The 119687-nt window shown below is 31.6% G+C and overlaps 9 protein-coding genes, 1 long non-coding RNA gene and 1 other non-coding gene across 16 annotated transcripts; 4 read left to right on the plus strand and 7 right to left on the minus strand.

Moving 5' to 3' along the window:
- Positions 1-31952: 31952 nt before the first annotated feature.
- On the plus strand, positions 31953-36627 carry LOC109809314 (putative sulfate transporter 3.4). Of its 3 annotated transcripts, XM_020372579.2 has the most exons (13): positions 31954-32368; positions 32965-33013; positions 33114-33321; positions 33470-33641; positions 34107-34172; positions 34265-34378; positions 34498-34614; positions 34897-35023; positions 35127-35413; positions 35495-35685; positions 35807-35892; positions 35992-36068; positions 36159-36627. In XM_020372579.2, the coding sequence occupies exons 1-13, from the start codon at positions 32030-32032 to the stop codon at positions 36300-36302; spliced, it is 1977 nt and encodes a 658-aa protein (XP_020228168.1). In that variant the 5' UTR covers positions 31954-32029; the 3' UTR covers positions 36303-36627. The 3 variants fall into 3 exon arrangements, with proteins under 3 accessions (XP_082930844.1, XP_020228168.1, XP_082930845.1); XM_083074718.1 differs by lacking the exon at positions 34107-34172 and having other exon boundaries at positions 31953-32368; XM_083074719.1 differs by lacking the exon at positions 32965-33013 and having other exon boundaries at positions 32228-32368.
- A 581-nt stretch (positions 36628-37208) lies between these two features.
- Positions 37209-41650, minus strand: LOC109809316 (structural molecules protein). The gene is made up of 4 exons (XM_020372581.3): positions 41491-41650; positions 40851-41364; positions 39880-40106; positions 37209-37630 (listed from the first exon to the last, which is right to left on the minus strand). The coding sequence occupies exons 2-4, from the start codon at positions 41072-41074 to the stop codon at positions 37623-37625; spliced, it is 459 nt and encodes a 152-aa protein (XP_020228170.1). The 5' UTR covers positions 41075-41364; positions 41491-41650; the 3' UTR covers positions 37209-37622.
- Positions 41651-44181: 2531 nt separating this feature from the next.
- TRNAR-UCG (transfer RNA arginine (anticodon UCG)) lies at positions 44182-44255 on the plus strand. The gene has a single exon. It is a non-coding gene; the product is annotated as a tRNA-Arg (tRNA).
- Positions 44256-50311: 6056 nt separating this feature from the next.
- LOC109808022 (heat shock 70 kDa protein 14) lies at positions 50312-56479 on the minus strand. Its single transcript, XM_020370820.3, has 10 exons — positions 56323-56479; positions 54824-56033; positions 54275-54502; positions 54096-54191; positions 53748-53972; positions 52640-52828; positions 52394-52540; positions 52049-52198; positions 51834-51964; positions 50312-50890 (listed from the first exon to the last, which is right to left on the minus strand). The coding sequence occupies exons 2-10, from the start codon at positions 55991-55993 to the stop codon at positions 50677-50679; spliced, it is 2550 nt and encodes an 849-aa protein (XP_020226409.1). The 5' UTR covers positions 55994-56033; positions 56323-56479; the 3' UTR covers positions 50312-50676.
- An 18388-nt stretch (positions 56480-74867) lies between these two features.
- Positions 74868-76454, minus strand: LOC109806833 (transcription repressor OFP14). Its single transcript, XM_083074125.1, has one exon. The coding sequence runs from the start codon at positions 76113-76115 to the stop codon at positions 75369-75371; it is 747 nt and encodes a 248-aa protein (XP_082930251.1). The 5' UTR covers positions 76116-76454; the 3' UTR covers positions 74868-75368.
- Positions 76455-80057: 3603 nt separating this feature from the next.
- Positions 80058-82605, minus strand: LOC109806940 (kinesin-like protein KIN-14I). 2 transcript variants are annotated; one of them, XM_020369470.3, is made up of 4 exons: positions 82043-82605; positions 81810-81916; positions 81334-81716; positions 80058-80952 (listed from the first exon to the last, which is right to left on the minus strand). In XM_020369470.3, the coding sequence occupies exons 2-4, from the start codon at positions 81897-81899 to the stop codon at positions 80937-80939; spliced, it is 489 nt and encodes a 162-aa protein (XP_020225059.1). In that variant the 5' UTR covers positions 81900-81916; positions 82043-82605; the 3' UTR covers positions 80058-80936. The 2 variants fall into 2 exon arrangements, with proteins under 2 accessions (XP_020225059.1, XP_082930252.1); XM_083074126.1 differs by having other exon boundaries at positions 80058-81716.
- A 3116-nt stretch (positions 82606-85721) lies between these two features.
- On the plus strand, positions 85722-88557 carry LOC109806932 (uncharacterized). 2 transcript variants are annotated; one of them, XM_083074720.1, is made up of 2 exons: positions 85722-86133; positions 87756-88557. In XM_083074720.1, the coding sequence occupies exons 1-2, from the start codon at positions 85842-85844 to the stop codon at positions 88466-88468; spliced, it is 1005 nt and encodes a 334-aa protein (XP_082930846.1). In that variant the 5' UTR covers positions 85722-85841; the 3' UTR covers positions 88469-88557. The 2 variants fall into 2 exon arrangements, with proteins under 2 accessions (XP_082930846.1, XP_020225051.1); XM_020369462.3 differs by having other exon boundaries at positions 85726-86133; positions 87765-88557.
- A 3180-nt stretch (positions 88558-91737) lies between these two features.
- On the minus strand, positions 91738-93926 carry LOC145958177 (uncharacterized). Its single transcript, XR_014433818.1, has 2 exons — positions 92011-93926; positions 91738-91930 (listed from the first exon to the last, which is right to left on the minus strand). It is a non-coding gene; the product is annotated as an uncharacterized LOC145958177 (long non-coding RNA).
- A 2985-nt stretch (positions 93927-96911) lies between these two features.
- Positions 96912-103032, minus strand: LOC109806823 (uncharacterized). The gene is made up of 3 exons (XM_020369335.3): positions 102485-103032; positions 97376-97447; positions 96912-97244 (listed from the first exon to the last, which is right to left on the minus strand). Exons 1-3 carry the CDS (start codon positions 102965-102967, stop codon positions 97239-97241), a joined length of 561 nt encoding a protein of 186 aa, XP_020224924.1. The 5' UTR covers positions 102968-103032; the 3' UTR covers positions 96912-97238.
- Positions 103033-105911: 2879 nt separating this feature from the next.
- LOC109809109 (ras-related protein Rab5A) lies at positions 105912-111116 on the plus strand. Of its 2 annotated transcripts, none has more exons than XM_083074721.1 (7): positions 105912-106073; positions 106523-106600; positions 106710-106877; positions 107201-107249; positions 107919-107992; positions 108202-108295; positions 110998-111116. In XM_083074721.1, exons 1-7 carry the CDS (start codon positions 106029-106031, stop codon positions 111030-111032), a joined length of 543 nt encoding a protein of 180 aa, XP_082930847.1. In that variant the 5' UTR covers positions 105912-106028; the 3' UTR covers positions 111033-111116. The 2 variants fall into 2 exon arrangements, with proteins under 2 accessions (XP_082930847.1, XP_020227926.1); XM_020372337.3 differs by lacking the exon at positions 110998-111116 and adding an exon at positions 108373-108658 and having other exon boundaries at positions 105921-106073.
- LOC109809720 (Regulator of Vps4 activity in the MVB pathway protein) lies at positions 109621-112794 on the minus strand. Its single transcript, XM_020373107.3, has 6 exons — positions 112311-112794; positions 112078-112210; positions 111774-111877; positions 111296-111440; positions 111024-111167; positions 109621-110616 (listed from the first exon to the last, which is right to left on the minus strand). Exons 1-6 carry the CDS (start codon positions 112349-112351, stop codon positions 110071-110073), a joined length of 1113 nt encoding a protein of 370 aa, XP_020228696.1. The 5' UTR covers positions 112352-112794; the 3' UTR covers positions 109621-110070.
- Between the last annotated feature and the right edge of the window lie 6893 nt (positions 112795-119687).

Raw genomic sequence — 119687 nt, forward strand, 5'->3', positions numbered from 1 at the left:
TTAACAACTTAATTTGATTTCCCAAGTTTTACCACTTTGGAAGTCTAGTTCTATTATCAAGGTATAACAATTTGGGTATGAGTTTACCACATCATTAGTTTGTAACAAAGTCACATGTGAGATTAGCTCATTGACTACCCTCCAAGTACTACGTCCCTCTGATACTAGGTTAGAGACTAAATTCCCAACCTAGTATTTTACTCGGTTAGTCACTTTATGAATGTATGTCTCGACCTTGTTCACAAACGAATCCGGGATACCACATAAGCCCTAAAAGAGACAACTTAAAAATAACTTACTCATTCAGAAATTAACTTATTGAAGAGTCTCAATCGGGCTCTCGGAGTACCACATTGTATATCCATATAATGGGATATTCTAAATTCTAAAGCATCTTTTATTCTCCTCTAGATTTTATGCATCATAACTAAGACATGTATCTAACCCACATGTCTATAGCTTTAACAACATGTGCAACTTAGCAACATATAACTTATACAACTTTCTCATTTATTAACTTACGACTTTACATCATAATCATCATTATACAACATATTAACTAACAACATATATATAGATTCATCATCATACGTCATCATCCACACAACTTACCATCATCATTCAACTATAAAATAACTTAAAAAATATAATTTTTTATCATATAACTCATGCCCACACCACTTAGAGGGTACCTGACATCATTGAGGCAAAAGGTTCTCTGTCTCGCCAACATTCAACGCCAAACTACCCACACTCGACATGGTTGAGGCAGAGAGTCTCTTACTTTCTCGCACTTGGCATGACAAGAACCCGTGTCTTGCCCCAATGTGTAGGGGTCTCCACACAACTCCCACCTGATACCACTCCATTAGTGTTTGACATGATTTCAACTTGAGATGATTCTTTCTCCTCGCGTTTGGTGTCATTCAACCCACAACCCATATGATTCCAACCTGAGATGTTTTGTCTCCTCACGTTTCATGCCACCAATCCTACGCTTAGTGTGAGCAAGATAGGGACCTTTCTTTAGTGTCACAACCAACGCCATAAAGGCATGTCCAACGTGATATCAATTCTACACCTAAGCAGTACTTGATTTCAAGTCAATCCACTTGAAATTCAGGCAAATTTCAACATGCAATGCACAAAAGAATTTATAGGCATCACAAACAACCTAGAAACAACTTAAATTACAACATGCAACCACTACAAAACATATTCATTCAAAATCACTTAAGAACACCATTCTCAAGAACACTTCTAAAAACATCTTTCCATTATTTGATTTTCACCAAATCATTCATGCACCCATGAATTCAAACATCAAATAACAAGTATTCAATATCAATAATCTAAAACATAATCTTCCCTTACCTCTTGTTGATTTAAACCAAGAAAAGGAAGAAGAGAAGAACGAAATCGCACAACTCTGACTCAAAAACTTCAACTCCACAAGTTCTGAATCATTAACATAACAACTCTTATTAGCTATCAAAAGAAGAAGGAAAGGATTATCAGAAAAGGAAGAATGGAGAGGTTCTGAGATCCAAAGAGTTTTCACTAACTTTTCTCTAGAATTCTTAAAACTTGAATTTATGAGGTCATTGTTTTAAGAAAACTTATATATTCTCTCTAAGTTGACCCCACTCAACAAATAGTTCAACTCTCAGAGTCCCCTGACTCTAGAATTTTTAAATAGCACTATAAAACAATTACAACTAGACAACAACATTCATATAATTAAATTAAAACAAAATAAAAACAATAGTGTTACAACAACAATAACAATCTTATATATAAATACATTTGAATTAATAATTTTTTCAAGATGTTGGACCAAAATGATTTTATTAATTAAATTAATATTTTAATTGGATTAATTGGAATTAGGGGTGTTCATAACCGATCCAGTCTAATATAACTGCATAAATTGAATCAAAAAATTTGAAAATAAAAAAAATAAAAACTATATATTTTTTAATTGAATTGGATCGCTTTTTAGTTTCAATAAGAAAATAAATTCAATCCAAACCAAACACTTATCTATATATATATGTTTGTGTGTGCGCGTGCGCGTGTGTAATTATTATCTTTTTTGATTTTGTACTTAAAAATTTATTACTTTACTTATTTATTTTAAGATAGTAATTTTATCATGTTATTGATAGATTATCTCAATTCATAATTTTATATATTATAACTTATATTATTATTAATTATATTAGTAATCTTTTTTCACATAAAAATATTATAATTTTTTTGACTCATAAAAATATTATATATCTATATTTAAAAAACTAAAAACTTATCGAATTCAAATTAAAATATATTTGAATTGAATTTGATTTTTAAATCAAATCCATTAGAAGATCAATGAAAAAAAATTGAAAAATTAGATCAAATAATTTTCTCTTTTAAAACCAATCTAATTCAACCCACAAACTTCCCTATCGTGAATAACCATCTAACACAACTCATTTTGACAAGTAGATAAGCAAAAGGCTGGGATCATGGTATCAATTTTATGAAAATGGAATAAGCATAAATAATCCGGAAACCATTATAAAATCCGTGCCAAACTATGGGTGGGATTACGATAATAATTTTTCTCTTGTTACCTTTATTGTTAGAAATCCAGGTGTAAACTTTGTAATGGTGAATCCTCCAATAGTGGGAATACAGGTACTGTTTCCTCCCATTAATGCATAAATAATAGCATCTTCTAACCAAACATGACCTTAGTTAAGTTACTCTTTTTTTTTTTAATCTAAAAGCAACTGTAATTTTTTTTACTGTAGTACTACATGAGTAATTATCCACGTGGAAAATTAATATTCTTTAAAACTTTGATTCCATTAAAATTATTTTTTTTAGAATAATTTTTTTTTTTTATCAAATTCAAAATTTGGATTGAAAATTTTAAAACTTAACAATCAACCGCAACTCTGATTATATGCCCACGAACTCTATAAACCAACTGCAACTAAATATGCTGCTTCTGTATTGACGGTTTATATTTTATATATCTGCAGAAAGAATAGCATATCTAGATTAACGGTAGGCCTAAATTTGTTATACCTAATTAAGTCAAAAGTTGGGGCCAAAAAGATCTTTAGTAAGAGTTGAAATTGATAAGTATAGACCTCAATTTTTGCATAAACAAAGTTGGGGCCAAAATATGCTTCTAAAAAATTCTTTTTAAACCACAAAATATTAATTCCAATTAAAAAAAAAAGAATTTAATGACTATATACTTTAGTCAACTAATTACAAATCATTATTCATATAATTTTTAAATAATTTTTGTAAAATTCAATGAATTATATATGACAATTTAAAAATAGATGACAATATAAAAAAAATTATTAGATCAAACTTACATATAGTATTATCGGTGTTATTATGTAATTAGAATTACATTTTTTATATCATAATATACATAATAATTTTTTTTATTAAATGTCAATATATAATATTATCAGAAGATAATGGAAAAAATAATACGTAGAATGTTGTATATAAGTTTTGTCTTATATTATTATTTTGTTAAAAAGAATGCAGTGGAGGGGATGTAAAAGAGAATAGTATAGTGCAAAGCAAGGGTGTGTTGATTTTTAAATAACATCCATAGAAATTGGAGAATTTGTTCTTGATTTGAATATAACGGCATAATTGGAAGAGGATCTTGGTATGCTAGCCCACTTCTCATGCACTTGCCTAATTAAGGGAGCCAAAAGGAAATTGACTTTTCAAGTTGCTTCTTCGTTGCATGCAAGAGTTTCTAGTTATAAAGGTGAATAACTTGTAAAGTTTGGGATTGCCCCAAATTTTCTTAATTTAACAAGTGGTATGGTATCTCTTGTAACTTGTAAGTGTAATTGGCAACTTCACTCTTTTTTACAAAGCGTGATATACATAACCATTGGAGTCGGCTTATACCAAAAATTAAATATTATATAATTTTAATTACCAATTTTATTATTATCATTATAATTGTTATAAATAAAGAAAGGTTATATACATTCATTATGTGTAATCAAGCTAGTTATACATACAAAATGGTTAATTTTATTTGACCTATGGTTAAAAATAAATAAATAAAATTATTTTTTAAGAGAAATAAATATAATTATTGATGCATGATTAATATTTACTATTAATTATTAAAATATTAATTAATAGTAATTATTTTTACCTCACAAATAATTAATAATAAATATATTATTATTTATAATTATTAATATATGGTTTGGATTGTAACGATATTTTATGATCACTACACTTATGGAATACTACTGATAGTGAAAAAATTATCATTATTTAAGACTAACACACAAATACTTCATGAACTCACAATAAAGATATACGTATGCATGTGATGGAAGTTGCATAATTAACTACGTAACATAAAACTATACATATAAATATATATAGTGATCCAAAAGACTATAAGGAGATATTTGGTATAAAAATGCTTTTACTTTCTTGAAAATATTGATTTTTCATGTTTGGAAGCTATTTAAAAAAAAATCTCAAGAATATAGTTTCCTGGAAACCATTTTTATTCCACTTTCTCACAAAAATATTTTCATAAGGAGAGATGAAAATTCAACTTTCTTGAATTAGGGAAAAAAAATTATGTATACAAAAGAGCACAATATTCTTTTAAAAACAAAAAAAATATATCTTTCTCTCTCTTTCTATTTATCTTTGTCCTTATCTTTCTCTCTCTCCCTTTCTCTTTTTCTCTCTCTTTCCTTTTATTTCTCTTTCTCTCTCTTTGTTGCTCTTTGTCTCTCTCACTCTCCATCTCTCCCTTTCCCTCTCCCTCCCCCTCTCTCCCTCCCATATCTTTATTTTTCTCTCCCTCTTGTATCTCATTATTTTTTAACCTTATCAATTTTAATAATATTATTAAAGTATATTTTGTTTCCACATTTTAATGGTATTTGTTAACTTTTTTTATTTTATTTAAATGAAATGAAATAATACATTTTTATTTTTCTTAATTATAATGTATCATTTTTCTTTTTTTGTTAAATTTTGTATTTAAATAATTTTAATAAGTTTTCAACCTTTTGAAATAGTTTAAGAGTTAATCTCCTATGCACTGCCAGAGTAAAATTTTTTTACACTGACAACCAATCATATCTTTTAATAGTGTCATGTCAGTTAGTTGCTTATTTAATAAAATAAAAATAAAATAAAATAATTTAAAAGATATGATTGGTTGCTACTGCAGTGTATGGATGATTAACTCAGTTTAATGTCAAATTTATAATAAAATTTGAGTAAATAAATATATCTAATGAATTTATTTTAGTAAAGGATATTTTTGTGAAAAATATTTATATACTTAATAATATACTATTGCGACAAAATATGAAAATCTTTAATTTGGAAATCCTGTATGAGTATTCCGAGGAATGTTTGAGTAACCAAACAGATTTTAGTTATTTTTAAGAATCATGATTCCTAATATTTTTAATTCTCAGGAATCATGATTATTGAATATGAAAAAACTTCTTTCCTACCAAACGTTCCCTAATAGTAATCCTAGGCTGCCAATTAAGCAGCACCTGTATAATTGATTGCATAAGATTAATCCACTAAAAGAAACTTCCACAAGCCATCCACCAACATGGTCTCAAAACGCCTCACCCCTTATAGCTAACCCTGCTCTACTCCTATGAAAGTCATAATCATTATAGTCCAATCACCAAGAAAGTATGCAATGGTAAGCTAGATTCAAAAAGATCAACATATAACAAGTATATATGAAATTCAAATATACTACCAACAATAAAATGTGAACCACTCAACATGCACCCTATGAACCACTCAACATGCACCTTATAGCTCACATTATACAATTATCAACATGGCATCAACAAGTTTGAAAATCAATAACTCAATGTACACCACAAACATGTCATACCACCATATAGGCACCAATGCATATGAACAACATCAATCACAAAACATTATATACATATACCCCAACTAATGTGTCATCACACATTCACCTATATGAAGATCTCCTATAACACCTAAACAGTTTAAGTGGTTTGACCTACCGAACCAACCCAATCATTTTTTTGTCTTAAGTGTCCACTAAATCAACAGTTAAATTGGGATATTGATTTCTACCCTCTAATTTCTCAGATGTCGTCACTTAAACTAGGAAAGTTCAACACCATCGTCAGATATAATATAGCTTTGGTGTGAGCTACCATGACCTTGACATGCATTAACTAAGTCACTTGTGAGATTAACCCTCTAACTATCCTTGCAATACCATACACCTATCTAGTAATCAGTTAAAGGTAATAACCCTATACTTTATACCTTATTTTCAACATTAATTAAGGACCTAGAAGAACCTCGACAATCCACTCTATGAGTTATCACACACTCAAAAAGGGTTTTCAACAACTGACCTCCAAAAGTGTCACACCAATATCACACAATGAGATATTCAACTTTCAAAAACATCATCTCCTCTAGTCCTAAGTCAATCAACATGTTTTAATACTTATAGCATTCTCAACATCAACACCTCAATAGATCAACACACCATGCCTAAATGCCTAAAGTACTCTCAACATTCACCTCAACAACATTCATCTATATTCATTATTACCTCATGTTAATGAATATAGATCTAAAAACATTCATAAATTTCTAGCATACAAATGCATACCAATCAGTCAACCTTACGATCATCTACATATATCATCCCATATCAATATACATAGAGCAATACCATCAATCAACATACAATATGCAATGGGTTCACCTAATCTATCCATGTTCACCATTTAATCATACACATAATAAGTGTTTTCAAAACAAATTGCACTCGATGCCACACATCTTGTGCTTGATGCCACACATCTTGTGCTTGGTGCCATTGAGGTGAGGAGCTCTCTACCTCACCCATGTCTAATGTCATTTAACTCGTGCCCAATATGGTTGAGGTAAGGTGTAACGTCTAGTCATGTTAATATTAATTTTAATATAATAATAATATACTTTATATAATTAATATCATTATACATAAACCAAAATTTATTTTTTTTCATACCCTCGCTTACATATAGCTTTTTATATATGCATCATATCTTATACAAAAATTTACAATAATGTACATTCTTATAATCTACTTATTTCCTAACTAATTATATAATGTCTACATATCAGGTTGATATAAGTTCACTATTGGGTTAACATGATTGGTTGGAGGAAGATAAAAAGTGACTACAATTTGTCCATCTATGATAACGGAGTTTTGTTGGGTTGGTGAAAACACAAAAGATGATAATCCTATTCCTTGGAATGTAACGGCATTGGCAGATGCGTCCATGGCCCAACTGGTACCCGGAAAAACTGCAGTGATAACGGAAGAGAAAGGGTCCGGTAGGATTGGTAGATCCATCTATTTTATGATATGTTAATTTTTTTTTTACAACAAGAAATAAGGAGTGAGAACACTTGTTAAATAAATATAATTAATTAAATAAGGAACAAGATTATCTATAGTAAACATAAAAAAAATTAAATAATAAAATTTGAATCATTTTTATAGTGACTAGTCAGGATAAATGAGCATTATTGTAATATCAATCAAATATCACCAGAATATTTTACCATAAATGCTTACTCATTTAAATCCCCAAGGTCAAACCTCTAGCTATAAATAATTCAAACTTTATCTTCTATGGTCATAGAACAATATTTATGAAGATAAATACATGAGGAAATAAGTCCAAAGTATCACAACTATATTATTATCGATTATAATATATATTTATAATAAATATATTTACATAAAGAGAATATATTAAGAGTACCAATAATATAAATAAAAATGACAATAATTATAAAATAATTAAACAATATAAAATATGAACACCTTAATAGTTAATATGGATAAAAATAATCATAAATTAAGCAAATAAATGAGGTTAGGGGCATCTCACTAGATAAAAATAACATAAATAAATAAACATAGGAGTATATAAAATTAAAGAGATAAAGTTCTCCTCCCCCTTACCTTGAAATGCACTCTTATCAGAATTTTATTCTCTTACGTTGCGGTTTTCTCTATTTTTTTCTCGTTCTCTCTTACGTTGTGGTTTTCTCGTTCTCTTTTTTTTTTCTCGTTCTCTCTTACGTTGTGGTTTTCTCGTTCTCTTTTTTTTCTCGTTCTCTCTTACGTTGCGGTTTTCTCGTTCTCTCTTACGTTGCGGTTTTCTCTATTTTTTTCTCGTTCTCTCTTCCTTTTTCACGTACTATTTCTTTCTCTTTTTACGTTCTCTTCCGTTGCTGCTTCGAACGTTCAATCTTACGTTGCGGTTTTCTCTATTTTTTTCTCGTTCTCTCTTCCTTTTTCACGTACTATTTCTTTCTCTTTTTACGTTCTCTTCCGTTGCTGCTTCGAACGTTCAAACGGATGCTACTATTTATAGGGGTGGTTTTTACTTTGATTACGTAAGGAAGTGCGTAATTCTATTATGGTAGAGGGAATATTTGATAAACATGTGCTCTTAGGCATACCATTTGATAAAATGGTGTTCTTAGGCATACCACGTAAGCACTTGGATGCACTTGGATTCCTCCAGTTCTAAACACTTTGGCTTATTTTAATTGATTTTCATTAAGGAAGTGACTTTTATCTTTTCCTAATTTTAATTGATTTATAAAAATATATGAGGTCATGGTAGGATTTGAACCCAAGACCCAGTACATGTAGTTCTTAAGCTCAACTAGTTAAACCACTGAACCATTTTATTTTATATGTCTATAACATCATGTAATTTATAATAAGTTATTTTTTTGTAGGTAATATTTATAATATAATTAGTTAGCACACATGTATATGTATATATATATATATATATATATATATATATATATATATATATATTTATTTATTTTACTGAACAAAATTTTTTATAAAATAAAACACTAAAATTTAAAATTTTGATTTAAAATAAAATTATAAATATTAGGTGATTCTATTTTATTAATTAAATCAAAATAATTATATAATTAGAAATAAATATTTTATAATTTTATTTCACTAAAAAATGTTATAATAAAATTTTATACATATATATATAGTGAAAATATTATATTTATTCTCTTATATATATATATATATATATATTATCATAACTAAAAATTTCAATACACTTAATAATAATGTTGAGAATATTGTTATCTAAAAACATTAGGATATTACAATTCTCCCCCACTTACAGAAATTTCGTCCTCGAAATTTTTATTGCTTAAAAAATAAATAAGGATAGTTTTCCCTGATTTTTTCTTCTAATTCCCACGTAGCATCTCCAGTAACATCATCCCAGATGACCTTTACCAGGGAAATCTGTTTGCCTCTCAACTGCTTGATCCTCCTGTCTGTGATCTGTACAGGCATTGTTTCAAATGTAAGGTTATCCTTTAACTATACTGTATCAGGCATTATTACATGAGATGGATCATAAATATATTTTCTTAATTAAGACACATGAAAAACATTGTGAAGATTAGAAAGAAGAGGGAGTAGAGAAATTTGGTAAGCAACAGGACCTATTTTTCTTAGGATTTGATAAGGACCAATAAATCGAGGGGTGAGTTTCTTTGATTTCATTACCCTACCAATTCCAGTTGTTGGTGTAACTTTCAAAAATACATGATCACCTTCCTGAAATTCAAGAGGTCGTCTTCTTTTATCAGCATAACTTTTTTGTCTGCTTTGAGTCATTCTCAATTTTTCTTGAATCATTTTGATCTTTTCCGTGGTTTGTTGCACCAATTCAGGATCCAAGATTAAATTTTCTCCTGTCTCAAACCAACACAAAGGAGTTCTACACCTTCTCCCATATAGAGCTTCATAGGGTGCCATACCTATGCTAGAATGGAAACTGTTGTTATAAGTGAATTCAATCAGAGGCAGATATTGATCCCAACTATGTTAAGTCTCAATTTTACCTCTTTTTGGATGAGACTTATTGAACAAATTCCACTCATCCTTTGAACCATTGCAATATAATTGTTCTCTTTTTGGTTCATTTTGTGTGCAGATATAACTAACCCAAATTCATCTAACAATACCTTAATCCACCTCATTTTTTGTGCAGGTATTGAGGAAGAGTGGAAAGTTGAAGACTCTTAGGATTGGAAATCTAAGAAGCTAAGGAGCAGAGAAGAGGTTCTACGCCGGGCGCAAGGTGATCCGCGCCAGGCGAGCAAAACAGAGTATCTCACCTCTGGGAGCCATTGCGCCGGGCGTAATGTGAATTGCGCCGGGCTTGTCCTAAGGCAGAGAGTATCTGGAAGGCCCCGCGCCGGGCGCGAAGACTTATGCGCCGGGCGCGAAACCCTAATCTGACTCCCCAAGCTCGTATTTGAAGCCATTTTCGAGGGTTTCTCCCTCATTCTCACATTGGGCGCCTCCAGGAGCTGCGGAAGGGATTCCCAGGGCTTGGGATCGTCCGTGTGCGGATCTTTCCTTCGGTTCTTCACTTCCTCTTCCATCTCTATTTTGTATTTGCCCTCTTTGTTGAGTGGTTTCACCCATTTTGTGGGGTTAGATGTAGCCAACATACTCTATTGTAATCCTTACGTTTTCAATGATATATATATTTGTTGTTTCATTCATTGTTGTGTTTGTTTCTTTGCTTAATGCTTGCTTTGGATTGATCACCCTTTGCATGATTTAAGGTTCCATTGAGTATTGGGAAATACCTTTGAAATTAGTTCTGGAACATATGCCTAGTGGAGATTGTATCTAGGGATAGAGCTTGACCCATTAGTAGTCTTAAACCCTAGCCCGTAATGCGGGTGTAGGTATTGGGTACTCAAGGGATTGATATTCAATATCCGCACCTAGGCTCTTTCTCTAAGGGATTAGGTTTGAGTAAACTATTGGGTTGACTAAGCAATGAATTCAACAAGAGATTAAGGATACATTAGTGTTACGTTTGGTGAAATCTGACCCCCACAACCTCACAATACCACAATACCATTCCTTACCTTTTCCACTCACAAAACAATATTTATTTACAGCTTTCATTCCAATAGTCACAACTTTGAATTCACTGCACAAACTATGAAATTGGAATTATTCTTTAGTCACGAATAGTCAATAAATGCTTATATTACCTTCTAATCCCTGTGGATACGATATTTTTACTACTTGAACGGCCGGTATACTTGCCGTGTTTGAGACCGTTGATAGAATTAAACTAAATTTCAATTATAATAAAAGTACTTCAACGGAAATCTCAACAAGTTTTTGGCGCCGTTGCCGGGGATTAGAATGGCGATTTAGTATTTGTAGCTATTTGTGACTTATTCTTTGTTTTTATTGTTATTTTTATTTGTGTGTTGGTAATGAATTGTTGAAGCTAACCTGTGCGCTCTAGTCCTCTGCTTTCTCTTGTATGCAAGGAACTGTGAACTAGATTGACCAATTCCTCTGAGCAGTTGCTGAGCAATCCTCAGATTGAGCACAAAGCAAGGAGGAACAAGAGCAACAGGAGGAGAAGGAGAGTAGAGCACTTCAAGTTGGTCACCGTCAGGCTCGGGACAGTAAACAAGCGCTTCCTGGGAGGCAACCCAGAGATCTGAACTGTGTTTTAGATTTTTGTTGCATGTTGTTCTGTGTTATAAGTGTTGTTTTGTATTATGTGTTGTGTTTTGTGTTATATGTTTTGTGGTATATGTTGTTTGTGTTATGTGTTAGTTGTTAGAATCATGTTTGAATGGGTAAATATAGGGTACATTTTGTTTGGAATGTGAGGAATGAGGCAATTTTGTGTCTAGGTGGAAATAAGGCCTGATCCTAATTTAAAACCTGGGCAAATTGACCTTTTAAAGTGACTACGCGCCGGGCGTGACTCTTTTGCGCCCGGCCTAGTACTCAATTTTTGGTCTCTGGAACCACCACGCCGGGCGCGTTTAATGCATGCCCGGCGCGATATCAGATTTTGGACCTCGTTGAGTTTTACTGATATGAAGCCCGGCGCATCTGTTTTGCGCCCGGCGCAAAAGCATTCCTGATACCTTGTATTTAACTATTTTTCATTCATGTTTCTTTGTATTCTGTTTATGTTGCATTGTCTTAGTCCATTTCTATGTACATGCATTTTGTGCTTAATTTTGGTCTAAGGATATTCTCCATTGTGTTATAGTCGCTTGGTCATCACTATGTATACATTTTTGTGCTCACCATTCTTTTTCATGCTTATACTCCGCGACCACTCTTGGTTTCTAGGACTTTCAGGCATATACTGGTTGGCCTGGGGACCAGGCTCCTAAGTTTGGGGGAGTGGAGCTGCTGATGCAGACGGAGCCGTTGATGGTGGAGCAGCCCCTAAAGATGATGATGACCAGACCCCATAGATGGAAGCAGATGGAGCTCACCTTAGTTTGCCTTTGTTTCTTGCAATTTATTTTTCTGTCTTTTATTTTCAGTATTTTAACTATTTTTATATCTATCTCTTTTGGTGATTACACTGTTGGTTCTTTTTGTGAATATTCTGCTTTAGCACAGGTTTTAATCTTGTTGATACTTGCGTTGCTTGTGGTCAATTCTGGATTGTAGTTTGCTTGATGTTATGGTGCATGTACCCTAGACATTTTCAAGTCACATTAGATCTTTAGTTCATAACTAGTTGCATACGGGTTTCAATGTTGATCATAGAACTGAGTTGAGTTTGATAGTTGTGCATGCATAGCCGGGTGAGGTGTGAGCCTAAATACCTATGAGTGAACTACACTTAGGTTGCATGATAGACTTTGCTTGAGTTTCCCTGGTGGTTTGCTTATGTTGTGCACTTATATGATCAAGGCATTCACATTTCCATCTTTTGTTAACCATCTAAGCCAAAAAGCCATCTCCACTCTTCACTTGACCCATACCTTCCTAGGCCTAAACACCACACCTTCCACTTGTCCCAAACCATGGAAAATTAACCATAACCTTTGCCTTGGTTAAGAGAGCAAAATGATGACATCAAATAAGTTTGGGAGAGTTGAAGAATGAGGAAATTTGGGAAGAAGAAAGTATGTGGTCAGCCATTACAAAAAAAAAAAAAAAAACAAAAAAACAAAAAAAAACAAAAAAAAAACAAAAAAACAAAAAACAAAAAACAAAAAGCAAAACAAAAACAATAAGGCTAATGGCTTGGATCCGGTTAGGGGCATGTGCTTAATTGTTGTAATGGGGTATGGAGAGGGACATCATTGTAAAATCTTATTTGCTCTCTTAAGCTATAGCACCTTCAATCTTTGAAAAACCATAAAACTGCTACCGCTTGACCCTGCTTGACCCAGATTGCCCTAATAAAGACCTTGTGATAAGTGTCTGCATTTGTTTTACCACTGGTTTCATTTGGAAACGAAGAGCAAAGTTGAATTATGTGGCGTGAGTAGTAGACTAGAGAGAAACACTCACCCTGATACACTAGTGTGCATAGAGAGAAACATTTTCCTAGTGAGGATGCATACACAGATAGTCATTACTCTTCTCAGCTCTTTGATCTCTTTTGAAACCTTTGTTTGCACCTTGTCATGTTCTATTGCAATAATTGTGATTGGAAATTCATCTGAGGTTCATGCTTGCGAAAAAAAGATACAAGTAAACTAGGATGTAGAAATTGACTCACTTGCATTGCTTGTTATCTGCTAGATTAATTACCTTTTGCTTGAGGACAAGCAAGGTTCTAAGTTTGGGGGAGTTGTTAAGTCTCAATTTTACCTCTTTTTGGATGAGACTTATTGAACAAATTCCACTCATCCTTTGAACCATTGCAATATAATTGTTCTCTTTTTGGTTCATTTTGTGTGCAGATATAACTAACCCAAATTCATCTAACAATACCTTAATCCACCTCATTTTTTGTGCAGGTATTGAGGAAGAGTGGAAAGTTGAAGACTCTTAGGATTGGAAATCTAAGAAGCTAAGGAGCAGAGAAGAGGTTCTACGCCGGGCGCAAGGTGATCCGCGCCAGGCGAGCAAAACAGAGTATCTCACCTCTGGGAGCCATTGCGCCGGGCGTAATGTGAATTGCGCCGGGCTTGTCCTAAGGCAGAGAGTATCTGGAAGGCCCCGCGCCGGGCGCGAAGACTTATGCGCCGGGCGCGAAACCCTAATCTGACTCCCCAAGCTCGTATTTGAAGCCATTTTCGAGGGTTTCTCCCTCATTCTCACATTGGGCGCCTCCAGGAGCTGCGGAAGGGATTCCCAGGGCTTGGGATCGTCCGTGTGCGGATCTTTCCTTCGGTTCTTCACTTCCTCTTCCATCTCTATTTTGTATTTGCCCTCTTTGTTGAGTGGTTTCACCCATTTTGTGGGGTTAGATGTAGCCAACATACTCTATTGTAATCCTTACGTTTTCAATGATATATATATTTGTTGTTTCATTCATTGTTGTGTTTGTTTCTTTGCTTAATGCTTGCTTTGGATTGATCACCCTTTGCATGATTTAAGGTTCCATTGAGTATTGGGAAATACCTTTGAAATTAGTTCTGGAACATATGCCTAGTGGAGATTGTATCTAGGGATAGAGCTTGACCCATTAGTAGTCTTAAACCCTAGCCCGTAATGCGGGTGTAGGTATTGGGTACTCAAGGGATTGATATTCAATATCCGCACCTAGGCTCTTTCTCTAAGGGATTAGGTTTGAGTAAACTATTGGGTTGACTAAGCAATGAATTCAACAAGAGATTAAGGATACATTAGTGTTACGTTTGGTGAAATCTGATCCCCACAACCTCACAATACCACAATACCATTCCTTACCTTTTCCACTCACAAAACAATATTTATTTACAGCTTTCATTCCAATAGTCACAACTTTGAATTCACTGCACAAACTATGAAATTGGAATTATTCTTTAGTCACGAATAGTCAATAAATGCTTATATTACCTTCTAATCCCTGTGGATACGATATTTTTACTACTTGAACGGCCGGTATACTTGTCGTGTTTGAGACCGTTGATAGAATTAAACTAAATTTCAATTATAATAAAAGTACTTCAACGGAAATCTCAACAAACTACCAGAATCCTCTAGCACACAAGCTCTCAATAAATCTTCTAAGGATTGAATGGTCCTTTCTGATTGTCCGTCTGTTTGAGGATGATATGCAGAGCTAAGGCGAAGCTTAGTTCCTAATGCTTGATGTAAACTTCCCCAAAATTTAGAAGTAAACCTAGGATCTCTGTCAGATATTATACTAGACGGTACACCATGCAGCCGTACGATCTCTCTTATATATAGTTCAGTCAATTTTTCTAGAGAATACCTAATGTTGATGGGTAAGAAATGAGCAGATTTTGTTAGTCTATCCACAATAACCCATATGGAATCGAATTTATGTGTTGTTCGTGGTAAACCAACTACAAAATCCATTGCTATACTGTCCCATTTCCATTCAGGTATATCTAAGGGTTGTAACATTCCTGCTGACTTTTGGTATTCTATCTTGGCCTTCTGACAAATCAAACATGTAGCCACGTATTGTGCTATTTCCTTCTTCATTTTGGGCCACCAAAACATTTTCTTAAAGTCCTGATACATTTTTGTTGCCCCAGGGTGTATACTCAACTTGCTCTTATGTGCCTCACCTAAAATTATTTTCTTAATTTCAGAATCATTAGGCACACATATCCTATTATTAAATCTTAAAACTCCCTTTTTATCTATATTAAACTTTTCACCTCCCTTATGTCCCAGCAATCTCTTTTTCTTCTGAATGAATTTATCAACTACCTGAGCCTCACCAATTTGTCCATGTAAGTCACTAGTAATCTGAATTGCATATAATTGTATTCTATTCTGACTTACTATAGTTGATAAACTCATATCTCTAAATTTTTCTATCAAATTCATCTCATGAATCATTAATGAAGAGATATGTAAAGATTTTCTACTCAGTGCATCAGCCACAACATTGGCTTTCCCTGGATGGTAATGTAATTCAAAATCATAATCTTTCAAAAATTCCATCCACCTTCTTTGTCTCATATTCAGTTCCTTTTGATCAAACAAATATTTTAAACTCTTATGATCACTAAAAACATCAAACTTACCACCATACACATAATGTCTCCATATCTTGAGTGCAAAAACAATGGCAGCTAGTTCTAGATCATGGGTTGGGTAGTTTTTTTCATGAGCTCTTAATTGTCTAGAAGCATATACTACTACCCTTCTATCTTGCATAAGAACACACCCTAATCCCATTTTTGAGGCATCACAAAATATGACAAATTGTCCATTAGGATTGGGTAAGGCTAAGACTGGTGCAGTGGTTAATCTTTTCTTAAGCTCTTGAAAACTATTCTCACATTTCTCTGTCCACTCAAAGGGTTGTCCTTTCTTGGTGAGTTGAGTTAAAGGCATTGCTATCTTAAAAAATCCTTCAATGAATCTCCTATAATATCCTGCTAAACCTAAAAAACTACGAATTTCTGTCACTGTCTTTGGAGGTTCCCATAGTAGAACTGCTTCTACCTTAGATGGATCCACAGACACTCCGTCTTTGGAGATCACATGTCCTAAAAATTTAACCTCCTCTAACCAAAATTCACACTTAGAAAGTTTGGCATACAATTGTTTATCTTTTAGGATTTGGAGAACAGTTTGAAGGTGTTCTTCATGCTCCTCATGAGTTCGAGAATATATGAGGATATCATCTATAAAGACCACCATAAAATGGTCTAAATACGGATGAAAAATCCTATTCATATAATCCATGAACAATGCAGGTGCATTGGTTACTCCAAAAGGCATTACTTGATATTCATAATGACCATACCTTGTTCTAAATGCAGTTTTCTGTATGTCTTCAGCTTTCACTTTGATTTGATGGTATCCCGATCTTAAATCTATTTTAGAAAACACAGTGGCTCCTCTCAATTGATCTATCAAATCATCTATCCTAGGAAGAGGGTATTTATTCTTTATGGTAAACTTATTTAATTGCCGATAGTCTACACACAGCCTAAAGCTTCCATCTTTCTTTTTAACTAACAAAACAGGAGCCCCCCAAGGTGATACACTAGGGCGTATAAATTGCTTTTCAAGCAACTCTTCTAATTGTTTCTTCAACTCCGCTAATTCAGAAGGTGACATCCTATAAGGTTCCATTGAAATTGGTCTAGTTCCAGGTATTAAATCAATTGAAAATTCAATCTCTCTGTCAGGTGGCAAACCAGGAATATCATTAGGAAAAACTTCAGGAAAATTTTGAACAACATCTATGTTTTTCAAGTTGACTTCCTCTTTAGCTTCCATAGAGGATAAGATTAAATATCCTTGAACTTTACCCTAAGAAAACTTGCTTATTGGTTTGGATAATGAAATCGATAGATCCTTAGAATCAGAAAACATTACAGACCTTTCTGCACAATTGAGAAGGACATGATTGGAAGATAACCAGTCCATACCTAAAATCACATCTAATTGTGATAAAGGTAAACAGATCAAATTCACAAGAAATTTTTTATCACCAATAAAAATAGGACAATCTAAACAAACTTTATTGGCAATCATAGATTTGTTTGTAGGGGTCGAAACAATTAGATTAGACTCTAAAGGAGAAACTGACAATTGAAGGTGTTGAACGCAATCATTGGAGATAAAAGAATGAGTTGCGCCTGAATCATACAGTACATTTAAAGTTTTGCCTTTAATGAAACATTTACCTTGTATTAGATCGTTGTTTTGAGCAACTTCAGTTCCAGTCATGATATAAACTCTCCCAGTTGTAGGAAGTCTTGGTTTGAGTCCAGAGGTATTTGCGTGCACCTTTGGTTGTCCACACTCAGAAAACACATGACCTGCCTTTCCACACTTGAAACAAACAGGTCCTTTGAGATGACAGTCTTTAGTATAATGACCCTGTCCACACTTAAGACACTTAGCTTGACTATTCATGGGTCTACTGGAATTTCCTGCAAATTGAGAAGATTGGGTTTTCCATTGAGGTCGATCATAAGCTTTTCCTTCATTATTCCTTTTTTTATTAAACTGAGGGCCAAAGGATTTTGGTCTATTGTCCTTATTATGATCAAAACCTTCCAGAAATCGACACTTGTGTATTAATGTGGGAAAATCAGAGATTTCTAATATCCCTACTGCCTTTCTTAATTCTGGTCTAAGTCCATCCTCAAATTTAATACACTTCATTCTCTCATCAGGGTGATAAAAGAAAGTAGAGTATTTTCCCAATTCCTCAAACTTAGAAGCATATTCTCCCACTGTCATGTTCCCTTGTTTTAATTGCATAAATTCTATTTCCTTAGCCCTCCTAACATCATTAGGAAAATATTTTTCAAAAAATTTAGCACTGAATACTTCCCATGTAATAATTATTCCTCCTCCTTCTAATAGTCTCCTAGTACTATCCCACCAATATTTTGCTTCTCCTACTAACATAAGCACTGCATAATTTACTTTTTGGTTATCAGGACAGTTCATGGCTTGAAATATTTTTTCTATTTCTTTTATCCATAACTCAGCCTTTTCAGGATTATATCCTCCGTCAAATTGGGAAGGTTTATTGCTTCTAAATTCTACCAATCCCTGTGACTCCCCCATTCCTTCCGGTCGTTGATTCCTTAACAAGGCGGCAGCCATGTCCCTAATAGCCTGCACAGCCTCAGTCAGTTCTGTATTTCTCCTTCCTGCCATCTGAAATTTATAGATTAGTTTATTATACTAAAAATATGGTTAGCACATTTCCCCAAGTTACACATGGAATGTTGTTCTGATACCATTAAAATGTAACGTCTAGTCGTGTTAATATTAATTTTAATATAATAATAATATACTTTATATAATTAATATCATTATACATAAACCAAAATTTATTTTTTTTCATACCCTCGCTTACATATAACTTTTTATATATGCATCATATCTTATACAAAAATTTACAATAATGTACATTCTTATAATCTACTTATTTCCTAACTAATTATATAATGTCTACATATCAGGTTGATATAAGTTCACTATTGGGTTAACATGATTGGTTGGAGGAAGATAAAAAGTAACTACAATTTGTCCATCTATGATAACGGGGTTTTGTTGGGTTGGTGAAAACACAAAAGATGATAATCCTATTCCTTGGAATGTAACGGCATTGGCAGATGCGTCCATAGCCCAACTAGTACCCGGAAAAACTGCAGTGATAACGAAAGAGAAAGGGCCCGGTAGGATTGGTAGATCCATCTATTTTATGATATGTTAAATTTTTTTTTTACAACAAAAAATAAGGAGTGAGAACACTTGTTAAATAAATATAATTAATTAAATAAGGAACAAGATTATCTATAGTAAACATAAAAAAAAATTAAATAATAAAATTTGAATCATTTTTATAGTGACTAGTCAGGATAAATGAGCATTATTGTAATATCAATCAAATATCACCAGAATATTTTACCATAAATGCTTACTCATTTAAATCCCCAAGCTCAAACCTCTAGCTATAAATAATTCAAACTTTATCTTCTATGGTCATAGAACAATATTTATGAAGATAAATACATGAGGAAATAAGTCCAAAGTATCACAACTATATTATTATCGATTATAATATATATTTATAATAAATATATTTACGTAAAGAGAATATATTAAGAGTACCAATAATATAAATAAAAATGACAATAATTATAAAATAATTAAACAATATAAAATATGAACACCTTAATAGTTAATATGGATAAAAATAATCATAAATTAAGCAAATAAATGAGGTTAGGGGCACCTCACTAGATAAAAATAACATAAATAAATAAACATAGGAGTATATAAAATTAAAGAGATAATTCTATTATGGTACAAGGAATATTTACCTGAAGATAAATCTTCAAGCATTTACTAAATTGCTATCCACTGTTGGAGATTTGTTCTTAGGCATAGGTGTTCTTAGGCAGTTCTAAACACTTTGACTTATTTTAATTACGCTGATTTACATTGAGGAAGTGACTTTTATCTTTTCCTAATTTTAATTGATTTATAAAAATATATGAGGCCATGGTAGGATTTGAACCCAAGACCCAATACATGTAGTTCTTAAGCTCAACTAGTTAAACTACTGAACCATTTTATTTTATATGTCTATAACATCATGTAATTTATAATAAGTTATTTTTTTGTAGGTAATATTTATAATATAATTAGTTAGCACACATGTATATATATATATATATTTTACTGAACAAAAAATTTTATAAAATAAAACACTAAAATTTAAAATTTTGATTTAAAATAAAATTATAAATATTAGGTGATTCTATTTTATTAATTAAATCATAATAATTATATAATTAGAAATAAATATTTTATAATTTTATTTCACTAAAAAATTTTATAATAAAATTTTATACATATATATATATAGTGAAAATATTATATTTATTCTCTTTTATATATATATATTATCATAACTAAAAATTTCAATATACTTAATAATAATGTTGAGAATATTGTTATCTAAAAACATTAGGATATTACATAAGGAACCATTAGGACCTCACATCTAGTATGGCAAAGTTCCAAGTTCAGCCTCACACTAACTCGAGACGGTTCTCTCCTCATGTCTAGCGCCACTCCTTTGTTTTCTGAGCCAATCCAAGCAAAGTCAATTATTTCATCTCACACTTGATGTCATTCAAACCACGCTCGATGCTAGTTTAACCCGAGGTAATTCTCTTTCCCCATTGCCGACATTACTAACCCTATGCCTGATGTGAGCAAGACAAAGTACCCCTAATTGAACCACACCTGACACCTTGAAGGCGCGTCTGATATGACGGTGAGTTCTACACTTGCAAATTTATAAATTTGGCTCAAACCACTTGAAAAATAAAAACCACTTACATACAAATCACCCAACAACATATATTCATCATCCACAATCTCATTTTGCACCATAAATCCAACATGCAACAATAGTTTTTGATTATTCAATCAAAATACACTTCCATGAACTCAAATCCCCAAAGTTCAACCAACAAAAATACACACCTCAAAAATCATCCATACAATCATGTATTTAATGAATTCAAGGTACTTACAACTCATTAATCTATCAAAGATTTGAATTATAGCTTCCCTTACCTCATCTCCATGTAAGAAGAGAGGAAATGGTTTTGAGCTAACACTAAAGCTCTGCATCTACCACTACTACCTTCCAATTCTCGACCCCAATGCCTAAAATCAACAACTAGCTACTAGGGTCACAACTCGAAGACTCTTGGGAGGCTAGAATAAGAAGAAGGAGAATTCAAAAAATCAAAGTCTCTCTCTTTAAGCTTATTTCTCTAAGTTTCCCAAGAATGAGTTTATGAAACTTAGTTCTCAAAAAAAAAATTATATACTCTTCTTTTTAAGGTTAAACCGAATATTTGTTCACAAAAACTCTAAAATTCTTAAAAACTTATCAGAAATTTTTTAACCTCTAAAATCGTTCAACACTTCACCTTATAATAACTCAATACACAACTATGGTTAAAAGGCAATAATTGAAAAAAAAAATTACAATGTTACATAAACCCTCGTTAAAATTCTTATAAACAAAAACATGTGACATGAAATTATTAAAATATTCAATTGTTATTAACTTTACTAATTTTATCTCGAAAGTAATTAATAATGTCATAAAATTATTAAAATGTTTAATAATAATTAATTTCCTTTATAAATACTTAATATTAGTTACATTGATAATTATATAATTATATATTTTTATTTTTAATCACATAAAATAAAATTAGTGACGTAATTAACCATTTTTTTTTCAGATGGAAGTGGGCCCAATATAACGTTTACCACTACCATTTTGTAGGCTTGAAGTGTAATATATATTATCGAACAAGTTAATTTCTTAAACATTATAGTACCTACATTACATATGCACGAGCTAATCGAAGGTGCGACAGTGACAGGTGCAATACGAAAAGAACAAGTGCAATATTATTTATATGATATGATTTTTTCATTGTTTTTTATCATGTTAATTTTTTTCCTAATGTTTCTCTTTATTATACATATATATTTAACTGTACAAAGAAATTGTATAAATAAGATGACTGAATCAATTATCGGATACATTAAATTTTAAGGTGCGAGAAATATGTAACTATCACGTCTTTTACTCCGATGGATTAAAAACAAGTTTAAATATGTTTTATTTATTTATAAAAAATAGGATAAATAGGATAAATATTATTAGAAAAGAAAAACATGAAGAAAAATAAAATAATTCTTTTCATAAACTAAAATTAACTTATACATAAACTAAATATAAAAGTTTTTTCTCATTAACTTCTTTAAAATCTGATTTTTAACTTACGCATAAATTAATTTTAACTTATGAATAAATTTATTTAATTTTTTTTATTTTATTAAAATATTTTTAGATAAATTTATTCAAACATATTCTAATTATTATAAGCTTTAAAAAGAAAGACAAACATTATATTTAAACACTTCTTGAATAAAAAATAGTCACGTAACTTATATTATTAAATATTAGTTAATAATAACAAACTCGTTTTATCCTAATTTAGTCTAATTAATTGACGAGTTTATGACATGAAAAGTGATTGATTCTAAGTATAAAGGAAAAATATTTTTGAACACTTAAAATATTATTAAACACATAGTAAAAAAGAGAAAAGATAATATATGAATTAACATTGATGGTATCGCTGATAAAGTTTCCTTGGTGGATCTAGTTTTACCTCTTCAAGTGCTTAATCAGTAACAACTCCCTCTTTCATTCTAGTTAACTTTCCCCATCACTCCAACCAACTCCCTAGCACCGTTGCTTTCTGCTAATTTCCAATCATTTTTATGATAAATTCATTGTTTTCTCGTTTATCAAGGTCGTCTTGAGGTGATGCTCAAACATTTGACACTTTGATAGTGTCACTTCCTCATTCTGCTATTTTGTTTTCACAGTTTATAAATTACATAAGCCAAACTACTAAAACTTAAATGTTTACAACTCTCCCTTTTATACTATACTACATGATAATACAACTTTTTTTTTATTGCGCAACTTATGGTTGAGATCGTGTAATTGCTGGAAAAATAATCGTACAAAGTTATGTTTTAGCATTTGATTTTCGATGCTTGAAACGCTGGTTGGAATTATAAAAATAATTTTAATGTCTAAGTCAATAGGTATTTAATAATATTTGATAATCAAGAATGATCGTTTCTTTTAAGAATGAAGTGTAAAAATATAAATAATAGAAAATGTGTTATGGTTCATGTGATTAATAAAAAAATATTTAAAAATTTTAGGGAATATTTGGTACGTAAAATATTTTTATATGTCTAAAAATCTTAAATTGAAAATCTTATTTTTCCATACTTGATAGTTATCTAATTTTTTATATATAGAATATATAGGTTTTTAGAAATTATTTTTAGTCCAGTTTCCCACAAAATCATTCCCATGAAAGAAAGTTTTAAATATATAAGAAGACCTTATCTCTTTTTAAAATATAAAAAAAATATATATATAATTAGGATTCACCTTCTTTCAAAACTTTCATTTTCTCACACACTTTGTTATTCATAGCGTACACTTTCATAATACAATTTTGTAAAAAAACCCAATATAGCATGTAAGACATTGTTGAATCGTCAACTTATTGTTTCACTAGACCTCATAAATTGCCTTTTAATTATTCTATTTTTTGCATCATGAGCTAAAATTGCAAAAATAATGCAACTTGCTCTTCTACATTCATGTGCTTAGTTGGCATAAGCTTCCCAATAGTTTTCACTAATTCACACAACTTGTAAAATCACCTTTGATTCATCCTAGTATTTTCTATGCAATCTGTTTCACTAAAAATAAACTATCCTATGAAAATTGATGTCTTTCACTAGAGCCCTGATGTAATGATCCCAAATTACCCTTCTCTTACTTCTTCTTGAATGACTAACTAATAATATAAAACACATGATCATAGAAAAGAGAGCAAATTAATTTACACACTGTAAATATATTATTATTAAAATAATTAATCTTTTTTTCCTTATAAGATGTAATCTTGTCATAATCTAACATGAAAAAAATATAATATGTACTTTAAAACAACAAATCAATAATTTACATATATTAAACTATATGCAAAATACACAGAAAACTAAAATGTAAAATATGATTTTCATAGTTTATCATAATAAAAAATTTAAATTAAAAACCAAAATAACAATTTAACAGTTCACTCAAATAGACATTGATACAAAATCAATCAAATAGGAGATGATGAAAAATAAAGAGTTTTTAATTAATAAAAATATTCACATAACATATAAGAAGGAGAGAGAGGCACAAGGACTTACATGAAGCTTGTGAGAGAATATACTATAAACAACAAAGTGTGTGAGAAGATGAAAGTTTTGGAAGAAGATAAATCTCAATTATATATTTTTTATTTTAAAAAGAAATATTGTAATCTTTTTTATATACTTAAAACTTTCCCTTATTTTGTGGAAAACTAGGTTAAAAATAATTCCCAGGAAATTATATCCTTTAGGAATTTTTTTTAGACAGCTATCAAATATGGAAAAATAGGATTCTTGATTTAAAATTCCCATAAATATAAAAACATTATGCATACCAAATGCTCTCTTAAGAAATACTTTTAAATAAGAAAAATTAAAATAAAAGTCATAAATTTTAATCTTTATGGAATTAAGAATCTATTTAATATATTTTTTTCTTCGTGATCTTTCAATTGTTAATTTTAGGAAAGCTTAGTAATACCAAAAAAAGTTTCAACTAAAAAATAATAAATAAGTTTACTATATTGAGAAAATTTAAAAGAGGGAAATTGTTAGTTTTGGTAATAAAAGTTTCATCCTTCAGTAAATAAATCACTAATTTTGAGGGGATAATTATTTCTTCAAAAAATTTTATATTAAATGTGTCAAAATATTTTTTTCCCTTACTGTAGGTGGTTATTCTAATATGAATAAACGAATAACTTATTCTTATTAATTTTTGAGTTTGAGATCTTATATATAATTAAACTTATATATTAAATGTGAATAATTATTTTGTGTAAAAATATTTTTAAGTGTCATTTTTTAGAAGCAATTTTATTTTTATTTTTTAACTTTTTATATAATTTAATTTTTTATTTAACATATTTTATGAATTAAATTTTATTATTTTAAAATAAATTATTAATAATTAAAAATAATTTTATATTATAATATAAATTATTTATCTTAAATTTAAAATATTGTAACGACCCACCTGGTCATCACACAACAGAACAACAACCCACATTACTAGAATATACATACATAAAAGAATATATACATATATCCAGCCCTAAGGCTCAACGAGTCAAAGTATATACAATACTAGCAAAATGCTACTCCAAGGTAGCCTACACAAAAGATCAACTCCAGTCATCATCTGTGACACTACTGCTACTCTTCAGCCTATCCCTGCTCTAGTATGATCATAGCAGTTCAAACCACATGGAAACACGTAAGGGTAAGCTAGTGAAATAAATCAATATATATATATATATATATATATATATATATATATATATATATATATATATATATATATATATATATATAAACAACTTACAACTCATCAACAGAAATAGCATTTTCATAGTTCGACATACAACACATTTCAACACCCAACTCAATCATAGCTTCACAACACCACAACATATATACAACTCAAATCAACACATCAACAACTTATGCATCGTCACACATATTTCAACTCGGAGATCTCCTTCAATATGAGTGAGCAGTCTAAGTGGCTAGGTCCTATCGAACCGACAACACAGAACCTTTTTGGGCTTGCTAGGTAAACCGTAAATTTGAATCTCAATCCACAACACGATAACGGTTTCTCAGACTTGTCACTTAAACAAAGAAGTATAGTACTATGTCAGGATAGAACAGTTAGGTTTAGGCTTACCACGACATTAGCTAGCTCAACTAAGCCACCTATGGGATTAGCCTACCAACTATCCTCCAAATACTATAACCTTCCGATACTTGGTTAGGAACTAAGTTTCTGACTTCGTACTTTACTCGAATTGGCTGCTTGTAATTAGTATAGCTCAACCTGGCCCCTATACCGTGGTCGCTTTGTACACATGTGCCTCGACCTTGCCCACACACGGGACCAACTAAGTCCTAGAGGAGAACAACACAACGTCCACTCCAAGGGATAACTTTTCAAGGAAGGTTTTCAACAAATTGGGCTCTCAGAGCACCAGAACTACCTCAATCCGCACAATGGGATGAACAACTTTAAAAACATCTCCCCTAGTCTTAGTGATCAACAACTTGTCATCACAGCACAATCAGCTTACAACTCAACAACACAGCTCCGCTCAACAACTTAAACAACACACAACTTTTCAACTTATCTTCTCAATCAACTTTTAACTTAAAACAACGTGGTCAACTCATAATATTAACAACACAACTCAACAACACAACAACTTCTCAACAGTGTTTAACAACATGTTTTAGTAGCAAAGCAACTCATTCAAATCATACATACGACATTTTTGCACAATACACAACTATATCTTCTCATCATATCACAATATTCAACATTTCATAATCATAGGACCAAACACCTTCACGCTCGGCGCAAGTAAGCTCGCGCCCGGCCTGAACCCAACCCGAGAGCTCTAAAGCTCTCTTACGCCCGGTGTAGCATCATCACGCTTGGTGTGTTGGTAGGTAGAGACTTCAAGGAATCTCCCAAGCCCAATGTGCCCAACTCGCGCTCAGCGTGAAATTAGGTAGAGACCTCACAAGGGTCTCACGCCCGGCGCAGCCCTCCTACGCTTGGCACCACCCCAGGAGTCTCTATGCCCGGCGCGCCCAGATTACGCCCGACGCCATATCAGTAACAAAAATTCAAAGTAACCATCTGATATCGCGCCCAACATGGTTTTTCCACGCTCGGCGTGATTCATCTAGAGGATTCCATTCCTATTCTCGCCCGGTGCGGCCAACCTCGCGCCCGATGTGATTAGACAATGGAGTTCCCAGATGAACGCATGTCGGGCGCCAAGAATTGCGCCCGGCGTGAACTCAAACAACAACCCTCACCACTTTGAAAATTTCAACCAAAAACCTAAAAATTACCCAACTCAGACACTTGCAATCTAGGAAATGAAATACATCTACTTCATACAGCTCAAAAACAAGCTTAATTCCAACATACCACCATCAACACGTCAAAATCACCAATTTTCCCAATTTTTCCTGAAATCCCGAAAATGAGAAATTCTTCAAATCAATCAATATTCTCAACATTCTTACTCCAAATGAGTTCCTAAACTCACACACAACCAACAAGTTTACAATCTAGCTTCTCTCACCTAAAAATTGGCTCAAAACAGCCAAGGAAAAGAAGGAGAAGAAGATTTTCCTCCGAGTTCAACCCATGGGCTTCGATTCTCCAGAACAAGCTTCTCCGCCTGAATTGTAGAAGAAAAGAAGGAATTAGTGGCCTAGGGGAGAATAAGATTCAAATAGAGAAGTTTGGGAGAAAAAGAAGCTCACGGACCAGAGTTTTTCTCTCTAATACCTCTTTCTAGGTTTCTTTGAGAACGAGCTTATGAGGCTCCGTTCTCAGAGAAAGCCTTAAATACTCTTCTCTCTATCATTCACTAACCTTAAACCAACCTACTATACGTCACAAATATTACTTATATGTTTAAAAATATTTATTCATACAAATTTTAAATATAATTTATATATTTAAATATAATATATATTATATATATAATTTATTATAAATTTTAATTAAATATAATAAATATTTAACCTGTGAAATACATAAGATAAAATGTCCGTATAAATGCCAAAGTAAATGTTTTTTTCTTCTTAATTTTACTTTTGATTTTTAAGTATAGTAATTATATAATTTTATTCTCTTCTGTTGAGTGAATTTTGTCTCAAAATATTATAATTATGTAATTTTAATCTATTTATTATTTTTTAAAATCTAATATTTTTGATTGATGTGACACTTACGGATAATATAACGTTCAATTAGGTGAAAAATTAGGTGAAAAATACATACGCTAACAAAACACGAATAAGTTTGAAAACTTGTCAAAATGTAATAAATAGAAACCCAGCATTGCCCATTCATAATAACACTTAATCACTACAATAATACACACACAATTAAAAAACTAAAATTGTACATACGTTTATTACTAATAAATAAAAATATACTATATTATATATATTTATAGAATTAATAATATTATTGTTAAATTAATAATGATAATATTTTAAATATATCAAAAGTATTAATAATATTATTATTAATAAATTAATATTAAAAATATAATTGAACATTTATTTGCAAATTAATAATTTAAAAAATATAAATTTGTACATATAAATATATTACAACGTATGTCATATTTAAAATTGTTTGTATATATTAATTTATATTTATTAAATTATTAGTCTATTTATAAATATTCTAATAATATTATTAATACTAATAGTACTATAATATATATATATATATATATATATATATATATATATATATAAAATGAGAAATATAAAGAGAGATAAAAAATAATAATAAGCTTGAATTTTGTTTTTAATGATATTCTTGGTTCTAAGTAGTAAATATTTACTTATTTTCTTGATGACTAATTTTCATTCAAAAAGTTAGTTGGTCACTTTTATGATGTATTTGAATGATAAATTTTAAATAAATTTTAAATTTTTAAAATTTGAATTATTATTGAAAACATGTGCCTTAAATGCTGTCAGAGCATATTTAGTTTTAGTTTGAATTAGTCAAATTAATTTTTTATTTGAATAAATATATTAGTTAGATAAAAATATAGTGGCTCAATTTATTTTTATTTTAAAAACTATTTTAGTATCAGTAAAATTATTTTTAAAATCATTTTGCTAATTTTATGTATTTAAATTCAAGCTATTGAATAAAATTAATATGCTTCTACAGGTTGTCTTCTCTATTTGTTATTCTTTCTTATTTCAAATTTAAAATATCTAACAATTGGTATCAAAGCTCTCTTCTTTAGGGACATGTGAAATGCATGTTGAATCAAATTGCTTAGATGTTGCTCCTCCTATCTTTGATGGGAGAACTATGACCTTTGACCAGTGAAAATGGAGTCATACCTAGAAGCTTTGAATTTGTGAAAAGCAATGAAAGAGGAATATAATGTGCTTTTGTTGCCTAAAAATCCCACCATGACTCGAATAAAGAACCACAAAGAAAAAAATCAAGAAGGCAAAGTCAAGTCATGCCTATTTGCTAGTGTTTCTCAAACCATATTTAATAGGACCATGACCCATAAGACGCTAAAGTCAATTTGGGATTATTTGAAGGAAAAGTATGCAGGGGATGAGTGAATAATCTGAGGCATGCAAGTACTGAATTTGATGAGGGAATTTGAATTGCAAAAGATAAAAGAACCTTAGATGGTTAAAGGTTACTCATATAGATTGTTTGTCATTGCTAACAAAGTTAGATTATTGGGTGGTAAATTTACAAATTCCAAAATTGTTAAAACATTATACTTATAGTGCTCGGGACATATGAAGTATAAATAACCACCTTAGAAAATACAAAGGATTTATTCAAGATATCTTTGATAGAAGTTATACATGTTTTGCAAGCCAAGAGCAACGAAAGCTCATGAGGGAGGAATCAACAATTGAAAAAGCCTTACTAGCCAAGCAACAAAATGTGACCAAGTACAAGAAAAATAAGGATTTTGATGGTACGAGAGCAAGTTCAACATAAGCAAATGCAAAAGGAAATTGGAAGAAATCTTATCCACCTTGAAAACACTATGAAAAGAAAGGTCATCCACCATTTAGGTGCTGGAGAAGACTTAATACTAAATGCAATGAGTGCAATCAAATGAACCATGAAATTGTTATTTACAAAATTAGAAATCAACCACATAGTGAAGTGGCAAAAGTTATTGATAAAGATGAGGAGACAAAGGCTATTGATCAAGAGGAGGAAAAGTATTTGTTCATTGACACATGCTTCTCTAGCAGTGAATCAAGTCAAAATTGGCTTATTGAGAGTGGTTGTATGAAACATGTGACAAACAACAAGGATCTATTCAAGGAACTAAGTAATGCAAGCACTTCTAAGGTTTGAGTTGGAAATGACAAGTATGTTACTATGAATGGAAAAGGAATTATGGCGATTTCAATCTACTCAAATACAAAATTCATTTTTGTGTGTTGTATGTTCCTGAAATTGATTAGAATTTATTGAGTGTTAGACATCTAGTTGAGAAAGATTATAAAGTGTTCTTTGAAAACAAGCATTCTTTGATTAAAGACACATATGACCAAGATATTCTTAGAATAAAAATGAGTGGAAAAAGCTTTGCTCTAAATTCATTGGAGGAGGAAAAATTTGTTTTTTCTACAAAAGAGAATATCACTAAACTGTCACGTTAAAGGCAAGAAGTTGAAGAAGAACTAGATGATTTTGAGATAGAAGTCCCAAAGTCCCAAGATGGTGCTATTAAAGCAAGGTTGATAGCAACAAAGGAAAAAGTTCAATATAATCAAGAGAAGACAGAGAAGTGGAACTAAAAGTATGGCATCATTGCAAAATTTGCTTTAGGGAAAATAACTACTATTCAAGAGCACACAAAAAGGCATATACAATTGGTGAAAGATGCTTTGAGAGAAGAAGAAATAAAGGAGAGAACATGAAAGTTGAAGTTGTTAAGGTCCATTCACATAGAATTTTAGCAGGAAAATTCTCATCTAGAACAAAAGATTAAGTTGTTGATGTCTTCTCCAAGACATTGTAAGTCACCGGGTTGAAATTTTTAGGAATAAGATGAAGCTTGTAACCTTCAAGACAAGGAAGAGTATTGAGAATATGCATCTTAGATGCGCAATTTTAGTTTTAGTTTGAATTAGTCAAATTAATTTTTTATTTGAATAAGTAAATTAGTTAAGATAAGAATATTGTAGTACTATTAGTGGTTCAGTTTGTTTTATTTAAATTCAAGTTATTCAATAAAACTAATATTCTTTTACAATACTATACATTCTCTCACACATGTTGCTTTCTTCATAGGTTATTCTTCCTTATTCCAAATTTAAAATATATAATAATTACTTTTATTTCAATTTTCATCATTATTTAAATATTTTGTTTAGATCTGTCAATTCAAATTTATTAAATTTTAAATTATTAATTTAAATACAGTAATTTGATTTTTCACCATGAATAAAATTGATCGCGCACATTGCAATTAATCGTGAGAGTTGAGATAGAATGTATAGAGTCTTAAGTTCATACCTTGATGTCATCATTATAATTATGATGGATAAAAGAAATATACATTGAGATTTTTATATTAAATTTTATAAAAATAAACAATTGCTAATTTTGAAATAATTAATAATTTTAAAAATTAATATCGAATAATATTTATAATTTAAAAAATATTTTTGAATATTCAATAATTAAGAAATAAGAAAGATATAAAAGATACATAAATAAAATAAAAAAGAAAAAATATGAAGAACATCAAATTTTTACTTTTTTTTGAGTGCATTTAAAATTTTGCTATTTTAAAAGATTTTACACATATTTAAATTTTAAATTCTTTATAAACTTTTTATCAATAAAACATTTTATCTAAGAAAATTTTAAATTTATTTTAAAATTATTCCATTTAAATTTTGTTTTTCCTTTCCACCGTAATTTTTCCATATACACCGAAAACTTGGCAGCATGCATTTAAGTTTTTAACCGCACTCAAAGTTTAACGAGCGGTAGTTGGAGAAGACAAATCCGAATATTACAATAACGGCAACTTCTCCACAGCACAACAGTGACAGAGAGCTGTGTTGAGTTGATGCCACGGTTTCACTCTCTATAAATTCAGAGCCACCCTGAGTTTGTTGTTCAGAGAAAACCGACCAATGGGTGTGAACTCAAACAGAGTTGAGCACTTAGCTTGCAATAATGATGGCAGCAGCATGAAGATGCAAGCTGAGATACAAATGCCACCCTTTGAAATTCACAAGGTTATGTTGCCACCAGAGCGCACCACCTTGCAAAAACTCAGACACAGACTCTCTGAGATTTTCTTCCCTGATGATCCACTCCATAGGTTCAAGAACCAAACATGCCTCATGAAGCTCCTCCTTGCTCTCCAATACTTGTTCCCCATTTTCCAATGGGCCCCCAACTACAACCTTTCCCTTCTCCGTGCTGACATCATCTCTGGTCTCACCATTGCTAGCCTCGCCATTCCTCAGGTCTCACTCTCGCGTCTCACCCTTTTTCTGAACTTTAGTACTAAAAGTTATTGTATGGTCCTAGACCAGGCCAGTCTATGGTTAGATCAATCTTCATGTGACATGCAACCTTGTCACATGAAAATTGGTCGAAACCAATGGATAAGCGATAATTTAAGACCAGTCTATAGTTCTATCAATCTTTACATGACACTCTTTCATTAAAATTGGTTGAGACCAAAGAATTGATGCTGGTTCAGGACCAGTCCATGGTTTAATCAATCTTCATGTGACATTGCCACATGAAAATTGGTCGAGACTAATGGATAGGTGTCAGGTCCGTCTATTGTTTGATCAATCTTCATGTGATACTGTTACATGAAAATTGGTCGAGACTAATGAACATGTGCTGTTTGGGACCAGTCCATGGTTAGATCAATCTTTGTGTGATAATGTCACGTATAAATTGGTCAAGACTAATGGAATGGTGTTGGTTACAAATCTTGTAAAAATTTCTTCATTAGTATCCACATGTGTGATGTCATGACTTTTTGTTTTAAGTAAAAATAAGAATGTTTTGTAGAACTATGTAAAAACTTTGGAAGTTTTTTATGCAGGGAATCAGCTATGCTAAGCTTGCAAACTTGCCACCTATTCTTGGATTATGTTAGTACCCTTTGTTTTGTGCCTGGTTTGAGTTTGTTGTGGTAGATATATATCATCAATGATAATGCAAAGTAACGTTTCAAATATGAATATCATGCAGATTCCAGTTTTGTGCCTCCGTTGATATATTCACTGCTTGGAAGTTCTAGACATATCGGTGTTGGTCCAGTTTCAATTGCATCTTTGGTCATGGGATCAATGTTAAGCGAGACGGTTTCTTTTACTCAAGATCCAATTCTCTATCTTAAGTTGGCTTTCACTGCCACTTTCTTTGCCGGTTTGTTCCAATCTTCTCTGGGCATATTAAGGTATTAAATCATGCACCCCCTAGTTTTTATTTTTCATCATGGATTTTTCCAATTAAGTTTGAATACAGCAACTTGAAGGCTATATTATTGATTGGTATTTGGAAAGTAATATTTTATGATTGATAATAGCCTTTGATGATTCACACAGGTTAGGATTTGTAATTGATTTTCTCTCAAAGGCAACACTGGTAGGTTTCATGGCCGGTGCAGCCATCATAGTGTCACTGCAGCAGCTGAAAGGGTTGCTTGGAATAGTTCATTTCACCAACAAGATGCAAATAACACCTGTACTTATCTCAGTTTTCAAGCAAAGACATGAGGTATAGTTTCATCTTATTGTACTACTTTATTCTAGTTTTACTCCTATTTTTATAAAATATAGGTTTAAAGTTGAGAAATTATTTTCTAAAAGGACGGCCACAATTTTTTAGATATATTTTATAGTTAATGTTTTGCATATTTCAAATGGTCGGAAGAGTAAAGCTACTTTATAAAATAAAAACAGAAAATCCCCACCGCAGAACTCTTTAAAACAATTTGATGGCACTGATTCTGTTTTAAGAAATAAGAATTAACACTATCATTGAGATTGCTGACCGAAAACCAGCTATTAGTAGATATTCTCTTCTTTGACTTTTATATTAAGGGATCAGATTCCAACTTTTTATCAAAAAAACATAATTTCTGCCTTCTAATTATGTCATGAGTGGACAAAATGGAATAGCTAGACAATCAAGTGTCAGTTTAATGTATATGCTTATTAAATTTTTATTAAACTTGTGTAGTGGTCATGGCAAAACGTTGTACTAGGATTCGGTTTCCTAGCATTCCTATTGACAACAAGGCATATTGTAAGATTCTATATCTTGAATACACTAATGCATAAAAACAAAAACAATTCATGTGTTTCTTAAGATCTGAAAATTCTTAACAATTGCAACAGAGCTTGAAGAAGCCAAAATTATTCTGGGTTTCAGCAGCTGCCCCGTTGACATCAGTCATTCTCTCAACTATTTTAGTATTTATTCTCAGAAATAAGACTCATAAAATTCCTATTGTAAGAAAGCACACTCCCTCTTCTATTTTTCAAACAAACTAGAGATGCTCAAATATATTTTTTCTTTGTAATAATTTTTATCTTTTTTTTTTTTTTTTCCTGTCTTTTTTCTGTGTCAGATCGGTGAATTGCCAAAGGGACTTAATCCACCATCATCAAACATGTTATACTTCAGTGGTCCTTATTTGGCTCTTGCTATCAAAACAGGACTTGTCACTGGGATCTTGTCCCTCACTGTAAGTTGTCCCAAACCGAGAAACATAATTGATTACCAAAAAATTTTCTATATTTAAAGTCTATTTGGATATAAGTTTAGAAATTCTTTTTAAAGATTCTCTATTAAAAATAAGAAGTTATTTTCATTAGAGACTCTCAAAAACTCTTCTAAACTTATATTTAAACAGGTTCTTAGATGTTGTAAATGTCATGGTCTTCTCCTTAGACTTAGTTTAAAAGTGCACACGAGTGCATGCACACACTACAATACACCATATACTCAGCTCCATCTTCTGTTTTAGGAAGGAATTGCAGTGGGGAGAACATTTGCTGCACTTAAGAATTACCAGGTGGATGGAAACAAAGAAATGATGGCCATTGGTCTTATGAACATAGCTGGCTCTTGTTCTTCATGCTATGTCACTACAGGCAATGATTCTTCTCTCATTTGACCATGTTTCTAGTAGTTAGGTTATTGAAGAAATGAATTTTTTGAGAAAATGTCCATTATAACATTAAAATAAACTTGCAGGATCCTTTTCTCGATCAGCTGTTAACTATAACGCCGGGGCTCAGACAGCAGTCTCAAATATAATCATGGCATCAGCAGTTCTTGTGACCCTTTTGTTTCTCATGCCACTGTTCTACTACACACCGAATGTGGTCTTAGCAGCCATTATCATCACTGCAGTTGTAGGGCTAATAGATTACCAAGCTGCATATAAATTGTGGAAGGTTGACAAGCTTGATTTCTTGGCCTGCTTGTGCTCCTTTTTCGGTGTTCTGTTCATTTCAGTGCCTTTAGGCCTTGGAATAGCGGTAAGCTTGGAATTCCTTAATCTGATTTTTGTTATTAGAAAGCTACGTGATTAATATCACTGACTTCGCAAAAATCTTCAGGTGGCAATATCAGTTTTCAAGATCCTGCTTCATGTCTCTCGGCCAAACACATTGGTTTTGGGGAATATACCAGGGACACCAATATTCCACAACCTAAACCAATATAGAGAAGCTTTGAGGATTCCTTCATTTATCATTTTGGCTGTTGAGTCTCCTATCTACTTTGCTAATTCAACGTACCTCCAAGAAAGGTTAGATAAAGCGACTTGTAGATTGTCAATTTGTGAAGTTTAGTACATTTCAAAGATTTTTCAGAGGCATTTTCTTAGTGATTCTGAGATTCCAACCATTTGAGAGCTTTTGCTGCTGTAGGATACTGAGATGGGTTCGAGAAGAGGAAGAGCGAGTAAAAGCAAACAATGAAAGCACATTGAAGTGCATAATTTTGGACATGACAGGTAAATATTTAGTCTGAGTTAAAATTTTGTTATCTATGTTTTAAATTACTTTTTTTTTTTACTGAAAAAGTAGTATTTTTTTTTTCTTTCTTTCCCCAGCCGTTACAGCCATAGACACAAGTGGGATCGATACTCTATGTGAACTCAGAAAAGTGCTAGACAAAAGATCACTTCAGGTATAAATACAAAGTGTAGCATTTTAAAAAAGCATAAAGCCTCGCCCAAGTTTAATTTCAAATCTTTACGTACATAATTGATTGTTGCAGCTTGTGTTGGCAAATCCTGTTGGAAATGTGATGGAAAAGTTGCATCAATCAAATATTTTGGATTCCTTTGGGTTGAAAGCAGTCTATCTTTCAGTAGGAGAAGCTGTGGCTGACATTTCATCTGCCTGGAAAGCTCAGCCTTGATTCCCATAGATGAATTTCTAGGGCAAAAGGAAAAACATGACTGCTTCTAATTGTTGGAGAAAACTCTTAACATCAGAAGTTCTTTGCCTCCCTTATACAGTCTACTTTGTTTTGGTAGAAACCTTGACAAACAAGGCATTAGTTCTTCCAGAAGAGCTTTTCTTGTCCTAGGATTTTACTTTTCTGTATTCGGTTACTTTTTGTCCATTTTTGGCTTTTGCTAGAGGGAAAGAGCATCCAAGCAAAAATATTAGGATGCTTTTATTCTGTGGACATTGATAAATATGAATAGATATTTTAAAAGCAGAGAAAGGATCAAAGACGAGCGTTCCAGTCTTCTTCTTTTTTCTGATGTGACTATATTCTTTTTTTTTTCTTTTCCCTTAATTAGAAATATTATGTTTTCCCAAGTTGAAAAATATACCTCGCACTAACAAAAGAGAGAGCGATCGTTAGCGGAGCCAGAGCATCCAATACCTACGTGTAAATCAAGTAATTCGTCTTGTAACTTTTGCTTAAACAAGCTTCATTACCATGACAAGGGATGAATAGAGTGGTTTAAATCTCATTCCTTTAACGTAGAAATGAAGAAATATTATCATCAAAGTACAAGTCTTGAGGTGATTTGGTGCATCAGCACTCCATCAATCACGTAAAAGAAAAGCTAATTTAGATATTTATCAAGGTGAACCATGATAATATATGATGCACTTTTTTTCATATACAGAACTTTAACAATTTCGATTATTAATAAGGAACCACAGGGACAATGTAGCGTTGGTAATTAAACTATATAGAGGAAGATCGAGCACAAAATGTGGTGCGAACTTATCGATCAATATAGTTTTAAAAAAAAAAAAAAAAAAAAAAAATCTGACTAAGAGATTCATTCTGCATTCTGCTATCTGATATAACAACCTCCTTAAAAGTAATGGGACAGAAAGAAGTAACATATAATTCCATGATTGTAAACAGATCCGAAAACTCACAAAAAGGGTAAAAAGAATAGAAACTCTATCAACCAAATGCATCACCTTAACCGACAATACTATATGGCGGGAAAATCCAAATAGAATAGAAATAAACTACATTAAGAGTTAAGACTTCCAGAAATTCCTGAAAAATTATGTACCTAGTCTTGTCTTGGTTATATATGTTTCAATTCTATTGCAACTAAAGAATAAAGGACATGTAGGTTCAATGGCCGAATAGAACTATTCACTTCTTGGGCTTCATCTTGTAGATCATCCCATATATAGAAGCAAAAGTTGTTACCATTCTGCAGCACTTCTTTCTTGAATTAAAAAGTACTTCTGCCAATCAAACATCTGCAAGGAACTCCACAGTATTAAACATTTAAACCACAGGAATAATCAACCAACATTTATAACAATAATAAAAGGAATACTCCCATTTGGTGTACATATTTTGTTAATATTATTTTAGTCTTCAACTGCACCCCAAACCACCCACTACTCTTTTTCAGACTCCCACATCAATCTAAACATATTAAACTGTAAAAGGAAATTAAATTAAATGATTTACCCAAAAAATAAAAAAATGTGGATAGACAGGTAACTGAGGCAAGACATGCCTGTCTTTTAACTAGTGTCCACATAATGAATATTCTAAGTTAATGAGTGTTGTTTCCCCGAAAAGACTGCAAGTTTTACAGTTTGCAATAGCCACCGCCATTTGCTAATGAGCTGGGCTGGAGAACAGCTAGTTTAGAGAACAGGGACGACCAGATGGTTGGATTTCAGTTTGGCAGTTTGATGCTTGAGGAAGTGAAGTGGTTGTTGACAGGATCTGGTGGTGGTTCCATGGTGGGTTCACAGAGTTGGGGCATTGGGTTTGGTGCAGGGCAGGACATGGAGGCTTGGTTCAAGGAGATTGGTACTTGTTTGGATCTTGACTAAGATGGGAAATAATATGAACCAAAGTAACATCTTGCATGACAAAGACCAAGTAGAAAAATGACCCAACTCTAAGTGATGACCCATTAACAAGAGGGAAAGCTCAGAAAGATACAAGAGGCAATTGGGGCCCATGAGGGTGCAAATCTAGCCCAAGAGAATTAAGGAGAAACAAATGAGAATGAGATCTTAGTTATGCGAGCCAAAGGAAATTGAAATCCAAAATAAAGAGGTCCCCAATAAAGGCCAACAAATATAAAATCTTTAAGATATTTGGAGATATTTAGAATTTATTATTAACATTTGGAGTTAATATAAGAAAATCTGATTAAGAAATGTTTTTATTTATTTTTGGGATTTGTTTCCTCTATTAGGATGGAGATCTTATCTAATTACCAGGATTTTTTTCCAGTTAACATTAGGATTTGTTCGATGTCACTTTTTCCTACTATGGTATCCTATAAATAGAAAGTCATTAATTGAGAACGATCAAGTTGAATCTGAATGAGAATTTGAGTTTATTTCTCCATAGTGTGAGAGTTATATTTGCTTTAGCTCATGTGAAACCTTGCCTTGTCAGTTCTCCTCTATAGAATTGGTGATCCAAATTCACAAAAGCCCCCAATCTGTACTTCAACCCAAGTGTCTTGATGTGTGGATTGGTTAACTTGTGTTTGTGGTTGGATTAGCGGTCTAATAAGCAGATCACGTTCTCTATAACGGTGGTGGGCAATTTGCACTTCTCAGGTCATTGAATCAAACCTTATCTTTCTTTTATATTTATTTCTTTTAATTTTTCTGTGTTCACCTATGTCATAAAGATTGAGCCATCCTCTGAGTTCTTATCAGGAAACCTCAATAACCTCAAGGTAGATGGTGGAGGTGGAGGACAAGTAGCCAGAAAAGTCGAAGGTGAATTTCAAAGAAAGGGAGTTTAGAAGGAAGAATCTTTCAAGAATTTCAAAAAATTATTCATCAAGGATCTTTTATCAATTTAAAGTTCTATCCAACAGATTTTCACAACTTTTGATCTCAAACTTAGATCTAATTGGAGTATGGATACCCTAATCCTACAGTTCCTACTTAAGTATTAAAGAGGGCTCTTTGGGGAAGGGATCCCACAAGTACCTTCCATAGAAGACAATCCTCCTTGAACTATGGTCGGACACTAAATGTAGGTGGCTAGCCTTTTACATTTACATTAGACCCAACTCCTATTGGTTTTCAGGAGTTGGGGGAGCCTACTGCTAGGGATCAAACTCCACTGCTCTCCATAGCTCTAGACCACATGAGCTAACAACAAAGAGAATAGTATAAAACTTAATGCAACATGATATGCAAACTGAAATGACAATATAAAACTTAATGCATAAATTAATGTTTGGCCTTCTGAGCACAAATATTCCAAAGGAGAAAGACCAGAAAAGCAAGAAAGAAAAGAACATCCAACACAACATAAAGAATCTAAATGTTTGCCTAATATAAATTGAGTTTGACAGCCTAAATATATATTCAGGTTTCTAAAAATAAGTAAACACATAAAAAAAAAAATACAAAACAACATATATAAAATATAATACAGACAAACCAATCTTTATATAACACATATCCAATTAGCCAGTTAAACATTCATCAAGGAAGAGGTTCAAGGAGCTTCTTACTTGAACGATATCGTGTTAATGATATCTCCTGGAGTTCACGCTTTATGCACAGACGTTCACCTAGCAAAGCCATCACTGCAATTCCAGAACCATTCACAATCCACCATGTTAAAGAGGAGGGCCAACCCCCATACACAATGCATATAAAAAGATGGACAATGTAGAGTGTTGCTGAAAAATCCAAGCACTTCTTTGATCTTTCAATCAAATAAAACATGTACACCGCCCTGCATTAAAACAATGGTGGTGTAAGTACAATGTAAAGCTACAACATAATTTCAGCCAAGTAAATAAAAGCCGTAACCAAAACAGCTAAGGATGCCTCTTTCAGTTCACTCCTCCCAATCAAAATAATCACATAACAAACATAATACTTGACAGAATTTCAAAATCTAAACAGTTAAATTAAATCCACTGGATTAAAAAAAAAAAAAAAAAAAAAAAAGTCATTGCCTATTTTTGTGACATTCCAAACACATGATCCAATTTACAAATCAAACCACAATTTTTTTTAACATTCCAAACTTACTGGAGGAAAGAGAACTTCAAATTTCCTAATTAATGGCACATCTATCTCAAAGGTCCAAAGCTTAGCTTTTTATTTATTTTCCCACACAGCCACACTAGAACACGCCAAAATCAGTCAAACACAAGGAGAACAAACATATTTCAGAATGAACATTCACTTATAAGCTAGTAAGCATAAAGCTGCTAAACTAAATAAAAATGGAAAAGAAAGAAAGAAAAAGGAAAGAAGCTATATACATGGTTAGAATATTTATAAAAAAATGCTAAAAGTCCATTCAGAAACTTCAAAGAAGCAATGACGACTAAATAAATAAACAAACAATGAATATAACCTTTCAAGTTAAAAACTACAATACACATTATTGAGGAGTGAAGTCATAGCAACAAAGTCACTATCACAATCAATTATAGGCTAACTAATCACAAATTAAAAGTACAATTACCCTGCAACTGAGCTGAGCAGAAATGAAGCAATAACACACCAACCAGTGACGGTAGTGGTAGTAACCGCAACATAGTCAAAGAAATACACGAGGCTCATCCGAGACACGCGTGTGCCAACAAGTATCGACAACAACAACCCCAGGGTGATGTAGTACAAACATTGAAGACAAACAATTTGAGCAACAATAAGCCAAGGGTCCCATACCACCGCACCATAGAACATGACGCCGACCCAACAAACTCTCTCACACAAACCTAGTCCTCCCCGAAACTTCCTCAAACGAATCAAAACCCAATTCTCAAACTTCCTCCACTGTAGCAGCGACCCACTTACTCAAATCTCCGCAATTGACGCAACACCACTCGTCATTAGACAAAAGGCACCAAATTTAGAGACCCCAGTTTCCTTGGAGCACTTCAAAACCCAAATCAAGGTTGCCCCAAATGCCCCAAAGGTTCATGTGCACTCAGATCTGGATTGTTGAAGCGGTAATTGCCGACGAAGAAAAACGACTGAAAAATAAGATCAGTGTGAGAAAAACGAAATCAATACATGTTCGTGATGGATGAATCTTACGAGAAATTGAAGGGGGAGAAGATAACAAGTGCGAGATGAATAGAGAGAGTGGGGAATTTTACAGATTGGGTGAAGTCGCCGGAAATTGGGCAGGGAGCGTGTTCCCCTATGGCTTTGGGGAGAGATGAAAATTTTGGGGAAAAAATTACAGAGAAATTCACTAACCATCAAGTTCAAGCTGGGAACAGTCGTTTTCGTATCCTTGGCGTCGTTTAGCGATAAATTAGTAAATTACCTTCTTGTTTTTATATGTAATAAATTACTTTCTGTTCAAATCTATAACTATATATAAACTCGATATCACTTGTTTGTGATTTTTTTAAAAACAGGATTATACTTTTTTTTATTGTATTCTAACTTTTTCCTACAATATTTCCTTTAAGACAATACGAAAATTATCCACTTATTTCTTTTGAAACATTTATTTAATTTTTCACTGAAATAGAAATAGTTGTTTTTAGTCTAAATAATAAAAATAAATTATGACTTAAACAGACTACTGACAAGTAATTTTTTTAGTAAATACGATAACTAACAAACACGAATAACAAAAATAACTACACCCTTAGAAAATGGGTTCTACTTGTTTCGCTAAAAGTTGATTTCCTAAAACATTAATTACTAAAACATGAAATTACTTTTAGTGTCGGAAAATTTCAAGGACTAAAGATAATAATTTTAAATTTGAGGGATCAAAAATAAATTTATCCTAAATTTAAGGGACTAAAAATATATTTAAACCTGAATTTTATTTATTTATTTACGTGACACATACAACTTCTTATATAAGATATTAAGATAACATTAATTATATATTATTAAAAAAAATAAATTATTAATATAAATGTTACTAATTAAATGAAATTTAATATATTATTCAATTTTAACTCTCAAATTATATTATAAATATCACGTATATTGTGACTAGGGATGACAAATATACCCGTACCCGTGGGTAATACCCGAACCCGTCCCGACTTTGACGGGGAATACCCGGTTTGACCGGGTACGGGTACGGGTACGGGTAAAACCCGATATATTGAATCGGGTACGGGTACGGGTACGGGTATGTACTTACCCGCCCCGTACCCGTACCCGTACCCGTCCCCGTTCTCATTTTTAATTTAATATTCACATTTAATTTAATTATATTAAAAAAAATTTAATATTTTTTTACGTATGATTATTTATTATAATGCGAGATAAAAAAATAACCTAATTATAATTATAATATAATAAAAAAAAAATTTAAAAATATTTTATAAAAAAAAAAAAATTGACGGGTACGGGTACGGGTACGGGTATACCCGATACCTGACGGGGACGGGGATGGGGATGAAAATCCATACCCGACGGGTATGGGGACGGGGATGGGGATGAGTTTTACTTGCGGGGACGGGGACGGGTATCATGAAACCCGTACCCGCCCCGCCCCGTTGCCATCCCTAATTGTGACTTAAAAATAATTTTAAAGAATAGGTTGAGAAATTATTATTTTTAAATTTTAAAAATAATAAAAAATTTCTTAAAAGCAAAAAATAGACATATATAATTGATGAAATATAAATTAATTTTTTTTATTTTTCTCACATTATTATAAAGGAGGTGAAGATTTTTCAAAAATTAAAAAGAAAATGTATGTGATTTGTACATATATTAGAGAAGGTAAATATAATTTCATGATGTACATTTATTAGTTACTTTAATATTTTATAGAAGACCAATTGATCATTCCAAATATTACCTATTATTATATGTTATAGTAAATGACATCTCTAAAAAAAATGTTAAGAACAGTTATTCGAGATTTTTTTAAAAAAATCAAATAATTAAAATTTACATAAATTAAAATTGGTGAATTTTAATTTATATTAGACTAGAATTAATAACTTTAGTTTATGATGAAAAACATTTTTTTATTAAAATTATAATTTATTTATTTTTAAAAATTAAAAATAGATTTAAATAATTATAAAATTTAGAACAACTTTTTGTCATCCTTATCTCAATAATTAATAACATAATCATCTAAGTATATAAATAACTATATAAATAAATAGCATTTACATTGATAATGTAAAAGAAATAATATCAAAATTATATTAGAACATATCATTTATGAGTAAGATTGGCGTACCCATGCAGTATTATTTAATATTTGTGTACTAGGAGTATTATTATCGAAATTCATGTTTGTTTTGACTTGAGCGTCAAAGTGCCTTTTATAGGTATCCTTCCCTTTTTTAGAGCATTCGTCTAGAGCTCTCGTTCAACCTTTAGACTTAGAAGATTATGAGTATGTCCTTAGATAAGTACAATTAATATTTATTAATACTAGATATTATTATTAAAACAGTCAATCAAATCCTTACATTATTCTTAAAAATATTATTTAGTATTAGTATATACATATTTATCATCATTGGTTGATTTATTATAATAATAATTATGGCATTTTTTTATTTGTTAAGTAGACTTTCAATACTACAATAGAAAAAAATGTTCTAATTTTTATAAGACCTCTAAAATTTATATTATTTTTATTAATTTTATGAAAATATGTTAGAATTTTCATAAGAATATAATGATTGACATTAATTATGAGTAACAGGACTTTTCCTCTAAAAAATAAATCGTTTATATATCGCATCTCTTATATTTACTTTTGTGTGCTGTGAAACAATGTTGATAGTTTTTCAAATCACTGTAAGCATGCGTTTAGATAAATACTTTTCTAAGATCTTCACATAGTTGACCGCATAGCGCAGTGGATTAGCGCGTTTGACTTCGGATCAAAAGGTCGTGGGTTCGACTCCCACTGTGGTCGGTAGGTTTTACATTTTGAAATTTAAATTAATAAATAAGTATGTTTTCCATTTACACTGGATTAGAATAAAGTTCACATTGAAATCGAAACAAAGTTATAGGGCAAAATTAATAAAACATTTATCAGAATATTTTTTAGTTTTATAGGATGATAAAATTATATACTCCTATTTTGGAAGCCGTAAGCAAATGAAATCTGGTTTTAAAATCGCTCTTACGAAAAAAAAATAACAATCAAATTATTTTGTTATAACCTAATTTATTGAGATATATATAATTTTTAAAATCAAATGTAAACTCATCATATAAATAAAGAAGTGTGAAATTAAAATTAAAATATATTTTATAATATATATTCTTAAATAAATAATATTAATATAATTTTTTTTTAATGTAAACTCAAGATGTAAAGAATCGATAAGTTCCTACATTTTACACAATTCAACAACTATAGCAATGGAAGTATAATTCTAACTAATTAGGATTACCATGGAAAGAGTTTCTAAATATAAGTAATAATTACAAAACATCTATATCATAATAGTTTCAAAACAACATCGTCATCCTTCAACATGCCTCACAAAACACGCTCAACTTGCAACCTATTCTTGCTTTACTCTAATTGTTGATTGTTTGGTAACCGTATCAAATTGCATATAGTATTTTCGAAATAATATCATCTTCAAAAGAAACTTGTGCAATATATGACAATTATAACTCAACACTCTATATTATAACTCAAAAGAATAAAATTTCAATTTAATGAAGTTTGTTTCACATAAATAAACTTAAACACAATAAAGAGATGCAATTAACTGTATAGTTGATTTTGAAAATTTTATTGAACACTTGGCAACAAGATATTAAGAGAATCAAATGGAAAGGATCATTGGGATTGAATTTTACTAGTTCACCATCATGTATTAGTTTATCAAAGGATTTTCATCAATATTTTACACCATTATTCAACATTATCACTGAAAATCTCCAAGCTCTAATCTCTTAGTGGCTTAAAACCATGTATTTCACCCAAATCATTAATCTCTCGACTAAAGTGATTGAAATACATGCAATAGAAACATGGATAAATATAAAATGTCCATTGAACTCATGTTTTCCCCTAAACAAAATATTCAATGGGTGTTTTAGGTCATACACAACTCAAAAAGCATTTCTGAATGACTAAAGTAAAATCATCGACTCAAGATAATAATAATCAAGAAAGCATTAAGAGAAGAGAAAAATACTAAATAATGGAATAAAACATTGATTGATGAAGCAGAGTTTAGCTATTCATAGTCATGCGAAGCACAAAGATTAAAGATTAAATGACAAAGATGAAGAAATGAAGCTTTAAGGTTATTCCAGTTGTTAGGAGTCTTTTCAACTATGTATTTAATAATTCACATGAATCTCCAAGTTTGCCTTAATATAGAACATTATTTTTACTTTAGATGTCCAGATGTTTACTAATTTTTCACTTAGCGACCATAATATCACATTGAGCGAGAAAATTTATTTTTTGCTTCCAAGGTCTCTCGCTTAACGCCTAAGTCTCGCTCAACAAGAGAAAGCTTTTATGGCCTAATGTTGTTAAGCTAAAGTAGGATTGCTAAGCTGGAAAATGGCTTAGTGACTTCGTGCTTTTCATCTGTCAATTTCGCTTAGTGACCAGATTGGCTCGTTGAGCGAAAACTTGATGAGTCACTTCTTTGCTTTTGGTTGATCCTTAAATATTGGAGTCCTCAACTTTTTTCATCCTCGTTTTTCTACAAAAGAGTTCCATTCATGAGATTTGGTCCAAAACTTCTAAAGGATCGACAAGAATTGCAAAACTAACTAACTCGTGCTAAAAAAAGGTTAACATTACTAGAAATAAGGAAAAAGAAAGATGATTATTGTGATTTACACACTTAAGGTTAAGTAAAACACATAATTATCACTCTTAACAAATATGATGATCACACTCCAACCATAAGAAAAATGCAAGGGCAAACTTTGATTCAAAAGAAACAACATAGCATACAAGTACAACAACTCATAATAGCACAATGTTCAACTTAACAACACAAATCAACATACAAACTTAGTTTTACAACTTAACAACATGGCAACAACTTACAACACAACCATATAATTTGTCAACATATTAACTTAGCATACAAACAACAAGATTTATTGATCATGACATATACACAATACAACTATATGCGTTATCACACATTCAACTAATAGATTTCTTATAATACATGTGAGTAGTCTAAGTGGTTTGACCCTACTATACCAACTTAACAATGGGATCTTTTTGGGCTTACTAGATCAATAACAAATTTGAATAAAATCCACAATAGAACATGGTTTCTCAAATTTTTGTCACTTAAACTAGGAAAATCCAGTATTTCTATTAGGGATATGACAACTTGGGTGTGAGTTTGCCACAATTTTAACATGCATGACTAAGTTTATATGGATTTAGGCCGTTGACTAGCCTCCACATATTATGTCCCTTTTAGTACTTAGTTAGGGATTTTGGTCTCCAATCTTGTACCTTACTTAGTTGGTCATTTCATACACGTATGACTTGACCTTGCCCCCAAACGGTTCTACATTGGTCACTTCATAATCTATATGAGTCAACTTGACCCCAAACTGTATCTATTAAGGACCTAGAGGAGACTCTAGTCTGCACTTTAAGAAACAAGTATTCTCAATAAAGGTTTTTCAACAATTAAACTTAGAGAACTACAACACCATATCCTCATAATAAGATATTCATCTTTTAAAACAACACCTCTCCTCTAATCCTAAATCAATCAACACAACTCAACTTCATGCTTCAAGCATTCACATCACAACTACTTTTAACATTACAATACATACAATTCTACTACTATTCAACTTTCATTCATAATCAACATGCAACTGAAACAACTCAACATTATCATATATCTTAAATCAACGCATAATGAACTAGAATCTCATAACATAATTCATGTGAGAATTTCAACTTATTACACACATGTTCAACACTTAGTCAAATAAATAACACATTTTCATTTGGTAATCCATGCTTGGCACCATTCTCTTCACCCTCGATGTCATTGAGGCAATGAATCTCTAACTCACCCATGCTTGACACCATTATGTTTGCACCCCGCGTGGGTTAGGTAGAGAACCCCTATGTTAATCACATCTAATGTGGTTAAACCTACGCTCAACCTCATTAAGGCATAGAGTCTTTCCCTGACTCACACTCCATGGCATTTAACTCACATTTGACTTCGTTTAGGCAGAGAGCTACTACCACTCAAATTGGGGTTCTATGTTACCAAGTTAGGGAGCCCTCAAGACAATCACGCCCGATGTTCCTCAACTAACGTCCAACGTGATCAAGTTAGAGTGCTCTCCTCAAACTCACACCCGACGTTACCAATTTTGTGTCTAACGTTAGTGAGGCAGAGAACCTTTGGTCTGCATCATGCCCAACGTCATGAAGTTATGCTCGATGCGATGGTCATTTCTACACCTGACAAAATCACAATTTTGGCTCCCTTCACTTGAAAATTTGCCCAAAGCAACACACGACACCAAAAAATTCAATCATTCACCATAGTCAACCCAAACATTTAGATAAACAACATGAAACCAACAAAGATTCACCTACACCAATTTCTTCTCATTTTCACCAAAACCCACAAGAAACTCTAACCAAGGTCCATACTAATCATCAACAACAATTTAACCATAAATTCATGAAATCAAATAGTATACAACATATACAATTCATATTAAGAATTCAAGTTATAAGTTTCCCTTACTTCCAATTGCATAAAATAGAGGAAGAAAAAGAAAATCAAGTTTCTTGGGCTAACTCCGCATGACAACTACAACCTTCTAATTATCGGTTCTAAAGCTTTGAATCACTAAACAATCACAAAATCTACACTTAGGGGAAAGATGGAAGAAATTCGTGAAGTTGGAAAGGAAAATGGTTCTCCTCTTACTTTAAAGTATCTCTCTAACCTTCTTAAGAAAATGAACTAATGAAATTCATGTATTAAGAAAATCTTATATACTTTCCCTTAAACTTAGTCAATTTTGACTTTAACTCAAAACAACTTCTAACCAACATTATTTATAACAATCATGAAACAACTAATCACAACAATAAATAAATTGTTAAAATCAACAATTATTAACAAAATTCACATACTTACACAAGAAAAGGTACAAAAAGGGGAAAAACTAAATTAGAAAAAGAATCCAAGGGTTTGGTGAAGATTTATTTGTTTTCAACCGTGGCAATGAATTGAGTTGGATGAATAAGGTTAGATGGACATGGACTTCAACCAAAGGAGGGAACCCAAGTGAAGGTGATGAAGATTCTTCATTCAAATTGGTTACCGATTACATTCCAAAATTTAGTGAGATATATGAGAAGATTGAAAATAATAAAAAAAGACAACAGAGAGAGATGAGGAGGAGAATGAAGATTCTAGTGGGAATGGTGTGTGATGTTTTATGAGATATAGATCCCATTTTTTTATGCAACATAAAATTGTATCATTTTTTAGGCATGCAACATAAATTGTATCATTTTTTAGGCATTTTTCACCTTCTGGTTTTTCAAATGACTTGTAAGGCAATATTTTTGCCATGAATGTTGCAATTATACAGAGCTAGAACAAGATGGTCCAACCACATTACAGGTCCAATGTTCAGAAATAAAAATTGAGCCCAATACCCTATCTAACTTATTTTTTCAGTAGTAGAGTAGAATTGCCAGGTTTGTATGAAATTTATTTGATGCCGATTGAAGCCTTTATAACAGTTATTGTAATATCTTCCAACAAAAAAGGCCCTTGTAGCCTTCTCTTTTGTCTTCACCCCCCTCCATTCCTCTTGTTGAAGCTTTCGCTCTCTAGTCAAACTTCCCATCACTGTGTTGGTCAAAACAAGAGGAAGACTTGCTGGTTTCTTATCCTTGTTCAAATAGTTTATTTTACTTGGGTGTTATATGTAGCATCTCTTCTGATTCATATTCAAATTAAACAATTTAATTTATTATTTATTATATATTTTCTTTTTCAATTTTTAAGATTGATGTGATGTGGATCAATATGTGACTTCTAACGTCAACAATTCAGGCCTTTCATTGTTATATATACAGAGATTATTGGAAGGAAAGTTGAATAGAAAATCAGAAAGAATGCATTAATGCACGTAAAACAAATGTGCACAATTGTGGACATGGATTTCAGAACCTATACTCGCAGGTTGAGAAATGAAATTTATTTTCAACCATTATATTGATTGGGTACTTAGAAATTTCAATCTTGTGGTTATGTAAGATAAAATAAAATACAATAATTAACTATTGATTGAAAAATAATTAACGCTTAAAATTTCAACAAATTCATAATTTTTATTTGAAAGATTTTTCAATCACAATCTTGGTATCTGACTGATTTGGATTCAGATATAATTAAATTTTAACCATAGAAGATAATTAAAATGTGTGCACAAATCAATTTAAAATAAATCTTATATTTGAATATATCTTTGTGAGTAAACTTAATTTTAAGTACTAACTAAACAAGCACTCTTTATATTACCTGTAAAACGACTCAAACCGCAAGAATTGACATGCATTAAAAAAACTATAAAAAAAATTTATTAAAAAAATACTCGTTCCCTAAATAAACTCTCAATTTGAATCATTAGAAAAATAGTATATTTTACTTTTAAAAATCCCAAAATATTCACAACACCTGCTTCTATCAAAAACCCTCTAAATCACTAATTCACTCAAACTGGGCGGACCAACTGGATAATGACCCTGCTTCACTCAAAAACCCTCCATATCACCCATTGACTTAAAACGGATTGAACAATTAGATCACCAGCTCACTCGGAAAAATGATCAAGTAACATGTTCTACACTGATCTAACAACTACATCAATAGAATTATATGACTTCACTAGTTGGAATCGAACCATTTCGGTCTAAGCCAATTTTTATAACAATTGGTATAATGCAAGATAAAATTAAAAGTATTAAAAGGGAAACAAACATTATAATTCATATTCTAAAAATCTTATACAAATAATCTATAAACCTCGAGAAAGTTACTGACCAATTCCCACCGGATTTGGAAAGGCATGCACCACTTTATCGTCTTCTCATCAAAACTCTTTGAAAAAAAATCCGGATTCCAAAGAACCACCAAAATATTAATTAAAACTTACGATACCAACAAACCAACCAACCTAGAGGGCTCTACTTACACCAAACATCCAATTCCAAGGAGACCACTCACTATCAACCAACCCAGAGGGCCCAATTCATATGCTTATACAAAGGTAGTAGGGACTACTAGTATGGGCATGAACATGCGAACAAAGCAAATCAACAACAAAAATTAGGCAGAGCCTGCACTGTCAGACTTTTCAGTCTCCATTGGTTCAGTAGATGATGGTGCAGCATGACTACTATCCCCAGCATTCTCATTACTATTGGTCTCACCACTCCCCTGAGGTTGCTGCTGCTCATCACCCTGTGAAGATGAGGTTCCTGGTCCTGGGGAAGTAGCCGGCTTGGCTGGCCTTGGTTTTGTCATAATTGGCTTGCAGAACCTATTTAAAAGTATAAACAAAAAAAGACACGAACAATTAACAAAAGAAGAGAAATAATGAAGAGAATATTCAAAATGTTCTTAAAAAGTTCACAAGTGACCACTAATCCTTCCCCAACACGACTGGTGTATACAAATACAATGCCTTTTTAATCCCTGTAAATATAAAATCTGTTGATTTTAGACTTAGTCCTTAAAAAAGATTGATCTTGGTCCTTACTAGGCATGGCAATCTAACCCACCCCGTGGGTACCCGTCCGAACCCACCCCGATTTGGATGGGGAAAACCCGTGTTTATCGGGTTCGGGTTCGGGTTTTCCCCGATTGATAAAATCGGGGGTGGGGGCGGGGATGTTAATACCCACCCCGCCCCCGACCCCATACCCGCTCCCGTCCCCGTCCCCGTCCCGCTTAATAATATAATTAAAAAATTATTTTTATATATATATAAACCAAAATTATAAATATTTATATGTAAAAATTTATATTATTTTACTTTTCTTTTATTTTTTTTTAAATTGTTCATATTTATTTAAAAGAAAAAAAGAAGAAGAAAAAATAGGAGCGGGGGCGGGGGCGGGGGCGGTTTAAATTTGCGGGGGCGGGGGCGGGGAATGTAAAACCCGCCCCCGCCCCGTTGCCATGCCTAGTCCTTACAAAGTTTATAATTCTTTTAAAATAATTCTTGTCACTACTTCGCGATGTATGTCATGTCATATGTCACCTTGGAATAATTACTAATGTACCATGGCTAGATGCAAAACAGGTACCACTAAATAGTTGAAAGAAATATTAACATTAACATGAATCAAAACCAACGAAAAAGAAATGTCAAAAGGACTAAATTAAATGTAGCCACGTGTAGAGACTAAAAACAAACTTAAGCTAAATAATGTCTAAATAACCTGAATCCTATCCACCCCAGCGAGAATTTAAACAAATACCTATCAACAGCCTCAGCTTTCCTTCTTATTTCAGCTGACAAGAGTACAGGGTTGACATGTTTTGGAAGTGAGCTCTGCTGCTGCTGCTTCTCCCTAAACCACTTCTCAGCTTCGGCACATTCATTTATAACCTACAAACATAAAAATAAAAATGGTGTCAGCTTTATTGACAACCATTCAAAGAAACAAGGGAAAGAAAATTGACAAGCAATTACCTTATGTTTCTCGCTAATGTCAATGTGATCAAATTTGGGATCTTTCGACATTGCAGCTTCTTTGTAACTATTTACACAATAGATGAACTGTTCAATTATAGTACCCCTCTCCATGTATTCTTTGTAACGCCCTTCAATTGGATCACCTTGCTGCAATCGCATAAATAAATGTCCATTAAGATTGCTTATGTTAAAACTAACATGGTATTACCTCACACCATTTATGTTTTGCATAAAAAACACAAAGGGTAACAGCCACAGGGACTTGATCTCTTTTTTTTTAGTAGTCTTACAGATTGACCGAGGAATAGGAGCTAGGATTCTATTATCCCCAAAATTTCATACCCTTTTTAGTTCTTCAAGCTTGGCAATATATACACCTTTAGTTTCATCTTCACCGTCTTCATAAAGCCAATCTTCTACTTGCTGAAGTTTGGTGGTAAAATCTTCTCTCTCTTGAGCAGTGACAAACTCTTGGTATTTGTCGTTAAGCTGAAAAGATAACGGGAAAAAAACAATTATTATTACATATGACAAGAATTTCTAGTTGATGTTATCCCTCGGTAATAGAAGAAGAAAGATAACACCCACCTTATTTCTCATGTCATAAACATAAGCCTCAACTGCGTTTTTCTTGTCTTTTGTTTCTTCCATCACACGATCTTGCAAAGCCATTTCAAACTCCTTCTCTAGTGCTTTCTGGACATCCACAGGCACCATTGCTCCATAAACTAACTCTGCTACAGGAATGTTTGTTTTCTTAACCTTTTTCTTTGGAGCCTGAACCAACAACATTAGAAGCCCAGTCAACCAAATTATAAATATCACTTAACCATGCTGAACGACTCTAATTGAAGCACAAAAACCAAGAAGCAGAGTACATAATATGGATACATCATTTTACATGACTGACAGTATATGCATGGAAAAATGAGGACTACTCCTTATTCAAATAATTACAAAAAATACATATTGTCTTCACTTTTATACAGTTCTAGAAAATTTGTATAGTAAAAATACGTTTTAACTATTTCTTATTCAAATCTTTTAATAAAAAAAATGTGTTGTTTATTAAGGTTAAATTATTCCTTTCGTCCCTAGAGTTGTCCACATTTTAATTTTAGTCTCTACACGATATACATAAATATAAGTTTAAGTTTTAGGCCCTATAGCTAACATCAGAGAATATTTTTGGCGGTGTAAAACTACCACAAATTTCTTTTGGCAGTGATAAATCACCACAAAAAACTGTGTAGGGACTAAAGCATAAAATGGAAACCATTACAGGGGCTAACCGAACAATTAAAGCTTTTTTAATTATAAATAAATAAAAAACAAAAATAGAAAACATTTTTTCAAACCCAACAAGCCCTAAGATTCATATTTAATCTGAAGCAGGAAATCAAGCAAGTTAAATCAAGAACAGTAAGTTGCAAACACAGAAATACCACTCCACATTAAAACTCAACAAGTTCATATTTACAAATTTTTTCAGAAAACAGGGTTTTTCCATTTGTTTAAACAACTTGAACTATGATACTATCATATAACTTATCATAACACCATAAAGCCAAAAAAGCATAAAACCTTAGCAGGCTTAAAAAATATAGCAAAAATAAATATTACCCAGAAAAAAAAAAACACTGTCATAAAGAAATGAAAAGACATTTTGAGCACGTGCTTTTTCAACAGTACTAACCTTGGTATCAGTATCTGTTTGCAAAGGCTTATCTCCACTCTCAGGGATACCATTTTCAACCCCAGGAGCATCAGTACTAGTCTTTGCATCTTGCATATTAGCACCAGTGTCATTGGAAGCAGGAGGTGCAGCAGCATCAGCAGGAGCTTCATCAATGTCCATCTTAGCATTTCCCCCTGCTGTTTCTTTGGAAACTGGAACCTCAACTTCTTCCTCTTCCAAGAGCTAAAGAAAAAAACAAGAAGTTGTTAGATCACATGAACAAATGATCTCTGTTCACAACCGTAAGTTCACAAGTGAGTTATTGTAGGCGAGGGAAGGGGATCCCTAAAGTCAGAAATAACTTACCGTTGCAGACTCAACAGATACAATACCATGCAGATTCAAACGAACTTTCACCTTAACCTTTGCCCTTTCACTGATTGTAGTTTGGAATGGACCAATCTGCATTCACCCAAAAGAGTCATAGCACTGCCAACAACAAAAATAATGTAACAAAGAAAGAAAAAACTTGGAAAATGACTTACAGTATATGTGCTGATCCTAGCAGGTGTTTGCGTCGCACTCACATCACCATATTGAAAATCAACAGAAAATGTTCCTGACCTGTAGAATGTCAATGCCTTCATACTTGGTATGGGATTACCCTTGGGAAAAACAAGGGAACTCTGCTGATTTTCTGGTCCATTGTCCTGTGCATCTGTACCAGAACCTTTCCATGAAAGAGCAATTGAGAAAGGAAGACTATCGTTGACCTTCAAATTATTAAAAAAAAAAAATCATACCACACGCAAAGCTTAGTATATGAACAATTCACAGCAAAGACAATTGACAGATATGAAATTGATGAGTGAAATTCCTAAAGGCCCAAAAACAAGTAGATATAACAAATATGTAATTAAAATAGCATCATACTTATTAAAATTCAAAAACCATAACTCCTAAAGGTGAGCAAAGTTTTGCGAGAAGGTAGACAGTAACCAAAAGAGCTTACAAAAAAGACAGTGCCATATGAGTGCCCTTCGGAGTTGAAACTTTAAATGAAATAGAGAACAATCCAATTCAAGAAACTTTACCTGGAATTCTCGCACTTTGAAAGTTGGACTAAGAATTGCACATTCCAATGCACAACCCTTAGCAACACACTCACTAGCATTCATTGTCCGCCTAGGCTCCTTTTTGAAAAAATCTGTCAATATTTTGTTAATGGCCGGTACACGAGAACCTGAACCAACCACCTCAACCATGTGTACATTTTCAATGGTAAGACCTGCTTCCGCAACTGCCTTCTCCAAAGGTCCCCTCACACGTTCCAAAATTGGAAGACTTAGTCTCTCAAATTCATCTCGCTTGATGAAACCCTTGACATCCTTCTCGTCCATCAAGCACTCAATGGTGAGAGGTGCCTCAGCATTTGCACTAAGCATCTTCTTCATCTTCGCACAAGCAGCCCTGAGCCTTATGCAAGCCCTGGCATTCTGGAAAACATCAATCTTGTACTCCTCCTTGAACTTCCCAGCAAAGTGATGGAACAAAACCTCGTCAAAATCCCTACCGCCCAAAGACCGATCGAAAGAATGAGCCAACACTTTCAGCTGTCCCTTTTTGAAGCCAGCAATGCACACCTGCATGCTAGAATGCCCAACATCAACAAACGCAACATTCAGCTGATCACTCTCCGGAAGGTCCGTTTTATAAATCCCATAGGCCAAGGCAGTGGCAGTCATTTCATGAATTAACCGAAGCGGGTGCAGGCCAGCAATCGTGGCCGCATCCAACACAGCCCTTCTCTCAAGATCAGTAAAATAAACCGGGATTCCAATGCAACAATCAACGACAGCCGCACAGAGATTCTTCTGCGCAATTTCCTTAAGATTCGACAGCATCATCCCAAACACTTGGGTAGGCGTAAAAGTCTTCGCCTCACCCAAGTAGCGCGCATGAATCAGCGGGTATCCATCATTACCCTCAGTAACAACAAATGGCAATGACTTAAGATACCTCTGAAATTCAGGATCAGCGAATTTCCTCCCAACGAGTCTCTTAATCTGTGAAATCGAATTCTTAGGGTTCATCATAGTGGAAGCAGCACCAGCAGTGCCAATGAAGCGTTGCTTCTCACCAAAGCACACAACAGCCGGCGTTTCACGCTTGGACTCATCATTGAGCACAACATCAATCCCTCTCTGCCTCGCAACCGCCACAATGCAACTCTCGTTACCGAAATCGAAACCCACCACGCTCATTTTCACCGCTCAAAATTCCACCGGAATCAAAAAAACAAATCTGAAAAAAAAAATCAGCAAAACAATCGCGGTTACCACAAAAAAGCGCGCAAAAGTAATAAACTAAACGACAACAAAATAATTTTAAAATAGAACAGTAATTTAATTTAATAATAACAGATAGCAAAATACATAAAGCAAATCGACATTTAAAAATAACAACAAAGGAAGAGGCGATCCGTCATGCATGAATAGAAGGTGAAAAGTGAAAAGCGAACCGATCCAAAATTGGATGGCAATGAAAAGGTAACAAGTGTAAGATCTGAAACGGTGAAGGGATAGGGTTTTACCTGGCGTAGCGATCGGCGAGGGAGGAAATGGGTTTTTCTGTGATTCGAAGGAAGAGAATTTGTATGAATCACCCCTCAACAGAGAAAAGATTGGTGGGGCTGCTAAGGAATTTTGGAGTTTTAGGTTTTAAATTTCCCTGACGAAATTTCTCAATAAAAATACATGACGTGGCACCACCAAATGAAACACACCAGAGAAACAACTACGTTAGGTGGGTCCCGCTCCTACTCTAGTCGTACGGTGTTCCTATGCTTCTAGAAACATCTTCTCCTTTCGTCCTGCCTTTTTGTTTTCGTTAAATAAATTAACAAAAAATTATACTATTTAGAAATGAATAGGATATGAAATTTATAATAATAATAATAATAATAATAAAATTTGATAAAAGTAAATAGTGAATTTAACATCTTACTAAAAATATATAATGCGTAATTACTACAGCACAAGATAGTGTATTAATTTTTGTGTTTCTTTAAGCATATTTTTATAACTAAATTTGTGTGAGTACCACAGGATAAAATTTTGAATACAAACTTGTCTATGATTGTATTTTAATTTTAATAAAAAAAATTATATGAAAGATATTTAAAATACATCTAATTGTATCATTTTCTAAAAAGTAATATGAAAAGAAAATACATGTATAAAAGGAGTTATTGTACAAAAAGAAAAAAAGAAAGAAAAAATAAATGGGGGAGAGAACATGTTCATCCATAGATACAAAATAAATTATTATATATATATATAATATTGTTAATTGTTGAAACTGTGAGACCCCCTTTTTCCTTTTTCCTTTTCCTATTCTCTCTCCGACTCTCTTTTCTCACTCACTCTCTTCTTTCCTTTGCTTGCCTTGGTCTCAATTCTCTGGATTCTTTGGGGTGTCTAGGTGCTGATTAAAGATGCTTGAGTGTGCCGGACGGATTCCCTTTCTTCCACGTTGAGATTCTTCTCCTTCTTCCTTGTCATTTCCCAAAGCTCGGAGCCGTTGAACCGAGGTAAGGGAAGCTAGTTTTGTTTGCCGTTTTTGGTTGAGAATGAGTCTTAGAAACTCATTAGCTGGTTGTTGATGAATAATTTTTGCCTGAGATCGAAGAGGATTCGTTTTCGGGTTTTCGGGGTTTAGGGTGAAATTTTAGGTTTTCTTGATTTAATGGTTGCATGCTAAAAATGAGGGGTTTTTCGTGATGTTTGATGAAAATGTGGCACTTTTGATGGTTTGCATGTGGAATTCCTGTTGATTTATGCAGGTTTTGAGCAAAAATTTCGAAGTTGGAGAGTTTCTAATTGAGAGCACGCTGGGCGTTGTTCTTGGCGTCGGGCGTGTAACAAACAAAGGGCTTCATTGGTCGAGCACGCCAGGTGCGGAGTTGTGTGCGCCGGGCGAGCTTGAAGATGGATGCCCCTGGATGGCTCACGCCGGGCGTGGTTGGACCATGCAGGGCGCGCTATCAGTCAGTGACCCACTTTTTTTTGGTTTCTGGTGTGGTGCCGGGCGTGACTATGTCTCGCCGGGCGTGGAGGCTCCTTGGGAGTCTCTGCCAGAGGTGGTGCCAGGCGCAATCTATATTGCGCCGAGCGTGAGACCCTAGGAAGGTCTCTGCTTTCTTGCGCCGAGCGCGGGATTAGCACGCTGGGCTTATGAGACCATGAGTGCGTCGGGCGCGTATGATGATGTTGAACTATATGTTGATAGTTGTTGAATTATGCTGTAATTGCTGAGCTGAGATGTAATTGATGAATATGCTGTGCTGACTAGATGGTCATGCTGAATAATGATGTTAAGCTGTTATAGATGTATATTATCGTGCTGAGCCGTGCTGTAAGCCGTTATTGTTGTATGATGAATTGTTGTGCTGTGTTGTATGCTGATATAAACTGTTGTAGGCCATAAAGCTGAGCTGTTGTAGGCCGTAAGGCTAAGCTGTTGTAGGCCGTAAGGCTGAGCTGTTGTAGGCCGTAAGGCTGAGCTGTTGTAGGAGATCTCCGAGCTGATATGCGTGACGACACATTGTGTGCTTATTGTTGTTTATGCTTTATAGTTGATGAGATGTATGCCGATGATGTGCTAATAGTTGTAACTGTTCATATTTCTTATATATGCTTTATATGCTGATTCTTTTCACTAGCTTACCCTTTGTTGTTTCCATGTGTTTGGACTGCGATGATCATACGTTGTATGGGAGTAGAGCAGGGTTAGGTTGGTGATTGTGGCAGGTCTGCAGCTGGCAGATAGAGTTGACTTTGCTTTTGTTGTTTGATGTTTTGGGCCACTATTTTGGCTACTTTGGGTTGTACTTATACTCTGATGTCTAGCTCAGATTGGACCTTGTGTATATATTTATATACTTGCTCTTATCTGTGTGTATGCCGTGATGTCGGGTAGTGTGTAGTGACTAGCCGGGTCGTTACACTTTAGTGGTATCAGAGCAGTTCGAGTCTAGTGGACACTCTTTGGGGGTGGTTCCTTTAGGCTTTTGTTGTGCTGAACTCTGTGTTGTGCTGATTTCTTGTTGTTTGTTGTGTTGTTGATTATTGTTTGGTTTAGTTATTGTATATTGAAGATGCTGTTACTTTTGTAGACAATGTTTAGAACCAATGAGCAGATAGCCCGTGCCATGAAGATGATAGCTATGGCTATGCAGCAGCAAAATGCCTATTTTGCTCGGATGGATGCTGTTGATAGAGCTGCAGCTGGTGCAGCAAGGCCCACAGGGTCACAGGAGAGCCGAGATCTTGCTGAGTTTCGGAAATGCCATCCTCCACAGTTTAAGGGAGATGCAGATCCGGAGGTAGTTGACCACTGGATCTGTGAACTTGAGAAGATCTTCACTGTGCTAGGATGTTCTCAGGAGAAGAGGCTGGCATACGCTATTTATATGCTTGTTGGAGAGGCTAAGCATTGGTGAAGGGGTACTCACCATATGCTTACTGCTAGAGGAGTTACAGTTGACTGGGAGTGCTTCAAGGCAGTGTTCTTGGAGAAGTACTTCCCGGAGAGCGTGAGGCACGCCAAGGAGGCTGAGTTCATGCGGTTACACCAGGGTGGGCTGTCTGTATCGGAGTATGCGATGAGATTTGAGCACCTGGCTCGTTTCTATTCGCAAGCTATATCTGAGGCCTGGAAATGCAGGAAGTTTGCTGAGGATCTGAAATATGAGCTGAAGAAAGTGGTAACCGTGTGACTAGAGCTGCTGAGGGACCAGCTGGGTCCAAGAAGGGAGGAAATCAGAGGAAGCCATATGATAGGCCCCAACCACAACAAGGGGGTCCTGTCATTAGGCAACCTGCTGATGCTACTAGAGGAGGGAGACAGGGTGGAGGTGTTGCCCTTAGATGCTACAAGTGTGTTGGGCCCCATTTGATCAAGGATTGTCCACACACAGAGAGTTGGTGTTTCAGGTGTCAACAGATGGGCCATGAGTCATTCAACTGCCCCACCAGAAACAGACCGGAAAGGGGTGCTCAGAGGAGTGATGTGCAGAGAGGTGATGCCCAAAGGGGTGACAGACCCACTACAACTGGTAGGGTATTCGCCTTGACGGGTGCTGAGGCTTCGATTTCTTTTGACCTTGTTAAGGGGAAGGGCAAAGCTACTGGTAAAGATGTGACGTTTTTGTTTGATTCTGGAGCTCTCCACTCCTTTATTTCCTATGCTTGTGCTGCTATGCTGGGTGTGCATGTGTGTTAATTGGGGTTGAGACTGCTAGTGTCGACGCCCGCTTCTGCTTCGGTAGTTGCATCTGAGCTGTGTGTTGGTTGTCCTATTGTTGTGAATGGGATGAGGTATAAGTTGAACTTGATTTGTTTGCCTTTGGTTGATATTGACATAATCTTAGGGATGGATTGGTTGTCTGCCAATCGCATCCTTATAGATTGTGCCAATAGGCAGTTGATCTTTCCTCAGGTGGAGGATGAGCTGTTGATTTCAGTTGGCCAAGCTGAATCATTGCTGAGAGATGGAGCACAGTCTTGTCTTCTGCTTGCTGCTATGAATGTGGAGACCGAAAGGGTCATTGCTGAGATTGATGTGGTGAGGGATTTTGCTGAGGTGTTCCCTGATGAGGTGCCTGGGTTGCCTCCTGTTAGGGAGATGGAGTTTAGCATTGACTTGGTTCCAGGTGCGGGGCCAGTGTTGGTGGCTCCCTATAGGATGGCTCCTGCTGAGTTGGTTGAGCTGAAAGGTCAGTTAGAGGACCTGTTAGAGAAGCAATTGGTGCGGTCGAGTGTTTCGCCGTGGGGTGCTCCTGTGTTGTTGGTGAAAAAGAAGGATGGAGGTAGTCGACTGTGTGTTGATTACCGACAGTTGAACAAGTTGACCATTAAGAACAAATATCCACTTCCTCGGATAGATGACTTAATGGATCAACTGAGGGGAGCATTCGTTTTCTCGAAGATTGACTTGAGGTCAGGTTATCACCAGATTAGGGTGAAGGAGGGTGACATACCGAAGACTGCTTTCAGGACTAGGTATGGTCACTATGAATATGTTGTGATGCCGTTTGGTGTGACCAACGCCCCTGTAGTGTTCATGGATTACATGAACAGGATCTTCCGGCCTTTCTTGGATAAATTTGTGGTGGTGTTCATTGACGACATCCTGATTTATTCAAGGACCCCGGAAGAGCATGGAGAGCACTTGAGGTTAGTGCTGGAGATTTTGAAGGCGAAGCAGCTGTACGCTAAGCTTTCAAAATGTGAGTTCTGGTTGGATGAAGTGAAGTTCTTGGGCCATGTGATCTCAGCTGAGGGGATTGTTGTTGATCCGGCTAAGGTGGAGTCGATGTTGCAGTGGGAACGTCCAAGAACTGTCACTAACATTCGGAGCTTTGTGGGTTTGGCGGGTTACTATAGGAGGTTCATTGAGGGATTCTCCGAGATAGTAGCGCCTTTAACCCAGTTGACGAGGAAGGAGCAGTCGTTCATTTGGACAGATGCGTGTGAGCGGAGTTTTGATGAGCTGAAGAGGAGGTTGACTACTTCTCCTGTGCTGGTGTTGTCAGATTCTGGTGAGTCCTTTGATGTGTACTGCGATGCTTCTCACCAGGGTCTTGGGTGTGTGCTGATGCAAAACAGGAAAGTGGTGGCATATGCTTTAAGGCAACTGAAAAATCATGAGAGGAATTATCCCACTCATGACTTGGAGTTGGCAGCTGTTGTTTTTGCCTTGAAGATATGGAGATATTATTTGTATGGTACTCGGTTCAGCGTCTTCAGTGAGCACAAGAGTCTGAAGTACCTATTTGATCAGAAGGAGGTGAACATGAGGCAGAGGCGGTGGATGGAGTTTCTGAAGGATTATGACTTCCAGTTGATGTATCATCCTGGTAAGGCCAATGTTGTGGTGGATGCGCTGAGTAGGAAATCCATCCACATGTCTAGTATGATGGTGAAAGAGCTGGAGCTGGTGGAGAAGTTCAGGGATTTGAATCTCTGTGTGGAGTTAGCTCAGGATCACATTAGTTGTGGGACGATTACCATAACTAGTGAGTTCTTGAGGTAGGTTGAACTTAAGCAGTTGCAAGATGTAGAGCTAGTGAAGCTTCTTGGTTTGCTGGGTACTGAGAAGGCTTTTGGTTATGAGCTGGGCGGAGATGGAATCTTGAGGTTCAAGGACAGAATTTGCCTACCTCAAGATGTTGAGCTGAGGAGAGCTGAGTTGAAGGAAGGCCACAAGAGCAAACTTAGCATACATCCTGGTATGACTAAGATGTACCAAGACCTCAAGAAGAATTTCTGTTAGGAGGCGAAGGTGGAGCATCAAAAGCCGAGTGGGTTGATGCAGCAGATGGAGATTCCGGAATGGAAGTGGGATAACATCACTATGGATTTCATTGTGGGGTTGCCTAGGTCAGCTAGGAATAGTGATGTTATTTGGGTGATTGTTGACCGGTTGACCAAGTGTGCGCATTTCTTACCTGTCAACATCAAGTGGCCCTTGGAGAACCTGACACAGTTGTATGTGAGGGAAATAGTACGGTTGCACGGGGTGTCTTCCAGTATTATTTCAACAGAGATCCGAGGTTCACTTCCAGATTTTGGCAGAGTCTACATAAAACCTTAGGCACGAAGCTGAAGTTGAGTTCTGCTTATCATTTGTAGACGGATGGTCAGTCAGAGAGGACAATCCAGTCCTTGGAGGATTTGCTGAGGGCTTGTGTGTTAGACCACTTGGGGAGCTAGGAGAAGGTCCTACCGCTGGTTGAGTTCACTTACAATAATAGCTTTCATGCTAGTATTGGGATGGCGTCGTTCGAAGCCTTGTATGGCAGGAGATGTAGGACTCCTCTGTGCTGGTATCAAGATGGTGAGTCAGTGGTCGTGGGACCAGAGCTGATCCTACAGACTACTGAGAAGGTGAAGCTGATTCAGGAGAGGATGAAGACTGCTCAGAGTAGGCAAAAGTCGTATGCTGACAAAAGGCATAAGCCTTTGGAGTTTGCTGAAGGGGAACATGTGTTTCTGAAGGTGACCCCGACTTCTGGTGTGGGTAGAGCATTGAAGGCAAGGAAGTTGACACCGAGGTTTTTTGGTCCCTATCAAATAATACAACGTGTAGGTCCAGTTGCTTATCGGTTGGCTTTGCCACCGTCCCTTTCAAACCTACACGATGTATTTCATGTATCCCAACTGAGGAAGTATGTTCATGACCCTGGTCATATGGTGGAGCTAGATGATGTGCAAGTGAAGGAGAACCTGACATTTGAGAAGTTGCCGGTAGCTGTAGTTGATCATAAGCTGAAGGAGTTGAGGGGCAAGTCTATTGCTCTGGTGAAGGTGTTGTTGGATGCAGCTACTGGTGAGGCTACTTGGGAGGTGGAGCAGCAGTGCAGAGAGCGGTATCCGTTTCTATTCCCAAGTAAGTTGTTTTCAGGGACAAAAACTCTTGTAGTTGGGGAGGTTGTGAGACCCCCTTTTTCCTTTTTCCTTTTCCTATTCTCTCCCCGACTCTCTTTTCTCACTCACTCTCTTCTTCCCTTTGCTTGCCTTGGTCTCAATTCTTTAGATTCTTTGGGGTGTCTAGGTGCTGATTAAAGCTGCTTGAGTGTGCCGGACGGATTCCCTTTCTTCCACGTTGAGATTCTTCTCCTTCTTCCTTGTCATTTCCCGAAGCTCGAAGCCGTTGAACCGAGGTAAGGGAAGCTAGTTTTGTTTACCGTTTTTGGTTGAGAATGAGTCTTAGAAACTCATTAGCTGGTTGTTGATGAATGATTTTTGCCTGAGATCGAAGAGGATTCGTTTTCGGGTTTTCGGGGTTTAGGGTGAAAATTTGGGTTTTCTTGATTTAATGGTTGCATGCTAAAAATGAGGGGTTTTTCGTGATGTTTGATGAAAATGTGGCACTTTGGATGGTTTGCATATGGAATTCCTGTTGATTTATGGAGGTTTTGAGCAAAATTTTCGAAGTTGGAGAGTTTCTGATTAAGAGCACGCCAGGCGTTGTTCTTGGCGCCGAGCGCGTGACCAACAGAGGGCTTCATTGGTCGAGCACGCCGGGCGCGGAGTTGTGTGCACCGGATGAGCTTGAAGATGGATGCCCCTAGATGGCTCACGCTGGGCGTGGATGGACCACGTAGGGCGCGCTATCAGTCAGTGACCCACTCTTTTTGGTTTTTGGTGTGGCGCCGGGTGTGACTATGTCTCGTCGGGCGTGGAGGCTCCTTGGGAGTCTCTGCCAGAGGTGGCGCTGGGCACAATCTATATTGCGCCGGGCGTGAGACCCTGGGAAGGTCTCTGCTTTCTTGCGCCGAGCGCGGGATTAGCACGCTGGGCTTATGAGACCACGCGAGGTCTCTGCCTTCCCTCACGCCGGGCGCAATAGGAATTGTGTCGGGCGCGCTGGTTCCCTGGTACTCTCTGGTTGTGCCACGCCGGGCGCAACCATGAGTGCGCCGGGCGCGTATGATGATGTTGAACTATATGCTGATAGTTGTTGAATTATGCTGTAATTGCTGAGCTGAGATGTAATTGATGAATATGCTATGCTGACTAGATGGTCATGCTGAATAATGATGTTAAGCTATTATAGATGTATATTGTCGTGCTGAGCCATGCTGTAAGCCGTTATTGCTGTATGATGAATTGTTGTGCTCTGTTGTATGTTGATATAAACTGTTGTAGGCCGTGAGGCTGAGCTGTTGTAGGCCGTAAGACTGAGCTGTTGTAGGCCGTAAAGCTGAGCTGTTGTAGGAGATCTCCGAGCTGATATGCATGACGACGCATTGTGTGTTTATTGTTGTTTATGCTGTATAGTTGATGAGATGTATGTCAATGATGTACTGATAGCTGTAGCTGTTCATATTTCTTATATATGCTTTATATGCTGATTCTTTTCACTAGCTTACCCTTTGTTGTTTCCATGTGTTTGGACTGCGATGATCATACGTTGTATGGGAGCAGAGCAGGGTTAGGTTGGTGATTGTGACAGGTCTGCAGCTGGCAGATAGAGCTGACTTTTCTTTTGTTGTTTGACGTTTTGGGCCACTATTTTGGCTACTTTGGGCTGTACTTATACTCTGATTACAAAAAAAAAATGGATTTAGTAGAGGTTAATTTTAAATTTACCTGAGGTTAAAACCCCGTTAATGACGTTACCCGCGGTTGCATTTTCTGCAGCCAAATTGTCCGTCGGTAACGTGTTACCAACGGTTTTAACAAACCTTGGGTAAACGCACATGTTTCCAGGGGTTTTAAAACCCCAGTAAATTATCAGAGGTTTTAATGCCCCAGTTAATTACCAGAGGTTTTAAAACTCCAGTTAATTACCAGAAGTTTTAAAACCCCAGTTAATTACCAGAGGTTTTAAAAACCTCAAATGATTGCATGGGGTTCTAGAACCCCGGTTAACTCCTCGTAGTTTGTAAACTCTTGACAATTAGATGAGGTTTCTATTAAATAATAGAGATTAATAATCCTAAAAAAAATTTAAAAAACTAATATGGTGCTGCACTTGTCTGCAATTTTTAACTCCCATTAATTGTTGATGATTAATTACTATAAAATATTTGTAGAAGGGGTTATTTAACCTCATCATTGTCGCAACCCGAAAATTTCCGATCTTGCGACTAATGGTTTAGACATCCTTTTAAAAGTCTCATCAATTAAGGAATGCCCAGACACCAGACTAATCCTTAATTAATGGTTTTGAAAATAGGTTCATGGAGTCGCCACCAATATTTTACTCAAAACATTGGAAAAAGAAAAGGTTTTTAAAAGTCCAATAATGGCCTTGATAACCAGAATTGGGTTCGGGGTCGGATACGTGTAAGGAAGGTATTAAGCACCCCTACAACGCCCGTAATCGGTACCCTATGACGAAGTTAACATTATAAATAATAATAATATAAATGTTAAATCCCCTTTTATTGATGACTATTTACATGCTTGAAATTTAAATTAAACAATTGACTGTAAAATATCTACATGATTATTTTTATTATAACAATGTAAAATAAAAGTAGAGAAAGATAAAACAAGAGATTGATGAGTAATACCTCGTAACAAACTTTATTGGATCTTCAACTATGGAGGTTTTAGGTGTTTTGTGGCAACCTTTCACACTACAATAAGCCTCACAAAACTTAAGAAGTACAATAGGAGAGAGAGAGAGAAAAAAGGGAGAAATTTCGAGCTCTATGGAGCTTTGGACGAAATTTTGGAGGTCCCCGAAAACTATGCCCGAGATTTCAATTTATAGGCATCAGACGTGGGCCGGAACGACCCGTTCTGTATTCGGAACGGCCCATTCCGGATCTGAACGTTATGTTCTATTTTTGCACCCTGGAACGGCCTGTTCTGAAATCACAACGGCCCATTCCGGGGAATCAGAACGGCCCGTTCTGAGTTCAAAACGGCCCGTTCTGGGTACAGATTTTAGGCCATTTTTTTGGTTTGGAACGGCCCGTTCTGGTCCAGAACGGCCCGTTCCAACCAACAATTTTTAGGCCTTCGAGAAGCCTCGGAACGGCCCGTTCCGATTTTGGAACGGCCCGTTCCGGGCCACTAAAAAAGTTGATTTGGGCCTTTTGGGCCCTCTGATGTCCTATATTGTTATTTGTATGCCCCCCGGACGAAATTGGGTGTCTACAGCTTTCCCTCTTTACTTGTCCTTTGGAATAGCTGTGTTGCTTTTCCAAAGGCAAGTAAAGACGTAGACATTTCGTCCAGGTCTTCTTCCCGTCTCTGTGTTGGTGCTTCTGCGTTGCTTCCCTTGGACAGGTGTATTTGCTCGTATCCTCACCCTTTAGAGCAGTTGAACATTGATTGCGTACTCTATGGGGGTAACAAGGTTGATAAACTGTACACCTGATCTTCAGTCTTCGAGTAGAAGTTCCATTGTTTCTCTTTTGATAATGTGTGCCTTTATTTGTTGCTTGTTGAAGAGGGAGTATATTATGAGCTCAGCCTCTCCAGGCTGGACTGATATTTAGGGCTTCAGCCGGCCCACAGGTGGGAGCTCGACGGCAATCCCGATTTTGACTTTGAAGAACTCGGCGATACCCTCATTGTCATTCACTGATTTGAGAGGCTCGACGGCGGCTCTCGATCAAGCTGTGCTGATTTTTAAGGCTTCAGCGGACCTATGGTGGGAGCTCGACGGCGATCCCGATTTTGACTTCGAGGAACTCGGCGATACCCTCGTTGTCGTAGTATTTTCGTAGCCTCTGCAGGCCGTAGTATTTTCGTAGCCTCTGCAGGCCGTAATATTTTCGTAGCCTCTGCAGGCCGTAGTATTTTCGTAGCCTCTGCAGGCCATAGTATTTTCGTAGCCTCTACAGGCCGTAGTATTTTCGTAGCCTCTGCAGGCCGTAGTATTTTCGTAGCCTCTGCAGGCCGTAGTATTTTCGTAGCCTCTGCAGGCCGTAGTATTTTCGTAGCCTCTGCAGGCCGTAGTATTTTCGTAGCCTCTACAGGCCGTAGTATTTTCGTAGCCTCTACAGGCCGTAGTATTTTTGTAGCCTCTTCAGGTCGTAGTATTTTCGTAGCCTCTTCAGGCCGTAGTATTTTCGTAGCCTCTTCAGGCCGTAGTATTTTCGAAGCCTCTTCAGGCCGTAGTATTTTCATAGCCTCTCCAGGCCGTAGTATTTTCATAGCCTCTCCAGGCCGTCTGCTGGTGTTGATGATGTGATTGCCCCTTGACGAGGATTGTTGATAAGTGGTGCCCTTGTGTTGGTGGGCAAAGGAGTAGATGGTTGACAGAGATTCTGGTGTTGCCCCTGCCATGTGAGTATAATGATGCCTCTCCAGGCGCAATGCTGAGTCCTTTTGATTCATTGATTGTTGTGGAATGAAAGACTGCCCCTAAGTGGATGGGCAGGAGATGTTTGTTGTGCCCCTGTGTTTAACAATAAGATGCTTCCTATTTTTTAAATATAAAAATGATGCATTAAAAAATAAGACTTTAATCATCATTGTGAAAGAGATTAATTATAAGATAAATTTATATATAATTAAACTTAATATTTGTGAAATTTACGCGATATTTTAAACTTGATTTACAATTTTATATGTATTAAATCCCGTACTTACCAAGTATGATGTCAGTCTATTATGTTCTAATATGTTAAATATAATGTACCTGATATCTTCTGATTAAACTATTTTCTTGTGAATTTTACGGGATTTTTTTTATAATCAAATGGGATTACAATAATACATTAACCAATATTAGGAATTAAATAATTATAAAAAAAATATTAGGAAATAAAGTCAAGTTGCGTTTTTTTTAAAGATAGGAAAGATTATAAAAATAGTTGTAATGAGGATTGAACTTAAGTCCTCATGCTCTAATTACTTCAATCCCTTCTCACCCAACCACTAGGATTATCTTAAACCCTAAGCCTTAAACCCTTAACCACTAGGATTATTCTAGTGGTTGGATTATTATGTCTTTTCAATTAGTGATAAATTTATACTAATAATATATAGAGGATTTTAGACTACTAATTAATTTTCATATTAAATAGCTGATTATAGTTTTTATTATTAAAAAATAATATTTATTTTTATCAAATTCAAGATTTAAATTTAAGATCTTAAAATTTAAAGATTAATTATAATACTAATTGAATCAATATATTTTATTTTTTTTATTTTTATTTTTAATAGAAATACAAAATATCTCAATCTTATTAATAATAATAATAAAATTATGTATTCAAAATTTCAAATAGTATTAAAACAAGTAAAAATATTTTTTATATATATAATATGATTTACCGTATTCAAATAGTTATAAAATTAATAATTTAAAATCACATTGGGTCTTTACAATTTTGTGATCTTATAAATATTCTTATAAAAGGTTGTGAATGGTATAAGGTTAAAAAAATTATGTCTCCCTCTCTTCAGAGTACTGCTTTTTCTTTGATTTTTTATCAGGTTTGATATAATATCTTAAATCCATAAAATAATACTTGGAAAGATATATAAATCGGTGATAAAAGGTCCATCAGTCATGAACAATATCTTATAAGTGGGATCAAGTTAATAATATTGAAATGATTTTTTTTAATGAGAAGGTAAGTCTTTAAAAAAAATAATAAAATAAATAAGATTCATTTTATTTTTATGGTTTCCTTAACATTATTTTTTATTAATATATTGGACGATTCTAGTATGAAACACTTCGCAAAGTGTCTCATCGGTGAGTTAGAATATTTTTTCAAAATAATTATATTTTATAAAATAATTTATTTCACAATATTTTTTTATAATTATTTAATAAATTTAGTTTTTTTAATTAAATATTAATTTTGACAATTACAGAAAAATCCTTCAATACTTCACTCTCACCTCCCAACAGCCAACGCCACTTTCTTCTTGTTGATCCCGTCGGAGATCGTGTCCGCCTTCAACATCTTGCCGAAGCTCCACCACACCTTAATCAAAGCTAAAAATCCTACTCATATAAGAATAAATGAATATACATTTTGTTTTCTTGCACTATTAAATTGAGTTTCTAGCTATGTTTACCTTCTTTATCTATGTGGGTTGTAAATTGTTACAAGCCCAAGCCAACAAATTTTTTTAATTAATTTTCGAATTTCTATGAATCTGGGCTTCCATTTGTCTGTGTATCATGTATATGTTGATGCTTGGATGATGGATGCATATGTCTTATGCACATGTGGTGGATCTTATATATGCACCTCCATCTTCTTTTGTATTTCTCTCTATGCATGCATATATTTAGGTTAAGCCCACTATTATTGTTGTTTCTTTTATTCTAATGTGCTTATTATTTTAGGGATTCACCCATGGATTATGATGAGAATGATTTTCAAAACCAAAATCTCCATTTAGCTGGTGAAGGGAACACCAAATTTCCTCCAGTATTAAGGCCATATATATATCCTCCTCCCAAGTTTGATTTTGATGAAAGCCTTCAAGCAAAATTAAGATTTGATAGTTTAGTAGAAACTAAGTTTTCCTTGGCATTGAAAGTAACGAAGATAACCAGTGAATTGACGCATTCTCCCGAGGGGGTAGTGGCATAGAGTCTGGCTCTATATCAAGGCATGGCAATGTTTGGTCTGAGGCCACTTGCTCGAAATCTGTTGAAGTGCTTTTAAAATTTGTTGGATAGGAGGACTATATTTCTAGACAAGCAGTTATTCAGGAATCAGATGTCTGTGATGAACTGGCCTACTTAGCCAAGCAAATGGATACCAATCCAAAACTTGATGATAAAAATGAATTTAAAGATGCTGTTACAGATTCATATCCACCTGGTGGTACCTATGCAAGTTTTTTTCTGGATTGAAAGAGGATGTAGGAATGGAGAAGTCTCAAGATGGAGTGTTCCAAGGTCATGAAGATAACTTATCCATTGATGGAAGTTCGAGTAATCCTGAACTAAGAGATATCTACATAAATATAGACTTGCCTGTGTCTAACAGGAGTCTGAATCTATATATTGATGACAAAAATAACAATACAAACCAAAGAGAAGTTAAGACTATTGTTGACGACTCACATCATGGCAAAACTCGAGATGATTCATCTGCAGTGCAAACCAATTGCTGAATCATCTATGCAAAAAAAGGGTGACGTGAAACAAGGTCCTTTACCAGCGCAAACTAATAATCAAGATTTGGAATCTTCTGTGATGAATAAAGAAGCTGCCATAGACACACAGACTCTGGATAGAGATGCAGTTGGAGGTGATGCACATCATCTAGATAAATCCCTTTGTTCAATCCCGAGAGCAAAAACTTTGGAAGATACGGGTGTAGTTGATGGTCTTGAGACCGGGTTAAGTAATTTAGAGGGTCCCTTGAGAATGGAATCAACAGATGTTTCTGACTTGCAAAAAGCTGAAATTTTTTTTAGTGAAGATAGTGGTTTAGGATTTGGGGGCAAAGTTGAACAAATTTAGAAAAAAAATATAAAAGATTTTTTTAAGATTTGAATTTTGAATTTTTTTTCTTATAAAATTTAGAGAGAGGAGTTCTAGAGTTAGAGAAAATTATTTTCTCTAATTCAATAGAAGTATCTAAACTTTTTTCTTAGTTGATTAGTAGCACTAGTTAGAGGATTTAAAACTTGTACCAGTGAGAATTCGGGGTTATAATGGTTGTAACATTGAGAAATTTATGGTTTATTTAGTTAATTTTATTAATTAAATAATTATATGATTTTGTTGTTTAATTATTGTAAAAACTCTAAGAACTTAAAGATTCTTATGAGTTAAATTATTTAGGAATTGTTTTGAGTCAAAGTCAAAATTGGTCAAATTTAGGAAAATGTATATAGAGTTTTTTTAAAAATGTAAATTTTATGAGTTTATTTTCTTAAGAAAGTTAAAGAAAGAAAAATTAATATTGTAATTGAACAATTTTAATCTACTAAGTATTACAATTGTGCGATTTTGATACCCAAGATTATAATTAAATAATTTTAGTTATTCAAATATCATAATTGTGTATTTTAGTCACTCTAATTAAAAATCTAACAAGTTTAAAAATTATTATATTTATTGATAAATTAATAATTTTATAAATATAAATTAGTATATATTAATATACTTTTATAAAAATATAAATATATCATATAAGATAAATATATTAGAAGTAAGTTAATTAGAAATATCAATATATTATATCACTTGTTAATTTTGCATCAATAAAATTTATTATATTTTTAATGAGGAAAACTAAAATTATTAAATTTTTAATATAAAAATTAAAATCATACAACTGTGAGATTAAAATTATTCGATTAAAAATTAGAGAAATAAAATTAAAAATTAAACAAATAAAAGGACACAAGTGCGCAAAAATGCCTTTTAAGACAAGTTAAATAGATTGAGAAAATAATTTATATCAGTATCTCTAATTTACAATGCACAATTATTAATATATTAAACAAAAATTGACAAAATAATTAATAACATTATTTTTTTTTGACAGAAATTAATAACATTATCTTTAATTTACAAATAATTATTTGTTTTATTGCCAACAGTTACAGTTTAAAAAAAATAATTTTAATTATTGTATAAGATAAAAATATAAACTGTATCAGGATTATAATATAAATTAAAGGAAGCATTTAATGAATTATAAAAAAAACATAATTCATACTTTTAATTTTAACAAAATGGGTACATACATATTTCTTAGTTATGTCACATACAATGAATTATTCATAAAAATATAAATTAATTAAAATTTTAGTTTTACATATTTAAGTTACATTTTTATACTTAAATGAATTCATAGGACGCATGTGTTCTATATTTAATTTAATTATTATAATAATAAATAAAATTTCCCCCCAATTTTAGACTAAAATGATGAGTGTGCGGAGCAACATAAAAATGACATAGAAGTACATTTCTTTTTATTCACCTTATTTGGTAACGGTGCTGAACTAAATAAATGAAGAAGATAAAATTAAAATCTCATACTCAAATATGTTTTTAATTATGTAAAATGAGTAAGTTCTTATTTTAATTTTTATAAAAAAAATTATTTTTCATCTTTATAAAATTTAGAATTATGATTTTTAGTACATATTATTATATAATATTTTTAACTATTTTTTTTTTTTATCAAAATATTAAGTGATCATTTCAAGTCTTGTTCATAATTGTTAATGATACATGTTAATATGTGATAGATCAAAATTTATTTATAAGTTTTTAAAATAAATGTTATTTATTTATTTTGATTAAATTACACTTTTAATATCTTTATTTTTATTTATATGTAGTTTTGATTCCTCTATTTTAAAATTGGAACATTTAGTTCCTAAAATTCTAAAAATACTAAATTATAGCCTTTTCGTTAAATTGACATTTGTTAATCATTAAATTTCAACATTTAATCACACTTAAATAATGTACTTCCTCCATTTTTTTTTATTTGTTGAATTTTTAATAAAATTTTATTTTTATTTACTTGTTAATTTCAAATTTCAAGACAATATTAATTGCTATATTATCAATTATATCCTTACATTTGACTTAACTTTTAATTAATTTACACACTACAACTAATATATGTTTATTATGAAATAAAAATGAGAAAAGATACAATAGGAAACACCAAAATTATTCTATGAAAAATAGAAAAATTATTACGCCTCTTAATTTGTATAAAACAATCTTAACCGACTATTATAAAGAAATAAAGTTAATAACATGTCATTTAGAAATTAAAAAAAATAAAAAAAACATACAAATATTAGTAAAATAAATATATCGTTAAAATAAATACAAGCAAAAAATATTTGTAAGTTATTTTTAAAAATTTATGCTTACATGTAAATATGTGATGTCATTAACCATCAAGTCACTTAAGAGGTGACATATCATTAAACAATGTTAAATGATCAATAAACATTAATTGAAGGTAAGACTAAAATCTTTTATTTTAAAAGATAAGAGGACTAGATGTATTTATTTTAAAAATAAGAGTCAAAATTACTGATCAACAAAAATAAAAGAATAAAAAATATAATTTAGCTGTTTATATTTAAATCATCACTAAGAACAAATAATAATAATTTTAAATTTTAAAAAATGAAAATAAAATAAAAACTTACAAGGATGAAAATAAAAGATTACTTATTTTATAAATATAAAAAATATTTTATAAGAATTAAAAATAATGTTTATAAATTTTAAAAAAAAAAAATTACAAATACCAAAATCAAAATTAACCTATTTTAGATTGATTAAAAATATATTCAACTAAAAAAACTTAATTCATATATACTTTTAAGCATTGACGGATCCATTAAGAGGAGAGTGGGGGCACATGCCCCCACTACCATTTTACACACATACACACACACACGCACACACACACACACACACACATATATATATATATATATATATATATATATATATATATTTAAAAATAATATATTTTTAAAAAAAATTATATTCTAATAAGATAAATATATGTTTAAATTATCATATGTATAAAATATAAATTTAAAAGAATTGTTCATTTATTTTATATTTATCAAATTTTTGAAGAAGATTAGTTTTTATATGTAATAAAGATGCTTTTTAATAACAAATTAATTTTTTAAAAATTTTAATTTTTGATAAAATAAAATTTGTGGCATATATGTTTACCTTTTGTACTTTATATTTATGTATACATTGATTAAAAAAATCAAAATAATAAAGATTGTAAGATTGTATACATTGATTAAAAAAATAAAATAGGAAAGATTGAAAAATTTATGCTCTATTTAAAATTTTTATTATAAAATATGTTTTAAAATAAATTATCATCTAAATATTATATTATATATTAAAAACATGTTTATATTATAAATAAATTAAACTTGATTTTTATACAATTTAATATATTTATTTTTATATTTTTATTAGTATTAAATTGTTATAAACTATATTTTTAGGATTGTAGTTTTAATCAAACGTATAAAAAATATCTATGATAAATAAATAAGTCATTTTTAAGACATGTATTTTTTTTTTAAAAAGGTTAAGTTCATACTTACTAAATTATAATATAAAATAGTCTAATCTAACTTATTTTCATCCTTAATCATAATCATAATTATAAAAGCTTGTAAAAAATAATTATAATATATATTTATACTTTTAAAAATTATATGTAAATTTTTTAATATTATTAATATATAAATAAGTAGTGTCTCCACTATCTAAAATTTCTGAATCCGTCACTGCTTTTAAGTATGAAACTTTTAAAAACACGTACTTATTAAAAATTTATCCACTTCATCTTAAAACTATGTGACAATAAAATAAATTTCCATTAAATTTATATATATATAAAAATATTTCTATGTTTTTATGTATATAATTTTTTAATTATTTATGTTTAATTTTTTTAATAATAAAAATATTATTAAAAAATTAACTATTTTTAAAAACCAAAAATTTAAATTTAAAATCTTAAATTTAAGAATTAAGTATTCAATTAATTTAATAAATATTGATAATTTTTAAATATATTTAAATAAATATAGAGACACAAATCAACTCCACTAATATATATAAAAAAAAAAGTTTTATAATTTACATTACACAAAATTAAACTAAAAAAAAAAACCAAGCTCCTTCGATCTTTTTTATTATCAAACAAGTAATTTTATTTTGACAAGGAAATTTACGGTGACCCAAATTCTAAGGTGATTTCCTATGTCTTCTTCCGCACCTCCCTTCCAATCTTAACTGTTCGAACGCTTCGTGGCTTGGGCTTTGCCGGAGTTATCTCTGCATGCAAACCAACATTAAAAATAAGTCTAAAACAAATATCATAAGATATATATATTTTAAAATAAAAAAAGGATATATATTAGATGATTTTTTATTAATATAAGATCTTTTATTTAATATAGGCAACTTTTCATTTTTTTAATAAAAAATAATAACAAATTATAAAGTAAGAAAAAAAATTAATATTTTAATTTATGTAATACATTCAATATATTTTTATTTCAAATAAATAAATATTTTTATCATAATTAAAATTTATAATAAATAAATTTTATTTATAAATTTATTTAGTAATATTTTAGATAACTACTAAAGTTATTTTATGGTTAGATTGAGAGGGGTTGAGATAGTTAAAAATTTATTATTTTTGTAAATTTTTTCTATGCCTTTAGGTCGGTCGGGAGACTCCGGTTGGGCGCGCATGGCGGTGACGACGTCGACGAAGGCATTGAGAATGTACTTGTGGGTCTTCTTGTGGTTAAGGTTCATGTGACAGTACAGAAGCTCCTCCATGAAGTCCCAATCCACCTTCTCCTGGTTCCTTATTCTGGATTCCACCACGCCTTCCATGGATCGCCGGAAATCCTCACTGGGGCTGGCGGAGTTGGCCAGGACCACCACGCAGTTGGTGGGGAGCAGCATGAGGTCCTCTCCGCCCTCGTTTTCGGACGCGGTGGAGCTGGAGCCGCCTTCCGTGGTGGTCTCCGTGAAGAGGGCGGGATGAAAGTCGTGGAACCTTGTAGAAGAGTCGAACCTGATGGGGCAGAGTTCCGGAGACTTGGCTCCGTGGCGGCTGTTGTCGCTGCTGTTGGAGTCGTCGAGATCTTCGAGGAAGAGGGACTTGAAATTCTCGAAGAGGAAACGGTCGATGTCGGCTAGCATGGCTTCGTCGTCTTTGACGTTGTTGGTGGTGGCTTTGTCCATGTCGATGGAATGGGTCCTAGGATGCTTGCACCCTGCCACCATCCATTTCTTGGAGGGTAAGTGGATCGGTGAACGGTGGGGGCTTTTCATCTTCGAGAGGTACTCTCGAAGAGCTTTTGGGATCTTGTTTCGTGGCATGTTGCTGAACGACCAACAATCAACACTGTCTATGGTTTATAACAAGAGACCATTCAGGAGATGCATCCTTTCATGAATTCGCCTCTTTTTTTTCTTTCTTTAAATGCATTTCGAGCAGTATTTGGTAAAATACCAAAAGTCATTCATGAGAATCATGCTTTTCAATTTTTCATATCAAATCTTATTCAAAGGTTGAATTTGCTTTAAAAGCCTATTGACTTTTTTAGTAGACCTTCATTTTTACCATTTATCACAATTATGGAGGGTGCTGAAATTCATAGTGTTTCTAATATTTGGGAAAGAGTTATACTAGTTATATTTTTTTTTTTCTATCAAATTACTTATTTTATATTACAAAAAAAAATTGTTCTATTTTTTTTTTCCAAAATTTATGCATAATTTTTTTTTTATATTTTTCTTTTAAAAATGCTTTGGATGAGGACTATTTGAAGAGAAGGGGGTGGGGGAGGAAAATTAGAATGCATCGCTGAATAAAGATAAGAAGAATAATGATACACTACAATCGAATGCTCTTGCTTCGAAACTCGTGGGAAAGACTAAACATTAATTGAAAAAACATAAACTTAACACTAAATATTAATGACTAATTTAACATTGACGTTGATAAGAATTTTTAATTTAATTATTAATAATATATTTAATGTAATTGATTAAGAGTCTTTAATTATAACTTGTATGATCTTATTAATTTATTTTCATCCAACTCAGTAAGATTGATTATATATATATATATATATTTTAATTATACTATTGAAAATAATGATTAATTATTGATAATATATATATATATAGAGAGGATATAGAGGGTTTGCCTGTTTAAACATTAAAAAAATAATTATAAAGAATTTTTTTTAAAAAAAAAATTAGAATTTGCTCTTTAAAAAAAACTCAGCTATTTATTTATAAAATAAATATTTTAAACAAAAATATTTAAAAAATATATAAAATTGCTTATTTTATCAAAATAAGTTTTTTTCAAGAAAATTTAAACAAACAAACTCAAAATATATCTTTTTTTTTTCTTTATATAGTTATTTAAATATTTAACTATAAATAATATTAAAGATGATATATTATATATTTCAATTGCCGTATTCAATTTTATCTTATATATCATCAAAATTTAATCAAATTGATATAAAGTTCAAATTAATTACCCTATTAAATTCATGGAATAGTCTAATTTTAATTAATTTCCCTTTTTCAGTATAGAAATATGATTTTGATATAGAATTTTCCCTTTTCAGCAATAAATCTGTAAATATTTATTGTGATGAAGATTTTTGAGATACTCAAATTTAAAGTCAAGATTTCACATAAAAAAATAATACTCGCACGAGTTTTCTCTTTTTTATTTCCCTTGCCTTTCCTTACAAGATTTATTTATTTGTTTTCCATGAATCTCAAAAAGTAATAACAATAACTTAAATTTGCTAGTTTTTTTTATAATATTTACAACAATTTTTCATACATTATAGTTAAAATTAAGGTTAACTTACACTTTTTTATCTTTATAATATTGCATCCGTAATTTTTATCTTTTTATTATGAAAGTCACTTTTTAGTTTCTCAATTTTATAAAAATTACAATTTGGTCTTCTTGTTAAATATTTATCTATTGATCATTAAAATTGTAATGTTAGTCATAATTTGACATTAAATAAATGACATATCAATTAATATTTAATAATTTTAGCTTAAATTTTACTTTTAATTCTTATTTTTATATCATAAAAATGATAAAAATATATAAAATGAGGTGAAATGAGAATTAAAAGTGTAACTTAGTTTAAATATTATCAAATATTAATTATTGTGTTATTTGTATGATGTTATGACAATATAGACATTACAATTTTAACAATCAACATATGAACATTCAACTAGAGAGCTAAAATTGCAAATTTAATAAAATTGAGGGACTAAGATTGTGAATTTAAAAATAGAGAACCATACTTGTAAATTTGATATTATATAGGAATCAAAAGTCCAATTTAACCTAAAATTAAACATTTCTTTGTCAAAATTTGATCATGAGTCAATTTGTTTAAATTAAAAATGTGTTTATAATAAGTGTTTTTTTTTAAATTAAGAAACAAATAAAATAGCTTTTTTTAAAATATATAAAATTATTCATTTTAGGGTTTAGGATTTTAACCAAATTGACCCAATCATATTAACAGTAAATTTTGACCAATATATACATAAATTTTAGTAGTTCACTTTCTTTAAGACGACAGATATAATGGAGAGAAATAAAACAAACGGATAAATAAGTATGTAAATTTAGTTGTTAGTTTAAGAGAAAAGTGAAATAAATAAATAAATCAAACAAATAGAAAAATGCAAAAATAAACAATGTTATTCATAATGGGGATAGATTGCAAATAGTAAGGTAAAAATATCAATAATGATTTTTTTTATAGTAAACAAATAGATAAGTTATGATGTCCAAGATTATTGGACAGGGAGTTACTAACATGTCAAAAATCTTTAGATTAAACATAATTATTTATTTAATAGTTGGTTGAAATTCAATAATGACCAATTTAACTAAAGACTCGTCCAATTGAGAGCAAATAAATGTCAATAAGAAAAATTTCACCTCTAAAGTCAAGGAAACTCTTTAAGTTAGTATGTTCACTAAAATAGTTTTAATGATCATCGAAGTTCAAACCAATGTCATAAGAAACACATGTTCGAGCCAGATTTTGAATCATTTGTGTCAACTCCCAATGGTTATTCGCAATGTCATGAGTAATTTCTAAAAAAAATATAAATTTAGGATGAAATTAAATTACATTATTCTTCCTGAAAGATAAAAGTACTACACTATCATCAAATTTGACGTTAAAATATTTAATTTACTTCATTTAACTTAACGTCGTTAATGTAAATTACCACTCTCATTCGCGAAAGAAGCAAGTATTATAATATTCACCATATTAATTAAATTATACTTTTATCCTTGAAGATACAAGTATTATATCATCATTCTATTATTATATTAATTTAGGATATTTAACTTACATCATTAAAGAATAATTATTATAAGATTTTATAATATACTTTTAATTTAATTATTCATAAAATATACTTCTAGTTAAAATATTTTTAGTTCACTATTATTCGCTCACTTAATTAAAAAATTATAAAATATATAATTAACTTTAAATTAATTTATTATAATAATAAATAATATAGAAACTATAAAATAAATTATATATGTTTATTTTTTTAATAATTTAATAAATTAGTTATATATAATTATTAAATTTATTAATTATTAATTTTTATTCCATCATAAATTTTTAATATAAATAATATTTATTTAAAAGCAATCATATATTTAATATACATATTTTAACATTATATTAATTAAATATAATAAATAATACTTTTCAAAAAAGATATTTTATTTAGATATTATTAAAATATTTATTAATAACAAATTAACTAAATAATATCTTAATACTTATATATTATCTTTAATATATATAATTTAAATTAAAATAATAAGTAAATGCTTAAATAACTTTTTAATCTCTATATAATTAGAAGTTTTGATTTTGGTCCTATTAAATTTTTTTCATCCTCTATATATGAAATTATTATTTTTAGTCTATTTCTAATGTGATGATTTTTAACTATTTTTTATTTATTAAATCGTTTAGTGATCATGTTAGATGTTAGTTACAATCGTTAATGATATCATGTCAATATTTGATACTTTTAAAAATATTTATATATTTTTAGAATATATGTTATTTATTTATCTTAAAATGATCATTAGATACAAAAAATAATGAGTTTAAATTTTAGAGATGGAAAACAAATAGAAATGTTTTACTAGGATCAAAATCAAATTTATTCACTTCTCAAGTACCTAAAACAAGAATTATAAGTTTTAGGTGGATAAAAAAAATTATAGGAACCAAAATCAAAACTCACTCATTTTATATGAACTAAAAATAATAAATAAAATATAAATCATAACATAAATTACACACACATACATATTGACACTACAAGAAATGTTACATGTAGTGACATACAAAAAGTGTCACTATAAGTACAATATATCACTATGTCAAAAACATCAATAGATGACGCTTATTTTAATGATAGACAGTGCTTAAAAAGCGCTCTCTATTTGAACGATGTCTATTATTAATACATAACGCTTCTAAAAATGTGTCATCTATGTATATGCAAATAGAAAGCACTTCCTTTTAAGTGTGCTATCTATGTCTAAGTACCTACATGATGCTTTTTCAAAGAAGTGCTCTCTATCTTTGAATGTATAGACAACATTTTATGTTAAAGCGTTGTCTTTGATTTATCTTATAGAAAGTGCCTGTAGCAAAAGCGTTTTTTGATATTCTAGCCAATAGAAAGTGTTTCCTTATATAAACACTATCTATATGTTTAATTTTTTTTAATAATTTTTTTACATCATTGACACTTGTTGATTTTGCTATGCATGCAAAAATAAATCCCAAGACATAGAACTATACCAATCAATCAAGAATGTAGCCAAATTTGATTCAAAAATATAATGTATAATGTATACATTAAAATTAAAAGATTAGTTTATATAAACCTAACATGTATTACATTTAGTTTGTTGCAATAATAGTTACATATATCTAAACATAATCAATGCTTATCCATTACCATTCATATCCTAGTCTTAGACTCAAATAAAAAAAAAAGGAAATGTAAATAAACTTAACATATATTACATTTATTTATTTGACATTAACTCGATAGTAACATATAATCAATGCTTGTCCAATATCATGTAGTTCTCGCTCTTAGAATATTCCACAGCCCATTGATTTTGCAAAGAAAAAAAAATCATAAGTCACCAACTACATAAAATATAAAAAAAAAATATATAAAGATAAAAAAAAATAGCATAAAAAAAAGTGGCATGGCCTAAAAATGCTATAGCACAACATACTAACCTACAAACATTTTTTAATGACATATAAACACCAATCTTCTCTAACTTCTATGATTTGAATTAGAAGTTATATAATATAATATTTTTGATATGATTTTGTTGGAAGAAATTTCAATTGGAAAAGGAGGTGAGAGTTTTGAAGGGAAGAAAATTGTTACAGAATTTCTTCTCTTTGTATTATTAATTATTAATAGATAAGAAAACTAGGAGGAAAAGAAGTATACATACTTCAATGTTGCCAACCTCAACCATTGGTCGTCGGTATCCAAGCTGATTCCCACTGTCAGGATAAGGTGATAGTTCACTGGCCTTTGTCCTGTATTTCTCAGAGCTGCTGGATAAAGAATAATCTGATTCTCCTTCTTTTCTTGCCAATGTTGTTTTGAGGTTATAAAAAACCAATAGAGAATCAAATAACTGGTAAAAGGATATCTTTTTTTTGTTCCATCAGTGACTAGAAGATCCCTGACTTGCTCATTGTAAATCTCAATCATTTGAACATAAACGTCATAGTGGAAAATGTCTTTTCTTTGATCTGCTATATGAAACAAATCGCCAAGAGCCCTGTAATTTACACCCTGACTTTTCTCTGTGATCTCTTTTGGTCCAGTCTACATATTGAAAACATAAATCAACAAAAAATCATTAAAGTTTTCATTCTTTTTTTGTTTGCAGAGAAAATTTCAAGTGGATATCGATCCTACCATAGTGTGAGTTTTTCTAGATCCTGTTTGGCCATAAGCAAATATGCAAACATTATAACCATCAAGAACAGATCTAATGAGTGGCTGCATATCTAGGAAGACCTCGGCTGCAACAGAAGAGAGGATTTTCAATTACACTAAAAATATTGTTGGAATATTCATTGAAAATTTGAATGATTATCCCAACAAAAATATAAATCCCGGTGGCTATTGAAACCAAAAAGCAAACCAACCTTGAGTTGCGGATGGTCCAAAGACTTTGTTAAAATTGAAGGACCTGTGTCCCTTCCCATTCTTTGAAGGAATATTAACTGTGATAATTCCATCGTCTATACTTTCCACTGCGCTTAAATGGTTTGATTGTCCAGGAAAGAAGGGTCTTACTCGACAGTACACCCTAATACTTCCTGATGAAACAAATTTACTCGCCTTAATTCAATTTTGGGATTAAAAAAAATCACAAAACCATAAAGGCCTGAACCAAAAGCAACAAGCGAACTAGTGATATTTATTTTCTTTAAAAAACCCTTTTTTTTAGAAAAGCACTGTAACATATTTTTTTATAAATAAAATAACACAAAAATAATTTTTTTTATTAAGCGCTTTTTATATAAAAATTTTATAAAATCTTTTATAAATGACATTTCTATTCACACGCGCTATTTATTTATTTTTTTAGAAAATATTTTTTTAGAAAAGTGCTATAATATATTTTTTTTATAAATAAAATAAAACAAAAAAGTATTTTTTATTAAGCGTTCTCTATATACAACCTTTTATAAAATTTTATAAATGATACTTCTATTCACAGGCGCTATCTATTTAATTTTCTTAGAAAGCCCTTTTTTAGAAAAGTTCTATAACATATTTTTTCATAAATAAAATAACACAGATAACATTTTTTTTATTAAGCGCTCTCTATATAAAATTTTATTATGGTGCTTATTTAATTAAGCGTTCTTTTAATGTTTTATGTTTTAAAACACATCATTTATTAATTAAGCGCTATCTATTGCCACTTTTGGTGTAGTATATGTAGGTATATGTTTTTTTGGCATATAGTTACACATAATTTTAGTGTTGATTTTGAATGAGATTTAACAACATATTTTATGTGTCACTATAGTTTATACCCACACTTTTTAATAATATACCAACATATATTGTAGTTATTGTGTGGGTAAAAGTAATTTTTAGTGACATATATAGTGTCACTATAGGGTGTGTATCACTGTATGAAAATTTTGTTGTAGTGTGAAACACTTAACATTTTTCTTAATTATTGTATTTTTACCAATATTTTTGTGTTATGTGATGTTTTGAGGTGTAGTTGAGAGACTTTGGGAGTTAAGGAACTCCTAAGAAGTTTTTAGGTGGTTAGAGTGTTTATTTGGGTAGAGATCCAGTTTAACCCTAAGGAAAAGGTATGTAAGATTTTTTTTAGACTTGAACCTCATAAGCTTATTTCTCAAAGAACTTTAAAGAGAGAGAGTTGTGAGAGAAACTCTGGAGTTTTGAAAACTTTTCTTCTTCTTCTCAGCTTCCTGAGAGTCATAGAGGATCGTTGTTGGGTGTGATTTGAAGCTCATAGCTGAGAATCAAGGCCTTGGTGTTATGCGAAGCTTTCTAGAGTTGCTTGGAGCTCAACTTCTGCTTCTTCTTCTTCCTTGGTTCTCTTTGGATTAAAGGTAAGGGAAACTAGATTTTTGGTGCTTGTTGGATTGTTTGATTGCATGATATGGATGCTAATAGTTATAATTATGTTGTTGAATTGTATGATTTGAAAAGGTGATAATTGAACTTGGTGTTTTTGGGTATCAAGGCGAAGAATTTGGTGATTTCAAGAATGGCTGTTGCATGTTGGATTTCTTGTGCAAAATGAGTTGTTGTCGATGTATATAAGTGATATCTTGTATTGCACGTTAATGATTTTCTAGTTTTCAAGTGATTTGAGCTAACTCAACTATTAACCGCGAAAATAAAAGTCTAATTACTTAGAATTAATATGTAAGCAATAATTGGATATATCGCGCGTACACACACACACACATATATATATATATGTATATATGTATATATATATATATATATATATATATATATATATATATATATATATATATATATGTAAGTATGAAAAAATTTCATCGACAATTGAAATAATAAAATAACATTATACAAGTATATATACATGTAAAAAATTCAATACTAAAATACTAATTCTAAGTTGTCAGTTAAACAACAACCACAAAATACTAAACTAGCTACACTAGGGTAGCCAAACGTCAATCAACAAGGGCCTAACATCATTAAGTTAGAGAGCTCCAAAGACATTTATGTCCGATGCCATTCAACTCAAGCTTGATGTGACTAAGTTAGTGAACTTTCATCAAAGTCACACTTGACGCTACCAATCTCACGCCTAGCGTCAATGTGGCAAAGAGCCTCTAGCTTACATTAAGCCTAACACCTTGAAGTTGTACTCGACGTGGTGGTGAATTTTGCACTTAGCAGATTCACGAATTTGACTCTCAACACTTGAAACTTAGTCCAAAGCAACATGCACTACTAGGAAACACAACTATACACCAAAACCATCTCATAAATGTCATAACTTTCCACATGCAACCAATTAATAGCACAAATCATGATCTTTTTCATAACTTCTTCAATAATCCACCAAAATCCAAAACATGACATTTCACCCTCAGATTTAATCAATACAATCATAATAATGTGTAATTTAACAAAAATCAACAAGAACAATCCAAAATAAAAAATTTACCAGCTTCCCTTATCTCAAAATTCACAAGAATTAAAGAAAAGGGAAAAAGAAAACGAGCTTTAAAAAATTCTACACAAAACAACCGCCGATCGATTCTTAGCTCTACGGGCTTTGAATCACTACTCCTCTACTCCATTATGAATCTTCTATGCTATTGGGGAGACTATAAAGAAAGAATAAATTCAGAAATCCAAAGCTCCTCTCTCGAACTTCTCTACAAATTTCCTAAAAAAATGAACTTATAAAGAAACGTCTTATATACCTTCTCCTTATAGGTCAAACTTGACCTTTACTTAAGAATACTCCTAAATAAATAATAATTCTAAGAATTCATAAATTTCTAGAAATTTTCAACAATTAAAAAACAAATCAACATAATAGCATATATTTTAATACAATAAAAAATTATTAATAAAAATGTACAATTTTCCAAATATCATTAAGAAATGAAACTTTAGGATCAAGTAAATCTCTCTTGATGTCTAGAAAGATATTTATTCTCATCTAAAAATTTACCTTACTACTTTTGGAGTATATAATAAATGTGATTTATTCATATAATTATTTTTTTAAGTACCTTGTTATATAAGTTTGTTAATAAAAATTGTCATTATTTAAATATTCAATTTATAACCCTAAACCAAATTATGTCTTTTTTTTCTTGAGTGTTTCATCTCAAACTCTTCATCTAAAAAACTTAATAGTTTATGTCATCTATATAAATATTAATTATAATAAATTACTACAACAATTTGAAGATATATTCTCTTATCAACTGATCTTCAAGGTTCAATCATAATTTATATTGGTCATTCTTAACCTTTTAAATGTGTGATTATTATACAAACACATATTAATTTATGATTTTAAAAAATGTTATTAATTAAACATTTTAAAAGTATATAAAATATTTAAATATTTTTTTTTATCAAATCTTGTAGAAATATGATTAAAAATGGAAAAAAAAAATTAAACGTTATATTATAATAAAAATATACTAATTATGATTTTTTTTGAAACATTTATTATTTAAGTAATTTTTTTATTTAATTTGAGAGAATCTTTTGTCTTATTTTAGTGAAAATAATTTTACAGTGAGACGTGGCTGCTCAAGTTGAGAAAAAGGCCATGTCAAACGGCGTCGTTTCCGGAACTCATCCTGCGAAACACTAAAGATTCTCTCGTAACGGAAATACCAGAAACACAATTTCAGAAGCGCGCGGAGAGAGATAGAGAGAGAGAGAGAAATGGCGAGCAACAACAACGATGCAGGAGCGAAGGAAGAAAGAAGAAGAAGAATTACAGAGAGGGGTTCGGATCGCATGGCCCTAATAACTGGTCGAATCAACGCGCTTCCTCCGACGCCACCCTCTACGACGTCGTCCCCAACCCATCGCAACCACATTCCTCGCCACGCCCAATCCTTGTCGGCGGCTCATACTTTCGATTCCCAGTCAGATGAAAATCAGCTCCCCCCTCGCCACCAGCGCCCTCAGTCTTTGACTGCATTCGGTGTTGATTATCAAAACGATCTCACTGGTTCGTATACCTACCTACCCAATCTTTCTTCTCTCTCCTTTTAAATTTGTTTGTTGATTGAACGCTCATAATTTGAAGAAAAATGCTGACCAGTGCTCTAGGATGCTCGATAAGGAATTAAAAATAGAATTTTTTTTTATTGAAAAATGTGTCTGCACATTTTAATTTTAGCATAATTTTATTGTAGATTTCAATGAAAACTTTCTATTGATTCCTTAAAATATCCTAATAGCATTGGTTAGCAAGACCCATTTTACAAAGGGTGTGTCATAAATAAATGAAAATTTACCTTGTTTTTGTAAAGGGTTTGATGAAAATGTTACTTGTATTCATAGTTTGTTTGCTTTCCATTCTCATGAGATTGCTTCATATTATGATGCTTGATCGGAGGTTATGCAATATTTCGAGAAGATTCCATTGTTACTTGTTATTTAAATTTAAATAGAATGTACTAACAAGGATAAAAAAATTACATCGATGACTTTTCATATTAATTAATGAAAACGTCTGGAATAATTTCTGATTGATTAATGGTGAAACAACTTTTAGATTGATAGTGTACAAAAAGTAAATTCCTGTTATTTTATGACATGTAGATATATTGTGACTAGTCTGTAAGAATATATGTGTGTGAAGATAACTTTAATTATTATGATTTATGAGTAACATATTGCATTGTTAGTTGATACTATGGGTAACAACAATTAAGCATGGATATATGATTGGTGCTCAATATACTCATGTTTCATGCTTTAGTTTTCTTTAATTTAAAGTGATTTCTATTCTTCAAATGTTAAGAATTGATGAAACATGAATAATAATCTATATTATATACTCCCTTTGATACATTTTTTTATAGATATTTATACTCCTTTATTATATATTATTTTGTTCCACCATCATATTTTTTAAGGGTAAAATAGAAAGAAAAAAAAATTTAATTAGTTATCCTATTAATAATAATTATCCTCTTATTTTGTAACTATTTTTAATCTCCAATTTTATTTAAGATTGTTCTACTCCTTTATAATGATATATCTTCTAATTTGATTTAAAAAATAATTATTATTATTATTTTTTATTTTATATTATTTTTTAACAAAATATATAAAAATACGAAGTGTCTTTAACCCACCATAATAACAATAATATGAAATAGAATGGGAAAAAAAAAGGAAAATCTGAATACATGGAAAAATGAAGGAAAAAATGAAGGTCCTCACTCCTCCGTCATCAAGATGTATTGTATTATTACCTCGACAACCGTAAATCTATAGTTATGGAAAAGTAAAACATCTAGGAGAATTTTTTGCAGTGACAACACAGACATTCCTTGTAAAGTGGTTTAAAGTTTTATCAGAATCTTCAAGGAATCCAGTTATGAACTCTGCAACTATGTAACTGGTGTTTGTGAGATGTCAATATTGTTTATCTGTGCTCCTTTTAGCATCACCAAGTCCCCTGACAAAATTAGATACTGTTTCATTGATATTCCTCTTAGAAAAATATCTTTTTTAACACTGCTACTTTTTGCAGAGACAGAGATTTTTGTCAGTAAAAAACAAAAAAAAAATTTATGTTGGAATAAACATAGTGTATTTGCATTTAATTAGATTCGTTAGGATTTTCAGGTGGTGCTGAAGATAAACGTGGTGCCTCTCTTGCTTCAACAAGGCTAAAACATCAGGGTGGATTTAGGTATTCACACTTGGACAATTTCGACTTCGACATTATACAGGAAAAACTTCTTTCACAGGATTCTAATACTATTACGGAAGCCAACAATCCAGAGTCCAACAATCAAGTGTCCACCAATCAAGTGTCTAACAATCAAGTCTCCAACAATCAAGTGCCTGAGAGTGATGATGCCAAAACGAAACCACCTTCTGCCACGTCAAGCTCTAAAAATTCAGCAAATGACACAAAACAGCTAAAGCAACCTAGCAGGCATAAGCCTACTTTTTTCTCTTCAAGAGAGCTGAATTCCTGCATTTTAGCTTCTGAGACCACACGTGCCCTCAGTTCTCTGATAATAGCTTTGGTGGTAGTTTTTTATTACATGATTTCAAAGAGTGTTTTTGCCTCAAGGCCTCTTTACATACTATTGTTAACTGATGTTACCATTGTGCTTGCTCGCCTACACGGCGCAAAGGGAAGTGTCTTGGAAGAAACTACTGAGGAAGAAAATGTAAAAGCTCCCGGAGATGGGCACAATTGGGGAGATGCAGTAAAGCTTTTGGAGAGGGGTTTGGTCGCATACCAGGCCATTAGAGGTCTTTTCATAGATGGCAGTATTTATCTAGTGGTTGTTGTATGTGGCACCTCCTTGATGTAGTTCTAGCTGCTTGAGTTTGAGTACTTGCAATATCCCCACTTCGCCTTTTGGGCAAGTATCTGCTGCCAAATAATATATATATATATATATATATATATATATATATATATATATATATATATATATATTTTTTTTTTTTTTTGTTGTAAATTCTTATTTGGTTTTGTATCTTTGAGGACTATGATTTAATTTGAATTCAGAGTTAAGTTAGGCATATCATCTTTCTATCAAATTATTTGCTGATAGCATTATATATATTCTGCAGTCTACTGCCTAATATATTTGATATATTTTGTGAATATCTCTGAGCATAGCTAACAGCATATCTAATTTGATGCCTGAATGATGCAGCCACACAGTGTAATGGAAGCCCAAAATGCTAAATCCTTTACACAGGATGAAGGTTTGAAGTCTGAACACTTATATTGGTGGTCTAGAACCTGCATAAGTGCATATATTATATGAAAATAGGTGACAGTTCACTCAGATGATAACTTTATTTGGTACTTTGAATCTGCCAAAGATTATGACTTGATTGGTGAACAATTACACTCAATTTTTGGTAATGACAGCAAAGAACGCGACATTACACTGAAAAATTATACTGTATGAATAGACAATAATATTTTTACTGTTATGTTTTCTAGCATATAAGTTAACCGTTACACAAAAAAGGGAAAATAATATAGAACAATTTTACTTGGTTGAACCGAGAAAATAACTACTGGGTACTTGTAAAAACAAAATTTCGATGATATAGATTTACAGTATATTCACACGCTAATTTATGGTGTGTAGAATTAACGAATAATAATTGTTCTCAAATTGGGATTTCAGGTGTTTTCTTTCAGCTACTGAAGCAGCTGCATGAGCAATTCCCTCAAAATTTATCAAGATTCCAAACTATATTACATATTTAGATACATCAGCAAATTAAAAAAAAATGTATTTGAAAATAAATTATATTGAATGATAAAACTAACAAGAAAATCTTAAAAATGACTAATTTTTAAATGTCTCCATCAAAGGATTAGCAGGTGACTGGCACATCAACAAAAGCACCAGCCGTATGCCCACATACCATGATCTATCAAGAATTTGATTTTTTTTAGCGACTTATTTGAAAATCAAGCATGTATTTTCAGAACCGAAAGTATAAATATTCTAAGTAAAAGTTTGTTTATAAATTTTGTTTCAAATGTGTGAGCATATCTATCTAGATTGATATCTCTCTTATTTGAATTTATAATGTCTACAAACTTACAAAATATAAAAAGATATTGAATACTAAAAACAAAAGAACTGGCATAAACGTGTCCGGAGTAACTTTAAAAAAGTTATACCGAATAAATGCAGTAGATATAGCAGAAAGTGACACATCATAGACCTATTGGATGTACGATAAGCATCATAAATATTCTATCAACTATTTAAAAATTCAAATTTAACTAAATACAAAAAAAAAAGCAATTTAGTTACAATTTGATATTTGATCCATTTCTTACGGTGAAAAACTGATTCAGATTTTAAACTCGATTAGCTGTTTACTAATAGTGTTTGTTAGCTTCCTATGATATTCAAGGGATAGGTTTCCCCAGCAATTGAGAGTCCAAAAATGCATGTATTTTATTTTTACATACATCACTATCATGCATGCCATAGGCACCAAAGTGAGTGTTTCCATCCTTCCCCAAGGCCAATCAAGCAATAATAATCATGTTAACTTTGGTGGATCTGAGCTGCCAATTATAATGGCAAGAGAGCCAAAATTATAGGTTTTTCTGTTGCATTTATTTGAGCTGCAATTCGGTTGAGTATTTTTCCTTCTTTCACCTAATGTTATATGAGTGCCAGTATGTCACTAAGAGGCTTAATATAGCAGACAGATATGTCAGACAACTGGGTTTTGATATCATTGAAAGCCTCACTTGATTGTTTCTTAATTATGTAGTGAATTTATGGAGAACCCTAGTGAGGCTTTGTCAACAAATTTGGAAGCCCCTCTTTTACCTACTTGATGGGTGAACCAAAACATTTATGGTCATACAGCTTGGTCCAAAGGATATAGGAAGGTATGGTAGCACAAGGACAAGCATTGAATTTCATGAGCCCCACTCTGAAATGCATCAGTGATGGGTAAGATAAAAGGGTTAACGAATTAGGATGCAAGAAAATAGCTCCTATAGCTTTTGCAATTCCAATTTTTTATCTGTTTCTCCCTTGGATTTCTTTGTGACATTAAATAGAAGACTCAGATTCTGTTGAAAAAGAAGCTGAAGAAGAAAAAGCAGATAGGTGGAAAGAAAGTGGAAATAAGTTCTAAGAGGGACAAGTGAAAGAAGGTTGGATACCACTAGCACATCATGTTCACAGAGCACATGGTTGTTGTAGTTACTTCTTTTTTTCTGAACAAGCAGATATTATGGTCCCAGAAGACCAGGAGGAGTAAGTGGACCACCATACAAGTTGGTTAATGATTTTGTTGCTTGATCAACAGTGGACGAATTTTGTGCTAGGGAAATAATGATATCCCATTTTGTCACTATCTTGAAATATTAAAACATAGAGAAGTAATGAAGACAATTGTGCTCAACCTTTAAGCACATAAAATCCTAACAAGGGAGACATAAAATTCATTTTCAACTTCACTGTCAAGCTAGCGGCAAATGATATCAACTCCATTTGGAGGTTACATGTGTTTTTCAATCATAACTATCACATTGTAGTAATGTCATTATTTTAAGCAACTAGGAAGCAAGGTTTTGAATTGTGGTTACAGTTGAGTTTCGTTGCAATCCTTAATGTTGAGAGAAATTACAGATAAATGCAGCTAATGTGGTAGTAGTGACGCAAAATACCTTGACTATAAAGTTTTATTTTTTTATCTAATAGAATTGAACTTGATATTAAAGGAGTTTACAACAATTCACACAGTTGTTCAATCACTGAATTAGACAACCTTGATCTTTGGTGCTGCATTTGAAATCATGGTTGGGGATCGTTTCTTAAAATCTTGCTAGAAAAAAAAGCTGCAGCGCTGCTTCTTTATTGTTATAGCAAAAGTTATTTTATAGGTATGAATTGACACTACTCCGACTCAAAAGCTTTAGCTAATGAGTCAAAAGGCCCATCCAAACACCATGGAAAGAAATTCTATCATCAAGGCCTATTTCATACATGTAAAAGGTTTAGGCAAAAAACAGTGACACAAAAACGAAATGGAAAGATCAGAGATTCAGAGAGAACGTAACTTCTATAACCATAGCATCTAATAGTAAAAGAGATTAATTAGATGTCTCAATTAACCTTTGTACAATGCATCATACTTCATCAGAAAAAAAATGAAAATGAGTCCAAAGGAACTCGAAAACTACACCATGCTACTCTTATGATTTATCTCCAATTCTCCATCACCCTTCGCATCAATTCTCCCAAAAATCTTGGATGGTGCTGCAAATCTAGCTGAAAATGATCGAGAAACGTTATCAGGGTCAGTGGAGTAGCCATCATCGAAGTTCTGCAAGTAGGAGGTAGGATCATACTGCACATGAAAGTGATGAAACACAGGTGAAGGACTAAAGAATCTCCTTCTTTCCCTCTTGATCTTCCTCCACAAGGTTTTCCAGCTTCCCATCTTCAATCTGGCTACAAATTCGTTGACACACACAATGGGATCGTAGCTAATTCTCTCATAACTTGACCAATTGCTGTTGCTTCTTATGGTGCTTAGACAGTGACAATTTTCAAGGTTCATGGTGTATAGTAACAGAACAGAGAACCTTGGGAGCAAAAAATGGTTTAGGGGACCAAGGTATTTGAAGTGCATGCACTAAGACTATTTATATATTGACAACAACATGCTCCACTTTTTATCTTCAACTCATCACCACCACCTCAGCATAACACGTACTTACAAGAGGATAGGATCAAGGAAAAAAGTGAAAACATTTTAATCTAGCAATGTTAATAATTCCTTGTGATGTCAGCAATTATATAATGGCTGTATTTCTATGTTGTCACATGGAGTATGGTTTGTTCAGTAAGTTACTTTGTAGAAAGATGAATAATAAATAAAGGGCTGTTCACATTTATGTAGAGAATTAGCTGTTTGAAACACCTAAGTCCTACCCTATTATTATTTATTTAGTTTTGTCTTTTCTATATTGCATATATTATTTATCAGAAACAATCTCATTCAAGTGGGGAAAAGATTAGTATGGATAGTAAAATTCTTCATCCAAACACTTAACACAACTATACACAAACAAATTTATAGCAAATACAGTGGGGCAAAGCTCCTATTAACATTTCAAACTTTTTTTTTATTTATATTATTATTATATTTTAATTGGCCACATTATATATTTAATATATTATATATTAGTATTTTATTCAATTTTTTTATTCTAATAAATAGTTGTATTCACCTTTTCTTTTGTCAAAATTATCTTTAAATTTTGTTATTAATATATTATCTTTTTTTAATGAAAAATCTATTGCTTTTATAATAATTAAAGAAAACGTGATTTAATTTATTAAAAAAAGGTTGTTTTGAGTTTTTTTTGTTTTTTAATTTTTGAGCCCTTTTAATTATCTATGTTATAATTGTTACTATATTTGTTTTTGTTATTGTTTCATATAGTTTAGAAAATATCAAATTAATTATGTGTAACAAATAATAAATATAATAATTATCACACAAAAAATAATATATAATTAAAAATTAAGAAAAGATAGTTGTTCTTCACAAGATTATATTGCTTCACTTTTATTACTAAATATTTATACTATTAATAAATGAGATACTTTTTTTTATGTAAATAAAATTTGGACTAATTTATCTTTAAATTAATTTTATTTATTTATTTATTCTCTTACGTATATTTATTTAATATTGATATTTAGTAGTATCTAAACCTCTCACACTTTAAATAGTCACTTATTATTATTTTTTTTCTTTGAAGGAGAGAGGTATGAGATGTTTCTTTTTCCTTTGATTTTCATAAAAAAATTATGTTCCCTGTGAATATCATAAAAAAATGCGATGAGAAAATGAATGAGAAATAAATAATTATTTAATTATATCTATATAATAAGATAACATCATCTTTTAATTTCTATTTTATATTAAATTATTGATATTATAAATTTATATATTTGATTAAGTGGTTCTCGCAACTTAAAATAACTTAAAAATTTTAAGATTCATCACTGCAATTATATACTCAGAATTTAAACTTACGAATCGAATCCACTAATTAAGCTATAAACAATATGGTGCCACAATAATACTTTTTAGTGTTTTGGGGTTCGCAGGGAGTTCAAAGCAAACGATAACCCATGAAATAAGCAACGATTTGAGGAGTTTTTATTTGTCTTTTTTATGCACAAGTTTTTTGGTTCATGTAAGACTATAAGGTCACCTTATAAACAAAATGTTGGTCGGTGCTTAAGCGTTGGATTTAAGGACATAATTAATAGTTTCAACTTTTAAATATGTTTAACCCTTTATACATGGTCCATTCCTTTGTACAAAGGGTTGGTTTCAATTTGATTAATTAATTTGTACAAAGCGTAGGTTTCAATTTGAGATGCTTTTGAATTCATGTATTAAAGTTACTGTAACCTTGTTGGCCCACTCTATTCCCTAGTTACCCTTTTCTTACCCTATTTTCTATTACTAACCCACCATGCTGCTTCTTTGGAAAGTTATTTTAACGCTGTTTTGGAAATAAGAGGAAAAATTGGAGTTGGTGAAGAAAAAAAGTAAAACGGAAACGATTCATGCACAAAAAGAGGCATCTCGCATTCACATACCTCTCAAAAAAGTATGGTGACCGTTGAATGGGAAGAAAAGAGAAAGATGATAAAAAGGTAAAAAAAAAAGGAAAAAAGGAAAAAAGGAAAAAGAAAAAAGAAAAAAGTACGACGTGATGAAAAGATTATGAGATCAAGGAGAAATGTTGTTTGTTTTTAGTTCAGCATGAGAAATATTGTTTGTAAAGATTACAAATGGTTAGTGAAATTTTTTTTATATCATTTTCTTCGTTTACATTTTGCTTATTTTTTTTAATTAAATAACCAAGCAAGGGGCAAGAAAATTTAAATTATGACACGTTTAATTTAAAAAAATTATATTTTTTTATAAATAATTATAAAAATTTGTTTTAAAATTATATATGCAAAATTATGAAAAACTAGTAGAAAGAAAGCACTACATACGAGCTTCCATTAAAAAAAAAGGCAATTAGGTAGACAACTAACAAATTAACTTTTGTGTATTTTTCTTCTTCTATTTTACCCTTAAGAAATACATGAGTAAAAAAAGTTTAAAATATAATATAGATGTATAAATATATATAAAAAATAAATAAAGACAAAAAAATATTTTTAAAAAAATCATGAACGACAAAAGTATTAAAAAATTTTATTTAGTTTTGGACCTTTTTACCATTATGAACTTTTACTTTATTTTTACTTTATTTCTCCTTATAAATTTGTACAAGTAATAGAAAAAACTGAAACAGGGATTTCTGATTTTACAATTTTTTGGGATTTCTGTTTTTACAATTTTTTTTACAAGTCTTACGAATAGAAAATACAGTTAAAAATAAAAAAATTTAAATATATTTTTAGTTTATCAAATTTAAAATTAATCTTTTTAGTCCTTGTAATATCTAAAAATCTTGTTTTAGTATTTATACTAAAATTTTGTTAAAAAATTTGTTAAATCCCGTCGAAATTTACCTATTAGTGTTGTTGTTGGTTAATACACCACATTAAATCTAATTGATATTGGATAATTGTTTTGATTCGTCACTTTTAGATATATCATTGGTAGTTTGAAGAACTCAGACAAAATTTTTGAAAATTATAGGAACTTTAAAAAATAGTTTTAAATTTGATGGACTAAAAATAAATCTACCTTAAATTTTAGGGAGTAAAAACATATTTAAACCAAAATAAAATTATAATTTTCTTAGTATTTATAAAATTATAAAAAAATGTAACATTTTTTTAAAACAAACTAATGCTTATTTTCTTCATCTCCAATTTTAATTTTTTTTCAACATCACTAATTAAATGCTTGATGAGAAATCTTTTAAGCTCGCTCTTATTCTAATCTAAATTTTTACCAGCAAAAATTATTGAATTCAAAGGTGGATATAGTCATAAGAAATTTAAGTAATTTAGACAATATCTTAAATTGTTGTCCCTTGTTAACAAAAGAGGAGAAAAAAATAAAAATCCTTGATGAGGGGCCTTCAGTTGCAATTTGGATTGAAAACAAGGTTGATCTATCTCAACAGTCACTATGGTGCTTCCTGGGCCCTGACCCACCCTAACCCAAAGTATAGTCATTCACTTGTTTGCATTCTTTGGAAATAAAGCGACGAAAAACGAAGTTGATGAAGAAAAAAGTGATACTGAATTATTCTCTCAAAAAAGGGAAGAGAGAAAAAATAAAGTTATCTCGCAAGGTTCTCAAAAGTTTGGTGGACCACTAATTCGGAAGGGGGAAAAAGTGAAAAAAAAAGGAAAAAAAAAAAGGATTTGGCGATGAGATTTTGGATTTGTGATAAATGTTGTTCAAGTTATATTATAAGAGCACACATGAAAACATATAGCAGAAAAATGGTTTAGAGATTGAAAACAAAAATTCATAACATAACATAACATATACTAAAAAAGTTCAAAGAAATTATTGAGAAGGGAAATCATCTAGATAATGCTAAAGGTGTCAATAATACATCTTATCCACCATATAACACTGAATGATTGATAGGATATCAGCATTATCTACCTGTACATGTGGTTGTGTGGTGAAATGTTGTTCCTGTGTATGCTCTTCCTTTACTTTAAGTTGTACCTCCTCAAGAACAAGTTATTGTTGTTGGAGTACATCGGTCAATGACTTCAAGGAGAAACTTCATGTCGTTTCATCATTGACTATATATATAGTGTCAATTTGGTAGTAAGTGATTCACTCCAGTTTGACTAACAATGAAATAAAAGTTGCTACCATTGTCCTTAGTAATACACTACATTATCCTTAATAATACACTGTATAACCCAAATGTTTAGCAATTTAAGTTATCAATCACTATTGACAATATTACCAAATCCAGTGTTTGAAATATTTTGTACCTTGGGTCTTTTTTCTTGCACGATTCACAACCGTGAACTATAATTATCGACCGTTTGCGTTTGACATTCTAGAACCAGAATGACTCGTTCTGGATTTAGAACGAGCCGTTCTAGTTCTAGATGCATTAAAGGAATTTGGCATCCACCTATGCATCTACGTGACATCCACGTGGCCAACAGTTAATTCCGTTTAAATAATTTGGACGGAAGTTCGACATTGCAACAATTTAATTTATTATGGACCAAATTGAAACCAAAAATTAAAGTGGGACTAAATTAAAACAAACAATTATAATAAGGGACCAAATTAGGTTTTTAGCCTTTATTTTCTCAAGGCATTAATATTTTATTTTATTTAATACCTTCTTTTAAAGGTTGTTAAAAAAAGTGAAAAACATAGCATAACTCATGTTACAACATTGATCACAATAATACAATCATTGCAAGTTGCAATTCTGGTACCAGCTCCAAATAATAATATATCATCTTAAAATATGTGGACATTGTGGCACTTCCCATTGATCCATCCAAGCTTGAATTATAATTTATGCATGCATGCACACATGTCAAGGAAGACTAACATCTTCTGACCCTTCACCCCATGATTGCAGAGTGTTTGTGGTTAGTCCTTCAGTTCATTATTGAAAGGATAAACAAAGTCAGAAGAAGAGATTCATTGACAAAGCAAAGACAAAAGTCACACACAACTGTCTTATGGCCCCATTAAGGCCAATTGCATAACAGTGTAAGCTTGCTTACCTTGTGCATACAGTGTTGAAGAATAATTGAATGGTTTTTTGTATTCACCAAAACCTCACATGCCAGTATTGTCTGTTGGGATATTAAGAGACAGAACATCAGCAAATTCAAAGTACGAGGAACAAAAATATATAATAGAGAGAGAAGGAAGGAGCTAAGAAAAATAATTATTTAGTAGCAGAGTTCAGATGCAGATTGCAATGTGGAAAGATTATTTGTATGGTGCATAACTAACAAGATTTTCTTAATTAGAATAACCCAATAACTCGCTTAAAAAAGAGAAAGACATGGAGAGAGCCAGTAATTTAATCAGAGATTAAAGTTAAAAAAATAAGATAAAACCAAGTAAAAAAAAATCTAATTTTGATAAACAACAAATTAATTTAAGAATAATTTTTTACAATATACAAATGTCCAACATCGCCAAATTAAAGTTCATTTATGAAAAAAAAATATATAAGACAATATGATTAGAAATTGAGGTAGGAGTTGCACTAATTTTTTTTTCTCTTATGACGGATATCTCTAAACGAGTTTTGCACACGATGGAAATAAACATGCTAATTTTTTTTTTCTCTTATGATGAATATCTCTAAATGAGTTTTACACACGATGGAGATAAACATGGGTTATTAATTAAATAAATCATCTCCAAAGCATGTAAGTACCAATTAATAAGAAGACTCTTTACATTAATATTATATGAAAATTAAATTCAAATGTTTTGGTATAGAGGACAACCATCAAAAAACTCTAGTTACCATTTAGTTTCAAAATATTAGTGAGTATCAAAATTGTCTTTTCTAGACCTAATCGTTTTGCACACGATGGAGATAAACATGCTAATTTTTTTTTTCTCTTATGACGAATATCTCTAAACGAGTTTTACACACGATGGAGATAAACATGGGTTATTAATTAAATAAATCATCTCCAAAGCATGTAAGTACCAATTAATAAGAAGACTCTTTATATTAATATTATATGAAAATTAAATTCAAATTGTTTTTGGTATAGAGGACAACCATAAAAAAACTCTAGTTACCATTTAGGTTCAAAATATTAGTGAATATCAAATTTGTCTTTTCTAGACCTAATCGTTTTGCACACAATGGAGATAAACATGCTATTTTTTTTTCCTCTTATGACGAATATCTCTAAACGAGTTTTACACACGATGGAGATAAACATGAGTTATTAATTAAATAAATCATCTCCAAAGCATGTAAGTACCAATTAATAAGAAGACTCTTTATATTAATATTATATGAAAATTAAATTCAAATTTGTTTTGGTATAGAGGACAACCATCAAAAAACTCTAGTTACCATTTAGGTTCAAAATATTAGTGAGTATCAAAATTGTATTTTCTAGACCTAATCGTTTGTATTTATACTGGCGTGACATTATAGACACAAATGTCATGTTTCTTGTTACAATACCATGAATCATGTCATATAATTATTGTCATTAATAGACTCATAAATCTTAATATTTATGGTCATTATCTTATCCATTTTGAGGATCATGAGATTTTATTATTGATCGTTTGAATACCCCGTCATCCTATACATAAGTGAGAGATAGTCAAACTATTGAAAACTAAGGTATAAATTGATCTTTTAGAGACTTGATGTCAGTTAATGGTTGATAGATATAATCGACATATGGAAGACCAACACAAATAGTTGGCATATGGGAGACTAGCACGAATAGTCGGCATATAGGAGACCAATACGATACATAGCCCTCTAGGCTCGAGCACGAGACTGGGAAGAGTCTAAGTGATCGATTATCCTTCGTACATAGTCCTCAACATTCGCCTAAGAGACCTCTCGGTCAGTAAGAAACTAATGCAGTACATAGCCCTCTAGGCTCGAGCACGAGAGTGCAAAGAGTCTAAGTGATTGGTTATCCTCCATACATAGTCCTCAATATTTGCTAGGGAGACCTCTCGGTCGGTAGAAGACTACCACAATACATAGCCTTCCAGGCTCAAACATGAGAGTGCATCTCCCTTTTGGCAATATATGTTAAGTAGGTTGATAGGAGAACATCGTCGTACAAAGCTCTCTAGGCTGAAGTACAATAGTGCAGAGAGTCTATGCTCTCACATGGTCTCCTTTTTGGTGATACATTTGAAGTAGGTTGGTATTTCACTAATTGATTCAAATGATGATGGTAAAGTAGTGTTGATATATAGTTATGCTAGGAGTGTTGAATGAAGCTTGAGATTCAACGTAGTCGTGTTTCCCTGAATTTGTAAAACAAATTTGAGTAGTCTTGAAATCTGATATATCTTTTTCGAGATAAGGTTGAAAGTCTACATGTATATCTTGAGATGTATTAATCATGCCAAAATAATTGGAGTACTATCAAGACTCATCATTAGTAATGTGGAATTTAATGTAACCCTTGGTTATTCTCTAGGTTTTCAAGAGGTGTAGTTGTTTAGAATAAGAGGTTGTGGATGTTAAGAAGTTTGATCGCATTAGGGAGTAGCTCGTGTAATCTAAGATCTTTAAAATGTTTTTCACGTCAAGATCATAGTTGTCTAAATTTTGACCATAAAGTGCTCTTTCCATCGAGGTGTAAATCTTTTAATTATTGACCTCAAAGTGTTAATTGCACCAATGTTTAAGTCGTCTAAATTATGATAATAAAGTGTTTTTTGCACCAAAGTTTAGGTTTCTAAATTTCGACCTTAAAACGCTATTTACACCAAGGTGAGGTCATCAAAATTTTGACCTCAAATTGATCTTCACACCAAGGTTTATATTATCTAAATTCCAACCTTAAAGTGCTTTTCACACAAAGGTGTAGGTCTTCTAAATTTTGAGCTTAAAGTGTTCTTTGCACCAAGGTTTCGGTCTTCTAAATTCTAACCTTAAGACGCTTTTCATGCTAATGTTATAGACATCAAAATTTTGACCAAGATTATAGTAACAAAAATTTTGACTTAAAATGCTCTTCACACCAAGGTTATAGTTACAAAAATTTCGATTAAGACACTTTTCACACTAATATTTGTAGTTATGAAAATTTTGATCTTAAGTCACCCTTCACATCAAGGTTTGTAGTCATTAAAATTCCGACCTTAATAAGATGCTCTTCAAAATAATGTTATAGTCATCGAATTCCAACCAAGGTTATAGTCACAAAAAGTTTGACTTAAGAGGCTTTTCACACCAAGGTTATAGTCATAAAAATTTCAACCTAAAGATACTCTTCACACCAAGATTATAGTCATGGTAATTCTAACCTTAAGACGCTCTTCACACCAAGGTTATAATCATGAAAATTCTAACCTTAAGAATCTCTTCACGCCAAGGTTATAGTCACCAAAATTCCAACCAAGATTATAGTCACAAAAATTCTACTTAAGATGCTCTTCACGTCAAAGTTATAGCCATGAAAATTTTGACCTTAAGATGCTTTTCACACCAAGGTTTGTAGTCATAGAAATTTTGACCTTAAGATGCTTTTCATGCCAAGATTTGTAGTCATTAAAATTCTGACCTTAAGATGCTCTTTCCGCTAAGGTTCTAGTCATCAAAACTTCGACCTTAAAATGCTCTTCACTCCAAGGTTATGTAGTCATTAAAATTCCAACCTTAAGATTCTATTCATGCTAAATAGTTATGAAAATTTTGATCTTAAGACGTTCTTCACACCAAGGTTAGTCATTGAAATTTTGACCAAGATTATAGTCACAAAAATTTTAACTTAAGGCATTTTTCACATCAAGGTTATAATCATGAAAATTCTGACCTTAAGACGTTTTTCATGCCAAGGTTATAATCATGAAAATTTTCAACCTTAAGGTGCTCTTCATGCTTAGGTCAAAGCCAAAAAAAAGAGTTCAATTAACCGATTTGTTATTATAAAGCTGTTTGGTTTTAGCTGGTTCGTTGAAAAAACCCAACCGAGAGCAAAGTTAGTAACTTGGTAGCAAGAACAAGACTATTTGAAAAATGAAGCTAAGACCTAAACCTTTTGATTTTTGTACAATTCAAGTTGGTTTTTTGTGCACTATATTTCAGAGTCAATTCAAGGAACAAGTTATCACAAATTAAGAACATGACTAAAGTAATTCAAAAGGAACAATAGATGTTAACCTAGATATCGAAAGAAAAGTGATTGTTGATAGTTACAAAGTTGTAACAATAGCTTATTCTTCATGGGCTCCTCCTCGAAAAGTTGTTCCTTATACTCTTTTAACATTATTATTTTCCTCCACACTTTGTCGTATTCTCTACCATGATCTCTTGCAATGTGGGTCCATAGGTATGGAGATAAACGTATCGAACTCCTCTAGTATCTCCATCATCGATACCATTAGAGTTGTCACTATTGGATCCATCTACATTGCTACTTAGGCGCCTTGTCATCATGAACTAATGCTCACGAACGACAACCAAGTTATGGGAAACAGTTTTATATAGGTCCCACAGTAGATGTCAAAATGTTCCAATATAGAGGACAACTACTAGAAAGCTCTAGTTACTGTTCGAGTCCAAAACATTAGTGAGTATCAAAACTGTCTTTCCTAAACCTACCCGTTTGTATTTATATTGGTGTGACACTATAGATACAAATCTCAAGTTTTTTGCTATAATCCTGTGAATCATATCATTATTGTCATTAATAGGCTCATAAACTTTGGTATTTATGATAATTATCTTGTCCATTCTGAGGATTACGAGATCTTATTATTGGTCGTCTGAATACTCGGTCATCCTTCGAATAAGTGAGAGATAATCAACTTATGAAAGACTGAGATATAGATTAGTCCTTTGAAGTCTTGATGCCGGTTATTGATGATAAATATAATTGACATATAAGAGATTAGCACGAATAGTCGACATATGGGAGACTAGCACGATATAAAAGTATGTGTAAATTATATTATAATAAATGCTTTTAAATATATAAAAATTCTATATATATATATATATATATATATATATATTAGACTTTTATCGAAGAGTTTAAATTGATATGTTGACAATTTATTTAAAAAAAATAAAATTTAATTTAGAAATATAGATAAAAAAAAGTATATTAAATGATAAGCAGTTAGAAATAAGAGGTTTGAGAATATAATACCTTGAACAAATAAGGGATGGGAGTTAAGAGAAAGCCAATTTGTCCAGAGACTTCGACAACAGTGTGAAAGTAGACTCTACCCTTGGCGAGGTCCTCAAGCAAATGGGCCACTTCGGAGGAGGGAAGGCCACTGAATTCGAGGTCACCCTCCACAAGGGTGGTGCCCCAACCCCTCACGCGCCACCCCTCCGATTCCACGTGCCCCATCTTCTTCCCTCTGTACTTCACTCCCACGTCAACATCCGTCAGCTCCAGCCAGTACATGCCGCGGTTCTGCACTCTCACCGACAGCGCTATGAACACGTCAGCACCCACCGGCGGCAGAGGGTGCACTTTCACGCGCTTCACGTTCAGCCGTTCGATCCTCAGTTCTGGATTCCACGGCCATACCACTATCGCCAACGCCAGGAACACCGTCACCGCCACCGTCCATTTTAACCAGCAGCACCCTCTGTACTTTGACCTTGACGCCTTCACCGTCATCGCTTTTTCATTCCCTTCCCATGCACTTTCTGTCTCTCTATATATCGGAAACTGGAAAAGGATACGTACTACACTACTACTGCGTAGATGAAGGGTTTTGCATGTTTTGTCTTCGTGCACGAAATTCTGGTGGGATTTCCTATTCACTGTTTGTTTGCGTGTAAAATCTGCATGCCTAATAATGTTAAGCTAACCATCTCACTACGTGTAAAGTAATTATTAACTTAACACTTCATTATTACATTTTTAATTAAAGACCATTTCTGCATTTATTTATAAATAACAACAAATTATTAATAATATTTGTTCATAAACTGGACAATATATTTTTAATGAATCTTTCTTTTCATCTATAAAATTTTAATAACTACAGATTTTATTTAAATGATTCATGTATAATTATTTGACCCAATCCAATGACATATTAATACCAGCTAAACATTTTTTTTAGGACATACTAGCTAAACATTTAATAAACATATTCATTAATTAAAAATATTATATAAATTTAGTTAACAATAAAAAATGTATTAGCTAGCTAGAAAGATTGTTAAAGGGTGTGTCGTTATATATATTTTTATTTTAGCCAAGTTTTCATTTTGTGTCTGTAGCGCCAAAAAAGTCTCCTTTACGTGTACTCTTATATGATGAGGCTGGTTCAGGGTTATTAAAGTTGGCCAATTCGGATGAAAAACCAGCTCGCAGCAAACGGTTGAAATATACACACAGTAGCTTCAAACGGGTGTGTTTGCCAAGCAAAGTTGAACTTAATTAATCGGAGTTGAGAAAAAATTGCACTCATAAATTTATTTTTATTGAATATAAATTTATATTGGTATTCCAAGGTACACTGTACTAGTATGCGTATGTTACCTCAAGTGTTAATAACAATTTACATTGAGTAAATTCCCTATCTAATGACTTCAGACAAGGAAATTGAGAGTAATGACATTGGCAGCTTTTGATGGAGTGAGACGAGAAAGGAATAGACAGACACTAACACTCAATTTAGGACTAGGACGACAACGAAAACATGCGTATAGTTAGGGAAGGAAGGAATAACTATAAAAAAAATCAAATAAGAATCCTTACTTTTTAATCCGTACATTTTGGATGGAAATTAAGAACAAAGAAAAAAATTTGTTTGGCTGAAATATTACACTATCTTTATTTTTATATTTTTTTTAGGTTTATCAATCAGGTGTAACATGATTGATATATAATATTATTTTTTAAACATGTAGTTAGAGATTCAATATGTGATCCATGTATGTTCAAGAACATTTGTTAGAAAATGGGAGCACATAAATTGAATAATACCTCATTTTTTTTAAAATAATGTAATTGAATTATTAATCTTTTCTAATGTTTGTAATTAAGTGTGTTTAACTTTTAGTTTCATCCACGTAAACTTACGTTCAAGTCAATCTAACACTGTTGTTACTACTCCATTTGTGTATTAAAATTAATGTGCAAAATTTCCTTCAATATACCATTCAAATGAATTTTCAAACATATTATAATTCATTTACGATATGTTAACTTTGATATAATGTTCCTTATTCTCGTGATCACAAGGATCTAATTACAAATATTGAGAAAAAAAATTAAGAACTCAAATACAATTTCTATAATTTAGGGACGGATTTAAAAAAACTTAAAAAGTTTAAGAGACCTGTGAATGTATTATTCTTAAATAAAATTTAGTAATTAGAGACATGTTTTGTGATTTACAGGTTTTGTAAAATATTATTCCCTTCATTTTAGAATAAAAACATTTAATAGGCAAAACTTTTATGATTTTTTTATTCATAAAAATTATATAATGACAATTATAAAATTTAAATATAAAATTATGTGCATATTACTTTAATTTTTACCACTAAATCAACTTTATTCACAAAGCTTTTATATTAAATGATATATTTTTGAGTTTTTTTTATAACTAAATCGCTAGGTTTTTTTTTTCAATTTTTGTAAGTTCTTTAGCACAACTTAATGGTTTGTAACTAACCATTAATCCATACACTTGATTAGAAAAATTTGTAAAAATTATGGACTTAGTTACTAATTTTTATACTTTAGGGACTTATTAGAAAAAAAATTATGAATACTTAATTTTCTTAATTATTTATCTGTTTCGATCTATCTTATTTTAATTTTTTCTCTAAATCAAAAATATTTTTTTATTTTCATAATAATGGCTTGGTGATAATTTTTTTTGGGTACATGTCTCCAATTACTAATAGTGGGAGTTGTTGGTTTCGAATAAAATAAAATGTAAATAAATCTTTTTTTTTGTACATGCAAATAAATCAATTTTTATTTACATTTATTTTGATCTTTTTTCCAGTTAATTTGATCTAAAATAACCTCAATTAAAATTATATTGGTTTAATTTGAGTCATGAATTTAGCTAGGCTAAAACATAAATATTATACTTTTTATAATTATTTTCAACCTATAGAAAAATTTAAAAAATTTATTTTCAACCAGTACATAACTTTTAGCTAGTATATAACCCTAAACTTTTCTATAATAATAATTTTACACACGTCATTAATTTCTTTAGCTAGTATATCAAAAAGAATTTGGATAATAAACATAACTAAAAAAAGTCAAGAATAATAAATAAGAAAGTGAAAATAAATGAAAAAAAGACAAAAAGCACAACAACATCGGAATGGTATAAAAATATTGGATGAGCTTATGAAATTGGACTAATTGGTTACAAAAATTGTATAATCATCCCATGAGACTAGAGATTAATAGGAACAAAAAAAGTTTAGTGTCACCAAAAAAAATTGAATGAGCTTATGAAATTGGACAAATTGTTTACAAAAATTGGATGAGCTTATGAAATTGGAATAACTTGACAGTCAACACTAAACACAACTACCAGTCTCTATCCTTGTTCTGTTTAGTTCCCACTTCCCAGTCAAGAATTTATTTACCTAGTAGTAGTAGTTGCTTTTATCTATAATAAATTATACTCTCCTTGATCATAAAATCCTCTTCTTTTTCTGCAACATTTACATTTACAACTTTTTAACCTAGCAGCATGGCAAGGCTTGGGACAGGAAATAGGATCATCCAAGCCAAACTGGTGGGTAACGTCTTACCTTACATCTCATTTTCTTGCAACTATACTTGTTCTTCCCCTTCCAACTAGTTCCTAAAAAATCAACCCTGAGATGATTATTATTATTATTATAATGACCCGAATACTTACAAAGAAGGCATTATATATTTTGTACTTTATTTATACATTGTGCATTCTCGTTAAATGAAGGAAGCAATAATTGCTGCGATCAGAAGAAGAATTACATAAGTATATTGTCAACAACTAATAATAAGTATGAAATAGAAACAACTGTTTGAATAAAGTTCTCTTTAAGCATAGAAGAAAATAAGAAGGTAAAATAAAAACAAACTACTCTTATAAATTAAAATTTGATTATACATTAAGTTAGTTTGTAGAAGTTCTCTCTATCAACTTCTTCAAAAACTAATTTTAATTTTTAACTTGCGTTTACTTACGAAAAAGCCTTTCAGGTGCTTCTTGGAGATGTGGGAACTGGGAAGACTAGTTTAGCAATTAGATTTGTAAAAGGCCAATTCTTTCATAACCAGGTTTACTTCCATTTGCTTTCACCAATCATTAGCGGTTTTCTTCTTTCATGTTATTATACCACTAACATGGCAACTACTACAATTTAAGAACCTTGATTTCAATCAATAGGAACCAACCATAGGGGCAGCTTTTTTCACTCAAATATTATCATTACCTGAAGCTACTGTAAAGTTCGACATATGGGACACAGCAGGACAAGAAAGATACCATAGTTTGGTTCCTTTGTACTACCGTGGTGCAGCAGCAGCAATTGTTGTTTATGACATCTCCAGCTATGTAAGCCTTCAGTTTGTTAATTTTGAAAATATTCTGCAATTCTTGTGTTGGTATGGTGTTAGCAATGGATCCCGAAGAAGATGTGTGATATGAGAAGTCTCTATTGTCTAAGCTATAGAAAAATTGGATTCTATTCAAATAAAAATCATTACAGAATTTGATTAGATTTTGTAACCTCACTTTCAAGAAGGAAAATAGTAAAAGCATGGACACTGCATACTTAATTAGACCTATATACTTAGGTACAAAATTTTCATTTTTTTTCATTTGCATGAATCTTAAAACCTTTTCTAACTCTAGTTATTTTACCTTTTTCTTTCCAGGAAACATTTGTTAGAGCTCAAAAATGGGTTCAAGAATTGCAAAGTTATGGTAATGACTTGTGTACAGGAAACAGTTTGCTCTTTGCAGATGCCTTGGTTTCCACGTCATATGATTAATATGTTGTAATCCTTTTCAAATTTTCGCAGAGTTCAGTTGAATTAGATTTTGCTTCAAAATTATTTTTGTAAACCTGCAACTCTTGTTCCTGCTGAAAGAGATGTGAATTAAAGTCATTTTTAAAAATCAGCCACCGGCAGGTCCTTCACTTATTTAAGTCTTTTTGAACATGAATAGAATGTTTTTTTTCTTTCTTCATAATTCCCATAAGTTATAACAATCATCTATTGATCTCTGCATTGCAAATTCAAAATGTTTGTTTTGACTTGATGCATAGTACCATACTTCCATGTGAACCACCATGGCTTTCTTCCCTATTCCCACCCTATTTTTGAAAAATATAAAACTTAGGTACAATATCATATGTGTTTTTAGTGTTGATTGTATATAAAGTAAAATTTTGCCTCAGTAGTTCATGCGATAAAGGTTAACATTACTTATTGAGATAAATCCCCAATTTTAATTAGAGAAAAATATATATTAAAAAAAACATATATGGTATTGTATCTAAGTTTGTCTACTTGGAATATAAAAAGCAAGTTCATATTCCAGTCTTTAAGACTTGTCTCAGTATAGTAAAACTATAACTACTGCTGGCAGGAAGTCCGAAGTTGGTGATGGCACTGGTAGCAAACAAATCAGACTTGGAGCCAAAGAGAGGGGTTGCAACTGAGGTAATGTTGAGACTTGAGATCATCTTCCTATTCTGTTACTTGTTTCCTTTCTTTATCCTTAGAATAAAAAAAGTAAATTGTTTTTCTAAATATAACTACTTGGGAGTGATCTAATTCTTTGGTCAACAAGCAATCCAGTCCTTTTTTTTTTTTTTTCTGAATTCTATCACAGTTTTTTTTTCTTCTTTTGAATGCTTTTCTATTTGTAGGAAGGGGAGCAATTTGCTCAAGAGAATGGATTGTTCTACATGGAAACATCTGCAAAGAGTGCAAAGAACATCAACGAGCTTTTCCATGAAATAGGTAAAATGATAAATGTTGAACGTCATTTAAAAGCATTTGTTTTGATAGACATACTACTTAAAACAATATAAATGCAGCTCAGAGACTAACAAGAGCTTTTCCTCCGAAATCTGTGGGGATGAATTTGAACAATACAATGCAAGATAGAAGCAGAAAATTTTTCTGTTGCTCAGCTTGATATCCCCATGTAATCAAATCATTGACTCACAGATAACCAATGATATCAACCTCTGTATAACCCTGTCCATGAACGATTATCCCATGTAACTCACTTCTAATTTGGAGTCTTCATTCCAGGTTCTAGCTGTATGAGTTTTTGTTTGTAAAGTTCACTAGTAATGAATAACTTTTTAAAAGCTTCAATTCATCTGGTTCTACTGCTGTAGTTGTAATACATTGCAATGTGGTTCAGCACATGTTGAATAAATTTTCATATCAAAACTCATTCTATCTGGTTATATGAAGAATCCACATCAATATCAGGACGTAAAACTGCCTAAAGAAAATATATTCTATGAATTTGTTCGGATTCACATCAATTTTTGATGGATGCAGATCAACGGAAGCAACAATTAATTGTTTTTGCATCAATTTTTATGTGATTTTTGCTTAAAAGTAGATCATGGACGTGGAATCAAACATGTAGGTAGACCTAAATAAGCCTTGTTACGAAAATGCAAACTCTAGAAGAACATGCAAATTATATTCACAGTTTTATATTTGACATTGATAACCCGGAATTAGTATCGTATATCATTTTCTCTAAGCATCACGAGTTCATGATTATCAGCTCTCTTATCTGAAGCTTGCGTGTCTTGTGAGAACAGAAGATCTTTGGTGCATGATGTCATCACCTTACTATTTAGATATTAGGTGTATGGTGATTGGTGAAAAAGAATTGCAAATGGTAATTCCTTTTATTTAAAAAATAAGAAGAAAAAAATTATGCATTGACAGTGAACTGTTTGGATTATTTTATAGATTTCAAATTTCAAATCAAATAAATAATCATATTAAAATGGATGCCTAAAGTATTTGCAGTTATATAAGAATAATTGATTGAATTCAAACAAGTTTGTTCTATTCCATTTTGAGAAAAAAATTATGAATCGACAATAATTATCTTAAATTAAAATGTTTATCAACTATAAAACAATTTTATATTGTCTTTTAATTACAATTTTGAATTTATTGATTTTTAGAATAATTATTTTAAAAATCATACTGATGATAATATTTTATTGATTGACAATGTAAAAAATTTTTATACTAACAGAACATTAACATCAAACCTTTCTATTTTATCCATGCATGTAATCTGACATTTAGCTTAGCTATAATATATTATAACAAGAAAAAAAAAAACAGTAATGAAGATGAAAGTCGATTAGGAGTTTGAGTTTCTAACATATATAGTAGCTTTTAATTCTAAAATTCTCTTCCACACATATAGGAACTAGTCCAAGAACATCATTACAGCTTTACAACAATGTGATTTGAATCCTAAACATTTTTGGAACAAGCATTTGAATTATGAACATGGGATAAAGAGATAGAACTGGACATGAATAACGAATGAAATAATGCATCTTAAATGTCTTATGAATGATATAATCTATCTTAAATGTCTAATGATGTTGAGACAGGACATAAAAAATGGCCTAGAACACCTGAAATTGTGTCACTGTCACGTAAAAGAATTACCAACCGAATCAAATAACAATGAGAATGAGAAAGTTTTCTCTGGTGCTGGTGCTAATGAAGCTGTTGGTTTCTTATTTCTGTCTGAGAGCTGCAAAACGAGCTTTCAATTCATCATAATCGGGTAGATTAGGATGCACATGCGATGCACCACCCCTCATTCTAGATCCCAAGGAAATTGTTCGTACATGCCCTTTTGATGTTTCCACTGCAGTTGTGGGGTCAGAAGGAACAGAATTTCCTCTCACTAGAGATGTTTTAGAATCAGCAACACTGTCTTTCCTTACTGATCTCGGATGCTTTGATTCCTTTTTTGGTAGAGCCTCAGATTGTGTTGTTTTCGTTGAATTGCTTTCACCTTTGTCAGTCTTTTGTTTGAGGTATGGGGGTGGAATGAACCAATAGGAATTTGGCCTCTTACTTTCTACTTCATCCTCAGATATGCTTTCCAACGAATTTGAACTACTACCCTTTTCTTGTGATGTACTTGTTTCATCATCACTACTGTTTCGGTGTATCCATGAGTCATCATTAAATTCCTTGCTTCGAAGGGGTAAGGTGTCTCTTTCCTTTCCTTTGGATGTATTGCTGTTCCTGTTTCCTCCAGGATTAGGCCTCTCCTGCAATCAGTAGCATTGAAATCCATATCTTATTATTAGTCAGATGATGTATTATTCTTTGTTAGTTATTGGAGACTGTGGACTAGTTACCCAAAACTACCTCTATCTTTCTCATATAAATGTTATCGATACACTTTTTGTCCTGTTGTTTTGAGCACACTTTATTACTAGCCAAAATTTGTGGGTCATACATTTACATTTTATTTAATGAGTCTCATCCATGATTTTTTAGTTTCTAATAAATTTTAATAAATATCTTAGTGTATTATAAAAGGTATTGAAATAAAATGTTGGAGACTATGCTATTATCATTTCTCGTAATATAATTACCAAATCGAATTATACTTATGCTGAAATAAATGTTCTATTGATTGCGCGCAGCAAAACAAGTCAGTTCTAAGACTTACTTCACATAACGACGACTGTGTATAAAGAAGTCCTTGACTCAAAGCCTTGTCATCCCACTCTATAGAGAACTCTTGCGCTATGTCATATAACAGTTTAATCTTCATTTCTCTGGAAGGGGGATCACACCTCAGCTTCTCAACAAACTGAGGAAAAGTAATAATTATGGTAAGCTTTAAAAACAAAAAGATGTCCTGAAGAAAATAATTTATCTTATTAATCAACGAGAGTTGAGGTTTATGAATGAACATGTATAGTAAGGGTCATGGTTTACCTCTTTATTAATGAAAGGTTCAAGAGAATTCCCAAATTTCTCGGTAAATATTGTTCTGAGGTCACGCAGTTCTGGCAGATCAGCAAATCTTGCTGCAGCATACACCAATGATGGCACAGCTTCCTTGCATTCATCAGGGCAATCCCTATTCAAGAAGATTTAAAGATTGTCAAGATAAACATCATAAACTGTTGTACTCTTGTAGATGTTGACAAGAAATTGTAACATAGAAGTCACAGAAACACAGACATGTTCGTTATACTAACAGCAATTCAACAGGTGAATAGTTGATTAAAATTGTGTGAGAAAAAAGGTGTTTCATTCATGCAAGAGTAGTCATGCATGAGCATGGTTAGTGACAATCCATACTAATAGTAATAGGTGAGCATTTAAAACAGAGAAAACCATGCTACTTTGTGCATGTATGAGACGTGAGGAAGACAGAACAATGTTCTAGTGCATATGTAGAGAAACATACTTCTCCTTGGTTAGCTCTTCAACATGATCTGATATGCATCCAACAAACTTCTCAATGAGTTTATAGCAGGATAACATATTTTGCTCTAACAAAAACCATTCAGCCTGCATCAAATACAAAGAGTTAACATCACCGTGTCATGTCATATGCATAAAATGGAGCAACACAAGACTTCTACCAATCTTTTTTAGAGTTTTACATAAAAAAGTGATTGCATCTCAGATTACATCTTCCTTAGGAAGTGAACCCATCAAATGAAATGAGTAAACATGTGCTAAATTCAAAACTACAAGGCAAGTCTTACCCTTTTGTATGCCTCGAAATCATAGCCACTCCTAAGAAGCACGGCAAGGTCACTCTTCAGAAACTTCTGCACTGCTTTCTTCTTCTTCTGTATAATCTCTAGCCGAGACTTCAAAAACTTCACGTAGGACAAGCTGTTTTTTATTTTTAAAAGTGAAATCCAACACAATATTAGAAAGGGAAAAAAACATGTTCTACTGAGAAAGAGTAGAAGTCTCTAGGTTAGTGTTGTACCATTTTGAATAGAACCTGGGTTTGAATAGCCACCGAAACATTTGTCTCCTAGAATCTGAAGGAACCAAGTTGGCTGAAAAGGGAAAATGGCTTTTGTGGGGTATCTTAGATTCTATGTTGTGATTAAGTATACTTGTAAATGAGAATGAAGATCAATTTACGCTAAGAATCAGCATTGAGGAGGCCTCAAAGAAAAGAAATGTAGCTCTCACGAAGAGAAAATCCCAGAATTCCAAACAGAGAGAGATAGAGGAGAAGCTCCTCACAAGAGGTAAAATCTGAAACCACACCAAGAATGAGACCAGAAAAAACAACCTAAGGAGCTAGGAAATCTAGAGAGAATAAGGACGTAAGTAATAAGAAAGCAACAAAAAGTATATGAAATATGCAACAAGATTGTTGTGTCAATGTAATGGAACATAACATGTATATATATAGAGAGAAAAAAGTTATGATTATAAGCGTAATATATGTAGCGCGCATATTTATGATGAAGTGGTAATTCATGATGGAAGTTCTGAGATTATCAATCAAGAAACCCAAATTTGAGAGATTGGTCAGAAACGGTCTAAACTGGCAGTTTGCGTGACAGTTATATGAAGGTTGTGTGAAAAGAATAGTCACGAAATTAGCTGTCAATTTGATACTCTGAAATAAGAAAAGGGAAAAAGAGATCAGCTTTTGTAGTTGACACATTTAAAATGACATTGTTCAAGTGTTGAAAAATTATATACAGTTCTGCCAGTTCCGATGTTTACTAGTACTACTTCTAATAATATCTTCATGCTAATAAAAGAAATGCAATTAGGATATCGTGCTTAGTGTGTTAATCTAAGTGTATGTGTACTATTAATAAACATAATATTTAGAATATATATATATATATAGATAAAATAAAAAAAAGTTTTGTCATCAACTTAATTAATTTATTATTAGAAATGCAATTGTTAACATTTGATGAATAAATGTGAAATATTACTTTGATACATGCCTATCATTTTAGTTAAAAGGGGTATTTCAGTTATTTCAAGATTGTGAGCTCCTTTAAAACTTGATTGCTGGCTGTCTCTCATAAGAGATTCATAAAGTGATGTATAATAAAAGGTGTCACGAGCCATGGCAACATTATAGTTGGCGTAAACTAGACCCGGAAATGTTAGGTATATTCATTGATAGAATCAAATATTCTTTATTTTTTGTTTTGTAATTAATAAATATAATATGAAAAAATGATAACAACGTTCATGGTAATACTCTCTTAATCTCATCACTAAATCAAGAAAAATTCATTAAATAAGAATTGAAATCTATATAAATTTATAATTTCTAACAAATTTAAGAAAAAATGTTATAGGAAGTATCCTAGAATTCCTTGTCTAAAGTAACGTTGTTGCGTTTGCGTGCTTCTTCATTTGAGAGAGAAATCTGAGTCAAATTGAAGAAGAAAAAAAAAAGTGAGGTAACCTCCCAGATGCGTGACCCTTGACTTGATCCTTCTTCTTTATTCATAAATTATGCTAATGTTCCTTTTTTAATGTTCACTTGATCACTTTGCTTTGTGAGCAAGAATACTCAGACATGACATGCATGAGGCACATAACTAATGCAAAAAGTTTAAAAGGTTAAATGATTTTAGGCATGAATTCAGGTAACGTAGACATGCTGAATGATGGCTTATCAATTTGTGTCACATGAATGGACACAGCTTTTACTGAATCTGGCTCTCACTTTTACACAATTTATGTATACAATCTTTGTCAGCTGGGACACAATTCCTGTGAAAAAAATGTGATCTTATTTCGTTGTAAGATATAACAGGATTTGTTGAAATCAATTCAAAATATAAAAAACAAAAAAAAAACATATATCTCACATGAGAATAAAATTATAAAAAAAAAACTTAACAGGAATACTCAAATGGGATAAAATTAATTAATTAATTAATAGGATTAATTAAGTCAAACAGCTTCAAAATTTTATGGAGATCAATTCGAAATATTCTTATTTCAAGATTTCATATAAGCTCAAAATTATGTTATTTAAAACTTTTGAATTACACTTAAATATCCTATAAAAGTTACAATTACTTAAATTGATGAATTTCATGACAGTATTATCGTATATAGTGATTAAAAATGCATTTAACTTTTGACAAAGTTGCCAGTTGTGAGTGTGAATTCGTAATATTCGTTTCCAACAATTAACTGATAGAAGCTGGATATGCATGCATGTATATATGATGTATCATTATAGTGAAAAGGGATAGTTAGTCTTTCTTACCTTATAAAGTTTTTAGTTTTGGGCAGATATAAGTGTATCAAAGTGTCACTATCTAATATTAATGAAGTCAAATTTAGCTGCAAAAGATCAAATATTGAGTTCTGTTTCCACAATTTGGAAAGTTAGCTAGTCAAGTAATCAGTCAACTCCTGGCTTAGTAAGGAGCTTTCAAAATTCTCAAATTCGGCTGTCAGTGGATTCATTCTCATCATATTCGAAAGCTTTTTCATTGACTTGTTTAAGTCTAGTTCAAGATTTGTTGCGAAGAGATACAATATATAAACTCTCTTGTTAAAATTATGAGAAAGTTATTAAATAAGATGTTTATTATATTTTATCATTTGTAATACATGTCAATAAAATATATATAAAAGAGTGTTGAAAACGTATTCATAAAATTTATAATCCAGTACGTAATAGTTTTCAAATATAAAAATGGAAATAATTTAATTTTCATTATGTCTGGACATATGTAATGTGATTTTATTATTTGGGCTAATTAAATTCTCTCAAACTACAAATATTAAATAATATAATATAAGTTAGTTATGTATAATAGGTAGATTTTGAATATATAAGTTGAATCTGTTTTATAAAAGTAAAGTTTAAGTCTAAATTATTATCTATTATAACTTTTTTTTAGGTTTTATCTAACTTTGTTAATAGTCTGGTTTAACTTGTTATTCTATTTAAAAACTTATTTTATATAAAATTTTAAATAAATCAATAAATTTAATTTTAAATAAATTATCAATTTTATTTTTAAATATACATGTGAGTTTTTTTTTTAATTTTTGTGATAAAAAAATAGTTTATTCAATTATTATTAAAATTTAATATTTAAAATAAAAAAATTAATGTAAGAAGAACAATGCACATCATGTAGTACATGTGTAATAAATGAAGATAATTTTATAGAAACATAATATTCTTAATATTTTCTATATCCCATTTGGGATATTCTAAATAAATAACTATGCATGAAAATAAAGAAAAAGAGCATATAACGTTATTGCTATATTTTTTTATTTTTTATTTATTGATTTTGCTTGAAGAGAAAATATAAAATGTTTAATTCTAAAATATCAAAATTATTATTAATTTAGTTTTTTATTATAAATTTATTTATTTAATTATATTATTAATGACAGAATATGTATGTTATATTTTTATTATATTATACAGATAAATAGATGGATCAAACAAATTTAACAGACTTTTTATAAACCCTAAACCCTAAACTTTTTATAAATCTAAGTTCAATGTTTTTCAATAAATAGATTTTTAAAAATTTATATATAATTTTTTTATTAAATTAGTCAAATCAGATTATATTTTAAATAGGTTAGATTATAAATATCTATTTAAGATTTGATTTATTCTTACTCTTAATTATCTACTCTTTTAAGAGTTTGTTACAAAATATTTTTATAAAATTTTAAATTTGGTCCAAAAATGCGACTGATGGGACAAGGGACATAGAAACAAGGAGAAAGATAAGATCAATATTGGAAAAAATGGAATTGGTGCATAACTAAATTGTTTAAATATGTCAATATATATTCAATTATTTGGTTGAATATATAAATTAAATTTCACTTCAATAATGTGTATTTTTTTTAAGAAAGTCTTTAATTATTAATAAAATAATATTCTTTATGCAAACCAAAAATAAAAAGAAAAAGAAAAATGACTGCAAGTACTTTTTAGGAAACTAAAAACATCTCTTATTCTTAATATTGTATAATATGTAATAACATGTTATAAAGAACATTTATATTTATGTATGAGTTTAAAATAAAATTTTGAAAAAAGTTAGATAAGAAAATTTTTTTATAAAATAATTTATGTATAAATTAATTTTAATTTATAAATTTTTTTTATTTTATATCTTAAAAATACTTTAAAGAAATTTATCTAAATAAAACTCTATATGTATAATGCAACTCTAAGAGCACATAATCATAAATCATGACAATCTCACTGGACTCACCGAAAGTCACAACTTAGCCCACAAAATCACATAAATCTGTTGGGCTAAAAGTAATGCTTATTCGGTGTTTGGAATGGATTGCGAAGTAGTAGTCAAGTTGGAGGTCTCTAAAACATGCATCCTACAGGGAAAAAAAAAAAGAAAAAAAACCTTAGATCTGATTTATGTAAGGGCTCATGATATATGTATTTTTTTTTTTCTTCATAAGTACACTTTTTTATTTTTAAATTTTTTTAAAATATCTTTAATCTTTTTAAAAAAAAAATTAATTTTACACTTTTAACTTCTAATATAACGCTTTCTTATTCTTTTTCACACATCTTCTTCTCTCTTCCTTTTAGTTTTCATAAACATTTTTTTTGTCTTTTCCCCACTCTCCATCTATTTCAATAGATAATTTTAATTATATCGATTTTTTCATTACTCTCTTCCTCCTCACTTTGTTCATTTTTCACATGTACTCGAACTACAAAATTGGTGTGCTACAATATTGTAAGCACCTGCAATTTTCCCAATAGTTTGGGATATATCAAGCAAGATGGACGTTTTTTTTCTGAATACTCCCTACTCTTTCACACTTTTAGAAACCTTGACATTAAATTCAGTATACCAAAAAATATTTTTTGATACAATAATTTCAATATTTTAGAATTGTGAAATTAGTGTTCTGAAAAATAATTTATAGAATTGTATTTTTATATACTTCTGGAAAATACTTTCTAAAATATTAAATTTACCATTTAGAAAAAAAATTCAAAATTGTATAAAATAACACACTTTTAGAAATTATTTTTTAAAATATTAATTTTACTATTTCAAAAAGTACTTTCCGAAATACTAATTTCATTATTTTTAATGTTCTAGAAAGTACATTTTAAAAGTGTATTTTACATAATTTTAAAGATTTTTTTTTGAAATAGTAAATTTAACATTTAAGAAAATATTTTTTAAAATTAAGTAAAAAAGACAGTTCTAGAAAGTACTTTCTACAATACTAAAATTTATGTTTTGTAAAATTCTTTTCAAAAGCATGTTGTTTTACATAATTTTAGATAGTTCTTTCTAAAGTAGTATATTTAGTATTCTGGAAAGAATTTTTTAGAATTATGTAAAACAATACTTTCATAAAGTACTTTTTGGAATACTAATTTAACTATTTCAAAAAGTACCTTTTAGAACACAAATTATTTGGAACACTAAACTTAATTTCTAAACGTCTAAATAGAGAAAGTGTTAAAAAAAACACACATTTTTTTTCGACACCTTTGACATTATTAATGAAGCCACCTGCACTTATAATATTGTCGAACACTAGTTCTACATGACTACATTTCAAGTGTGTGAAAATTAAAAGAAGTAATGTAAAAATTCAAAAAAAAAAAAACTAAAACTAACTAGTAAAATAGGTGGAAAGTAAAAGAAAGCAAGTGATACATGTGAAAACTGAAAAGAAAAATAAATGAGGTGTTTGGAAAAAAAGAAAAAATTATTAAATTAAATGTTAGAGGTGTAAAATTAAAAAAATAAAGATATTTTAAAAATTTAGGCTCAATGACATATTGCACTTTTGCTTTTTTTTAAATCTCACACTAATACACATTTTCCTATAATACTTTTCCACTCTTTTATATAAAAAACAATTAAATAAAGTACATTATTTTTATTATAATTATAAAAATAAATATTTTCTTCAAGATCTATTAATTATTATTTTCTTTTTATATAAGTGAATATATTTATTGATCTATTAACCATACAAGTTATATTTATTGATGGAAAAAATCATGAATTAAGTGTTGTGTTATTTAATGTAATTATTATTTAAATTAATCAGTTTAAAGGGTATTTTTGAAATAAAAATTTAATTTCATGACATTATTAATAAAAATAAATTGCTTTAACTATTTTTTTTATTGATTTTGATAAATTAATTGTTTGTTTCTTAAATAAAATATCGAAAGGAGTATAAAAAAGTGTCAATAACATGTTTTAAAGATGTATTGAATTAAAATTTTAAAAGACTTTTTTATTATAAAAAAATTTTGTGATATTTAATTAAGATATTTTTTAAAATTTTTTTTGTCTAAACATAACTTACGAAATTTTTTTAGATTATTTATAAAATTAGTATATAAAATATGCTTTCAATATAAATAAAAATAGAATATTGAGTGTGTTATTTTAAGACTAAAAATTTTACTGTTTAAGATATTTGTAATATCAATTTTAATATAATTAAATTAATATATGTGTGTCTATGTTTATATACAACACACACATATATATATATATAACTTGAAAATAATTTTTATAATAGTTTTATATTTAATTTAAAAGAAATAAATAAAATATCATTAGACCGAGACAAATTGACATGATATTTTGGCTTAACCTTTTTTTGGGCTTATAAATATAAAGCTCAACATGGCTTAAATTAATGGACCAATAAACCAACCCATTAGGTCAGATTAATTTTGAGAGTTTTATCAGTTAATAAATAACAAAAATTTAAACACATTATTCAATCAATTCAATAACATAAATGAGAAAATATCAATATATATATATATATATATATATATATATATATATATATTACTTAGAAGAACATGAAATTATAATCAATTGTTTATTAAAAAAATTTAAAAATTGTATTAATTTTATTTTTTATTTAAACCTTAATATTTATGTTATTTTTATTAATTGTGTTGCTTTTTTAAAATTTATATCATCTTTTGAAATCTCATAAAAACATTTCAAATCTTATAAATTTTAAGATATAAATTTATTAAAATTCATATTACAAAATCTTGATTATGAAAGTTTCTTAAAAAAAAATTAAAAGTCATTACATTTCTATAAAATCTTTTTAAAACAAATCTTAAAAGTTATTACATCCCTACAAAATCTTTTAAAATTTACAAAATTTTTAATTTCTTGTTAAAATAGTTTTATAAAATCTCAATCTAGTACACTATCTTTAACATATTTTTAACATATTTTAATTATTGATCAAAAATGGCATGAAATTACCGACTTATAAATAAAAATTGTTACATTAAGAGAGTAGTATTACAAAAATGGTATAACTTTTAATAAAATTC

The sequence above is a fragment of the Cajanus cajan genome, chromosome 5 (genome assembly GCF_000230855.2).
Source record: "Cajanus cajan strain Asha chromosome 5, NIPB_CcT2T_4, whole genome shotgun sequence".
NCBI classification, from domain to species: Eukaryota; Viridiplantae; Streptophyta; class Magnoliopsida; order Fabales; family Fabaceae; genus Cajanus; species Cajanus cajan.

Coding starts and splice junctions, on each gene's coding strand:
- LOC109806833 (XM_083074125.1), bottom strand. CDS start 76,115: ATGCCACGAAACAAGATCCCAAAAGCTCTTCGAGAGTACCTCTCGAAG.
- LOC109808022 (XM_020370820.3), bottom strand. CDS start 55,993: ATGAGCGTGGTGGGTTTCGATTTCGGTAACGAGAGTTGCATTGTGGCG. Junction 54,192..54,274: donor CTAGGATCAGCACATATACT/GTAAGTCATTTT, acceptor GGGTGAATGCAG/ATTGGTCCATTCCAAACTAC. Junction 52,199..52,393: donor AGCTTGAAGAACTAAAAAGG/GTATGAAATTTT, acceptor ATGCGATTGCAG/CAAGGTGATCCAATTGAAGG.
- LOC109809109 (XM_020372337.3), top strand. CDS start 106,029: ATGGCAAGGCTTGGGACAGGAAATAGGATCATCCAAGCCAAACTG. Junction 106,878..107,200: donor TTTATGACATCTCCAGCTAT/GTAAGCCTTCAG, acceptor TTTTCTTTCCAG/GAAACATTTGTTAGAGCTCA. Junction 108,296..108,372: donor CGAGCTTTTCCATGAAATAG/GTAAAATGATAA, acceptor ATATAAATGCAG/CTCAGAGACTAACAAGAGCT.
- LOC109809314 (XM_020372579.2), top strand. CDS start 32,030: ATGGGTGTGAACTCAAACAGAGTTGAGCACTTAGCTTGCAATAATGAT. Junction 34,379..34,497: donor AGACTCATAAAATTCCTATT/GTAAGAAAGCAC, acceptor TTTCTGTGTCAG/ATCGGTGAATTGCCAAAGGG. Junction 35,893..35,991: donor CATAATTTTGGACATGACAG/GTAAATATTTAG, acceptor TTCTTTCCCCAG/CCGTTACAGCCATAGACACA.
- LOC109809720 (XM_020373107.3), bottom strand. CDS start 112,351: ATGTTTCGGTGGCTATTCAAACCCAGGTTCTATTCAAAATG. Junction 111,878..112,077: donor ATTTCGAGGCATACAAAAGG/GTAAGACTTGCC, acceptor TATTTGATGCAG/GCTGAATGGTTTTTGTTAGA. Junction 111,168..111,295: donor AACCTTTCATTAATAAAGAG/GTAAACCATGAC, acceptor ACTTTTCCTCAG/TTTGTTGAGAAGCTGAGGTG.
- LOC109806932 (XM_083074720.1), top strand. CDS start 85,842: ATGGCGAGCAACAACAACGATGCAGGAGCGAAGGAAGAAAGAAGAAGA. Junction 86,134..87,755: donor TTATCAAAACGATCTCACTG/GTTCGTATACCT, acceptor TAGATTCGTTAG/GATTTTCAGGTGGTGCTGAA.
- LOC109806823 (XM_020369335.3), bottom strand. CDS start 102,967: ATGACGGTGAAGGCGTCAAGGTCAAAGTACAGAGGGTGCTGCTGGTTA. Junction 97,448..102,484: donor CCATCCCTTATTTGTTCAAG/GTATTATATTCT, acceptor ATATCCCAACAG/ACAATACTGGCATGTGAGGT.
- LOC109806940 (XM_083074126.1), bottom strand. CDS start 81,899: ATGCAGCCACTCATTAGATCTGTTCTTGATGGTTATAATGTTTGCATA. Junction 81,717..81,809: donor CTAGAAAAACTCACACTATG/GTAGGATCGATA, acceptor TTCAATATGTAG/ACTGGACCAAAAGAGATCAC.
- LOC109809316 (XM_020372581.3), bottom strand. CDS start 41,074: ATGTTCTATGGTGCGGTGGTATGGGACCCTTGGCTTATTGTTGCTCAA. Junction 40,107..40,850: donor CTGCTCAGCTCAGTTGCAGG/GTAATTGTACTT, acceptor GTTTTAATGCAG/GGCGGTGTACATGTTTTATT.